A 121896-nucleotide genomic window follows, 5' to 3' on the forward strand; every position below is an offset into this window, starting at 1 on the left:
CTTTACCGACAGGTGAAGCGTCCTTTGCGCGCGCTCGACAATGTGCGTAAAAACCGCCTCCTCTCTGTTCAGTGAAGCGCTGCTGCGAAACTATCCGGCGTCTGGACTGGCAGCAGTAAAATCAATGGGGTGATGGTGAGGATGGTTTACTGTTGTCGGAAGGTTTGAGACAGATTTTGACCCAGCAGCCAAAAGACTGTCTGCTTCCCACGGCCTGGAGAAAGAAAACTGAAGACGATTATTTTTCACCAGTTTCTAACGAACCAAATAAAGTTTGGGAAGGCAGCCCGCAAAAGCCATATGAACTGGATCCAGAGGCGATAACATGGAAGCAGAGAATAATATTTAATAATAAACCTGTAAACTCTCGACCTCCTTATCACCTGACAGGGAAATGTGCAATCTGCCTCTCAGCTTGGAAGTGCGCCATTATTTGGGCATATGAGGCTTATTGGGGCAACTACACAACGTACTGCAACAAATGAGTAGTGAAATTACCTTCTTCTCAGTCAATCACTGGACTAAAATACTGCACAGCCTACTGCAGCAGGCTCAAATTGAAATTACAATCTAGATGACACTCAGACTTTGTACATTTAGCCTAATTTGTTTTGCATTTTTCCTCGGGAGTGATTAGTAATAAGGTTTTCTTCTGAAAGCGTCTTTTAGCTCTGTAGACTCAAGGGGTAAATAGAGGCTTTAACTTCTACACAGGTCTGTAGCTGTAGGCTAACTACTACATTTTGTTCAGACTACACTGTCCACTCAGATATTTTGCAACTCTTCCAGCTGTGCTATTCAGCGCTATCTTCTAGTTGTCGGATGCGTCGCACTGTGCCGTGTGATGGAAATTACCTCTGTCTGTGGTGCTATGTTCTGCGGCTCATGTCTGGTCTGTAATTCGCAGCTAATTATAACAGGCAACACCTGCGCCACGCAGTGCATGCTGGAGGAGAGATGACTTCCCTCTCCTCCTTATGATTTTTTGTGTCTTTTTTGCAGCTTGTTCCTTCGCCTTCTTTCAATCAGCTGTTGAACAGTAGACACATGTGTCCTCTTTTAATGTTCTCTAAGGAGACTTGAATCTGACTTGACTTGGACTAAGTCACATCCCAGTTGCCAGGATTCACATTAGTAAGCAACTGGTGAGCTCACTGGTGTTGACTTTCGGGACAGTAAAATATCCGCGTTTCTGCCTTTTCGGGGTTCAGAGCGCGTCGGCGCTTACACTGGTTTCCTGGCAACGAGGCGCGCGCAGGTGCGGCTGTGAGCGCGCCTCTCCTCGCTGCAGAGAACTTGTTGGTTGCTGGAGGATAAACCTGAATTCTGTTTTATTCTCAGTTTAGTAAACGTGTCTGGATTTGCTCTGGATCCCTCAACTCTTCACCGGGTAACCGGGTAACCTGAAGCCCTTCTGACCCTCCAGTGATGAAACTACAGTGTGCTCAGAGTATCTGCAGCATGCAAGGAGAGGAGCTTCAAGCGGGCTTCTCATCAAAATGTCCCACAAAGCACAAAAATAAATTTAATTGTATCCTTTAATTAAAACATGAATGGAAGCACTTTGTTGTGTAGAGTAGAGCTAGAATCGTTATTAGCGATTCATTAAGGACTTGGTAGATGGAGTTTACACACTTGGTGTGTTCTAGACAGACCAACATGGCTGGGTTAGCTTCATTTATGCAAATGTCGAGCACGTCTAGGCTGTGCATACAGACATATTGAGATCCTATACAATTACGTTTGAGAGGATTCTCGTCTTTCACGGATTCAAAAGACTTCTGGCGTGATTATCATGGTAATTAGCCAAGCCGAAGCGCCTCTCAAGTCTGTCTACAAGTTTCAGCTGCAGACAGCATCACCTTTGAAACATTTCAACACTAAGCAACAAGGCAGGCTCAAATGATGTCCATATTCAGCCGTGCAGGAGAGTATGTTTTTGCTTCTGCTACAGGCTGCACTATTGAGAAGTAGATACAAGCTCCTGTTTAGGCCCACTGACTCAAATAATATATTAAATATAGTGGGAATATCCTCAGGATGCTGAACATAAAAATACAGGGACACACGGGGACACGGGGACTGCATTCCTTTGACTGTCAGCTGTGGTGCTGCTATAATTTATAGCAGTTATTTATAATGCTATTGCAAAGATACAGAGAGATGCTACAAGAATAAGAATCAACACATATAACACACACACACACACACACACACACACACACACACACACACACACACACACACACACACACACACTATAGGAATTAGAGGGATGTTTGGTTGATGGATGAGTGATGTGCCACCATGCACTTCTGCATGCGTCTGTTGGGGGGCGTGAGAGTCGCTCCTATAGGTTCGCATGATAATTACATCGTCCGTCTTGCATAATATCAAAAATCTCAGAGGGTGGGAACAGTGTTACCTCACTGATTCACAAGGGGGTGGGCCTTGGACAGCGTATATGATTTTGGACAAATGAGATGTTAAACCACTTGGAGACAACGGTGCTGGAGATGTAGCCATCCTGGCGGACAGCCCCAACTCCCCCGTGTGCCGCGGGGAGGACCGGGGCTGTGGATGTAGAGGGAAGCCGTCTGACGACATGTGAGTGGAGAGAAAAAAATAAAGAGGACCCGTAAAATTTTTAAAAATGGACGGGGCCGGTGGGACGTCACGATGCGTCGTCGCCACAAAGCTCTGTACGCCGCTCATGAACGCGCTCATTTGGCTCCCAGCATGCCGCACGTCCGGAGAGACCAGCGCTTTCCAGGAGCTCAGCTGAACCCAGTGCAGCACACCCTGCTGCACCCGTGTAGGAGAAAGTAAGAACCGTGTTTTGTGTAATAAGTGATTTGTGTGTGTGTGTGTGTGTGTGTGTGTGACGGCACGACTCGGGGTTAAAAAAAAATACAGAAAGCTGCAGGAGCCGAGCAGCACTGAGGGCTTTAAGGGTACAACATGCTGATGTGTTTGTCCCCATTGTGCATGAAGTGAGGACTCGTAAGGCGCAGCAAAGCTTTGAGATTTTCTTCAAGTGAGGCTTGTTTTTGATAGATAAAAGATAAAAGATGCGCGGACGATGCGCACCATCAGCATCTGAGATAAAGGCTCCAACGATGGTACGATGGCAGCAGCGCAGACGTGTAGTTTCACTTGTGGCTGCAAACACTTTTGTTTGGCACCAGAAAGCACATGTGTGCACAAATCTGACCGCAGGAGTGAGTTTAGCGGGTTTTTCTTGACTTACGGTTGGTCACAGGTGATCTGTTTTCGATAAGTTTTCTCTCTCGTTTGTTGGTATAAAATTTTATGTTGCACGCTCGGGATTAATGGTCACTGAGATCCCCTTTTTCCTCTCCCCTCCCTCTGTTTAGCCCACCTTTGTCTAAAAGGTGACTCTTTGGTAGCAGTGGGTTGGTGTTTACTGACGCAAACGAAGCAACATTGAATTTACTTTTTGGACTATTCCGTTTTTCCGTTGATGCCGACCTTGGATCAACCATATGCTGTGTTGTTATTGTGCATAAGTTCACGTTGCGTCATTTTCAAGAGTTCACAGACTGGAGGAACATAAGTTCTCCTCTAACTGATCTAATATGTAATCATAATGTGGTAGTGAGAGCCTAACACCAGCCTGTGTTGGTGATGGTGTTGGAGTGGCCTCGGGCGCCATAGCCTTTTGCAGCCTTGTGTTGTTTGGCCTGTTTGCTGTCAGCCGATTACGCACTGGAAAGGCTAAGCAGTGAAGCAAGCATGAAAAAAGGCCAAGGTGATTACTGTACGTGAACCCAGCAGCGCTCCTGCAGGGCTTCATGTAGCCCGGGATTATACACCCCGGTGCCAGCATAGCGCTATGCCCGGAGAGCTCTTACATAAGGCCCGCTTAATCTGTGTGAGAGGGAATCAGACTTCATGTGTGTGTTTGGACTTTTTAACATCTGACTGACATTGAAATGTTACGCGCAGCTCCTCCAAAAAGATGCTCCCTCATTTGGAGCTCATTCTAGATCCTCTCTTCAATAAAAACTGTTCTGATTGCAAAAGAAACACGTGCAAAGGATCCATTTGCTGTCTTCTTCATTACTGAACCCCAGAACAGCACAATTTACATGTGCACATGTACAGCAAAGGACCAGGTGGTAGTGATGGTGGTCCTGCAACATAAGAAACAGGAATAGCATATAGGTGTCAATATGACTCAGCAGTTAAACTGAACAGGTGAATCCAGGTGCACGATCAAGCGTTCACTGACCTCCTCCCACAGGTTACATTCACGCCGTGTCCCGGTGACGGAAGTGCATCACAAGTGAGAAGTCAGCTGATGCACAAGTGGATAAGTTGCTAATTTGAAGTGGGACCGCTGCAACACCTCAGGAGCGTTGCCGGTGCAGAGTCAGTTAAGCTGCAGGTGTGGCTGAATGACTGCGCACCACACACACACACACACACACACACACACACACACACACACACACACACACACACACACACACACACACACACAGGCCCAGTTTGTAGCTGTCAGGAGCCGAGTAGGCAGATTTCCCACCCAGGGTGCTTTCCAGGGATTTTCCAACGACAGAGTGAGGAGAGGGATCCCATTCACGTGGTGGAATTGAGTTCAAAGTCAGTCCGTTATTATTACATTTGTCGTAGTTTTATTCAAATAACTGATTTTCTTTAACATTTTTTTCTGCAGAAACTCACATTTAAAAACAACAGAAAGGAACTCCAGGCTCTTCTCCAACCTCCAGGTGAATATAAATGATTCCACCATCTTCACTTCCCGATGACTCTGCAGGTGATTTAAACTGGATTGCAGTTTAAGAAAAACGTTAAAAAAAACCCGTCTGTTTATCTTCTTCACCAACACCTAAACGAAAGATCCGCAGCAGCAGCAACGCGGTGACTCTTGGAAATACCCCCCACCCCCCAAAGAAACCAACAAACAACAACAACAACAACAACAAAAAAAACAATCTTTAGGGAAGCACAAATTTTCATCATTTACAGCCTTTTATGGTCCCAGAAATCTGTTAAAGCAGAACATTTTATACAGCATCGCTGCCAAGTTACCTCTAACAGAAACTTCAGTGTAATTTCCCTTCAGGGACAGAAAACCTATTCGAATGAAACTATCTCTTTTTGCCTCTTTAAACGATGCATCAGCCCATGCGCTGCCTACATAAACAGTAAATGAATACATATAGCCGATTAAAATATTTAATTAAAATAATTTTAAAAAAGTTAATTATTGTCCAGCTGTTTAAAATCATAAACCATGTGTGGATATCTTTAATTAACACCTAACATAGAAATCTAAACAATACACTTGAAATGAAAATATTAACATTTTAAAATAGAGTTATTTATCAAAAAAAATAAAAATAAATTTTTTTTTTCCTCTCTGTCAGGTGACAGGTAAATGATTTTGTCACAGGCGCTACTACAGACAGAAATCCGACATACACACAGTGCAGCTAACAAGGAAGTGGAATATTACGATTATTCACACACACACACACACACACACACACACACACACACACACACACACACACACACACACACACACACACACACACACACACACACACAGCAGATGGGGGAGAAAATGAATCACAATCACAAAACCACGCTGTTTAGGTGTGAGAACCTCGAAGTGATGTTAACACGTCACGGCCTCCACACTATGATCTCCACCAGTGGATGCCCCTGGAAAAATAAAAAAAAATCCCCCCCAAAAACCCAAAACTTCTCTTCATTTACCGGAAATCTCTTGGAGCAGGGGCAAAATAAAACGTAAAGCATGTTTATTTTTATTTTAATAAAAAAACCCGGCAAACAAACACCCTGTTTGCTCTGCTCTTTGTGTGTTTTGCGGACACTGATGTGAGGACGGGAGCTGTGGCCTATTTTCACGATGTTGCATCAAAGAACATCTTCCCCATAATAGCGTGTCTGAGTGTGTACGCGCGTGTGTGTTAATTAGGCATCACACCTCGCTGCTAACGCATTAATTGAAAGCCAGCGATGCCTGTGACGTCATCCTCGCTTTCTCGCTAAAAGCCAATAAAAAAAAACCCCACACACAACAAAGACTTCATGAAAAAATATTGAAAACCTTTTTTTCTTTTTTTAATTTACAGTGTAACGTTAAAAAGAGATGCGATGTTATGCATTTGGATAATTATGTGACTATTCTGTTATTTCACAAAATGATCTAGAAATATAGGAATGAGTAATTATTAAAATGATGACAGCAAAACTCCATAAATAAATAAATCAGTGGAGGATGTCACACACAGGCTGTATCTTCTATTATTTTAAATAATAAAAAAGTGGAGTCTGATGTTAATGGTTCTAAATAATAATTAAATAAAAACCACACATTCAACAGTGCCTTTAGATTTTTTTTTTCCCTTATATTTTTTAAGCCTTTAACCTTCTTGTAAAGCTTTTGTTTGTTTGTTCTATAGCTGGTAGATTGTAGATATTTACATAAAACTGAAGTGATTTTTCACTTCTTTTAAACAAAAGTCACCAGGAAATATTTTAAGGCTGTGGAAGTTTGCATTAGTAATATTTTAGTAATGTTCAGCCACAGTTTTCGATTTTAACACCAGCTTGAAAATGCTTTCTTTCACAATAATGAATACCAATTTAAGGATTACAATAATTCCATGTAAGACTTTACACACCTTTGTGTTTACCTGCTGTAACACAAACAAATATGCTTATTTTTCTCTGGATTTCCCTTTAGGACCCTATGAAAGATATTTGTGTGTATGACTCACCTCAGGGGTATTTTTACATCCTGCTTCCGTCCCCCTCGTAAAGACTTTTACTGTTGTTGTCTTTAGCTCACTGGATGGCCGGCTGTAACGCTTTGTGTTGAATTCCTCAAAGAATACGCTCACATTTCAGTCACATAAAAAACACTTAATAGCTCGGAAAATGTGCTTTCCCAGCAGAATCCCCTGTGAATCTTTAGTCATGCTTTGTTTTTCATATCGTTTTACTGAGGTGTTTTTAACACCATGTGATCAATTAACACTCCAGATATATGACTATTATTATCATTATTTCCACCTCTGGAATGCGTGCGGTGCAGCAGGCGGAGGAAATTAGCTTTGTCTTGCTGAATTAGCTCTTTAATGCATTTTCCCCTGTCGCTGTTTGTCCTCACAGGTGTATCAGAGGTTGTGTGTGTGTGTGTGTGTCTGAGCGTTGCTGGAGGAGAGCGGTGTACGCAGGCCTGAGGGGTTGTCTGTTATCTTTGGTTATCTAGCTGTATGAGTGACGTACATTCTTCATAAAGCTAGATAACCGAAAGTAACAAGAATCCCATTACACGCCTGCACAGGAAAAAGGAAACAACAGAAATGAGACATAAAGAAGCAGCACGGGAGGACGGGAGGTGGACAAAAGATCCTGCTAAGCGATGACGTGAAGGTATGATGCTGTGTTACATAAGGGCTAACGAGAAGGGGGGGTGAGGGGGGTGTTGTGTCTCATGGAGGATCTGGAGGCAAAAAAGACAATAAGTGTTTGATTTGCACAAAATGCCTGAGATCTGCTTGTTGTCAATACAAACCATTGCAATAGTACAGTGGTGGGTGTAGCCTGTGCTGCTGCATTTGTTCTCGTGCTGGTTGGTGAGTGAGTGCGTGGATATTCTCGTTCTGTAGCTCCGACTGACATTCAGGAGTGAGTGCAACATTTAGGTTTCTCTTGTCCTTGCCAAATGTGAACTTGAATTCACAGTGAACTGTAAAATGACTCATTAGCCCCAAAATTGGCAAAACGATCTTACAGATTTACATCCATAACGAACTTTTCCTCTAGGAAAGTAAAAGATCTTAATTGGTGTTCCTCAATTTTAGGAAGTCCAAAGCGATTGAGATCAATTTAAATGTATTCAGAGTCTCTGCAAGAAATTGTTTTGCAAACTCTTTCCAAACAGCTGATGCTGACGCTTCAGGACAAGCCACTTTCCAGGGTTAGTTTCACCTTTTCAGATAGCTTCATTATCTCAAATCTTTTTGTGGCCAATCCCAAACTGCTAATTACGGGTCCGCAGTAATATAGCAGCATTTTTGTCTTCTTTTCTCCACTCGATCAGAAGTCAGATCCAGTCGAGTTTCTTGTGAAATCAAGTTTCTTTGCCAGGTGCTTTAAGGGTTTTTGGCTGTGAGAATAAACTCAGCAATTTAGCTCAATAATCTAGTTATTTAAAAAAATAAGCACATTTTAGACCATAAGTCTTTTTAAAAACCCTAAAACAAAAACAATTGTTCAGTTAGGGTAGCTGAGTTTGCTCAGCTGTACCAGATAATCTGCACAAATGTGGTGTTTCTGTCGCAGTGGTCATAGTAGAGGTGTTTGATTCACACACCTGCCAGGCTGGGTTAGATCCCTGCAGCACCAGCTGCATGTGACACCCTGGGAGGAGAACATGTTGGTATCTCCCAATCACCCTCCCATAATGGCCTTTTTCATTTATTCAGCGTGTATTTTTTGAACATGAATACAGAAACTAATCTCCAGCCGAGAGATTCAGACTCATCAGTGTTTGGCTTCATTTCTCTTTTTTAATAGTTTGGATGATTCATTTCATAAAGGCTGATAATGTAATTGCAGCCCTTCTGGGGTTTTAGAGAGCTCGTCCTATAGAGGCAGCGGCTGTGGCGAGAGAGGTGAAACAAAACAAAGACCACCTTGAGAGGCAATTAGCGGCACTTTGCCATCATTTGGATCATTTCCACTCCAGTTGATGCCACTCTGCAGCTGATCTTCTGCTAAAGGAAAGAAATGGTCACAAACAAGGCAGCAGTGAGGGGCAGTGAGGAAAGATGATGTGTGTGTATGTGTGCGCATGCCTCATCCCACCTTTGGTGTAACTCTGTCGAAATACTTAATAGAAATCTTTAAAGCCACATGTACAGCATCTCCTCTCAAACCTCTTACGCTCCATCGCGACTTCATTAATGTAACAAAGCACAAAGCATGTTTATCTGGGCCTCGTCAGCAGTCATGAGGCTGCTGGGGAAGATCCGCTTTACTGAGCCGATCCTGAAATGTACGAGTTCGTTGGCATCTGCACACGGAAAACCGACTTTTATCCAGCTTTGGGTATCTGTGGCCTAATGAAGCAGCTTATATTGTCTATTTTTGGTTGACCGCACTGTACTTTCTCCACTTTCACCACCACGCTCCGTCTTACTTTTGTAACCCCCCCACCCAAAAACAGCACCCCTCCACTCCCCCCCCCCCCCCCCTCATTTAATTTTATTCTTTGTGGTTTTTCCCAGCTTCGATTCTCAGATGGTTGGTTCTGATTTGTATGCATTTGCATAATGAATGTCATTTGCATGCTCAGGGGCAGACCATACCATGAGAACGGCTGTGTTGTTTGTGTGTGTGTGTGTGTGTTCATGCATGGGCACATGTGTGCTGTGTATATTAAGCACATGTAAATGACACGTTTTTTTTTCTTTTCTTTAACGAGCAGACCAACACAGGGTGTTGTGTTTGGCGTCCACACTGTACAAACACTTTATTCTTCCTCTGTGATGTGAGTGTGCGTCTTTGTGCGTCCATGTGTGGCAGAATTGCTCCTCTATGTGCGGTGCGTGTAGGGCAGCTATCTGCCGATCATGCCTCTTTCTCCCTCCCTACCTCTCTTGGTAACCGTTCAGCAATGCACCGACTACAAGAGTGAAAATAAGAGACTCCCTCTTCAATCCCATAATCCTCCTCTTCTCCGACCCCTCCCGTGCCAGTTTGTCCTCCTCTTCCACACGGCAAGTCACAGTCCTGCCACCATCTTAGGTGTTAAGACTGGCACAAAATGGCAGCTGAGCGGTGAACAGCCAGCGCTGCACCTTCCCCCCACTTCATGTTGGTCCCGATCGTTTCCGCGCCATTGGTCGCCTCAAGACAGTGTTAATTACTGCCAGTGTGTTAATTGTAGAGATCGCCCCAAGAGACATGCAGGAAGGGATGAGATAGGAGGAAAGCGCGCTGCCCGTGGCTTTTGAGTGTCGACAAGATGGCATTTTTAGGGGCAGCTGCGGTTCCCGCGTCGCTTTTTCGCTGTGCCCGTCGTCACGCTGCAGACCGACCATTTTGCGGAAAACTCTTAGGATTGCTTTGCTTCGGCAACATTAAATTATACCAGCGCCTTTTTTTTTTGTGATTACAAAGAGTTATCATTTGCACCAGTGGTGGTATTTCTGCATGTGGAACATCCACGTGGTTTTTGTGCCGCGTGCACGTGCAGACAGCTTCATTTGATGATGTGAAGAAGAAGAAAAAAAAACAAAAAACACCTACATGCTCCCTCACACCCTCGAGGAGCCATAATTAGCAACACAGCATTCTTCATAAATCTCACACTTAACAGTTTTCACACATGTGCAGCACGTTTCCTATTTGGCTCGCAGACGAAAGCACGCTCCTTGTGGAAATTAAGACCTCAAACCCTTAAACGACACGTCACGTCGCAATTTGTCCGGATTTGATGAAAGGTCATGCTGTCTTTTCTGGCTTCACGAAGATGCATTATGATGCCAACCATTGGGTTTTGACAGGATCTGAGAAATATCTCAACCTTCAGACAAGCAGTTAACCCCTGTGGTGTGAAAGCCTGACAAAGAAATGGTGTTGCTGCACCGATTTTTTGAAGAAACATGCAAATTAACCTAAATAACGGACATAAATAACCCAAAATATCACCTCTGTTTTGTTCATTTGTTGCTCGCAAATGAAGCTCTCAGATTACGTTCATATTAGCTCCTCTGGCTTGTTATTTATTTTTAGCATTACGAGCATACAATCCATGAGCTGGTGTGTAGCCACATGAATTATCTGACAATTTAATTAACTTACACTGATTTCTAAAAAGGAAGGGAGCTCTAGCATTTGAGATTTTATTAAAAAACACACTTAATTACCTCGAATTTGCATCAAAATGTGGTGCTTTTCAGTAAGATTATGCAATGTTAGTCTTATGTTTTACTTTTTTGGGGGGTTTGCAAGTATGCTTTGATCACCAGTATTTGCGTCTAAAGAGGTCACATACTGAAGTGTGAACATGTGAACAATCCCTTAATTTGGAGTCAAGAGGAGTTCACAGGACAGTGTAAATTCATTCAAATAGTTTAACAGGAATTTAAATCATTGCCTCCCATGTGGTTTTTCTACCTGATCACTGAGCCCACAACTCTAAAGCTAAAGCTGGCAGGAAAGAATAAAGCTCCTATATGTTGAAAACTGTAGTGGGTGAGAAAAAAAATCAGAGGAGGGGGGAGTGAAGTCGGATTGGGTGTGGGGGGGCAGACAGACAGGGAGAGGGGAGCCTGCGACAGTGAGATCTCAATAGTGAGAGGCCTTCTTTGTGTTTCTATGTAAGGTTTATTTTGGGGGGCGCAGGGGGCACGAAGAAAGGAGGGGAAGAGAAGAGGGTGGGGATCCTATCCTGGGCTCTCAGACAAGCGACACATTGTCCTCCCCAATGTGTGGCGGCACTTGTGGCGTAACGCCATTATTTAGGCCAGTGGAGGGAACGGGGGTCTGGAGACCAGCTTAACCAAAACGCCAATTAGAGCCGGATCGCCCTGATTAATGGACGAGGGAGATTGGTAAACAATGCCGGCCATTGTTACCGTAACCCCCCTCCTACAAACCCATACCCTTTTGGTTTCTTTCACACAGCAAACCTTCCATCCCCATTGCCTCTGACACACACACACACATATATACTGCGCCTGCCATGCCAGCGCTCAAAGGGCCATTAGCATGCTGTTCTTGTTTGTTTGTTTGTTTCAGCCTCAATGTAAAGTTTGGCTTGATCATCACATCATACACAAGTATTAACCTTCCCGTGCATTTGTTTAGATGCCGCTATCCAATAAGATGAAGAAGGGTCACCAAAGTTAACGATTAAATGACTGCAGATGTGATTTTTTTTTAACATAAACTGAAAAAAATTAAACATACAGATCAAATGTTACTAAAAACATCACCACTGCATCACTAAAATCGCATGTTGGCTATACACTAAGTGCTGGAAACGAGGCTGCTCTCTTCAAAAGCGGCGCTGGGCTCATATGTTAATCACACACAACGCGATGCTCGGCTCTGCATTTCAATACGTCCTACTTTATTGTTTTTTTTTAAGCATATGCACTGAATAATTAGCCACCACATACTCCAATCAGGGGCATGCCAATGTGGGGTTGCCATGACGACCTCATCAGTCCCCCCCCCACCCCCCATATACACACACACTCCACCACTACCCCCATCATTCTCCACCTTCTCAAGCCACCACCACTCCTCCTCCTCTCTGGCTACAAACAGGACAGAGAAAAATAAAGCGTGGGGAAAAAAAACACTTTGTTGGGTGAAACAAAAATGGTGGGATGATGGAGGAAAGGAAAGGAAAGGAGATGTTGTGTTCATGATTGGAACAGCAGCTTGTGTTTAGCTTGATTGTTTTGCAGTTTGGGTGTTTTGGGGGTTGCAGGGAATTTTTCTTGTCTGTCAGGGGTTGAGTGTGTGTGTGTGTGTGTGTGTGTGTGTGTGTGTTCCTTCTGCTATCATTGTACCATCTATGAGCAGCATGATTGGGAGCTTACAGTATAGCGTAGAAGGCAATACAGTAACGCTGAGCTCTGTGATAATTAATGTCAGGCTTAGCTCAGAGCCCTACAAATGCTCGAGTCTCTGCACATGATCTGATCCTGAAAATCTGCCTTCAGCTCCTCCAGATCAACAACATCTCCAGCATCACAAAATGTGTAGAAAAATGGATATATACCCTTGCAGGAAACCAAACTGTATATGCAGTAAACTAGAACACAGTTAAATCTGAGCAATTGGTGGTAAAAATATTCAGTTTCTCCTGTTATAACAACAGAAACTTATGAACACCTATATATATATATATTTTTTTTTTTTGTCTTTACGTATACTGATGTGTACATCATTACTGGGCTATTTCTAACGTCCTCTCCATCTCTTCTTTTAAGGCTTCAAATCTGCCTCGCGTTGGGAGACACCGACTAAAAGACTCTGAGTCAGTGATGACGCCCGTTTCACACAGGACTACAACATCATCAACCACCGTTGTTAACCGTTGTTAGAAAGCAAACACAGTAACAACTTCTGTCAGTGGACAACCTGACAGTGGACGGTTAAAACTGCCTGGACTTGTTAAAGGACGCAGAGGTCCCTGTGCGCCCGAGAACGTCGTTATCAGTCTGACGACAGAGAGAAACAAGAAGACAGATGACTCTGAATGAAGTAAACAAACAGACTCTTGAATACTGTGAAGCGGAAACTCAGATTGAAGGATGCTACAGTGGACTGTGTGTGTGTGTGTGTGTGTGTGTGTGTGTGTGTGTGTGTGTGTGTGTGTGTGTGTTTAGAGGGGCTCTGCGCATCTGTTCAGGAAACATCTGCGCTAGATTTTAATGTAGGTCACAGCTTAGATTATTCCCTCACACACACACAAACACACCAAAATAAATCCATCGCCTCATCACTGAGATTTATGTACATTTCTGGAAATTAGAGAAAAAGGAAAAATACAAACAAAAACCAGTAAATATGAAATAGTATAATTATTAGTAGTAATGCTAGCAATTTATCCCTCTTTAGATGAGGATTTTAATATTTGAATAGAATTGACATTTCTTTCTTCTCATTATTTTCTTATTTTTTTAATCCTTAAAATAAATTTGTCTCATGTAAAACTTTGTTTCAATCAAACTGTCGACAATCAGTTTGGCTGGATTACTTGAAACAAGCTAAATTTGATATTTAAGTGCAATGACAAATGTTTTTAATTTTACCTGCGCTGCAAGCATCAAGTAAGTTCTTTGACATTTATGTCCATCAACATTACGTCTAATAAGTAAGTACGTAATGTTTATTTAAAAAGCGCAGATATGTGGGTACGAAGCGTTGAACACAAATTATAGTAAAATAAACAACAGTCACAACAACAGTGTGCAACGCATTTTTAACAGTATCATTTGGTGAGTGTATGTGAGTGTTTTTTATGCTTCTGTTTATGGCAGGGTTTCTCAAAAATGTTTAAAACACTAAATAATTTGGATTAAAGCTCTGGTTCACTGTACACTTCTTATGTGTTAGCATAAAAAAATAGGTTTTTTTAAATGTACAAAAAGGTACTGTGGGGTTGGCGCTACCTCAGTAATCTATTATTAATCTTTGAATTGCACTCTGATTGTGATGCACACTTTAAAAATCAAGGTAGTTATTATCACAGCAGGAGGTATTTTGTCCAATCAAAACGACTTAATGTTTACTTTTTATCTATGCAAAAGAAAGCGAGTAGGAGGCGTTAGATTTGCATTATTTGTGGAAGTGTTGTGCACACGAGTACTGATGCTATATTTGCACAATAGCACATAATGTACACGTTTAGTTTGAGTGAGATGAGCGCTATATGAGCACAGGTGCAATGTGTGTTGCCGGATGTTGCTGAAAAGCATTTTTTTGTTCTTTTTGTCAGTCGGGGTAGAAACAATTAGTGGGAGATGTGTGGCGTTCGGTAATTGCACTGTCAGTCTCAAGACACTGAAATCTGCGTTTGTTCCACATTTCATTTGAGTCAAATCAGCTTTTATGACAATCTGATACGACTGCTCGACTGCACTGGATTCTGTTTTGTTTTAATGTGGAGAATTTGAGTGAATTTGTGCAATATGCTGTGTGGATGCAGCAAAAAACTGTATTAGGAGTAATGTGGACAACTGTAACATTATGCACTATAAACTACTGTCTCAGGAGTTTTGGAAGCTTCTTTTGCACTTGATCTACTTTGTACTATGCAACTGTTTCTAAATATAATCAATAAAAGTATTCATGTTTACAGTGAGACAAAAATGTGGACTATATGTGGATTTTCTTTAGCTACGTTGCAATTAATGTGTGCTAGAATGTAGAGATGGACCGATCCGATATTACGTATCGGTCCGATACTGACCTAAATTACTGGATCGGATATCGGAGAGAAATAAAAAATGTAATCCGATCCATTAAATATCAAAAAAGCACCTCACAAAACTTGCGACATGGCACGTCGGAGCAGTATGCATCACGTGATAGAGCGGCTGTGGCGTGCGAGACCTGTCGGTGGTCTGGTTGAGTATTTCATCTCCGAGAAAGTTATCCCAGAGAGAAGTAAAGCAAGTGTGTAAGTTCATCTCTGAATGTTTGTAAAGCATTCCAGCGTTAAGCTTAACAACTGATATATGGAGCGACTGCCTCTTCTCTCTCCCTCCCTCTCCTGCTGCTACTTTAATCGTGAAACTGATTAATGATCAGCTGATCGGCTTTTCTGTCGTCTCTGACCGTCTCTCTTGCTTGTTTTTGACCCACTTCGTGCCAGAAAGAGGAAACCATCGGCTGAACAACAGCAGGACGTTTAAGCTTGATCAGCTGTTGTTAGAATTTATTTAATATTAGTTTCTACTCGAGGATCTTTTTCTACGTAGCTGACGGCTGGTAACTGTGCAGGGGCGGATCTAGCAAAGTTTAGCCAGGGGGGCCGATAGGGCATTAACAGGGAAAAGGTGGCACAAAGACATACTTTTCTTTCTTATTCTCATTTAAAATGTCTAGTTTTAAATAATTAATTATCTGAATCTTACACCCAGTTTTAATCTGATGGAAAATGTATAGAAGTCCATTACTGTATATAGTAACTGTTAAGTCTAATATACCCTAGTAAGCTATAGTACTTTTTCCTTTGGGAAGGTACCATCTGTGCAGTCTGCAGTTCTGTTGAAGAAAGATGTTGAATCTATTTAATTATTCTTGAAAAATAATTTTTTTCTGTTCATTTTGTTTCACACTGCATCAAATTAAAGTTGATTACGTCGATTAAGCATCACGAGGTGGAGGGTGGTTCCCTATTTTCTTTTTTTTTTTGCTGGGAGTTTCAACCCTATTAGTTAGGCTGCTTAATATTTCTGCTAAGTACTCTTTAAAATACCAGAATAGGGAGGATGGAGTAGGTTTAAGTTTATTAGATTGATCAGTATTGCTGAACTATGAAATATTTTGGGTGCAGTGTATTTTTTGCATACAGGTGTAACAGAATAGCTTTAGTGTTTATTTTTTTAACTTGAGTTTGAACTTATACAAAATGCAGCAAGATATTTAAAAAAACAGTTTTATTTATTAAAAAACACAGTATATCGGATTCATATTGGTATCGGCCGATATCCAAATTTATGATATCGGCAGAGGTGGGACCAAGTCATTGTTTTGCAAGTCTCAAGTAAGTCTCAAGTCTTTATCCTCAAGTCTCAAGTCAAGTCTCAAGTAATGTCAGGCAAGTCAGAGTCGAGTCTCAAGTCACTGGTGTAAAAGTCCGAGTCAAGTCACAAGTCTGAAATTTTGAATTTCAAGTCCTTTCGAGTCTTTAAAAAAAAAAAACGAAAAAATAATGTTGCAGTTATATGCTAAATGTAAATATTAGACCATGTAATTTTTAAATCTGTGTTTTTCTCAACACATGACAAAATAGTGAACTTAGAAAATATACACAAATTGTGAAATTGCACCTCTTTAAAATGCAGCTCAATTAAACCTAGCTCCAAGAATAATTTTCACCGACAGTTCTGAGATAAGCTGCATGTTATTCTTGGATGCGGTTGTAGGACCGGCTTTAAAATCGCATGACAAAAATATCATACATAAATAAATGATATTTTTTTAAAAGTTTACCAGTCTCACAAATCGTCGTCATAAATACACATTCGTTAACCGTTTATTAATAGGACCTTTGAGCTCAATGGTAATTAATTAGTAGTGGAAATAATTTCTGGTAGCATCACAGAAATGTAGCAGTGACAACAATATTGTATGCTGTAATCGTACTGGGCAATTAGTGATACAAAAAACCTGTTTTATCCTGTGAATAAAAGTATATGTTTTTGTCAATGTACCATAATAACAGAAGCGAAACGCAATATTGTGTCAGGACAATTCACTATTTATGCACAATAAATAAAGGAGCATAGCGCGACAATTTCTGTTCAGCGCCAGACTTGCTTGTAACCTATATCACCAATTATGTTAAGAAAAATGACGTATTAACTACAACAGCAGACTGACCTTTGTGGAAATGCTTGGAGCAGACTAACCTGTGAGCTGGAGTGTTCTGGGACGTTATATTTGATCTTTGAATGGCTGCAATCCAGTCGCCTCTTTGTTACTTCGGAAACATGGCTCGAACAATTTCTCTTCAACGACGTAATCCGATAACAACCGATCTCTTTACTCGTCGGCTTCCCGTGGCTGTCATGCGACCGGCTATTGCAGTTAATAATACAACAGCTTCTTGACATTTTTGTGTTTCTTTTTATCGCTGTATAACTGATTTTAATTGAAAGCCTGCGTGCGCTAGTACCGCTTGCCACGAGTTCCCAGAATCCTTTGCGGTTCTACCCGTGAATGACGTCACATTTTCAATCTCTATATAATATGCATGTTAAATTTTATATTTGGGGTAAAATATCAAGTCTTTTCAAGTAAACCGGTTCAAGTCCAATTCAAGTCCCAGGTCATTGGTGTAAAAGTCCAAGTCAAGTCACAAGTCTTAGAACATTTTTTCAAGTCAAGTCTAAAGTCATAAAATTAATGACTCGAGTCTGACTCGAGTCCAAGTCATGTGACTCGAGTCCACACCTCTGGATATCGGTATCGGACATAAAAAAAGTGGTATTGTGCCATCTCTACTAGAATGTGAATGCCAATCATAAAGCAATAATGATCAATATTAACAGTGTCTATAACTTATATAAACTCATGCAAACACTAATCTTTCAATCCCACAACATTTTAAATGGTGTTTTCTGAGATGATTTGATATCAGGGAGGTACCTAATAAGACTCAACAGTATGACTGAGACTGGTCTCAAAAGTGTAAATTAAACGTAAATTTACAGTTTTTATTTATGCATCTTAAAATTTCAAAACTTCTAGATAATGATATAAAAAACCAAAATTATCTATCTTCATTTATTTCTTTATTAATTTTTAATTTGAAGATTCAAAGTGTCTCTGCTTTTTGAATTATTGGGGTTTAGAAATGATGCAACTGAATAAATACTACTATTATTGCTAAACTGTAGCAAGTTTGTGAATGCTTAAACTTACGGTAAAAAAACTACATTTTCAAGAATTTGTCAATTGATCGCAAACATGTTAACACTGTGAACCAAAGATAACAAGCACTGAAAATAATTCACAATCTGAAACTGATTGCATCATTGCTCAGCTGTTTTTGTATAGTTGCCTTAAAGGGATTTACATTGTAAGGTAAAGACCCTACAATAACAGAGAGAACCCCATCGATCCAGTGACCCCCATGACCAAGGCCTTGGCAGGAGTGGGAAGGAAAATTCCCGGTTTACAGGAAGAAACCTCCAGTAGAAGAAGGCTCAGGGAGGGGCACCTATCTGTTAGGGTGGAGGGTAGGCAGACAGGAAAAAAGACACACTGCAGAAGAGAAACTAATGATTAAATGCGGAGTGGTGTATAAACACATAGCGAGTGAAAAAGGGGAGTGAAGAAGAAATGTCCAATGCATCGTGTACACTTGAACATTTGGATTGAAGAAGCCTCAAACTGCTAACCTTCTGCTTAGATGACCAGCTTTACCCCCAGTAGTCCTGATAACCCTGATCTGTTTCCTATTTACTTTTTATATGAAACACAGCCAGATGAGCTTGTTTCTACCGCTACCTGTCCTTCAGTTCTGTCCTTCAGCTCCAAAGCTCATGGCTGCCTGCAGTTTTTCCAACGACAGTCAAAAAGACAACCTGTTTTTTCCCTCTATTACCCAGGTGTTCTCAGCAGATCCCCAAGTCAAAGATTAATTAGTCTCTTTGATTATTGTGTGGAAATGAGGAAGCTGCTTTTTTTTTTTAAGCATTCATACATTTAACATTTTGTTTCTTTTGCACAAATTTAATCAGAAAAATGTTACACCAGAAGTTTGATATGTTTTATAATGAGTCCATGCTCTATAGATCTGTTAAACCAACTTTTAGAGGAAATTTTTGTTTTTAAATTGAAGACTTTAAATATTAAAAATCGTGGCTATTAGTAGTTCAGTATATAATAAAATATTGTGTAAAATGTTGGAATTTAAACTGGCTCTAGTGGCACTTACTGGCTAATAATAAAGACAGCATAAATATGACACTGTACAGTATACTCAAAAAATATAAATGCATTGGTAAAACACAAACAGCCCTCTTAAAAATGACTGGAGATTCAGAAATGTCTGGAAAACTCCTGAACACATCCACTGATCAATGTTTACACGCAATGCACAATTGCCGATAATCGGAGTCACATCTGGATGATGTGTTGTGTCTGGGACAGGATGGCACAGCTGCTTTAAAATACATGCAGGCCAGTGGATCCAGCTGCTTCTGTGATGGATGCAACATCTAAAAAAAACATCTGGTTTGACAACCTCCTTACACAAACACTTTAGGGTTAAAGGTCACAATAAGAAAAGAGGTTCCAGAGTGTTGGATTTGGGTGTTAAAAACACGACAAATATAAAAATATCTACAGTATTAAAGTGGCCTTCAGCTCTCATACAGGGCGGCATGAGTGATGGAGATCAGTCATCTGTGTGTTTTTTATAATTGTTTTGCTTGTGGTCTTAATTAGGCATGTAAACTTCTTATCAGTGAAAAAAAAGACACATTTCTAATTTTAACCCTGTAACACCAAGTGAAATGTATTTGATACACGAGGTTTTTGCCAGTTTTTGAGACAGCTACGTCATTTTATGTTTGTTTTTTTTCCTGAATAACTTACACAAAAATGCCAGGTGTAGCAAAAAAATGGTCAGAAAGTTCAAGAAACACTCCAGTTTTTGGCAATTGTATCATGGTTCAGACTTTACACATTGTTAAAAGATTAATAAAAATGATGATTGTTTCTTTTTTCCTTCTTTTCCTTTTTTTTAAGCTGAGTGTTTGAACTTAAAACAGACAACTATCATCCAGCGAGGGTTTCTTTGTGTCAGCTGGCTGGGATTTCTGCTTCAGGCTAAAAAACAAAGAGGGCGTTTCACAGGCTACCTGACTCTTCTTCCACACAAAATGATCCCTGTGAGCGCGCCACCTACTCTAATCAGAAACAATATCAGATGATGATAAAATAGTGACTAAAAATAAAGATCATAAAAAATATAAGGCAATGCTGTTGTAAATAAGAGATTATTGCTGCAGTTAATATGTTTATTTTAATGCTGAGCGCTCTCTCTGTGCCTCGCTGCACATTAGAGCTCTGAAACATTAATGATGACCAGACTTTAACAAACCATCAGGAAGCATTAAAAACAAAGCTGTATCTAAAACACCTGTTATATTACTTCCGAATTTGAGAAATGACTTTTGGTAACAGATGCTGATGAACTAATGTGTCTACATGGTGCATTTTGACATTTTAGGTTTAATAACAATACGTGTGATTTGTTCTAAATAAAACTAAAAGTCCAAAGTGGTTACTTCATAATGCTATTGATTAAATTTCACATGCAACCCCACATACTGTACGTGTAAGTGAAAATCACAATCAGCAGAAGTACTAGACTGTCTTACAAATGATTCCAGCACATGTGCTTCACTGACTGACCTCTCACCTGCCTTTAGCAAGCTACAATCCAATACCTTAATTAATAGGCTCTAAAAGCTGAGCAGTCATCACGAGAGCCAAATGTCAGCTCAATTATAACTCAAATATACTGGATAACTTGGTCTTAAAGAGACAAAAAAGTCTACCATACATGGAAAAATAACAAATGCAGGGGACATCAGCCACACAGAATAATTTATAATGTCAGAAAGAAATGAAAAGTGTTTTTAAGACCATTTGCATCATTTGTCATTTCTGGAAACGATCTAGTTTCGCTTGTTCTGCAAACACGAAAATTAACATAATTTTGCGTTGTAGGAGATGGATGGTCACCCAACTCAGTGTACCCGCACATTAAATGTGAGCAATGTTGCAGCAAACTACACGGCGAAACCACTGATCGTAAAGCATCAGTCCAGCCTCCTCGTGTGAAAATTACAGTACTTGAATTCAGCTGTAAGCCCAATTACAGAGTGTGCTGTCTTTTACAGGAGCCTAATTACAGAGCGATCAAGATCAAGGCCGTTTCTAGTCTGATGTAGGTCACTTTCAACACGATTAAAATATTATTAACATTTCTCAGTTCGTGCATTTGTCTAAATTCGATGTCTTTTCGGGGAATTTAGCTGCTAAAAGTGCCAACTTAAATGTATTTGAACATGCCACCGCTACTGTAAGCCTAGGCGCCACAATTGCTGTGGTAAACGTGAGAATTAATAGTGCGCACACTCACTTTAAAGAAAAAGATAAATCCTGAATGAATGTGCCATATGACAGGTAGGCCCTCTGCTGCAGTCAGCGCTGCAGCTCGGCCTCCAGACAGCAGGAAAGTTACGGGAACCGTCTGATTACGATGGAATCAATAACAAAACAAAAGACCATGTCTGGGAGGAAAATCGTGGGAAGTGCCGCCGAGGGCCTGATTAGCATTCTGTATTGCGAGTCCCCATAGGCCGTCTCCTAGAGCCCCCAGACCCACAAGTGAAGAATGGCTGCGCGGGAGGGGAGGGGGCGCTGAGAAGAGGCTGCAGAGGGCCAGACGGGGGATGTGGAAAGTCAAGGAAGACAGCTTCACAAAGGAAGGCATGGTGCTGAGGAGGGGGAGACAAGGGGAGGTGTCGGGGGGGCTCGAGGCTGCCACCGTGAAATCAGGCAGCGCGAGGGAACTGGGTTCAAGTTCAACAGCAAATCCCCATCTGCGTGCTGAGGTGATGAAGACGAAGCGTAGAAGAAGACTTTAATGAAGAATCCTGATTGACTCAAACTGTGACTTCATCCCATCTGAGTGCGCCTGGTGTTCAAATGAAACTAAACAGAGAGGAACCTTCTCCTTCACCAGAACTCCATTTACCACTGACGAGTACGTGTCAAAGAAGGACATCACTAGTTGAAGCCAATACCAAAGCAAAGAAGAAAATATAAACATGCGAAGATTAAACATTTACACAAGTGTTTGGTTCACAAGTACATCGAAATACTCTGAATCTCAGCATCAAGCTGGCATCAAATATTTCTATTTGTTTAAATCACTGTGCAGCTGGGAGTAATAACCTTTAAAGAGTGGATTAGATGGCAAGCAGCTGATGACAAAACACTGTAAATTTCCTGCAGATCAGAACTGACAATGCCAAAAACCTTCTCACAGATTTCTAAGATTCCCGATCACTCACTGATCAACGCACAAACCACACAACAGCAACGCACATATCCTACAGATTACTTGTTTTTTTCTTGGATTGTGAAATGAAAATAAAGTTTCTCAGACTAAAATCCTCCAGGATTATATAAAATACAGGCAAAAATACAGGCCAGTTCCACCCCTCGGCCTCCTAGTAGATCCACCTATGGTATCAATTTCAAAATTCCACGTTACCTCATTCTCAGGTTATCACATTTATAAGATTTTCAGAAAACCTGACCTCTGACGTTGGCCTTGAGGTTGAGTTCACTAATATTTGAACTCCGAGATCTTTAATAGATCCACCTATGGTATCAATTTCAAAATGCTACATGCTCTAGTTCTGAAATGATCGCATTTACAAACTTGGATGTCCAAGCTACACACCCGCCCCTCGTGAATATCCCAACAATACCCCTCAGATATAAAAGACTGATGGGGTACAATACACTGTTTGCACTCTTCTGTGCTTATTCTAACTACCAACTGAATCACCAGGTTTAGACAAAGTTCTTCACTTCAGAGAGGCAACATCTTTAACATAATAAATCGAATGATTTGGAAGAACACCATATAAAAGCGTTGTCATGGGATATTAAAAGAAATTGATTTTTTAATATACTGGTTCTACTAGTTACTGGTGGGGGATATACCATTTTTGAGCTGATTTTATGCTAAATGTCAGCCAACAGATCTACCAATGAATGGGACTGACTGTCCTTCCTTTATTTTTTTTCATGTGGAATTTGTAAGTACCTTTAGTTATATTAACATGTTAAATATATGTTAGGTAAAGGTTTAAATCACCATGATGGACAGATTTCTCCACACCACTAGGTATTCACCTGCAGAAATACGCAGATATAAATGGAAGCTGTTTATAAAGATTATGCAAAACAAACTCTGAATATATCAACGTCCTCACCCTGCTTGAGGTCAGAAATTAAGTGTGACATCAAGAGGTCTGACCTCAGGGCACAAGGACAATGGTCACTTCCTCCTTACTTCATCACCTTTCTACACACGTTTAAGTGTTTGCATTCATGCATGTGTGTGCGTGTTTGTGAGTCATGGGAGAGTGTGACGGGAGGAGGCTGCACTGCATGACCCTTGTTGATGGCCTTTTAAATCCACAAGTTGTTTGACCTTTGATCCCTGTGATTGTTGTTCTGCTTCCTTGCAGGTCTTTTGGGATTTCCCATAAAGACACCTGTGAAATCCTGCTGGTTGGTTTTTATGCTGACTCACACGCTTGATTTAGTATTATTAATTCTTGCTGAAATGGACAGTGAGCAGGGGATGAAACAGTCAAGTTAGTGTAGCAGCATTACAAGCAGTGATCCACTCCTATTAACTGCTCAAACATTAAAAATCTACATTTTTATAAAGGCTTAAAGAACCTTTTTTAAATCATTGAGCTGTTAAAGTTAAAAGTTATAGGCGTTTCCTGTGAAACTAATAATGAAAAAGGTTCAAAATAAACAGCAGTTGCCTGTGCTTGGTCAAAAAGTTCAAACTTCTCTTTAAAGACTAACGGGGAAATTATGGTTCAGCCGAGGCAGCACATGAGCGGCCCCTTGGCAGCTTTGAGTGCTCGTGTACCTGCAGAGAGTCAAAAATATGAGGCGAAACCTCTCTGTGGGCCACTCATGCTTGTGCTGCTCTTGGTCCAACCAGCAAAGTTATAACACAAAGAGCTGACGTGAAACCAAGTGTTAAAAATGATGAACAATGTCCACTACAGCCAGTCTGTGCTTTTAATACTGCATTTTTTTCAATCTCTGATCTTTTTTCACATTTTTCCTATTTCCGATGAACTTCACTGTCGATCCCATCCCTATTCTGGCTCATTAGTCAACCAATCAGCATTCTACCAACAAGCTGTATCATCTATCTCAAATGGTAGCATGTTTGCAATGGTTGAAAACCCCTCTTCATAGGCTCTCTGTAGAAAAATATCTTGGTAAATGGACACAACCATGGTACCATATATGGTAATGAAACAAAAATCAAGTAAATTGAAATGTATGACATCTTGATGGGAGTGCGTTTTGATGAAATAATAGACAGATATCAGGTTGACACATCCGGTCCATGGCTGGGGTGGGGGTCAGGGGGGTCAGTGCTGGATAAAGAGGTTGTTGACCTGCTGGTCTCCTGGAGTTTAACCTCTTGCCCCCCTTTGTGATGAAAGCTCAGAGGTTGGGACTCAGTTAGGAGGGGTCAAAGGGGAAGTCTTCCCCGGACGGTGGGCAGGAGGATGAAGCGTGTCGTCGGTCCTCAGCGGACGGTGGCAGTCGACTTAAAACACGTGCGTGCTCAGGCTCACCAGAATCTAACGGTTAATTTCTAAATGTATGCAAATATGTTCAGGCTGGTGCAGAAACAATAAACACACATGTTAAAAAGAATGTCCTGACTTTAGTTTCTGTTGCCACGTTTTGCTAGAGATCATGCATGGGAATGCTCGGCTCAGTCTTTCCCCACAAATGAAAGCTGTCTGAATTTTATTTTCCACCCAGAAGTCCTTCACTTGCTAGTTTTCCATTAAAAAAAACAAACCCATGTCTAGTGAACACTGGTGAACACTTTGTGAATTATCCTTCAGACCATTGACAGGGGGGCGGCGAGCTCGATGGGGAAACAATATCTCATAGATTGCAATGAAAAAACAAAACAAAAACCGATCCATCCAGGCGAAGACACCGGCACAAAACATGGCTAGAAATCAGCCATGAGTATGTCATGGCACGCTGGAGGGTCTGACTACTTAATTAGACATATAAAAAGGCTGGGTCAGACAGAGCAGACAGGGAAAGAAAGGCTGGCGAGATGAGGCCCTTCAAATTGTCTGCGTCACACTGTGGGAGTGTGTGTGTCTGGATGGCGCTGTGAGAAAGTGTGCGCCGTGTCGTTTGCATGTCTGAGTCTCGCCTGTGTGGGTCTGCGTCCGACTGCGTGCAGGAATGTGTCTGTCTGGTGCATCCGTGTGAGTTATTGAATAACATGTTTAAGGCGCGCTGTGGTGGCTTTTTTTGTTTGGTGTAACGGAGTCTGATTGTGTAAATCTGCTTTAAACCAGACGCGTACGGCACACACACACACACACATAGAAACACATGCAGCAGTTTAAGAGCACACAAAAAGCATCAGAATGGGAATCTTAAAGATAAAAACATTAAACTACTTTTGTGGTATGAAGCAATAACACATGCTAAAAATACGTGCTCATGAATACAGAGCTCGGTTGGTTGAATCGCGCCGTTGTCGGCCAGCAGATTCAACCCTCGCAGGGGTCGAGATTATTAAGATGCATGACTGATTAACAGAGCAGCAAAGAAGGTAAATACTACATCATATTACATTTTTCTGTCAGGCCTCCCCCTGCTCTTTATTTTTTATTCTCAGAGATTAAATTATCAGCATCACTGAATCATTTTTCTCTAAAAGTTATTTATATACCACAAGGTCAAACTATGAGAAATCAGCGACAAGGAGTCACCAAGAAGTTTGCACTTCGAGGTCTGTTTGAGGGTGACGAGGAGCCTCACTGCTTACATGAAGTGTTTGTAGCTTCAGGTTGTAGCTTTGTTTAAAACTGAAGTTGGAGTGTATGTTGCAAGGTTGAGCTAAAAACTCTTAACTGGAAAACGTCATGAGGTGAAAGAGAGCCGTGGTGCTCAGATGCAGGACTAACCAGCTGGCGTTGTTAATGTGTTCTGCTGTGGTCAAACTACAATATTATGAAATGTAGTTCATTCATCTAGCCTGATGTAAACATGGCTGAGGTTGAAATTTAACCTCCTGCCACCCTGCACCCTCATAAGGGGACTATTTTTGGCTTTCCTGGACTTTACACTTTATTGTGTTTAATCCTTTCTTAAACAATGGCGACTTTAATGTTTATGCTGTAAAATAAACCCTTTTCCCCCATATGTAGATCATAGCTCATCTGAGATCTTTAGGAGAAACACCTCTACTTCTACATCGCTTTGTTCTCAAGTCTGCCTGTCTGTCAAGCCTGCCCAGCACAATAACGAAAATACTCCATCAATCTTTAATGGCTGAGGGGTAAAAAAACCCAAAAAACCTACTGCTGGCTGCTCCCTGTGGCCACCACAGCAAGTAGCTCTGTTTGATCAGACAGAATTTATGCCGGATACTCTTCCTGACACAAACCCAACAGAAATCAGTGTGTCTGACTCGAATCAACCCAGCAACTTTCACTTGTCAACCAAATGTGTTAATCACTACATCAGCTCTCCAACTCTGTTTATCCATTAAAAATTCCTCAATGTGCTCACAAGTATTACCTTGTGTGCTGACGTAAAACTGTTTGACTGAAAACCTTGACGGAGAAATGAAGCACATGGGAAAGTGGATACTTGAGGCTGGCTCCAACAGCGAGTCAATCTCCAGACTTCACATGGTAAAGAACCCAGTTTGCAGAAGAAATAAATATATTTGCATCCTTAAACATATCATTCATGACAGCTGTATAGGAGTTTGATTAGTTTATTAGAGTACAATAGTCAAATGCTATGCATATTTAACATGGTGAATGTGTTTTTAAGTGTCTCTAAGGCACCCATGTTTTGGTAAACTTAGCTTTTTCTATCTGTTTTGGCCTTTTATCCACACAAACATGAAGCATTTTTAAAAACCAGGGTGCAAATGTGAAGTTGAAAAACTCCTTTGAACAAGATATCTGGAAAGTTTGCCTCACAACATTGAAAGGTGCACGCCTCTATCGCCTGTGTTATTGTTTATGACCTTTAGGAAAGGTAAGGAAAGCAGTTATCGCATTCACAAGATTTTCAGAAAACTTCTGCTGCTGTAGCCCATCTGCTTCCTGGTTTGACATGTTTTGTGTTCAGAGATGCTCTTCTGCATACCTTGGCTGTAACGAGTGGTTATTTTTCTGAGTGATGCATTTCTATCATTTCCAAGCAGTCTGATCATTCTCCTCTGGCCACTGGTATCAACAAGGTATTTTCACCCACAGAATCGGCGCTCACTGGATTTTCTCTCTCTTTATTATTTTTTTATTTTCTGTTGGTGGTGTGGGAAAATGGGAAAATCCAGCACCAACAACCATGTCCAAAATCAGTTAAAATCACCTTTTTTCCTCATTCTGATGCCCAGTTTGGACTTCAGCATGCTGTCTTGATTATATATAAATATGACTAAATGTATTACCCTGCTGCCATGTGATTGGCTGACTGGATAATGGAGTTAACGGGCAGTTGAACAATGTCCCTCATGAAGTGTCTACTGTGTATTTGTCCTCTCATTTCAACACAGCACCCTCTTCAGGACATTAAATACTACATATCTGAGCAGGTTTTGATATTAACCCTAGTTTAACTGTTTGAATTTTAGCCTCCACCGTGTCTCTTTAGACTGACCCGGCCTCCAACATGTTTAAACTACATTAAGTGAATCAGGGACTACATAGAATGTGTCCCAAGAAGTCGTTAACGGTCGAAACAACCACTTATAATAATCACTTATTCTTACTCACTCAGTGTTGCTTGGAGCAGACATCTCTAAGTCAGCCCGTGGGTGAGAACCAACTGGGAACCCTCCATCCCAGCTGCAGCTATTTGTTGTCTGTGAAACATAGAGGGGAGGTCAGAGGTCAAATAAGTTCACAGGAACACGATGCTTTCACATGTTAATGTTCCAGCACGGCACAAGAAAAACACAGTGGTGATTATAATGTTTTTAGGACACTGTTTAGTGAAATGTGTCGTAAACTCACGTTTGATGGATGCATCTGCTTAACTGGCGAGTAGAAATGAGACCGGGGTGCTAACTGTTTAAAATCAACACAAGAAAATACAGAGAAACAGGGTAGGGTGGTAGAGACAATTGTGATGATCCAGCTGCATTTAGAGAGTCATAGCCAGTCAGTTATTAGCATGTTATGCACAGTGGTGGAAAGAGGAATATATTAATTATGGTGTAAAACCTTTAACTGAGTGATTCATGTTCAATTCAGTGTTTTCAGATAGGCATTTTGCACTTTAATGCCACGCCATCTGACACTACTTGTTACTTTACAAAATAAAACACTCTAAAATCTTTTCAAACACTGGTATATTTGAATCCACCCAACATTAAGTGAACTAGTTAGGACACATCTCAACCCCCAACAACAAAAACCTTTGTTTAAGTAAGAGGATAAATCCTAAATCTTCTTTTTTTCCTGTGAGTGTGTCCTGGGCTTAGATAGACAGGCTTACAAACATACTGCACCACAGTGGAGGCAGTCTTGTCATACGGGCACGTATGGCTGCCAGTGGAACCGGCTCACTGGTGTTTGTTGGTGATGTGACTGCTGTTAGAAGCAGCAGAATGAACTGTGAAGTGTACAGGGCTATAATCGCTGCTCAGATTCAGCCAAGTGCTGCTTCACAGTGCAAAAGGATAATGACCCAATAGATAATGCAAAATGAGTCTAAGAGGTTCTCAAGGCAAAGAAATTGTGATGTTCTTCGATAGCAAAGCCGGTCAGCTGATCTCAACCTAACAGAGCACCCAGCTTTCCAGTTATTAAATACAAAACTGAAGAAGGAAGGACCCACAAACAAGCAGCCAGGGAAGGTGGGCCAGCTGAGAATTTCAAGGGAGAAAAAATGGTATTTGGTGATGATTATGGGTTCTAGACATCAGGTAGTCACCGACTGTAAATGATTTTCATCCAAGCAATAAAAACAACCCTTAAATCTAAAAGTATAAAATTATGCCTCTGAAAATAGTGGTTTATGTATAGAAACGGTTAAAGCAACATATTTGTAGCCTTCCTTGAATTAAAGCTGAAAGTCTAACCTTTCAACAACATACAGATTTTTTTTTTGTGTTTAATTTAAAATCCTCAGTGACGGTGTGCCTACGGCAGCAAAAACTGCAGCAAAATGTGTCTTGGTCAAGCAAATTAAGGACCTAACTGTACACAACCAGCACTGAGGAGGTCTTAAGACCTCAAAATGCCACTGTTGACCGAAACCCAAGAGTGTCATAAAAAAAAGAAAAAATCAGGGGTGTGTGGGTTGAGTTTTAACCAGCTAATGCGTTTAAAGACTCACTTTGGTCATGCAGCAACAACATGAGAGCTGATGGTGTAATCACGGTATCGCTGGCTTGAGACTGCAAGGACCTTTTGTTGCTGTTTCTCTTTCCCCCACCAAGTCTTTACTGTCATCTACATAAAAAAGTAAATAACCCTCCCACCCAACACCCTCAAAATACACTAAATATTACACAAAATAGAACAATGTTACACTATCTCACTAAAAATGGGGTTTGACGCTCACAAAAGTGTTATGAAGGCTATTGTAGAGGAATAGCTGTGAGAACAGACGTGTATGATGCTGATGTGAGCACTGACAATCACCCCCAGGACATTTTCACACGAACAGAGGATGAATATTCAAAAAGAATGACTCTCATGCAGTCATCCAGGAGGTACAACTTCAGCTCCTGGTGCCTCCTGCTGGAGCTCTGCAGCAACTGCAGCTACTGAGCAGCACCATGAGGTCCGAACACTCAGAAAATAGGACCAAAAAAAAAATATGACTTCCAATGTGTCTGAACTTTTCTTCTAATAATTTTCTGATTTTCAACACAGATGGCGATCATGTTGATCTTGAAATTTAAAAATGTGATTTTTTTTCCCTTTCTAAATGACTAAAAACAGCCAATTTGAAGGTTTTTTTTAATGATTTTAATTATTTTTACTGCACTAGAAATAATTAGAAATTCTGCTTTATCTTATTTTTTTATTATAGCTTCAGCATTTCAAGATTTCTTCTCATCCTGTAGCCAAGATAAACCTGAGAGGGAGCAGAATTCATTTTAAATGACTGAAGAAATAAAGATCAAAATCATTTTGCTGCTATTGTGGAGATACCTGTTTAAAATCTATGTATTTAAATTTATAAAAGAGCTCTTTGCAGCTCATAAACATGTTCAAACAAAGATGGGGAGTTTGGTTTATGGGGGTTGCAACTCCAAAGAAACGGGGAAGGAGGGTTTCAGATAATAATGAACATCAACATGCAAACAACTCTTCCAACATGGAAGATAAACTGATGAAATAAAGTCGTTTTTCAGGAAGTACCTCACCGGTGCAAATATTTCATTTAACCAAAAAACCCCTGAACATGGTCAAAGTTTAGACCCCAGTAAATTATACTCCCACGTGAAGTGTTTCCCACGCAGGCTGCCGCCTCCTCCTTGTTGCACCTCCACAGGTTCAAATTATAACCTATTTGTCTCCGTGTTCACACGGCTGCCTGTCAATCAGCTCTCCCACCCCCAGCGCAAATTGGTGCAGTGTGAAAACAGCCACTCCCTGATCCCCGTGGGGTCTAATTGGCTCGGATTTAAGAAGCCATTATATCAGTGGAGCTGATCTGAAAGCTGCAGTCTGCAGGCGGCCCGTACTTTTCATCGTGCTGAGAAACCGATACAGCTGCATCCAGCTGCTGCAGCCTCAGCCTGCACTCGCCTTACACTCCACAGAAGCTAACGACTCCTTCTGATATTTGTCACTGGCTGTTTGCAACGAATGATTAATTTTAAAAAGAATACTAGCTGACATATAATTCTAATCTTTAGTAATCAATACTGGAGGCAGGCCTAATTGTGTGTTTGGCTGTGACAGCGAGAAACAGTAAGGACTGAAAATTTTAAAAAAAGAGAGCGAGAGAGAGTGCTTGTGTTAGATATGTATTCATGAAACAGTGTATAGTGTTACAAACAAAAGAAAAAGCAGCACAGATGCTTCCTTATTTTATGTTTTATGAGAAATAACTGAACAAGAGCTTAGCCTTTAATGGCCATCACTGGCAGTCGTATGGTTTGCAGCATTGCACATTTAGAGCATGAAAAGTGCTTAACCAGTGACATTTTAGTCAAGAGCCGTGGTCTCAAACTGCTTTAAGCTCTAGTTTGAAGCAGTAAAACCAATGCATAATAACCTACGTTAAAAACACCCAAATAATTTTACTTTCTAGATTTTTTTGTGATATCATCCATTTACATTACAGACAATGAATGGATTAAGATCTCTTTTTAAAAAAGTGCAATTTACCATCTCAGTTTTCATTACTGGAAATGCTATTATCCTAACGCCATCATAAGGCTTAATGTGGTACATCATGCTGAGAGTAAAGTCTTTGTCAGTAACAGGCTGCAAAACTGGTGAGGATTCAGACCTGTGGATCACGTTAAATTAAATCTCATCCATTCCAATGATTCTGCTGCAAAATACACACGAACGTTCAAAAAAAGGTCATTCCCTCCTTCTCCGCAGTTCTGATCAGCTCACCGATTACTGTAAAATAAGCCTGAAATTCTTCAGTCTGTTTACTGAGGTCTATGTTCATTACTGTCTCTTAAGCACCTTTGAAAATGTAAATATGATTTTCTTTTTTTAAATGCAAAATTAAGAAAATGCAATTTGTAGACACACACACGCAATTACATGTCAGTTACATCCCTGAATATTGTAGTATTAAGTCCAGAAATCAGACACCCAAAACAAACAAATAAACAAACAAACAAACAGAAAGCTTCTGCATTTTTCCAAATTGGAATTCAGAAGCACGAGCAGCAACAAAGGCTGTTTGTATCCCAGCGAGCTGTGATGGTGGGGTGAAGGAAGGGCTGTGGGTACAGCTCAGTGCCGAGGTTCCCAGCCAACTTGGCACGCCTTTTCAACTTCGCCCCCCCCCCCCCCCCCCCCACCCCCCTCTTTCTTTCTCTTACTTGTGCAGACGAACGCAATCGTGTTAAGTCTTGAAAGGATTGCCCGATCATTAGCGATATCTTCGGGGGTAAATCATCCTCCGTTTCTCCTGAAACTCTCAGCCGCCATCGCACATCGAATCGTGTAAAATCTGCCACACGTGATGTGGAGAAAGCTTTTCATTGAGAAAATTTGAAGAGCAATAATTCTTTATTTTGATATTTATGGTCTCATTTTTAACGTAAATGTTTTTTTTTTATTATTACATTTTATTTGCCTGTGGAAATAGTTTCACTCTGACTAGTAGCTGATTGGCTGATGGAAAGAAACCATTAATTTTGGGGGTTAATTTCAGTACAAACGTTTTCTATTTTTAGCTTTTAAAAATGTGGAGATTTCCCAAATTTCTGAGCTTTATAATCATTTAGGAAACACATATATTTAGTTCATACTGAGTTTTCAAGACTCAACTTACATGTATATATTTTAAAGGTTAAAATATTACCTATAAATGCCAAAAATAACCAATAATTGTAAAAAATAGTAACGGAGCTGAGCAAAACTGCCACAAAAAGTACTCTTCACTCAATTTTTGTCCCTTTGTTTCACTCCTCTCCCTGCACTTCTCTGCAGCAGTCACTTTTGGGCGTCAAGCGCCTCACACTTGAGGTTTGAGGAGGTGGTTCCTCAATTAGCGAGCCACGCGTCCCGTGGAAGAAAGAGGAACTCCATAAGCAGTCCTTAAAGCCTGGCCTCTGTTCACTCTCCCCTCACCCCATGACCTCGGGGGTCACAGGCCACAATGCGCTCCCGTCCGGAACGGTGTTATCGGCTCCACGACAAAGGGGACGGATACCGACCTCCCGCTTTCAGGCCGAGCTGTGTGAGGCTATTCAGGGCCTGAGAACTGTGGTCCTGCTCTGGCAGGGACACCACTCTCATCAGCTCTGCTCTGTGAATTCAGCTTCACCCCTCGATCACTTCAGATAGTACAGACCTGAACTGCACACACATATAGTGCACAGCAGGGAAGCTGCCTGGGGCAACTACAGACCTGTACGTGTGATCAGTGAGCAGCACTAATGAGGAACTGTTTCAAGCAGAAGTAAATCAATGGAAGTACTGGGAAAGAAAAGCAATTCCTGTTTTTCTTCACACAAAACTACTCTTTCAAAGTTACGTCAGTTGTGGCTGAAACCTCTACTTTTATCTTACTTTATTATTATCTAACTTTCTACTTTCTACTTTTAATTATTGTACTTTAACTGCAAATCTAAACTCCAAATAAATTATGATTTATTATAAATGGTTACGCTGGGATTTTACTGATTCCTTGAGGGCAAGCTATCCAATATAAATAGATAGATAGATAGTTTATTGATCCCACAGGGGAAATTATTGCGTTACAGCAGCGGAATAAACATTAAAACTAGTACAGTTTAAAATAAATAAGTGCCACAAGTGCATAGTGAGGGGCTTATAATGTGAGACGTGCAGTTTTTATATATACACAGCAGTGATAAAAAAGACAAAGAAAATAAAAAACAAATATAAAGTTGAAGATGAGGAAAAAGTAAGACTGACAACGTGCAAGAGAGTGGTGCAAATCTAAAAAACACAACTGCAAGAAAGTTAAATACAACATGTGTGTTTCACGTGTTACAGAAAGAAAATTCAACACTTGGAAGAGGTGGAGCAGACATATCCAAGTCTGTGCTTAGACATGTTTGCTTTTAAATAATCCCAAGATGTAACAAATATACTGAAACACACAAAGGTGTTGACATTAATAAAGCAGGTGAGTATCGTTGTGTTGAACGGCACACCAAGACAATTCTATACTTTTATACTTTCCTGCTAAACATCCTAAATGAACTGATTAATTTTTATTAGTAAAGGTTTTTAGCATAAATCAGAGTTCAGGCTTACACTGAAGATTAATTGGAAGTTTCAGCTTCCTTCTATCAGTAAATTAAAGGAAATACAAGAATAAGGAGATAAAACAGATTTTTAAACTGAACGCATTATAATCCACAGCAGTCTGAGGTATGACCTCGGTAGGTTGCAGATTAGAAATTCCCAAATGGATTATTCTCTATAGCTGCAAACGATTTTATTCCTTTTATTTCAAGAAACTTACTTGAAAGAAAGTGGTGGAAAATTCAAGGTAGAAGAAGATTTAACAAATACTGAGACTGCAGTGCCTGAGTCTCATAGCAGCTGTGTTTATTTGAGCCTTTCTGGTTATTAGTATGGCAGTCAGCGACACGTTTTTTGTTGTTGTTGTAAGTGCTCAGCTGTGACATTAAACACTCCATCGTCGTCTCCTGACAGTTTGCCATTTAGTCTCTCACGTGCAACAAATCGTGGAACAATGCTGCCACCTGGTGGTAGAAAAAAACTGTAACGTGCAGCATGTGAGCTATGATTGATCGCTTTGAAAAATACCGCTTGGTTAAAATTCTTTATTATTATTAATTACAAATCGAGAAATAGAAACTTGGTGTATCTGCAATAATACTTACGGTAAATAATAATTAATTAATTACAATTATGTCTGTTTGCCCGTTTAAATGGCTCTCTCGACGCTTTTCACCTTTTACTTTGAAACGCTGCACATGCTAGCGTCCGAAAACACTCAGTTTCTCTTTCTCAATTATCACTGCACATTTGATTCACTGACACTTTAATCCGCTATAAAACAAAAAATTAAAAAAATAAATTAAAAATGCATTAAAACTTACTTTCTCGCTGTTATTGTTCCTCAATTTTCCTTACTTTCCCACCCGAAACCACGACACACATTTTGGTAGCCAATGAGCATTTAGATTGATCACTCGATTACCAATAGGAACGTCTATACAATCACCCCCCTCCCCCCCTGATTTTAGCAGCCACCTACGTTTAAACTAACCGGATTCACCTCATATCAGTTAATGCTGTCAATGTTTTGTGATTATTTTACTCTGCTGCAAGTAAAACTTCACTAAACTGCGTGAAATAAAAATGAGAGTCACACTGATTCTGTTTATGTACACGGCAGTGCTCACACGGCAGAAGAAAGCTGTGTTGAATTAAAATACCACAAAGTAACATTCATGTAGTAAATTTATAGTAGATGACTCCTGGGTGCACTAAATACGCATTAAACCCTGAGGAAATTTCAAAATAAGAGCTCTTCTTTTTCTTGGTTATTTTTTCTTAGACTTTACCTAATTTATCAAGAGTATTAAGAACAGCCTTTCCCTCATTTTTAACTTCACTGATCTGTATTTCTTTGAAATGATCATCTCGTCTAAAGAAAACTCGTCTAGCTTATGAATGAATTTGTGTAGTATCATAAATTAGTGTCACTAATTAAATTTCAGTCTCACCTGTTTAAAACTTGTCTCCAGTTTTTGATTTACTGACTGATATTTTTTCTTTTTCTTTCTCTGGTGATGGTATAGGAGAAACAGGTCACAATTCAGTAAGCTGCAAATATGAAGGTGATTTATTTCTAAAGAATGAGCAGCCATATTATCCTCAGAGTTTCCTTATGTTAACAAAAAAACCTAGTTAAAAACACAGTCTATAGTATATCTTACTAAAGTGGAATCACATAGAAACACAACAGAGTGTCAGCCGCTGCAGAAAACCAATATACAATTTTGAAAAACAAAGTACACCCTCGTTCATTTCAAAGGTTTTACATGTTAGAACATTAATTAGAACATTAATCATCTTCTTCTCAACAGGTCAAAATCGAGGTAATGAGGAAACTAAAAACATGAAATTACTCACCATTACATTATGTATTTAACAAATACTGAGCCAAGATACAGAATCAGCATGTGAAAAATCCCACCCCAAGTTCACCTGTACTGCAAGTACACTCTTACTGGTGTGTAATAACACAAATAATCATATCTTACCTGCAGTGGGTGTCTCAGAAAATTCAACCCAAGGTCAGATAGTGCAAGAAAAGAAAAAAAAAACCCAAAGGCCTCACTTAACATGTTAAATCAAAGTCCATGACAGACAAATAACTGTGAAGCACGGTGGTGGAGGGCTAATGATTTGGGCTTGTTTGCATTCAGTGAGTCGACCATGAGCTCCTCTGTGTACCACAGTGTTGTAAAGTAAACTGTGAGGCCATCTGTCTGACAAATAAAGCTCAAACTGGGTCATGCAGCAGGACAGTGACCTCGAGCACAGCAACAAATCTCCAACAGAATGATTTAAGGTGTTGCAATGTTCACAGACTACTTCTGCATTCTGGCTTAGTTTTTAAATAAATACTGACACACTGTAATATGTCATGTGACGATGTTCATCTGAGGTTGTATTTAAATCAATTTAAGACCTGCTAAGGACCAGATGATTTTTTTAATGTCCTGATGCGGACAATCTCAGAACTGACAGAGGTGTACTTTTCCTTTCTCACGACTGTAGTTTCAGGTAACACACTGGCAGAAAATACAATACATGACATGAAGTCTACACACAGCACTGAAGGTGAAATAGGAGAAAGCTTTATTCTTTGCTCTGTTCTACAAAACTTTATTACAACATAAAGCTGACGAACAAAACTGCGTCTGCCGGACACGAAAAGTTTCTCTCTGGAAAATGCGGACATCATTTGAAAAGGACTCTATGTACAGTATTTATTGAGCGTTTGTTGAAGGTTCACTTTGGAGTTTTAGGAATCTTTGACAAAGAAGGAAGACGACACAAAGAACAGCAAAACATTTCTACTGGATACTTTACAAATGTCTCAAAGACTTTAGCACCATTTTGTTAAAAAGGTTCTTGATATAACAATGAGAAAAAATAGATTTAGAGCTGACCTGGTAACAAACAGTTCACACATTTATTTCTTTTCAGTCAAAGGGATTTAACAGGGAATGACTGGGAGAATTTTTGATTTTTTTTTTGCTAACTATTTAAAGCATACTTATCCAAACACGGTAGAAAATATTACAAAGGACAAGAAATAGGGCGTTTCATCTCCCTGCCTGTGCACTCAGTCTTGTTCTCATTGGCTGGTGGGAAGTTTTGCTTTGTGTCTTTTTGTGCGTCTGTGGGGGTTTTTTTATCCTGTTTTGATTGGTTCATTGGTAAAAAGCACCTGATTCTTTACACCCTGTCACGTTACAGTAACAAAGTTTGAGAAAGCAAGACAAGAAGAGCACGGCTGACTTTTAGAACCTGATGTCCCAGTACTGCAGCGTCGCTTTAGTGGCCTCAAAATCATCTTCGGCTGCAGCAAAATCGTTGTCGGTCGTTGACAGCAGGCCCCCGTCTTCTGAATTAGAAAAAAATCACCGTGGTTAAGACTGAATTTGCTCTTTTTTTCTTCTAATTTAACATTTATTAATCACTTCATATCAGCTATTAAAAGACGATTGAATATTAAATGTATGTTTCATGTCTTTTCTTGATTTTTCTCTTATCTCACCAGTCAAGCAGAGGATCTGCGGCCTCTCCCAGAACCCTCCAGACAGACACCTGATCAGGGGGTTAAACCTCTGCTGGAAGCCCTCTGCGCATCGATAGCGCACCACGGCGTTGGTCTCGTAAGTCTGTCGAGCTTTTCCATATATGGAGGCATTTCTGACCCTTGGTGGTGGTCCACAGGAGGCTGTGGGAGGAGTTAAGATGCTTAAGTGCCTTCTCTGGGCTAGAATAAGTAGAAAACAGCTCGAAGCATCAAGCTCACGAGGGAGTTAATGAGTAATGAAGTGCTCTTAATGATGTCCCATTAGTGTTACTCACAGGTGCCTTTCTTGCAGGTGTATGAAAGGTGATAGTTGCAGGGCACATCGCTCCAGCGTCCGTTATCGTGCCACACCATCACCACACAGTCCTCTCCGGAGAGAAAGTAGCTGTCTGGCTGACCCCTGTACCAATTCTCATAAAGCTGTGAGGTATGTGTTATGTATGTTATTTTTATGTGTATACAAAGAAACAATAATCACAATAGAAATAGTTGAAAAAGCATAATATACATAATGTTTTCATTCTCCTCTTCTTCTTTGAGGTAGTTAATATTTAATAGTCTGGTGCCTTCCTGCATCCTGCTTGGTTTGTGTCTTACATAAGAGGTTTCAAAAAGAAAAACATAAACAGCAAAACTCGTTATGATAATAGATTTTCATTCATGATCATCCTGGCCATCATAAATAATAACCTACAGATGTGCTACTTTCAGATGCTCCCTTATTCACAAGGGGTCGCTGGATTCCTCACTGTTTTCACTGTGTCTTTTTTTTTCCCTTGTTGTTTGTGCTACCACTTGACATAATTGCCTTTTAGGTTCAATTTTACGGTCACATCTCAGTGCCTGCCTAGCAAATGCATCAGTGTTTCATTCCCCGTCACCCTCAGATGTTCTAGAACCCAGAAAAATGTAACTAAGCACAGGTGCTGGATAGCATGCAATCTGACATCAAAACTTCCAAGTAACTTAAATAGACTACAAGGCAACTAAAATTAATCACGAAGCAAACACAAAGAAACAATATATTTTAGTTATCGTGGCTGCAAAAGAAAAAGAATCTTGATAAATAGAAAGTAGATCTTAATTAATACACCGGGTGTCTGGTTCTCCAGTTTGAGCATTTCCCTGTTTTTGTTTTTTTGTACTCTGCAGTTTTGTTTTGTTTTTTGCACACATAATAAAACCTCCTCACCAGTGGGTTCCCATCAGACCAGTGGAAATCATCCTCAATGGTCTTGTCATTCAGACCGGTCCACTGGTATTCCTTGTAGTTGTCTGTTGACCAAGAAGTGGAATTGAATTTATGAGGAAAGAAATGAAAGCCACATTGTTTTCTCGTTCCCAAATGTGTTAAGGAAACCTACTGTTGATGTAAGCCTGTTCTTCAGGGGTTATTATGGACACCAGGTGAGCTCCCATCATGCGGCAATGCTGCTCTGCAGCCTCCCAGCTCAGACGCTGGCTGAAGTGTCGATAGCAGAAACCGTGAAATTTATCCCAGCCCGGTTCACATCGCTCCCGGTCTGAAAACATCACAGAGAAGAGAACAGGACAGCCAAACCAACAAGAGTCTTCAGATGTATCTGCAGGCTTTTATACTGAATAATTATATAATTTTCACTTCAGGCTGCATTGTAAGAAAATTACTGCTTGGCTTATTTTTGTTTGGAAACTTCTGGCTGATTCCCATCATATGTAACGTCCATTAAAGAGCAGAAGCGAGCTCACCGGCCTGACAGAAGTTTCCTTCATACGTCGGCAAACAGAGGCATTTAATGTGACCACCTCTGTCCGTGCAGGTGCCTCCGTTAAGACAGGGGTTGAGCAAACAGGCATCTGAAACACAACAGAGGGCAACTTTAAATCACTGCGCACCTGAAACCACTGGTCAAAGACTCATTTGTTATGTAACTGAATAATTACACATGTACAGGAAGACAGCCTTCATTTATGTGTAAGTCTAATTGGTGCCTGTGTTAATTAGAAGGCAGTTGAAGCACGTATGCTGACATTAGGTAAACAGCTGTAAGTAAATGTAGCAGGAACCATTTAGAAACTAAAGGGCATCAGGGTCGATGTTAGCCAACAGATGGCAGCAGAGGAGAACCTTTACAGCGTGGCCTGAGAGGGAAAAATCGTCAAATCTTCTTCTGGCATGTGTGCGATGCTTCCTTCTCTTTCTTCTTCATTTCTTCATTAGTAATAAACGCTCTCAAAAATCTTGTGGAAGAGGGAATCTAGACATGGATGTATTAATGTTGGGGGGGGGGGGTTGTTTCCTATAATATGGAGCCCTGTGGTTCTAACAATTAAAAAAAGGGCCCACTGGTCATTTTATTAAGCGGTATGCACTGATTTGCTGGTGTGCCAGTGGTACAATGAACTTTTGTTTGCTTTGTTTACCATTTTAATCAAAAGATGAGATGATGAGATGAGAAAAACATGCCCTTTTTAAAGTCATTGGACAGTAATATTCAACTGACCACCTTCTGACCTGCTGCTGCTTTTCATTAAAATGTTGAATTGTGTACATTTATAAGTGAAAATTTTAAAAAGATGAAAAAAACTAAAGAAACACCCTTCAGCCGTGCTAAATGTTGACATTGCATAGTTTGTCCACCAGAAGGCACTCTGCAAATTCCCTGTTTGCATCACATGTCTGCAAAAACATAAAAGTATTCACAGCCTTTGCATTGACACTGAAAATTTAGCTACGTTACATACTGTTTCCACTGTTCATCAAAGTCAGACATTTTTACAACTTAGTTGGAGTCCACTTGTGGTGCATTAAGTTGACTGGAAACAATTTAGAAAGACACAACTGTCTTTATAAGGTCTCTTAGCTAACAGCGCATGCCAGAGCACAAACCAAGCCATGAAGTCCAAAGAACTGTCTGTAGAGCGCCAAGACAGGATTGTATCAGGATTGTACCAATGAGCACAGTGGCCTCCATCAACCGTAAATGGGAGAAATTTGGAACCACCAGGACTCAGAATTAGCCTCCTGGCCAATCTGAACGATTGGGGTAGACAGGCCTTAATCATTGAGGTGACCAAGAATCCACTCTGTTCACATTGACAGAGTAACAGCATTACCCTGTGAGGACAACCATTTGTGCAGCACTCCACCAGTCAGGCCTGTATGGTAGAGCGGCCAGACTGAAACCACTGCTCAGTAGGAGGCACATGAGGGCATACTTGGAGTTTGCTAAAAGGCAACTAAACTTTTTAACCTGAACCATGTCTGGAAGAAACCAAACAGAATTCATCACATGGACAATAACATCCGTAGAGTGAAGCATGGTGGTGGTAGCATCATGCTGGGATGTTTTTCAGCAGCAGGAACTGGGAGAGTAGTCAGGGTCAAGGGAAATAAGGATACTGCAATGTACAGAGACATCCTTGTTGATAACCTGCTCCAGAGTACTGTGGACCTTGGACATCTTCTATCAGGACAAATACCCTCGGCACTAACTCAAGAAACAAAGGAGTGCCTTCGGGATCACTCTGTGAATGTTCTTAATTAGTTCAGCCAGAGCCCAGTCTTCAACCCAAGATCTGAAAATGACTGCGGACCGATGCTCCCCATCCAGCCCGATGGAGCTCCAGAAGTTCTGCAAAGAAAAAACTGTCCAAAAGCAGGTGTGCCCAGTTTGTAGCATCATAGTCAAAAAGAGGCTTTAAGTGCTACTAAAGGTTCTTCAAAAAAGTCGTAAGCAAAGGCTGTGAGTACTTATGTACATGTTATATTTTTGATTTTTGATTTTTAATAAGTTTGCAAAAATTTCAAGCAAACTTTTTTCACTTTGTCATTATGGGGTATTGTATGTAGAATTTCAATGTCAAAAAAGGAATTTAGTGGGTTTTGGAATAATGCTGTAACAGGACAAAACGTGGAACAAGTGAAGCACTGTGAATACTTCGTGTGTACTGTATATTTATCCATTTTCCTAACTGCTTATCTAGTTCTGGGTCTGCAGGGGGGTTGGGGAATGTCTACTGGCATCTTGTTATATTTATCACAATCAGATGATATCTAAAGAGAAAAACACTTCTGAAGCTTCATTTTGCTTTTCTAAATTTGTAAAACAAAGGAAAAACGAAACCATGAGTGTTCAAGCTGGAATTAAACATTTTACAAGTGGATTCGGTTTGTTTGCTTCCTTTGACACCCTGTAAACAAGAACTATGTGCTGCCTGTCATTATCCCCACATATTGCTCTCTTCAGAAATCTCTTTCATTGCTCAGATCGTGTGTATGAAAGGTAATAACTGCTTTACACGAATCAAATGAGATTCACGTGCACTCAAAGTTAAACCATCATTCAGTTTTGATGAAGAATACACAGATGGTGGATGGAAAACCACTGAGGTGCCTTTCAAGTCTTACCTATCAAAAAATGAAACTTTATACTGTGACGGTGTTCACATCTGAGACTTGTTTTTGTTTGCTTTTCAACAGAAACAGAGTTTAGATTCACGGCTCCATCTGTGAGCCGATTTCCTTCCCTTTTGTCAAACAACACAACAATAACTTGTCTGCAGACGACAATGCAAGGCTAGTAATTTCAATTACTGAATTATTGATGACTTTCTCATTGTGTTTCTCTGCCTCCTTTCCTCTTTAGGCTGCCGACTGCAGTATTTTATCACCATGAAGAGTCCATTGTATAAAGATCATTATTCACCCCAAAAAAGGCTTAATTATGGTGCTGAAGCTGAAATTATGTATGAGAAATAGGAAAGGCTTCTGCATGCACTAATCTATGTAATACTGAGGTTTTTGGGGGGAAGACAAACAGTTTGGATGCTTGAAAATTGTCTTGTAATAGAAGTGCAGCTTGGAGAATGCACATGTTTTCCATATTTTTCATCTTTATGAGTCCATTTGTGGAGTAAAACCATGAAAAGCTTACTTACTTACTTGAAATATATAAACTTTACTTAACCTCCTAGGACCTGGCATCCACATGTGTTGTATGTGGACATCACATTTTGGGCTGTCTAAACCAAAATACAAAATTTTGCTCTACAAGGGCCTAATATCCACTTACGAGGACATTATACTTCCACTGCGCTATCGAAATTTAAAATGAATGTCCTCATATGTGGATCTCATTTTTCTCAGAAACAAAAATCAGGTAAAAAAAAATCTGGTAATTCTTTGTTTTTTTATATTCATCAGGTCCCAATCAGCCCAAACAGCAAAGAGAAATTAAAAATGCATGCCATGAAAGAGTTCAGGTCTCAGGAGGTTAAAACAACAGCAAGTAAAGCCCGCTTGGGTCCAAATTAAAGTAATAAGGTTTGGCATATGGCGGCCACAGACTATTGTGACTATTGAGTGTGGAGGAGATACCAGTACACATGTTTTTCGGTGAGGAGAGCTGGACAGGGCTGTAGATGGGCATTAAGCCAACAGCAAAATAATTTCTGCTCCAATGTGGATGGAGGAACAGGAGAAGCACTATCAAAAACCTTAACCTCCTGCAGGTTACTTATGTGCGTGTTTCTGATCAAACCATCAGATCCAGACTCCATGAGGGTGGCGTGACAGTACAGCATCTTTTACTGGGACTTGTGCTCACAGCTCAGCATCGTACAACTCAATTGGCATTTGCCAGAGAACACCAGTACTGGCAGGTCCACCACTGTAGCCGTTTTCACCTCACAAAAAAGAGCAGGTTCACACTGAGCTTCTGTGACAGAGGCGAAAAAGTCTGGAAAAGCTGTGACAAACATTACGCATTCTGGTTTGAGAGTGGGTGGCCGGTGTGTATAGGCAGTTATTGGGGAACCAATGCGTTGATGCCATTGATTTACCCACACATCCCCCAGACCTGAATCTTATTGAGAGCCTCTGAGATTCAGGTCTGGGAGTAGATCCCCCACAACACCACCTGCCATCGAGTCAGGAGCATGACCAGACATTGTCACATTGTCAGGAGTGCACATGGGGCAATAAACATTACTGCTACATCATGAGACAAGTTGGATCCGACTGTGATTTTGATTTTTTTAACGGTTTTTTTGCTGTGATTTCGAATCTACAGTTCTCAATTTCGTTTACCTCGAATTCTACATTCAGTAAAGATTTTTAGTGTAAATATTTTGTTTCTCAAGATCCACACGATATCTTAGTTTTTTTTCAAAAGCTGAATTATTCTGAATAGTGTTTGACTTACAATATTAACATACACCAGGTTGTCAGTGGCCTTTATTGACATACCCACATGGAAATCTTAATAGAAGAACTCTGAGGTCGACTTTTTCCAGTTTCTGAAACTGTGCTTGATGAAATGCAAGTCAAGCCTTAAATGGTTTGTTGGTGACCTGGTGGATGTTAAGAGCTTAAAAGCAGCTTTTCTCTTAAATAAGTTTCCATCCTAAATTTCCCATATTTCTTGAAGTTGAGTCCACAATGGCAGCTGCTTCTTTTGAAGATTCAATAAACCCGATTATATGGAAGCCAAGTGCTCCAATGGAAAAATAAAGTGCAGTTTTAAATAAGAGAATTAAAATTCAAAAATATTTCATTTAAAAGATGAATTTAAAACCATGAGAACTGTGTTTTATGTTTGTTTGTTTGTTTTGTGGAACAAATAAGCTTCCATACAATGCATCAATATCCACAGCTGCCACATGAAGTCAAAAAAACGAATGTACCAAAGGGAAGGAATATAAAGTAATGCATTTATCAACTTGTGGTAAGACAAGAAACCAATAAAGATTTGTTGCCTTTATCATTATTAGACCTAAAAACACAATACAAATCTAGAACAACTGTGATTAAACAACAATTTTTAAGTCGAGTATGAAACATTAATGACAAAAGGACACGTGAACATGTTGCTAAATGCAAACACTCGTGCAATCTACAATGAAAAGGTTTTGTGCTTGTAAACATAATAATCTGTGCTTTTTGTACCACAGTGACTAAAACAGCAATGAAAAGGAAGAAAGAAAATCAGTTAAGACTTAAATATAAAGCATTACTGCAGCTTCATTGGTCAGTGCTGTTACATTCAAAGTAATTGTTACTTTCCAGAGAACGATTAAGTCCCTTATTATGTTGCTTCCCAATTAATGGAAAAGATACTATGAAAATTGAAAGATAGCAAGAAGAAAATGATTTTATAACATCTTTTGCACCTGTTTGGTCCAGAGATGGATGATTTACAAATAAAATCTGATGAATTTAGCTATAACCATCACTCTGGCAGGTCCTCACTGGAGAAGAAACCCGTCATTCAAAAACACTAGTAAATACAGTACTTCACAGAAGTCATTCTTTGGATGAGGAAAAAACATCATGCATAACAAGACTGGACTGTGGACAAATGTCAAATGGGAGCTGTCCCAGTGTGAGAATCTTGGAGGGTAGAGCGGGGGAGTCACAAGGAGAGGAGTAAGGAGTGTTTAAGGGGAAGTGGGAAGAGTCAGAAGGGTGAGTGGGCTTGCTGAGACAACAGGTGAAAAAAACGTGGGAAGTCATTTGAAAAGCAGGACGGGTGTTTTACAGAAAATGGAGCAGAGGCAGGTTGGGCAGAGGAAAGACGAGGAGTTTTAGTGCATCACTGTGTCGAGCAGGAAGAGGACGGTTAGACTGATGAAAGTGGCATTAACATTACCTGAAGATTTCCCAGTACCGCCTACGGCTGCCCTCTCATTGGGCATGATAAGCAGAGTTGGCGGCTGGGTGAAAGTAATGTCAACATCTTCCAGAGCGTGACCCACTGGTGGTATCAACATTTTGGGGGTGGTGGTGGTTGGGCTCCAGGTGTGTCTGGACCGGTGTGTGGTGGTGGTGGTGGTAGCTGCGGTTGTGGTTGTGGTGGCGACAGTGGTCGTCTTTGTGGGCTTTGTACCTCGAGAAGAACTTGAAGCTGCTGTGGAGGTTTTTTGGCTGTACTCATTGCGAGATTCTTGGGGTTGAGTTGTGCTGGTCAACAGATCCCACTTGGATGTTTGAGAACTGGAAGGAAAGATGGCGAAGTCCTCAGAGGCATCAGTTTTCTCTTGAGATGTCGGGGAAACATTAGTTTCATCTTCGAGGGTCGGGGCAACAGTAGCCTCTTCTTCAAAGACACGGATTGGGATAACGTTGGCTTCGTCTTCATCAAGCACAACAGTTTGGGAAAAATCACTATCTTCTTCTAGGGCTGAGGAAACATCAGCTTCTTTCTCAGTAAAAAGAGCTGTGCTAACATTAGCTTGTTCATAGACATGGGTTGAAGAAGTGTTAGCCTTTTCTTCATACTCAAAGGAAGGAGCAACATTAGCTTGTTCAAAGACTCGAGCTGAGGACATGTTAGCCTTTTCTTCATACTCAAAGGAAGGAGCAACATTAGCTTGCTCAAAGACTCGAGCTGAGGACGTGTTAGCCTTTTCTTCATACTCAAAGGAAGGAGCAACATTAGCTTGTTCAAAGACTCGAGCTGAGGACGTGTTAGCCTTTTCTTCATACTCAAAGGTAGTAGAAACATTAGCTTCTTCTTCAAGGGTTGAAGAGGTGTTGGCTTTTTCTTCATACTCAAAGGTAGGAGAAATATTGGCTTCTTTTTCAAGAGCTGAGGAAGTGTTAGCCTTTTCTTGCAAGCTAATGTTTGAGGAAAGATTAGGTTCTTTTTCAAGGACAATAGTTGGGAGAACATCAGCTTCCTCTTTAAGGGTTAAAGAAGCATTTATCTTTTCTTCATACTCAAAGGTAGGCGTAATATTAGCTTCTTCATCTTTAAAAACAGCAGTTGGGACAGCATTACTTTCATGGGCTGAGGAAACATTTTCTTCAAAATCAACCGTTGGAGAAACAATGTTCTCTTCTTCAAAATTTAAAGAAAAATTTGCTTCTTTTTGAAGAGCAAGGGTTGGGGAAATTTTTATTTCTTTTTCCAGAGAAACGGAAATGTTGGCTTCCTCTTCAAGAGTTAAAGACACTTCACCTTCAAAGGTTGGAGCAAATTTTATGTCTTCTTGAAGGGTGGTCCTAAGTGTATCAGGTACATGACCACTTGCTTCTTCATAAGTATCGGTCACAGTATCCAAATACATTCTGTAGCCTGATGTTAGATATAGTGCTGTGGGCGAACTGGTGGATGAGTGAGAAGTGTTTGAGACGTCTGGAGAGCGAGTGGTAACTGAACTTGCTCCAGACACTTGCAGGTCTTCAGATTTTGATGTGGGCAGCATTTTATCCTCATTTTCCAAACTGAGCGTGTCTTCAATTTCTAAGCTTGCACTTCCCTCCTGTTTAGAGTTGGGGGACTCCCACAGCTGTGAGGCTGTAGAAAGAATATCCAAGCCCAGTTTGTCAGAAAGGGGTGACTGAGATGAGGCTGTCAAATGTGGAACCACTGTCTGAGGTTCAGCATGGGTGCTGCTGGCAGAAGCAATGGGAGACGGGTGAGTGGTGAAGCCAGAAGTTGAGGAATCTGATGTGGAGATGAAACTGGCTGGACTCATATCGAGTTTGCTTTCTGGAAAAGAGCATAGAACATTATGGGATTACATATTGTTTTTGAGAAGTATATTTAATTGCTTGGATGAGAAAAATTAGAAGAAACAATAAGTCTACTGTCAATCTCTGACCTTCAGACCAAAACGATTAGAAACAGGAAAACAGCTAGCTTTTCAGAAGGTAACAAAATCTGCCCTCTTCACATAGGTGACCAAACTCTAGGACGTTACAGCTCTTAGCCAGAAGGTAGTCCAGAATATAACCCTTTTAGTTCTTCTATTATAATAAAAAACATAAAATGTGACATGGATATCTCATGCTAGCCTAACTCTTGACAAGAAAGTAATTTATCTAAGATAATAATGTTTGAACTTTTGTGGGACATGCACATACCTTCAGAAATATCTCCAGAACCATCCAAAGGAGCCCACACTGAGGTTAGCACCTCCGGAGTAGATTCAGTAGTTTGGGATAATTGTGTAAGAAGTGTTGCCTCTTCTTCTTCTTCTTTTGAGGCCTCAGTTGGGGGAAACATCTGCTCAGAGTCTACACGGGTCTCCTCCAGCTCCACTTCAACCATGGGGTTAAGGGTTAAAGTAGTAGCCTCCAATAAACTGTCCTCTTTAGTACGGTTGCTGTCGGTCTCACTGTAGTTGGGTTCTGATTTGTTAAAAGACAGGGTGGTCTGTTGTACTTCTTTGGTCTCATTCAGAGTTCCAGATGGCTCTGTGTTTACTTCAATATTTGTGTCTGGCTCTGTCTGGTTCTGCATCTCAGGCTCAAATGTGGGTCTTTCAGACTGCTGAAAGGTGAGACTCGAGTTCTGGCTGGAATATGTTTCATTGTAATCAGTGAGCAGAAATGATGTGTTCTCTGCTGAATTGTGGGTTTCTGTGATAGTGCTGCTCATCAGTGCTGTAGGATGCTGGGAATCGTAGCTCATTTCTGTGGGAGATAAAGTTTGGTCGAGCGGCTCGTGTAGTGCAGGCGTTGTGTGGAGGGGAGACTCTGTTGTGTCTGATATCAGCATTGGGTGTGTATCAACCGGGCTTTCTGTAGTTACAGAGACAGTAAAATAAGGCAATGATTCAAGCATGCTCTGGGCCTCTCGCTCCACCTGTTCTGCTAGTTGGTTCAACTGAATTTCTTGATATTTTTCCGTAAGAATAACAACATTGTGTTCAATGTCTTCAGGTTCTGTGCCCACATAGTCCATCGGAGAGTCAGTGGAAGCATTTCTGTTTTCTGCAGAGAGCAGACAAACAATTAAATGTAACATGTGAAATATGGAACAAACAAATCTAGTTATGCTTTCTTTCTTGTTAAATATGCACTACATATTGTTCCAACATCATATTTTTATTCCCTTCTAGAGTAGCTTTTCATGAGTCATAACAGTCAAAATAATGCTTATTTATCTGATGATGGGCTTTGATATGAACTCTCAGTTCATTCTCTGTCTAAATCAATATGTTTGGGCCCATCTCCCTTCAAGCCAAGTTTCAAGCTGTGTTTGAGATTACCAGGTTATCTTCATATACAGATGCCATCATATACAGTGGCTTGCAAAAGTATTCGGCCCACTTGAACTTTCCCACATTTTGTCACATTACATCCACAAACATGAATCAATTTTATTGGAATTCCACGTGAAAGACCGATACAAAGTGGTGTACACGTGAGAAGTGGAACGAAAATCAGACATGATTACAAACATTTTTTACAAATAAATAACTGCAAAGTGGCGAGTGCGTAATTATTCAGCCCCCTTTGGTCTGGGTGCAGTCAGTTGCCCATAGACATTGCCTGATGAGTGCTAATGACTAAATAGAGTGCACCTGTGTGTAATCTAATGTCAGTACAAATACAGCTGCTCTGTGACGGCCTCAGAGGTTGTCTAAGAGAATATTAGGAGCAACAACACCATGAAGTCCAAAGAACACACCAGACAGGTCAGGAATAAAGTTATTGAGAAATATAAAGCAGGCTTAGGCTACAAAAAGATTTCCCAAGCCTTGAATATCCCACGGAGCACTGTTCAAGCGATCATTCAGAAATGATCCCCAAGACAAGGCCGTCCACCTAAACTCACAGGCTGAACAAGGAGAGCACTGATCAGAAATGCAGCCAAGAGGCCCATGGTGACTCTGGACGAGCTGCAGAGATCTACAGCTCAGGTGGGGGAATCTGTCCATAGGACAACTATTAGTCGTGCATTGCACAAAGTTGGCCTTTATGGAAGAGTGGCAAGAAGAAAGCCATTGTTAACAGAAAACCATAAGAAGTCCTGTTTGCAGTTTGCCACAAGCCATGTGGGGGACACAGCAAACATGTGGAAGAAGGTGCTCTGATCAGATGAGACCAAAATGGAACTTTTAGGCCAAAATGCAAAACGCTACGTGTGGCGGAAAACTATCACTGCACATCACTCTGAACACACCATCCCCACTGTCAAATATGGTGGTGGCAGCATCATGCTCTGGGGGTGCTTCTCTTCAGCAGGGACAGGGAAGCTGGTCAGAGTTGATGGGAAGATGGATGGAGCCAAATACAGGGCAATCTTGGAAGAAAACCTCTTTGAGTCTGCAAAAGACTTGAGACTGGGGCGGAGGTTCACCTTCCAGCAGGACAACGACCCAAACATAAAGCCAGGGCAACAATGGAATGGTTTAACACAAAACATATCCATGTGTTAGAATGGCCCAGTCAAAGTCCAGATCTAAATCCAGCCAAGAATCTGTGGCAAGATCTGAAAACTGCTGTTCACAAACGCTGTCCATCTAATCTGACTGGAGCTGTTTTGGAAAGAAGAATGGGCAAGGATTTCAGTCTCTAGATGTGCAAAGCTGGTTGAGACTGGCAGACTGGCAGCTGTAATTGCAGCAAAGGTGGTTCTACAAAGTATTGACTCAGGGGGCTGAATAATTACGCACACCCCACTTTTCAGTTATTTATTTGTAAAAAATGTTTGGACTCATGTATGATTTTTGTTCCACTTCTCACGTGTTCAAATAAAATTGATTCATGTTTGTGGCTGTAATGTGACAAAATGTGGGAAAGTTCAAGGGGGCCACTGTAGATTACAGACCAGACCTTTTTGAAGCCAGGTATTTATTGCAATCTGAAGCAGGATGTTATTATATCAAACTGTGGCCTTGTTAAATCAGATCAAATTAGAGAAACTGTATTAATCCCAGGGAGAAACTGAGTAAATACGAGCCAAAAAAGGGAAAATCATAAAAGGTCCACTTTAGAGTTTTTGTCAAATTAACAATCAACAGTTTGCATTTAAAGGCACAACATTATCACCTTTGAAACAGTAAACATCATGAAGGCTGGATGGCTCTGGGAAGCCAGTCTGGTTGCTGAATTGGTAGAGAGTTTTGACGCCAGGCAGAGCACCCCCACAGCGTTCCCTTGGGGTTATGATGGGGTACCGTACGCTGCCATCAGACAGCCAGCCAGGGCTGCAATGGTCCAGTCCTTCACTCCAAGCCAAGTAAAGCTGTGCTGTTGTAGCCAGCTCTGCCCCTGCAGCTCTGCAGTACGACTGCGCTTCATTAAATGTTAATTGCTGTGGGATGAAGTCATGGAAAACCTCCCCTACAGACAGAAAATTTGTTCAGTCTTTTACTTTTTCTGGATACAAGTGAGTAAAATGCTGGCACATAATGGCACGACTGCAATTATGTGCCAGTCTTAATTTATAATGGATATTTGTATATAGTAAGTGGCATGTTTTTATCTGATGTGACGCATGACATTTCACTACAGAAAGTAAAAATATATAATTATATGTTTGAACTAAATAAAATCATTGTAATAGTTATTGTCCATCACAGATCCCTAATGCCGTTTTCCAAATGTAAAATGTATAATTTGACTTACTGACAAATTAGGCCAGATGTATCATTATTGCATTAAGCCTACTGGCAAAAAAACAAAAAACCCAAATCCTACTATTTACATATAGAAGTTATTAAACTGTTAAATTCCTACCATTAATTTCGTCTACATAACAATAAACATCGAACAGATCATCTGGATCCATTGTCCCATAGTTTCTCACTCCTGGTTGCCCATCCATGTCTCCATAGCAGCCTTCACGAGGCACTTGGATTGGATACCTGCAACAAAGCAGCAAAACAACCATCATCCTCACTTAAGACTCGACAAACATGTGACATAACATCAATGCTGCATTTGGCGATAGCTTGGTAAATCTGCAACATTACCAACTGGTAATGTTATGACACGTTTACTCTGTGGCCACTCAATAACCAGCTCACACATGGGTACTTATAGAGCAACACAAATATAATGTATTTACATATAACAATAACTATATACAATAACTATAATGTTATTTAAGAGTCTGGGTGTTTTTTTTTTATCATACTAAAAGGCCTACATGCCCATGCTACTTTATTGTTTCCTTTGTTTATGCTGATGGATGGATGGTAGGTAATACAGGATTTCATAACTCCACTCCACTCCAACTCCAATTTACCTATGTATATCGACAACATGCATATAATGGCATGCCATTTTGATCTTGTGGGTTTGACACATAGTTTCAAATCTCATTGCCTTAAGTACATTTATACAGTTATTTAACTGACATTACATTTTTGATATAGTCTCTAAATACAGTAAACTAGTTTTGTGGGTCCCTTGCAATACTCAGGTGCTGTTCTACTATATAAAATGTTTTTTTACATCATTGTTAGATGGTGTCATTCATATAAATTAGATTTTATTGTCATGAGCCTCTTTTACTGTATGGGTGTATGTTTAACAGAAATGAATATTGCACTATACAGTTAAAGAGGGTGGACAGTGTGTTGCTAATGAAGTTGTTATAGGTGCATAAATGGGTCAGTTTAGAGGTTGGTGAGTGGTTTCTTATGTTAGGTAAGTATAATATGACATTGTTTTGTAATGTTGCTACCATAGTAAGATAATTTTGTTTATATTGAGATGTGAAGCACACCTGAGGGGCAGGTGGAGAACGGTACCGCTATACTTTGTAAGTAAGCAACCTCTGAAACACTGTCTGACCGATGAAGACGTCAGTGATTACAAACTTATATCAAGAAGTCGAGTAAAACAACAAAAACATCTATATCAGCTGCATGAGCCTGTAAGATATGTTTTATCTATCTCTGTCTTTTTAATAAGTTGTACTGTGAGCATGATACAGAGGGCACACAGGTGATGAAATACCTGACAGACTGGTCTGCGAGCCAGCCCGCGTCACACTGCTCATATCCGTCGTAATAAGATGCAAGCAGCTGGTCGGCGGTGGCGATTCGTGCCCCGATGGCCTCACAAGCCCTCTGGGCCTGATGGAAGGTGAAGGCATACCGACCCAAAGCATCTCTGTAGTGGAACACAACACCTAAAAACACACACAGCATGCACATAATAACATACCTACAAATACATTAACTGCATTACCTGTTTCAACTGTTTTAAGTCAATAATTTGGAAAAGCTCCAGGAACAAAGACATCTTACTAAATGGAAAGAAACTGAGCTGGAAACTGAGCTACACAACTAGAAACAACTCATTAATTATCATTACACAGAGGATTGGGTATCTTTGGGTTCAGGCAGTTTTCAGTGGATTCTACTAAGATGAGAGATTCAGATATTTTCTTACCAAAATCACAGTGTGGAACCAATAATCAAACTGCGATATGATTTCAAAACACAGGAGTTTTAGCAGAGTCAGTATCCTTCTTGTGGTTTTTCTTTCTTTTTCTGAGAATTGTAGTTAAAAAACACAGTCTCTAATAATTCTGTGTAATCTACCCCAAACTTTACTAATGAGCCATGTCTTTCATCGCGTTACCTTTGACCTTGAGCTCCACGAGGTCACTGGCGTCCTCCAGGCCCTGCTGCACCTCGCAGCGGTAGTGAGCCGAGTCGCTGGAGCGCAGATCTCCCAACCAAAGTGACGCATCATCAGGGAAGGAGGTGTAGTTGAGCAACGCCGCTCGGTCTCGGTACGTTTCATTGACCTTCACCTTGTGACCCTGTACCACTAAGATCTGCGTTTCAACCCCCCTTGATATGACTGACCACTCGACCCTCGGTACAACAGGCGTCGCGGAGGTGGAGTTGGAGATGGGGGACAGAGACACCACACAAGGGATGGAAATGGAGCTGCTCAGTGGAGCAACAACTGGTCCTGAGTGGGGGATGCTCACGTGGAGCTGCTCCACCTCATCTGGAAATTAATAAAAAGAAAAGAAAAGTGAATCATGCTCCCACTTCTCAATGCACTTTTGTAGTCTCTGTTTATGGAATCAAAAAGTGATCAGGGGAAATGTAGACACCGTACCGTATGTGTACCGTAGAGTTTGGGTGGGAAAGGCCAGTGTGAGATGGCAGACTGCATAAAGAAGTGGAAGTATCTGCACATGTCTGTGGAGATTAAAAAGGCAAACACAATAAAATATTAATAAAATAAATAAAATGAAGAAGAAAAGCAGATATTTTTCTTCCAATTTCACAAATATGTAGAATTAAATAAAAATGGATTTTTAATAAGTACAATGATTTCTGACATCGGAGGTCATATGTTGTGTCGGTTCATCTTATCTTATCTAACCTATAAGAAGGAACAAATGTCCCAGACACATAAGAAAACTGAGGGATTCAGTTTCAGTTTTCAGGATATCAGTTGAAAGACTGAAATAACTATCCACATTATATTGAACAGACTTGGTGTTATCCCGCTGACATAAAGGAGCTGTAATAATGTTTTATTAGCTGCACAAATGTAATTTCTATCCCATAAAATGTCAGAAACAGGTCTCAGTATAATACCAGAGCTTTTAAATTTACCATAAACTTGGCCTCAACACATCAGTGAAACTGCTTCAACAAACACTGAGCATTATGGTTCTCATAAAACTACAATTTACAGCAGGCCTTTTTCCTATAAGTCAGGATTAGTTTTAGCTGAGCACACTAGAAAACTGGCAACAGAGTTTAAACATTAAAAAAATACAATAACTATAAAATTTTGTGAGAAAGACCTTTTGTTTTAAGTTGTAACTTTGGAGCAGAAGCTCTGAGTAAAACACACGTGTCCCAAAAAAAGCTCAGCCATACAGTATAAAAGACCAACTTCTCTGGTTTTCGAAAGGAAGCTGGAAGCAGAGGTTCCTGACCACAATTCATTCATCACCTCCATGAGCTAATGACACGGCGTTTCAGCCCAGCGGCATCCTGCCAGTTCTCCGTCACCAGCCTGGCCCTGTTATTAACCCAGCAGCCGTGGCAAGACATCCACAGCGACTTCACACAACCTCCTGATTGGGCCGTCATTGAAAAACAATTAAATACTGGACAGTTTCAACAGTCGTCAAGGTGTTTCATCAGTATTCCTGTCAGTGTCATATTCAACCAACCTCACACTTCACCAGAAACACTGATAGTGCAAGGTTAGACCTTTAATCTTGCTACCTAAAGTTGTCGGATAAGAAATTTCTTTTATTATAAAACAGAAATTTTACACTGTACAATACAAGTCTTTATAGTATTAACTTCAGCCACAACACTTGAAGTTGGAGTAAATACCATTAATAATCTCATTATACTGCAATGTTCTGCTCAGCCTAAACGAACAGCACAGCACGATGGCAGCACTCTCCCCCAACAGAAGAATGCTCTCTGCAACAGCATAACTAGACTGAGCATCAACGACAGACGCCTAAATAATCCTGATCGCATTAAGACCCAGCCCACAAACCACAGGACCCAGAGGATTCCCTGGTCTCCTTCTGTGCCCAAATGGGTCAGAACTGTTTTGGCACCATGACGAGGATGTGTACAATGTGAGGCTGGTGGTAATAACCGGTGGCACCATTGCAAAGCAAGCAATCTGACTGTATATTGCTGTACAAAAAAAACATAGAAACACAGTTCAAGCACTGTAAAATCCTGTGACGCCTGCTTGTGTTTTCTTTCAAAAGAAAGTTTAGTATTTACAGTATACCGAGTGATTAACTGACATAGTGGGAGAAGCAGAAACTTAAAATTGTGGCAGAGGCCACAATTTTCATGCCACACATGTCATTTTATCACTGACTCATAGGAAAATTAGTCTTTTTTCAAATGCTCTGTTCCTCCAAGTCAACAGACTTGCACTTTTAGATCTCAAGGCATCTGAGTGATCGAGGGTTTCTGGAGAAAAATGAAAGTGATCTCTATTTCTATCTCACCCCTGCGACCACAATTTTAACATCAGAAACATTAAAAAAAAATTACAGATACTGTGGAGCAATGACTTGGGATCCTTATGCTTTTTAAACCTGTGTAGAGGATATAAGCAGTTTCACAAGAGGTGAGCGAAGCTCGTTTGAGAGATTTGGACGGTTGGATACTCTGAGTTACACAAAATGCCATGACCATGGTAACTAACCGGGCTTGAGCGACACAGGTGGAAGCAACTGACAGCTGGTGGACATTTGATTGGTGGATTTAAATTTCCTCTCTCCCTCTCGCTCTCTAATCAGCATGACTATCCGGTGCCTAACAGGATCTCTGTTTCTTAGTGGAAGACCAGTGTGTTTTTACAATGCCAAATTTTAAACCCCAACCCAGCGCAGACAATCCAACACATCGAGTCCAGCAGTAGCAACAATCACACCACTGATAATCTTAAATTTTTACTGTTCTTGTAATGACGGAGATCACAATCTCCGTCATTAACAGCTAAGGAAGGTGGAGCTTTTGCACTGATTAGTGCTTTGCTGATACCACCGATCCAATAAAGCTGTAATTTGCAAAGAGCGTTAAAGATGATGGTTTAAACAGCCATATATGTTATCACATCACTTAGTTTTTTCCATAAACTTTCTCAATATGAGCCTCAGAGCCTCTAGTTGTCTTCTGCAAGGTACGGTACTACAAGAATTGACCTCCTGTATATCAAGTAGATCCCTGGTAAGGAGTCGGCACACACAGCTCAGTAACTTGTGTCACATTAAATGGCCTTCTTTGATGGTAGAATAACTGTTGTCTGTTTTCTTGCCAGCTGGGTGGACTCCATGATGCTGGTATCACTATTAGTATTCTTGAGAAGACGTTTCACAAAAAAAGCGAGGAGCGGGCCAAGAGGACAGCTGCACACTGTGCTTTCACTTCATACCAAGTCCCTTACAAAGGGCTTCAGGGAAAATTAAAGGACAGGGCACTGGCACACTTGCTTGCTTTTTCTCTTTTCTTTCTTTCACCCCTTTCATTGATGGAGAAGGAAGTTTCAAAGCACTAAGAATCATTCTAGGGCAGGCTTTGTACAAAAGAAAGGGCCACATTAAGACCCCGCACACTGATTCAAATGGTATAATGTGACAGTGTGCTTAAATACCGGTTTGTGCTTTCAGATTGATGACAGCAGAGAAAATCCTAGTTGCTGCTGGTTGTTTTGTGCCGTCTTTAGATCGCATTTTTCGGCGTCGCCTTCGCCAAGCACTTTGCAGGTCTGCTTGTTTTAGTGAGGTTAGCAGTGAAGACAAGTCAAGCTGAAATCAATGCCACCCACTGCAGCTACGGCCCACAAACTGCAGCCAGCACTCTATCCAAAAGGGCAACTAATCCAGAATCTTCTGTGGAATAATCAGCTACAGACTAACGCATTTATGGAAAAGAAAACATAAGAAATTGGCGTTAAATAAACCTCATCAACTTTATGCAAACATCCCTGTCAGTGCTGCACAGACATTCCTCTGCAGCCTGCATCAGTGTCAATGCACACAAACCAGGAAGAGGCTCCTGATCCCAGTTTAGCCAGCTCAGACATGTCAGTTTGACTGATGTGCTGTAAACTTGGAGGAGTGCTGAGCTGGAACTGGCTTTAGGAGGGATATGTCCAGGATAAAACAGAACAGGGTCCCATAAAAATGCACAGTTTTTGCAACTATGGTCTATTTGTTGTCTTCTTTTCTTCTCCTTCTTTTAATATTTAAGATTTCAGTTTTCAGACTACATGTAAACAGAAGTTAAATGTAACATAAAGCAGCCTGTTCATTTATTTCAACTTCTTTTCTTTTTCTAGTGTATGAAAAAATTATTTAAGCACAGAGTTTATACTCTATCCAGCAGCTGCTTCCTAATGCAATTAACATTGAACAAGATGTTTGACCTGGAAGAAGTTTAAACCATATTAACTAAATCAATTTTATTTATTGGCCCTACACACCAGAACTCTGGTCAGCAGCTGGATATTCAGTTGGACAGTTGTGATTGAATAACTGACTCCCACAAGTATACATTCTTGCTGCTATTTGCCTTAATAACAAATCCATTTATGTTGATGACATTTGCCTGACCTAAACCAGACAGAAACCACTTTTACATCCAGCTCAAAACAAATAAACTTAATGTCAGTCTTTACTTCATTTGGAGACCTTGGCAGGGTCAAAGGAGGTGATTCAGTTCAGAAACATCAAACCCAGACTTTGAATATAAACACTGGCTACTGTACACTTAACAGCAGAGCGAGTTGGTAAATGAGGCTATTCACTCAGCACCACACCTCCATCTCCCTACATCATCAGTGGTCTGTCTCCTGTCTACAAGATTACCACTTTGGAAGAGCCACCCACCAGCTGATTCACCACCCACTTTGTCTGGGAACAAATTAAAGTGTGTTTTGCGCAAACACCTGATCCTAGGCTTGACTCAGTGGATCCACAGATGAAGCTCAGCCTGTACAGCTGTCCTTTTATACACAGGAGGCGATTTCCGCTTGTGTTCAGGATCAGGTGGGCTCTGCTTTCTGAGACGCATCACTTTCTTCGTTCAGGGCAAACATGCCCAGGAGTCAGGCACCTGCAGTTTGAGCTCAGATCTGCACTCAAATACTCAGATACACAGACTCTACTAAAGTAGCTTTGCATGAGCGATAGTTAGAAACACTGCAAAGTCTTTCAGCTTACCTGCTTTCTGAAACAAGCTCCTTCCCTTTTAGAGAAGAACCCCTTTAAATAAATCTTATTTTGACTGGCTGCCCCTCTCAAGAAGAAGGTCTGAATACTAGGTGGGTATGGCAACAGAGCTATTCAAGCACCCTGGAGCCTGCACTTTTGGCTCACAGGGGTTATTTTGCATGAAATTTGTGTCACGGGGCACAAATGTGTTGTCCTCCGTCATATGCAGTAGCTTAATATTCAGTTTGAATTGCCAGGATTGCTCATTCATTTTGAATATTTTGACATGAGCAGCGATTCAGAGGTCTGAGCAAGGCTTGCTATTTATCTAATTATACACCTGAGTGCAACTCATCCTCAACAACAACAACAAAAACAAGAACAACTTCTGTAACTATAGCTTTAGCTGAACAACCTACTGGTGCAGTGGAGGATCAACAACATATCTGGCTCTAAATTGGAGCAGATGGCCGTCCATTCTCCACCATGCTTTACATTTCATCTTATATTTAGTGTAGAGTTCATCACTCTAGTTTGGGTCAGATCTCTAGATAGATTGTGAGCCACATTTTTACCAGCTGTGACTGTGGCTAGTTTTGACTTTGTGATTTTTTTGTGTACTGACCAATTTAACATGTAGAGAGGGGAAGGCCACTTTTGTGGGTTTTTCTTGTTGTATGTTTGCCTGTGTTTGTCTGTGGACAGAGTTTGTCCACATGAGAGAATTGCAGCTGTGCAAGACAGTCACTAAACTTTAAGCTGTGCAGCTGAGATCAATATAAAATCAGGATTTGAAGAGGGTTGTGGTCCAGCAATTCGATGGCATCCCACTGGAAGATGATAACATGATTACTCTGTCATGAAATTACAGCATAACCACACCACTGGTTTCTATATCTGCTCAAATCTGACCAGAGAGCCACAAACCTATTAAACAGAAGAAAGAAATCCTTAAAAGTCTGCTTCATCATTCAATTTGCCCTCTGTCTTTCTACCTGTCCATTACTGAACTCCACCTGAGGTGGACCACAGCGAGTGAAGAGTTAAAATACGCACTTAAAACAAAAAGCAGCTTTTTGTTCACACAGGGCAAATAAAAGTACTGAGTGTGAAATCCCAGGAAAAGCTTTTGAATGGCAGGGGGGGGGGGGGCTTTGTAGGAGTCCAAATTGATAGTAAATGCGTTTAAAATAGCCCGTTATCCTTCCTTTACCTTTATAGGTGTGCATGCGTAAAACACGGAAACACGGTTTAAACACAGTGGGGGACAGCAGTTTACAATTAATTTTAGGACCTTTCGGAGAACATCAATTACTACAGCGCAATTAAGTGGCAATGAGTATAATTGTCTTTAATCATACGTCCATTTAACCTGACACAGGAGATTCAAAAGAACTTTGGAAAGACCAAATCGCATCATCTACTGCGTATCATTGACCCATCGACCTTAAGGGAGAGAAAGAGACAGAGACGGTAAGCCTACCGGATGACTCTCAGCAGCATCTCAGCTGATGCAGGTTGCACTTCTTTGCTGTAAAGAGTATTTTCCGTGAGCGCCTGTCAGCGTGCTGCAGTGCGACTGTCCTGTCACGGGAAAAGCGGCTCTGGATGCTCTGCGCAGGTAAACGGTGGCTGGGACCGGCACACTCAGAGGCTCGGGGAGAAAAGAGGGAGTTGGGAGAAAGTGACGCCAGATATGAAACCCTGAACTGCCCACTTTTTCACCCAACAATCGGGATGGAGATGGCGCATGCCTGTCAAGGGGGATTGGGAGGGATGACAAGTAAAGAAACCGATGTTATAGGCTATGAAGTGAAGCCTGCAGAGAGGAGATGACCTGCATGTTTTTACTGCAGGGAAGCGGAGAACTCACTGAGCGTCACTTGGATGAACCAGGGTGAGGGGAGAGCAGTCAGCGCAGCGGTCCGGAGTGAGCTGCTGAAGCTGCTGCGGGTATTGATATTGCAGCACAGTCACATATCCCGGAGAACGATAAGGGACAATTTAAAGTACCGCCTCCTTCGTTATCTGTCACACCCCGCGGTATATTTTTAAATCATCATGAATAGCTTTGCATTCTGGCGCAGAGAGAGAGGTCTGGAAAATCCTGCACAAGAGCATTGCCCTGTCATTTACAATCGGAATCTGCAGAGCATGCTTGATTTGAATGGAACAAGCTGAAAACAGTATGCAACCCAGAAGCTTTTGCTATGACTGAAGGGTCACAACAAGATCACTTTTACCACTTTAAAGTATGTTATTTACAGTTGAAACTTTTATTTGAAATTGATGCATAAATAAATTCATAAAACAAAAAGATCTGGCTTTTACTCAAGGCCAAATGTGGCCATGTTTGGCTGACTAGCCTCAGACTAGCCTTCCCTATAAAGAACAGATTTCAGGTGTCCTGTGCCATAAATGAATCATAAGTAGCCCACATAGGGCCAAATATGCAGCACTTCTATGAAATGTGATTACTCCTCATCGAGGTTCTGGCAAAAATGAGCAACAATAAAACTTTTCTTCAATGAACAAATTAAAGGCAGGTTGAAAAGTCCACAGTTACAGTCTTATTCATGATGTTGTGTAAGTGATACAAGTGCAAAATGATGGCTGAAGAATGAAAGACTAGAGAGGGAGACAATTTTAGCTCCTCTTGTTTTCAAATTCACATAAAAGGTAATTTTATGTTAAAGGCCTCACAGTACTGTATCATCTCAACACAGCACTCCACTCTCACAATGCTGTCTTACTTGTGGTTCCTAGAATATTTAAAAAATTAAATGGGAGGCAGAGCCATCAGCTTTCAGGTCCTTCTTCTGTAAAACCACGAGGAGGACCATATAGGGCTGCAGGTGACCATGAACAATATCTTAGGAACAAGTCTAAGCTGCTGAGGGTTTCCATTATCCACTATTTCTTCTACATTCATCTCATTTCACTCACTATGTGTTTATACATCACTCTACATTTAATTAGGAGTTATTAGTGTGTGTTTTGTCTCTATCCCCTCACCCTTAGCATGAAGCAGCAGATGGCTGCACTTCCTTCAGCCTGGTTCTGCAGGAGGTTTCAGCTAATATTGTGCTTTAATGTTGTATATTTAAAAACTGTTTTTCTATTCTTCATTTCACACAAACCAGCAGAAACACTATAGACCGAACGTCACTGAGAACCACACAATCAGGCTTTGGTCCTGCCATTTATGGGGTGTGCACTGGCTCATCTCAGTCAGTAAAATGTGACAAAGTGGAAAAGTTAAAGCTTGATGCACTCAATTTGTATTTTCAGCAACGTTCTACAACATCTGTTAATGAAATACGCAACAGACACACACATGAAAGGAGCAAATGTTAGAGCGTACTTGTGCACTCTGCAGCGGGAGTGAATGATGCTTTGTAGTGGTCATACTGTGACTCGGCAGCAGCGGTCGATGCTGCACACCTGAGGAATCTCACACTCAGATAACAGCGGGACTGTCTGGGAAGGAAATGTCAAAGCCCGGAGAACAGACAGCGGTCACACTTACACCTATGAGTGTCTGTCATTGAGCTCTTTGGCACTTAAGGTTCTGAAATCCATCCTACATACAGCAAACCTGCGGCTGAGCTGAGGCAGTGAGACTCACTCTGAGTCAAGGCAAATGTGACACAATCATGAAATGAAGATGCAGGCAGGGCGTGGGCAAAGAATGTTATATTTCACTAGGTTTTCGACAGCCATTACTTGTAACAAAGTTTTAAGTATGCAGTTCATTGATGAATACTCAAAACAAGGACTTACCAATCGCTGAAGAAAACAAAATCAATTTAAAAATTGTTTTAGAAATATATTCATGAAGTTATTTAGATTTAACACAGAGTGGATCCTCAATTGATCGGGTTGCTGTTTCTAAACAGAGCTTTAATGTCTTTTCAGTCCTGAAGATTTGAAGCTGTTGCAGACTTGCTGCTGTGCTTTGAATCATTATCTTGTTACATGACCCAGTTTCGGTCAAGTGTTAGCTGTCGGACAGGTGGCCTCACATTTGGCTATAAAATACTTTGGTATACAGAGGAATTCATGGCCAGCTGAATGACTGCAAGATTCCCAGGTCCTGCAAAACAAGCCCAAATCATTATGCCTCCACCACCGTGCTTGGAATTTGGTTTAAGGGTTTGTGGTGACATTCTGTTTGGTTTTAACCAAATGCGGTGCTGTGAATGCCCAAACATCTCCACTTCAATATCACCTGTCCAAAGGATATTGTTCCAGAAGTCTTGCGGTTTGTTCAGATGGAACTTTGCAAACCTAAACTATGCTTGGAAGAGGCTTCAGGCTTTTTTTATAATTGTGCTGTCATTAACTTTAAAATTTAACATGCTAACCTAGGCCTGTAGAGTCTGAGATGTAGATCTTGGGGTTTCTCTGAGTATTGCATGGTAAATGCATTTGATTAGCAGTATCTGTCTGCTGCTAACCTTACTAATTCCCATGTAGGCAGTAAGGGTGCAGTTTAGTCCTAAAACTTTCTTCACATGACCTCATGTCCTGAAACCATGACTAAGGAATAACCACAATTTTTTCCACATCAGATTTCTTTTGTCTGAGACAGCCCAAAATAGCACAGTTTCTAGACAGCATTAGAACATTTAAATGACACATTTAAAGGTTATTATTCTTTTTGTGTGTGTGTTTGTGTCCATATATATGTTTCCTACATCAGTTTTTAGATTTTACACACAAAACAAATGACTACTTTACAAAATGTACATTCTCATACAAGTGAAACCTACTCATATATATAAGTAAAATTTGCCACATCTGAACAAGCAAAAGGATTTCAATTCTTCTCTACCTATAATAATAATATCAATAATAACAATAAACACTGAAAACTGGCAGGAGTTAGCATTGTTATTGGATACTTTTACTTAGCAACAGGATGAAATTACTTCTTCCACCACTGATGCCAGAGCCTCGTCAGATGGTTAATAATGTAATGTTAGTAACAGAGTGAGCTTCAGTCTACACCACTCCCACTTAGACTACACTGAATTCAGACAAGGAGTTAAAGAGGTAACAAATGATTTCTTTAGGCTCTCATATACTAAAAAAAATCTTCTTGCAACACGAATTTGGAGGGGGATGTTTACTTTAGATTACCTTTAAACATTTTAACTGGCATCTCTGCATAGATGAAATACGTTTAACTGCAGGAACATTTCCTAGAACATGTTGAATGTGCTGAGATGCTGTTTTGCTATCTAAATAAAACATATGCAGCTGCTTTTTCTGTGAACTAAAGGTCGGCATTTAAATGACCCAGCTAACATGAGCATAACATCTTAAAAGCAAAGCATGGATGAGAAAATTAAAGCCCAAGACGAGACGGAAGAGCTGTGTTTTGCCGACTTTTTCATCTCTTAATTGTGACATATTGAGTTCATGCACAAAAATCCACTGGGAGCCAGCTAAATTAGACCAAACATAGTTAAACATGCATGTGTGCCATGCCTCAGACCTGCATACAAGCTAACGTTAACATTTTCCAGCAGCCTTCAAACAACCAGCCTGTAATTAGACACTATCATTACATTGTAGCTGAGCTTAGATCATCAACTGAGTCAAGAGCAGCACTGAAATTTAGTTTTAAAGTGTCTTCAGATGTTTGAGCTGTTACAAATCTTTCTGGGAAACAAATTTTTAACCAGCTTGTGCCCAATTGCTACAGCATCTATAAGCTTAAGACACATTTTGGACACTTTTAATGTAATCTGACCTGTTAGACTGACAAACAGTAACACCTCTGATGGTGAACGTGACTCTTTCATATACAGCCTGCACCACCAGGTGGGATTAATTAGTTTAAGTTGCTCAGCAGAAAGGGTGACTCAGTTAAAACACAGAGCCCACCATGCAGTTTATTTAAAGTAGTTTTAATTCTGCTTGAGTCATGTCAGTGGTTTCATTTAACTGGGTTGCCAGCATAGCTGTCAATTTACCACAAATTATAAGATGGACAAAAAAAAACTCCCCTGCAGAAGTTAAGATTCCCATAAAAATGTGCTTTTGTGAGTGTAAATGGAAAATGTTCAGACAAATGGAGCAGCATAGAGGTTCTACTTCACCTTGCTGCAGTTGCAGAGCAAAATCTGTACAACACTCATGAAATGACAGGAAAGACGACGAGCCTTTGAATCATTTTTCCTCCCATAAAGAAAAAAAACCTCAAAACCCAGTTTCCGCTGACTGGCTGCTTTTATTCCCTCTTGGATGCAGAGCGGCAGAGGCAAACCGGTTCAGGAGGGACGAGTCTGGGAAAACTGCTGCACTCATCCCGCAAACTGGCAAAACCATCAACTTGCCATGCTTTCTGCATGATGTTGACTGCACTGACCAAAAATTAGGGTATGGAGAGCCACTGTGAAATTTTGATGCAATTATATTATCTGTGACACATCGTTTTTTTGTTTCAATGCCTGGCAGTGACGCTAGTTGCTTCGCCAGCTGGAGATCTGGAAGCAAGTCGAGTTGGTCTTTTAGTAAATCAATATGTGTGGTTAACCAGTGAGGAAAAAGAGACTGCGTTTGCTTCATAAGCTGCCAAACTTATATATCAGTGATAAAACTAGAGCTGATTTTATTCATAAGGATAATTCTGGATATTTATAGCAATGCTAAGATATTTTTTACTGAAGTAACTGTTTTTGTTTGGGCTGACTGCTCTTTTAATGGGGCCTATTATACTATTATCATATATTCCAGCTCCATATTTTTCCTCTTGGACTCTTGGAGAGCACCATTGCATGATTCACAGCTCAAAATAATCTTGGTGCAACACTTCAGTTCATGTAGTGTCTGAAACAAGCCGTTTCAATTGAGTTCAAATAATTAAACGTATATAACGCCAATTCACAACAACAGTTGCCTCAAAGCACTTTATAGTATAAGGTAAATTCTCAAGAATATTAGAAGGAAACCCCAACAATGAAACGCACTCCTATGAGCAAGCACTTGGCGACAGCGGGAAGGAAAAACTTCCTTTTAACAGGAAAAGGAACCAGGGGCAATGATGGGAAGCCAAATTTAGTGCTGTGTGATACTGCAGATTTTGATATTGATCCGATACCAGGTATTGCAGATACCAATACTTTAAACCTATAAAAGCAGCTTATGAAGGTGAGAACAGTGTGTCATTATTTATTAAATGAATCATCATTAATTTGCCAATTGAAAAAGTAACGTTTTGAGCCTAATCTTGAAAGTACTAAGTGTAAAGTGTAGCTAAGAAAACAACGTACTATGAAGTTTTTGCTCCTTCTCATCAGTTGGGCCTGAAATGCTTTAGTAATAAACAAATTAAGCTTACAGTTAAAGCATTACAGCAAGAGGCAAATCCTATGTAGTAATAAGCTGAGAGGTTAAGGAAGAAAAAAGCTAGCTAAACATCTTAAACCACATCACAAATAACCAAATTAAAACCATGTATATGTGATTAAGCACAATTGGGGTAATTTAACCAGTATATTGATATGTAAGTAGTGAAGAAACTGTAATAGATGTTTCAAAGCTTTTTTCCTGCCTTTGTCAGTTTCTACAGTTGTTCGCGAATGAGGTCATAATTGAAACATGAAAAAGTGTTACACAACGCAGGTGTGACACAGTGCCAGTGCATAAAATGTCAAATGAGGTGAGTGAGGACTTTGTTGAGACTACCCAGTCCATGTTGGCTCCTGACGAGCCATTTCTTTCTCCACATGGTTGTCCAGACACTTTGGAAAGACAGACTCATTTGTCTGAAGGTTTTCAGTTTTGGAGAGCTCTGTGTCTGGGCTTCTGTAAAATAATATGGCTATTTTCAGCCTCACGAATCATCCAAGCAGACTGTAACCACCACCGTTATTAATGCTGCCAAAAGCCAGAGTACTGTCGCTTCTCTGACATTAGACTGTATGTATGAAGCCTGCTGTGAACGAGCACTGCTGTTCTCCTAATGCAAGGCTCCTGTTCAAGCTTATGTAACACTTTTTAGTTGAAATGATAAATAAGCTTTAGATACTAATTATCTACCTAATGTTTTGTGCTTCTAAGAGCAAAAGGTTTGCGTTTCCATCTCCAGTCTGTTAATGACTCTACAGTCAGAGCCAGATGTTTTAGCAGTGGCAGAAAATGTGTTTCTTACAATAAGCTGCTTTGGTTTCCATTTATATTATTCTTTCTATGATATAGTCAAGAGCATTCATAACCATTTAAGAAGTTTCAAAGATTTTTATTGGCAAATAATAGAAATTTGCACCAGTGCCAAATGTTCTGGTGATGACTTTAGCCATTTCCATGAAGGAGGTGATTTTCTCAACCCAATCGCTCAACACCAAAGTTCCTGGTTTTATGTGATTTTATGTTCTGTAGCCATGTCAGCATAATCATGTAAGAGGGGAGCAAAGAAAAGTGCTTCAACTGCCCATTGTTTCTTCTTTTAGGTAGCCAGATTTTCTTGACATTTTTAAAAGTGGTCTTGAGAAACAGTTCTCCAGGCTTTCCAAAGGTCTTTCAATGTTTTTCTTTGGACCTTGGCTGATTTTCCCTCATTTTCAGTTCAGTCCTTGTATCTAATTATTTTCAGAGAAGTGGTTTTTTTTGGTTGTTGAGCTACTTAACACTGACCTATGAATCATTCAAGGATAAAAAGGCATCTGACTCAAGGGATCCAACTATTGTGGTCTGTACAAATAAACAACTTACCTCTTGGCCATTCAATTTATCAATCTATTGTTCACTGAAGCCTCACCAGATAGAAGGGAAACGGCAAGAAAAGAAAAGGCTGAGGTATCTCAACTTTCACAAGAACTGGACCGAAAATCAATGGCAACAGGTCTTAGGAAATGAAAGGTTTTGGTTCAAATCAATGTGTATGGAGGACGTCAGAAGAGCAGGACAACAGTGACTGTCGAAAGGGACCCAAACACAAACCCAATGCAGCAAAAGCATACCTCGATAGATAAACTTTCGCTATCAGTCGTGGTTCGGCCTCCCCTGGAATCCGGACCCCCAAATTACTGAAGATGTGTGGGATCATTTTGACAGAGAGCAGAACAAAAGGCAGCCAACACCCAAAGAAGAGCTTTGAATGTCCTTCAAGAAGTTTGGAGAACAGGCTGTGTTGAAGAATAAAGGAAGTCGCACAAAACATTGACTCGGGCTTGTTAGAATTGTACAAACTGTGTCTTATGTACTGCATTTTCATGTATGTTTGCACGTTTCAGCAAATTGCTACAAGAATTCCCTTTCTACTGTCTGTGCTTCTGTTATCACTCATCCTTCATTTAAGCTCGACAACATCAGTTGTCCCATGATGCCAATTGGCTAATCATTAGCTTTGACTGTTGAAAATCTGCATAAACTGATTTTTAGTCACACGAGGGAGCGTGTCTTAAACACTAATATTATTACCTCATAGGTTTGTATCCAAACAAGTTTGACACAAACTTAAAATGGGCAACAAGGATCATTGGGTTTTTTTTGTATGAAATCTTTAAACTTTGCACCCCGTGATTGTGATTTTCCACATGAAAATGCAAACACTTTAGTCTGACATTTATTCACAACACTATAAAGAAACAAAGGGACACCTAAGTGAACTGCAGTCTGACTTCACTTCCTCATATTGTTTACAGATCATTTTCATGGTGCAGCAGTTTGTTAAGAGTCCGTACAGCCTCCACTTGGTATCTTCACAGTCTCTGTTTGACCTGACCTTCTGCTCAACTCCAGAACAAGGTATGTCCAGAGCTCCTGTGAAAACTGGTCAGCACAAAGGGGAGGCTAAGTGTCTCTGATTTGTCTGGTCAGTACCAGTAGGACGTTCGGTGCCTCCTGTTCTCCTGGATACCGAGTTTCTCCATGACCTCCTCCTCCAGGGTTTTCAGAGATGGTATGTATGTCTTTTCAAGAGCATCTTCGGGACTGGTATCTTTAGGTCCATCTGTGAAAGCAGAATGCATCGTTTCAATTGACACCAACTATTTTTTCAATCATCAGACACTTCTATCACTTTGTTGGACAAACAGAAGACTTTTAGTTTCACACAAGAAGAACTTGAAATAAATAGTGTGCTGGTTCTGCACTAGCAAAAACAGTCCTGCCTATGTGCGTTCAAGTTTAGAAAGAAATATTTCTTCCACTTCAAAACAGTCAAACTGGATCACTTAAAAACAGAAGTCTGAACAGGCGGAAAAATAAACAACAGCTGGTCTTAATGTGACGACTCTAAGCAACCCCTGAGATAAAATGGCTACTGAAATTTACACACACACAGACCCTTACCTTTCCACTGCTGCGGCACAATGCCATCTCGTCGCTCCACAACTGGTTTCGGGATGATTCTCCCCGTCCTGAGCGACACTCGGACTCTCTCACCCTCTTCTGTGAACCTCCACTCGACCTCGGTGGGTTTCCTGTAAGATCGAGATCAGTAAGTTAAAACTGGTCTGGAAAAATGCCAAAGAGCAGGAGCATTTAAATGGAAAAGGAAAAAGAAAAAGAAAAGGTGAACTATTTTTTGACTTTAGATTGCTGTGTTATCACAATTATTTTAATGGTGCTGTAAAGGAAAAGAATATTGTACAGATGCACAGAGATTACAGATTGCTGTTTTTTCACTAGAAAATCTTATGTTAAAATCTATTACAGCTGTAAGTTTTAACACTTACGGTTACAAAAATTAACTATTTATTTATTTGTTTTTTTTAAGGAGCCAAACTAAGACTGAGAACTAACCCGTGGTCCATCTAGTTTAAGGTTCTGCATAAGCATAGCAACAGATGTTAGGACTGAGGCAGAGTTCAGCATACCTGTCTGAGGGGTCAACGAGGGCAACATCACGGACCAGGATGGGAGCCTCACTGGCAATGTACGTCCCACGGTAATCTGCAGTTTTTCCAATATACCTGTGATGCTACGATGGGAAAAAAAAGTTCACAGTTCTCCCATTTAAAAGGCACAAAATGCAAACAGATGAATGCCAAAAGGCTTTCAATGGTGTGCTTTGTCTGCAGCTACACCCTGACCACCCACATCCCAGACATCTGGCTCCACCTGGTGGAGCAACGAGATAAGTATGAAGCATTTTTAAAAGAGCTAAAAAAGAAATGGAACAGCTAATATAATTTTGGGGGAAATGAAAAAATCTGTAATGTAATCATGTCCAGGACAGTTCAAGTGTATGCTGAAAATTTTTTGTAGGAAAACAGATAGCCTTTCATCTTCTCCCAACACTTACACAATGCTCACTCAATAAAAGGCATGTAACTTACATTTCAAAAGCAAAATCTATAATGCGCATTTCTCAATAAACAAATTAAAAAAAATAAACAACACTTCCTTACTGTGTTCAGTCCCTCCAGGATGACCCAGTTTCTGCGTCTGAAGACTTGGATAACTTTCCCCTGCTTTCCCTTGTCATTGCCTTTCCGAATCTCAACCTGAGAAATCAAAAGCAAACATTTAAACTCTATGTAGGAAATTTACTACTTTAAATAAAATGAATATACTTTTTTGTTACTGTACCACTTTTGCTGGTTTGGCCAGAAAATATTTTACCAATTCGTTGACTGAATTTTCCTAAATTAGTTTTCATGCATGTTTACAACAGATGTATGTTACTTCTCCTGACTCTATCAGTTGTGGCTACACCAAAGTAATTACAACATTATTAGCATTAGCTGTATTACAGATTAAAACTTTATCAACATACAGATAAATCACATGAACACATACTGGACTTAATTTTAATATTATCCTCATTATCGGTTGCCTTGTATAGTTTTTTTCTACTATGTATTGCAAAGCTCTCTGTTTCTTCTTGGTTTTAGAACAACGGGGGAATATAAATGGTGAGTGGACTGCTTCTTATATTGTGCTTTTCTATTAGCACTCAATTGTGGGGTGAAACTTTGGAAAGCTTTACACCAAACACTGAATATTAGACAATTTAAACCTATCAATATAAAGAAAAATATTTGCACAATATGAGTCAGATGAAAGCTTGACAGCTGAGTCCCAAAAAATGTTTTCTCACCGTGTCCCCTTTGAGCACAGACCACTCCTCTGGCGCTATCGGCTCAACAAACACCTTCCTCCTCCTCTTCCCCGGTGGATTTAACCTTTTAGCAGCGGCTGTCCACGGCCTGTTGGTGCCGTAACGGTAATCTTTGGGCACAATGACCCTGGCTGCCATCGACAGCAGAGTGGTCAGCCTCATTGTGCTGCAAGTCAAACAAGGGTGCTGAGGTTTTTTTTCCAAGAGGCTGGCAGCCATACACAGGAGCAACGCAAGCTAGGCTAATATGAATTATGCTATCAATAACGTTAGCCTAGAGCGGCTAACTCGCCGCCGTTTACGTACACACAAACATTTCACAAATGAGACTGCTGCCTAATTTTTTTTAAGTACAACCCTAAAAGTAGATGTATTAAAATACAATAAAAGAACGTCATGCAGAAATCACTTACCCTCTGTTGATGTCAATGACACATGTAGCGGAGCTGACACCTACAGGAACCTACCGGTAGCGCCACCTACTGGACAGGAGGGTCGCAACAGGCCTCACGCATGCGCAGTTGCTAAATTGACCGATATGTGGGCAGTATGCAGGCAGAGCAGGCTGCTTTGGGCAAGATGACCTTCACACTGCTGCAGCTGCTGCTCAGTATATTCAAGCCATACAATACTAAGAGTGACTCAATAAAGAACGCAATATTTTATTACATTTTTAAATAAAATATAACACCAAGAGGAAACGTTTTAAAATTAAGTAAGGCAAATGTGTCTAAGACAAACTTAAAATGTTTTTGAATGAATGCCATTTTCAACAATTCCAGCTTCTTCAATAGTGCACCTGTTCAAGTGTTCATTGAATACAGATCGTCTGGACCTGGCTTGATATGCAGCAACTCATTTAGACATGTAGACATGGTCAAGATGACCGGTTGAAATTCAAACTGAGCAGCAGAATGAAGAAATAAGGTGATTTTACTGACTTTGAACATAGCACAACTGTTGGTCTGAGTATTTCAGAAGCTGCTGATCTGTTGAGATTTTCACACACAACCATCTGTAAACAAGAAACAAGAAAATATCCAGTGAGCAGCAAAGAAAAGAACAGCTATACTGCTTTGAGCTGATGGGAAACAGTAACTCAAATAACCACTTATTACAACCACAGCAGCTTAATGCACCATCTCACAACATTCAAATAATCTCAGACCACTTTCCTGAACACTGGTAGAAGGGGAGATTCACATCATGGATGAGCAGCTGAGGAATGCTTCCAGCACCTCATTGAATTAATACCACGAAGAATTAAAGCAGCTCTGAAGGCAAAAGTTGGTCCAACCTGGTGCTAGCAAGGTGTACCTAATGAAGTGGTTGGTGGGTGTATGGATTTGCTACTACATTTTTGCTGATTCCAAAAGGTTATGTGTAAAACCTGAATGGCTCAGTGTGGAAATATTTAATTTCAAGGCCACCCACTGAGGCAGATGCAGGCCGTGATTACAAGCCTCGCTGCTATGTCACTGTGACAAGCACGAGTGATATTTAAGCATGAGAGGAGGCTGTCATTTATGAAAACCTGCAATCATACATGTGACTGTTTGTCTTTGACCTTGGATTTTGGTAAACATCCATGTTTGCTGCAAGCGAAAGACGGATTTTTACCTTTCTGGGTTACAAAGACAGACAATAAAGCTAATCTGTGTAAGCACAGACACAGTCATTAATCTTGAGAGCCGGATGAACAGACACCACACCGCATTCCAAAATCAGTTTCAGCCCACGGTTGGATCTACGCCCTAATACAGTAGTTAAAACAACTTGTGCTTAACCTAACCCCACAGCAAACTTAGAGCTGTCAGGACATGTTACGTAACAACAAAACTAGTTCAGCTACCACAGCCTTTGGGGCCGAACCGCACAGAGAGGCTCTGCGTCAGCAGCAAATTATTTGTGGCAGCTGCATAGAGACACAAAACACGTTCCATTGTTAATTTCCTGCATTTTTTTTTTCAAATCAGAGACAATAATTAGATGTGAAACAAGTAATTAATTTTAGTTGCTCTGTAAAGTTATGGTAGCCTTTCCCATGCTCTGAGCTCGATTTAGAGCAACAGATCCCACATAATACTTGGTTTTCAGCAGGCACTGTACTGACTCAATAAAAATAGACAATCCTGATCGTTAAAACCAAACACAACAACTAATGTGACTGTTTTGGGTTCTTTCCAGAAAGCTGATACCCTAGATTAGTTTAAGTAAGGCAGAAACAAGTGTTTTTTTGTAATCAACATGTTTATTAAATGGTCTGGCAACTACAATAGTAAACAAAGCAGCAGATTAAGATGAATGGCAGCTTCCAAAGGTAACAGAAGGCTAACCCCCCCCCCCCAAAAAAAACAACAACAACAAAACAAAGTTTTACACTTTAATTCCAAATTAAACTTTTGAATAACCTCCAGATCCGGCCTTTGACCATTTTAAGGTTTTTAAATCAGCGGTGTGACGATAGGAAGGTGGCCATCTTCGACACAACATTCAGAGCTGAGCTTTCCCTTAAAAGTTCATAGTGTGATAAACTATCAGCTAACGCTGCTAATTACATGAAAGAACACTGAAGCGATGACGATGACATCCAAATGGCGTGGGTGAAAGGGCCCGAACCCCTTGGGATACTGTTACAGTGGAAAATAACACCATATTCTGAACATGTCGTCTAAACAGATGTTGGAATAAAACACGTCACAACTTTGTTTCACAGTCAAAATAATAAGACCACTGAAGTAAAACAGATTAGTATTCCAGTTAAGAGGGTGGGAAACCAAGAAAAGAAAGTCATAAACTGAAGATTTACAAAAGGTTCACTCTCTGTATTTACCCATATTCAGTTTCTTGTTTCTTTCAATGAATCTCACTTTGTGCAGTCCAGATCAGCGACTCGTTTCAAAGGTGTCGAGAATACATTTCTGAACACAAGTTTTTTTTTTCAACAGCTTCAAGCAACAGTGGAACTACTGTAAGCTAAACATGAAATCACAACATGAAACTGAGTTTTAGAAGACTTTTCCAGATAATTTCCACATGGAGGGGTGATGCCAACAACCTTTCCCTTGCAGTCATTACCACTGCTCCACATTACCTTTAAGGCTCAATTTCCCCAGATAAGGATTAAGCCTACACCAGCATTTTTTTCTAAAATTTTTTCCAAGTCTGCCACTAGAATAAATCGATGTTTGGGAAACCTGATGCTAAAGTTTAAAGATTCTGCCCAGACAGAACATCACTCAGGAATGTCTCCTTACGTAAGGCCTCAGTCACACAGGCCTACGGACAAGTCGGTAACTACCAAGCAACCTCCGGTCACCAAGAAGAAACGTGCACTCTCTGACCATTTGGCGAGCGGTTGTTGCTAGCTGATATCAGTAAAAGACATGGATGAAGCTAACGTGGAAGTGCCCTAAATCTGCATTCTATCTGAACTGTAATTATAAATAGACTTCTGGTCCCATTGAACAGCTTTCTTTCTTGACTCTTATGTTCATGGGCTTAGTCACTAATTCTAGATCTGTTAGAATTACAATTAATCCCTCCTTGTGATTAATTTGGTTACTAGCAGATTACCACAGTCTACTGTAGTTTGGGAGGGAGACACCGAGTTGTCTGCAAACACTTTCCAACTAATGGTTCTGCGGAAGTGAAACTTTTTGAAATTTGACACAAACAGGAAATAAAGAACGTTCCGACTTCAGAATACAAGTTTGCACCCAACATCTTTGGGGAACAGTCTCGTTTCTGAGTTGTGTTTTACTACAGCTACGCAACTAGGTGACAAATGTCTGCAGACAAGTCGGCATCTTCTACACAAGTACAGCAACTTGAGAGCACGCAAAGCAGGTTTTCAGTGCAGCTCCGTATATTTCTTTGCAATCAGTTTCACCTTGCAACTGCCAGCAACTTCTCACCAAGTGATTGGGAATACACATTTAAGTGGTTGCCAGATAGTTGCCAACTGGTTTCTAGGCCTGCATGACTGAGGCCTAAACTGAGTAGCAGAGGGGCTTAAATCCTAAATTTGCTTTTCTCAAAAGGGGTTTACATAATTAATTCCACATATGGGTTCCTGTGAAATGAATCACGTACTTTGGTCACTCGCAATCAAGCATACACACCGAAACAACAAATGTTGTAGGGCAAAACAGACGACGATTAATGGGGGCAGGAAAAAAAACAAACACAAACAAACAAACAGAAAACCTCTGAATATTCAATCATATTTCGAATGAATGAATAAATGATTTAAATGAGGCTGAAAAGCTAGGTGATACAAATGGAAGCAGTAAAATTATGAACTTAAGCTAAGAGCATTGATGAAAATTTGTTCTATCGCCTGTACAATATCTACTTTTTAAAACCATCAAATGGGAGCATTTGTCAAATAAATGTTTTTTTTCCTTGTGATTTTAATGTTTGTTTGTTTCTTAAATTTACCATATATTCAGTGTTTATCCCCTCTAAGCTGAAAAATGTTTTGACACCTAGCATTCAGTCGTTGTAATTGCACTTAGAAATAAAAAATATATACACACCAAAATCCCATTTATAAATGAGCCCTAAAGTGCTCAATTCAATTGTTTTGAAATCAGATTAGCAAACTTTTTCTTTCTGGGATATATGATATCCCAAAAAATGGCAAATGAGTATTTGTTTGTCTCTCAATACAAACATTTAGGTTGTTTTGTTTTTTTTATTTATTTGTTTGTTTTAAAATTCTCTTATTAATTAAACGGCTGAAATCTGGCATCCTGCAGGTAATTGTGTTGATGCTTAAATTCCAGAGAAAAGCGTCAAAGGTTCGTGGTTTTCTTCTGAGTCGATGTTAAGCGCTGTCTGTCGCAGGCTGTGGGAACAAGAGGGAAAAGCAATTAAATAATTTATTTCATTTTATTTTCATCCACCGCCTGAAATTCAAAAAGACGTGGGGAATGTACTTTTTATATTACTGATACATCAAGTTTATTTAAAATACATGATGGTAAGCACTGGCTTTTTACATTAATAATTTTTTTGTGTGTAGACAGTTTCCTTAACTAATTTTCAGAAGTTTCAGAACTTGTCCACATGTTTAAAAAACAAACAAAACCCCCCAAAACAACAATACACTATATGGACAAAAGTGCTGTTCCACCAAAACAGTAAACCTACAGCAGCTTCTGGGCAACAAAGCTCCCAGTGCAAGGGTTTTGTGCTGATGTTAACGCCAGAGGAGGTTTAATCTCTGAAGTTAGTGAATCAGCAGAGCGTTTTATGCACTCCACATTCAGCAATCTGCTCTCCATCTTCACATGACTTAGCTGCTGTGATTCTTAAACACTTTCACTTTGCACTTATACAACTTACAGTTGATTGCAGAATATCCAGAGAGGAGGAAATTTCACAAATTGACTTGTTGAAATAGTGACATCCTATTACAGTACCACACTAATTCAGTGATATCTTTAGAATGAGCCATTCTTTAACAAATGTTTGCAAAAGCAGACTGCATGACTAGGACATTGACTTTATGCACTTATGGCAGTTGGACTGAAAACACCTGAACAGTGTTCCAATACTTTCAAAAGTACGTAAAATGAGGAAGAAGGCACATGTTGACTTCTTCCTTGTCCACGTGTAAATGCAGAAACTGGCTTTTACTGCTATATAACAGCGTTTACATGTGGACAAAAGGCCCCAACACATGGAAACAGCTACGTTTTCATGTGGAATGGCTTCTAGTTTTGCTGGTGTTTTGGTGGCTTCAGAAAAGTTTCCATCTTTGTCCATTAAACACCTGCCAAAACAGACAAACTTGTTGAATTATTAGTATTCTACTTTGTTTTTTCGTTGTTAATTTATTTTGATTCAGATGGTCTGATGAAGGCCAGGTATGTTCAGGTAAAATTGAACTGCTGACACATTTTCTTGGCCGAGCACCTGCCCCACTTTTTGATGTGAATATGCATGTATTTTTCCTCTCTTATGAAAAAGAAAACTCACCACGAGTTCATTTTAAGGGATGTTTCCCAGGTAACCAAAACGAATAAGAGGGTTTTACCTTCTCTGCTGTTTGCTGGCCCCCTGCTGGAGCATTTTCCTGGGCCTCTGGTTTCGACTCACTAGGAGCAGTCGCCTTGGGTCCAGCCACATCGTTGAGCTTGGGCTCCACGTTAGACTGGTTGCCGTCTACTTTAGAATCACCTTCCGCTTCTGAATCCTTTGGCCGCTTCGGAGAGGTCTATAAAAGTTTGATAAGCATCAGACGGCTTTACAGTGAACTTGGACTGTGAGTCAGGTTTAACCTCACCTCTGTGGACTCCTCTGCTTTTCGTTTGGTTCCTCCCCTCTCATTTTTCTCGTCAATGACCAGGGCTCCTTCGTCCTCGTCACTACTGCCTTCTGCATCTGCTTTTTCTGAACTGCCCGTATCTCCTGCTCCTTCTGATGTGTTGTCCTTCTTCGATGACTACAGGCAAAGAGTTGCACATTAGTGAAACATGGGGAAACTAAGTCTAGATCTACCCATCAATGGCGAGGTGTGACAGTATCACTAGTGACGTAGTAGAGGTTAAACTTCCAGATAAACAGCTGAGTGAGCTTTGAGAGTAACTGATAAATGGTTACATTACATAGTTTGTCCAGCAGAGTGTGCTCTGATCAGAGTCATTACAGTTTTGTATTTTCAGTTGTGCTTTCAACTCAATGTGGTTTCAGTTCATTTTCAATGAGATTTAGTTGCTGTTTAGTTTTATTGTTTAATTTTAGCAGTTCTTTTTATTACTTTCAGTGCTAGTTTTAGTTTACTATAGCATGGGTGTATTTGGGTATTTGTCAGATTGTAAAATTTAATAGGTTTAAACCACCACAGTAATACATAATATTAAAAATCCCTGAGACATTCCAGTCTCAATGAACAGTTGCACCAGAGCCTGTTTGTGCTTGCTGAGAGGACATATTTCAGATTAAAATTAAAAGATATTTTCTCTGTACAAAGCTATTTCAGTAATTATGCACATAACATTGTTTCACTTTTCATTTATGATATTTTTTCACACCCACTTTTAGTTTGGCTTTAGTTACTTATAATAATCTTTGCTCTCACCCATCTCTGTAGCAGTCCTTCTTCCCAAATTACTTCTGGAAACTGTTTACATGTTGAAAATAAATTCAGCAAACCAAAACAAAGCAGCAAATGTGGCCGCTGAAAAGGCGGTGGTGTAGAATCAAACCAGCTCTTTATGTTTCAAGCCAGTTTAGAAAAACATCCCGCTTATGCTATTTCCCCCTTTCAATATTCTCTCACACAGTACAAACCACAAACCACAACTTGTGCTGCTGCTTGCTCGTCTTTGCCACTCATTGGGCAGAGCAGACAGAGGTGCGCCTTTGGCTCTCCCGCCAAAGGCGCACTTACAGGTCACAACTGGCAAACCCTTGTTCACAAAGTCACTGGATTTGTGGGCTATAAAGTCGATAATCACCAAATTGGCAACAATTAGATGAGCTGAAGTGTGATAATAATCACTGGTATGAATCAGCAGGTGTTCAAGCTAAAATAGGATACATCAATCAACACAGTGTAAATCTAACCTCAGTGGCCTTCATATCTACTTACCTCGTAGCCTTCATGCGTGACCGTGGGGTTGTTCTCAATCTCCCAGAGTCCCTCAGCAAATCCTTTCCTCTTGTTTGCTTTTCCAAACTTCTCCTTGCATTCATCATATGAGGACAAATCCTTGGCCCCCAGGAAGGCCCTACAACAGTCAGTTATTACTTTTTTAAAATAAAATATGTACACACCCCTTTTTAAAAAAAGTTTTGACAAATGATCCAAGTTTCTTCCCATTTTGCATCCACGTGAAAAAATTAAAAAGTGACAACATTAATGGAAAAATACTCACGTCTCATGTGTTCCAAAAAAGAACACTTGGTACTTGTTTGAAGGCGACTTTACAGCTCCTTCGGGTAACTCGTCAATCTGTGAATTAGCAACACAGTTGTTTTAAAAGGAAAGCTGGTAAAAAAAACCAACTCAATACTTTAATAAATACTAAAATTATTCTAAAGTTAAACAATAGGCAAAAGAGTTAGGTCATTTCTCTATAAAACCACAAATACAAACAATAGTAATACTACTACACAAATGTATTTCATCATAAAATAATGCACCGTATATAAGAGTGGAAAACTTGTGCAAATGATGCCTTTAGGTTAGATCCTGGATAAATACTCCAAATAATTCATTATGAAGAAACAGTTTAAACAGTAAAGCTAAATTAGGTTCAAAGACCTGCAAATTCTTGTACAGTACTAAATAACAAGCAGTTTTTGAAATATATTACACACCTTGATGCACCCACAAACTCCCTGGTGAAAGTTTTACTGTTTACCATCTTTCAGCACAGTGTTTGGCTCGGACATGCCAATTTTTTTTTTTACATGCTTTTAAATTAGCACAGCACTACGCAGCGGCACAGGTAATCACTCTTATGATAGACAATCGTGGCGTGGCTCTGCCTCTGCCACACAGGCCTTTTGGCATCCCCAGATAGGACTACTGTGTCAGGATAGGTGGGGCAGGGCTGTTGACATGAGACAGGGGTGATAAGACCGAGAAAAAGGAGGGAAGATGCAGAGATCAAAACAGATACTAGGTGGTGTAGTGCAGATTATAGAGCATTTCTTTTTATATATTTATTCTTTAAATGAATGAACAGTGATTTTTTTTAAAGCAGGTAGACATAGTTAGTTGACTTTTATGAATGGCTGCAACACCAAAGGGCAGAAACACTGACTGAAAACTGCAATCTAAGTTTTCCTTTTCAACTGCACAAGACAGATGTGGCTGATGGGATTACATGCTGCTTCGCTTTTACATTTTCCTGCTTCAGCTGTAATACAGCATGCACAGAACTAACGTATTGGTTGCAGTAATCATCTTTTTTATTTATTTGGTATAAAGCATGACTTAAAAATGCTCCAAGAGCAGCTTTTCCCTTCATTTTCTCACTTTTTTCTTTTGAATGACAAGGAAAATGCCGACCGCAGTGCCAGTTAGACATTACGTTATAGTCTTACGTGACTATTTTTATTACCATGGAGCATTTTTTTTAACGTAATGGAACTAATTTCGACTTTACGAGTTGCTATCTCTCGAAACGTTTGGGCAGGCGTGTTTACAAAGTACCACAGCATTTGGCTTCACAAGTAGCCATTAGTCTGTAAAGCAACAGTTAAAAAGAAAAGGGGGGCAGTTTGAACTTATATTTAGCGAGCTGCTAACTCACAAAGTGGCTTAGTAGCAGCCCACCGTTGCAGCGAAGCACACGTTAACGCTGCGTACGACATGACCGTTAACTAGTAATCAATGCTGTGTTACCACAGTGCTGGTTTTAACCGTTACAGCTCAAAGTTAGCCTTACAAGGCCCCTAGGGACGAAAAAGACCAGCACACTAAAGGCGGCAAAGAGCAACTGGCAAAAACATTAATATTTTGTTAGCCCGGGAGGTTAAAGAGGTGTCTACTCTGCGATGAATCTCCAGAAAGAAATTCGCAGTGGTTTACAGTAGGCTAGCTGTATGTATGTGGATGGTCGGCACCGCCGCGCTAGGCTAACTCGTGGAGCTAGCGGCTGTTACAGGCCTCGCAGGTAAACAAGTGATTGGAGCCGAGCGGCTAAGGCGCAACGAGATGAAAACCAAACCCCTACGCTGGAAATGAGATATTCAACGACGAGCGCTTACTTACCCTTGCAGGCCAGTGTGGATAGCCCTTCATCTTAGCAAACACAAGATCTCCGGGTTTGTATTCCTTTTGCCTGTTGGACCTCGGCATGTTGAAAATGTAAGATGTAAATATGTGCGTGTGTAACTAATATGGTAAACTATCCGTAGTGGTCAAAAACACCTGCAGCAAGCAAGCCAGGCAGGCGACGGTTTGTTATCCAGAATAAAATCAACCCGCGGAAAACTGGAGCGGAGACACGGCGGGTAACGCACTTTTGCCACGACGTGGGGCAAATATACAGATGTGGTCTGAATAGTGTCACAGTTGCTATGACTAAACGCGGTAGTGTAACTATCTCGTATTAGCGCTTTCCCACAAGCCGCTGGCTCGTCCCTCGGACTATTTGGGTTTGAAATTGAAACCCGCTTCCCTTTGCAGACGCGCCCCCTGTACCTGAAGCGGCACAGCGCCCCTGCTGACCGAAGCACCACAGTAATTAACGCACCTAAAAGCAACGCCGACCACTTTATTAGGTACAGCTGCTCGTTAGCGCAGATATTTAATCAGCCAATCACATAACAGCAACAGCCGACTAAAAGACAAGAAGCTGAGCTGGAGGAGCTCAGCACATCAGAGGGACAGCTCATGTTGAGCATTTTGGAGACAAAGTTAGAGAAGCAAGCGTGAGATGGTTTGCACATGTGAAGATGAGGGCTGCTAGATATACTGGACTAAACATTTGGAATTTGGAGCTGCCAGGCAGGAGGAAAAGAGGGACACCTCAGAGGAGCTTCACTGATGTAGTGAAGGTGGACATACAGAGGGTAGGCAGGATAGAGGAGGATATAAGAAACAGGGTGAGAAGGAGACAGGTGATCAGCTGTGAGAACCCAAAGGGAGCAGCCAAAAGAAGAAGGGCTTGTCTGAATATTTCAGAAAAAGCCGATATCCCGTAATTTTCCTATACAAACATCTCTATGGTTTACAGACAATGGTCTGAAGGAGAACAAATATCCAGTGAATGGCGCTTCTCTGGATAGAAATGCTTTCAGCTGATAAGATTGCAATAGAATCTCAAATAACTACTTGTTACAGCTGAGGTATGCAGAAGAGCATCTCTGAATGAACAGCAACCTTAAAGCAGATGGGCTATAGCAGCACCTATACTGGGTGGAAAACTGAGACTACAATTCAGACTTCACCAAAAGGTCTTTAAAAAGGCCATGCTTTACAACCTGAGGAACTTAACTAAGAGTTAAATATCTGGTTAAAAACAAGTACAAATGTCCAAGATAATTAGTAGTAAGTAATGATGGGTAACTTAATTATTTTTCTTACTCAACCAGATTCAGGGGGTTTCCTATGTATTGACATTTTCAATTGTCCACCAAGGAGGTTTTGGCTTTCGAAAAACAACACACCCACTAGGACTGTGATTTTTAAAAAGTGGGCTTTAACAAAGGCTTAAAGTAACCAGGAAATTTTACAAACTTTTGCTAAATTAGATAACACAGGCACTCCAACAGGCTCTAAATTCTAAACTAGTTAAAATAATTACTTAATACAGTTTCTCTCAAATCCTTCCACTGGGTAAGACCAAGAGCCTGTGCAATCTTATCATCGTTGATGGCAGATGTTTATCTCACACTTGTGTAATGCTGGCCTTGGTGGTCACACTGGTGATCCTGTGAAGGTCTTATTCAGCACAACTGTGGTTCATACTACAGCACATCTTGGATTAACCAAAAAATGTAAAGAGAGATTAAAGTCCTGTGAACATACCACAGTGTTCAAATTTAATATGACTAAAGTTCCTGTAGTGCAAAAGTATGAGCCCAGCAGGCTGTCTGGTAAAGGTTGACACACTCATCAAAGATTAATCATCGATTCTCATTTCACAATCCACTCATGGAAACCTACAAAATCTTCCATTAATGGCCACAAATCAATTATATAAAGGAGGAGAAAAACTCTTTCAGTTACTTCAACAAGCAGACAGCTCCACTGTCACATTTTAATTGAAGCTTAAAGGTTTAAATCCTGTTTCTGACTTCTAGCTAACATGATATTTCTCATCCGGTTCTTTGATAGGCTTAGACCACACCACATGACATTCAATTAATCGCCCATTTGATGATGTGAATATTATTATGTACACAGTTTGCTGCAATTTTGTGATGTGCGTGGGTAGACAATGACAATGATGAGAAGAAAAAAACAGGATAACCCTGGAGCTGGAGAGGCTGCACATTGAGCATTTCTCCTCCACTCACCTATTTTTACTTCAGGTGTGTTAATATGAATATACTGCATTTCATGAGCTTTTGCCTAGTTTTTCCTGTAGTTCATGCTATTGTCATGAAGTGTCAGTTCATGAATAAAATTGAATTAAATAACAATGGATTTATATAGCACTTTTCAAGGCACCCAAAGTGTTTTACAATGCCACTATTCAGTCACTCTCACATTCACACACTGGTGGAGGCAAGCTACAGTTGTAGCCACAGCTGCCCTGGGGCAGACTGACAGAAGTGAGGATGCCATATTGCGCCATCGGCCCCTCACCAGTAGGCGGTAGGTGAAGTGTCTTGCCCAAGGACACAACAACCAGGACAGAGAGCCCGGGGATCGAACCGGCGACCTTCCAGTTACAGATACGCTTCCCAACCCCCTGAGCCACGGTCGTCCCTAAACGATAACATTACTGTGGCTTGTCAAAGGAGCTTGCAAAGAAAAGCGTCTGGACTTCTTTAAGTTACTTGAAGACGTTTCACCTCTCATCCGAGAAGCTTCTTCAGTTCTAAGGTCAAATGGTGGAGAGTCCCAGATATAAACCTAGTGGGAGATCCACCTTATCACCTTCGCATGATAAGGTGGGGCCAGGTTTCACAATGAACACACCCGAAACTCTGGCTGATTGGGACCCACACCCAGTTTCACACCTTGGCTCAGGTGATTAGAGGATCATCAGGGGGTCCTTTTGTCCCTCTGTGGGGGGATACTCCCACTAGGGACTCTCCACCATTTGACCTTAGAACTGAAGAAGCTTCTCGGATGAGAGGTGAAACGTCTTCAAGTAACTTAAAGAAGTCCAGACGCTTTTCTGTGCAAGCTCCTTTGACTACGATGACCTGGATGACTGAGAACCTTCACAGACACATTACTGTGGCTTGTTCTTCTTTGTCTTGTTTTGGTTGCTCCCTTTTGAGGGTCGCCTCTATCTCTCTCTGTCTTCCTCTGTCACACTAGCCCCCTGTCTATCATCCTTCTCTACACCCATGAATCTTGTCTGAGGTCACTGATTTTCTTTTCTTTCTTTTTTTCAGCATTATTGTTTAAAGACTGTTTTGGCATTTTCTTCAGAAGGGCAAGAGTAAAAGAGGACAACATGTATAAATGCTCAAGTCTTCACTTTTTATGATGTCTGTATAATTTTGCTGCTCTAATTATGTATACATTTAAATTACTGAAGCAGAACAGTTTACTACAAATCTAAAGCAAAAAATATATATATATTTTAAAGGTTGACGCCAGTTGTCGGTACAGTCCTGATAATCAAAAGTATAGATGTGCTTCGAAATCATATTGTTTCCCTATTCGAGCCATATGGGGCGACAGTGATCTGAAGTTGTTTAAAATGTGATTAATGAAGCGGAGAAGTGGAAGAGCATGTAATACTGCGGTGCAAGGGTTATGATGTGGAGAGGAAAGTTCTGCAGAATAGATTGAAGGAGCGGGGAATTGGGGAATTTAATCTGAAGAGTGTGTTGGAGGGTAGTAGGGCACAGGTGAGAGAACTGGTGGGGTTTCTGAAGGATATAGGTGTTTATGAAAGACTGTAGGGTCTTTTTTTTTTGGTTTTGTGTTGTTTTTTGGATACAGATTGTAAGCTCACTGTCTGACCCATACTACGGAACAGTAGGAGGCGGTAATGCTCCTTTACGTTGGTTGCCAACCGCCGTTAAACATGAAGAAGAAGAAGAAAGAGGAGTAGGAGGAGAAGAAGAAGAGTGTTGCGCAAAAAGCTGCGCAGTTGTCGCATTTTCGATCACGAACGATAGAGGCGAATGTTTTGATGGAGCCAAGGGACTAAACGAGCTTATTTTGTTGGCGAAACAACACAGCAAAGTTGCGCATTGTGGTGTGAAACAACATAGCTGCTGCTTTATTTATAATAGCACTTTTAAGGAGAGCTGCTTTTTTTTCTGGAACACAGCGGTCAGCTAGCTGATATCGTTTGTTGCGGTGGCCTAGCTAACACTGGCTAGCATTGCGAACTTGGACAGAGCTTTGAGTCAGTCGTTTCATTGCGGCGACCCCTTTTAACTCCCTGCGCTATATTCTACTACAGCTTCGCTCGGCTTCATGTCGTTATCATCGCAGCTTTAGCGATCAGAGATTCCCTTACCTTTTAACAGAAGTCAGTTCGTCGGATAAGCCAGTGTGAGTACGGCTTCTTGCGATCATCAAGGAGAAGAGGTTATCCATGTCCACGAGTTTCTGCAGATTGCTCATCTTTAATAACATTAGCAAACATGTCTTTAGTCGCCTATGGCAGCAGTGATGAGAGTGACTCAGAGGAAACCTCTGCCGTGCCGGAGAGCAAACCCAGCGCAGGAGGGCTCTTCTCACACCTGCCTGCTCCTAAAAAAACGGTATCGGCAGGAGGGACCGAAGGGCCAGCCAAGAAGACAGCATTGAGCACTGCAGTAGAGGATAGCTCATCAGCCGATGATCCAGATCCTCAGCCATCTAAAGGAAGCTTATTCTCCAGCCTACCCAAGCCAAGGAAACGGACAGAGCCCGTCAAGATCACCGTGCCGCAGATCCAGAGGCAGGATGTGAGTACTGAGCTACTTCAAGCTGTTTGCTCATACCTCTTGCATAAAATAAGGTTTTAATTCATCATCTGTAACCCTGTTGTTCATAGTCAGACTCAGATGATGACGAACCAGCAACGAAGAAACTACAAAATCAGGTAAGGAAATCAGACACATGCAGTTATGTGAAGTTTATTCCACATTCCCAAAAGGTTGATTGTGTTCATCTGGATGAGCGTTTTCAATGGGAGAAACCTTTCGTCACTCATCCAAGTGACTCCTTCAGTTTCAGCTGACTGCAGTACTCATGGCCATTGATCAGTGGTTTTTTGGTCAATGGTCATGACAATTTGCATATTAACGATCAAGGAATTGACCTCACAGTCCATTGTTCATTCAGTCGGCTGGTTTGTTATTGTGCAGATGTACTGTTTGTAAGGTTGAGTAAACCTGCAGTCAGCTGAGACTGAAGAAGTCACTTGGATGAGTGACGAAATGTTTCTCCCATTGAAAACGTTCATCCAGATGAACACAATCAACCTTGGGAATGTGGAATAAACGTATTTCTGAATTAGATAAAATGGTAGTAAATAGTAAAAATACAAAACAGGCATTGATATAGTTCAACATGCATATATACCAGTGAGGCACCAATGTTGGTGTTGGGGAAAGGTCCCTATGCTGTTTCTTGAATAAAATGTTACCTCAGTGTAATGAGCTCGTAAACATGTTATAGGCTTGTGTACACAAACTCTAAATGCTTATTTGTTATAAAATACTGCAGATTAACCTGGCTTGCACAGTGGTTCGCATGTAAATACACGTTATATGGTTTCTAGCTTAGATGTAGGTCTGCCACTTCACTCTTCTCATTGTTTCTTTCTTTGATTGAGGTTTAAATTAAATAAAAACAAAGTAGGAACCAGTGACAAAGAATATCTTATTTTCCTCAGATTTCATAGTGTAACAACATTCTCCTATGATGTAGCTGCCATTTCCTCTCTCTTTCAACCCATATCTCCTTTCTCTGTCAGGGTGCAGGTACAGGCTTGTCCTCCATTCTGCCACAACCCAAAAACCTGACAGTGAAGGAGACGGACAGACCTCTGATCCCTCATTCGCTAACTAAACGGCAAGAACCGAAAGCACCCAAACCTGGAACCCCTGCACATGGTCTTGGTTCTAGTGCGTCTCCCTCCGCCATCAAAGCTGCAGCAAAGTCAGCTGCCCTCCAGCTGGCTAGACAGATAGCTTCAGATGACCAGGATAATGAAGAGGACATAACCCCACAGAACTACTTTTCTCTAGGCGAGAGCTCTCAACCTCTACCTGCAGTCGTCCCCAGCTTGGACCCTGAGCCAGGAGCCCTTGCAGAGCCCCTTCCTTTTGCAGCTCCTGATGAACCGGGGCAGTCGGATGCCCCTCTCGACTTTGGGGGAAAACATGAGACAAGTGGCGCATGGGGAGGTCAATATAATGAATATGAACAACCCATAGCGGGCCCAGAGGCTTTTCCTCCGGTAATAATGACTTTATACTGTACATATGTATCAGATTCATGCTGTTAACTTGAGTCATTATGTTCAATTAGATGATGCCAGCTTTTCCTAATAAGTCATAAATCATGTTAGTTCAGACATGCCTGCATTTCAGTGTTTTCCAGTTAAGATAAAGATATCTTTTAAAGTATGAATGCTGTGTCAGACTCTCAATTACAAGAGTCACAATGTAGCTAACATGAATGAATTATATTGTTATCCTATGTCTTTTTGCTTGAACAGGGATACTACAATGAGCCATATTACCAAGATCCCAACCCGGGAATAGCAGAGGCTGAAGAGCCCGGCAACTCAGCCATGTTTGATGATGAAGCGGTAAGAACTATGCTACTTGTGTGCCTCATTTTTCTTATTTGTTATCAGAGCAAATTCTATTATTTACACAGACTGATTTTTGTACCTGTGCTCTATGGTGTTATCATTGTTTTGTCCTCAACTAGAGGCTGTTAATTAAGAAAAGGTTTTGGTTAACCGGTATTTTCTTTGTCCTGCAGTTCATGCGGCTGCAGGGGAAAAGAAACAGGGGCAAAGAGGAGGTGAAGTTTCTGGAGATCAAAGGCGACGACCAGCTGAGCGGCAACCAGCAGTGGATGACCAAGAGCATGACCGAAGAGAAGCAGCATCGGCAGTCTTTTAGCAAGGTGACCCGATCGGCTCGCTTCCTCTTTTGTTTTTGCAACAGATTGTCCTATGTTCCTCTCACTAAAATGTTGATGCACAGCATAATTTTAAGATGGAATATTTTCTTTAATTTTTTGTAACACCCGCTTTTCTTTACCTTTCCACAGAAAAGAGGAGAACAACCTACAGGACAGCAGCGACGCAAGCATCAGATAACTTATCTCATCCACCAGGTGGGTGCTGCTAAAACACGCATTGTGCATTTGTATGATGTAAATTTAATTCAAGACTTTGTAGCTGCAGTCCAACGTCACAGATGATTTTTCTGCTTGTTTTGAAAGTGAGTGGAAATCTGCACTCTGTGCGGCATGTGTAGACACGTAATACTTCTGCTTGGTGGCCTGTTTGTACAGAGCTATCCTAAAGTCTAGTTGTCAGCTGCAGTGTGCCAGTGATTAGCACAATAAGCTGCAAGAAAGAAGCCTGCACAAAGGATTAGGAAAAGCTAAATAGTTGCCCTTATCTCTGCCAGAATGCTAGTGTTAGCTTTGTTATGCACAGGTGTTCCCTCTCTTGTAGTCTGACAAGAGAGGGAAGAGAGGTTTGCATACTTTACTGATCCCACATGGTTTAGCTCACCGTAGCTGCATCTCTTGTCTTCTTATTGGAAATCTGTTCAAATAAACAACATTTCTTACTTTCCCTGTCGTTTCACAGGCAAAGGAACGTGAGCTGGAGCTGAAAAACAACTGGGCAGAAAACAGGTTAACCCGCCGACAGACCCAGGCCAAATATGGCTTCTAAACATCATGACTGTGGACTGTGGTGACATACAGAAATTAGAGTAGAGCTTTCCAAATATACTTCCACAAAGAGGAAACATGTTTAGAAACAGTAAGCATACAGTCTGGATACAGATTTTCCTTCCTGCCCTCCATCCTGTATTTGTGTTGACCTGTTAATATTCAGTAGTTCTGTTGTTTGACCAGGTGTTATTCTTATATCTAAGATCCAGCCACAACCGCTACACTCCCCATTCACTGTCATTTATATTAAATAGAGGCACTATACTTATGTAACAGTATTTTTAAGGTACTTTTGCTCAGTCATTGGCAGAACAGATGTAAAGTGACTCTGAAGTGGCCATTATTCTAAATGTTTTTCCTTTGAATGTTTATGCTTCCTGTTCATGTTGTACTTCTTTGTGATCTACAGAAACAAAGGTTTGGTTCTCTGGGAATGATGCAAGTTATTAATGAAATCTGGATGTTATTCATTTTAAACAAGCTGGAGTCACTGGAAAGCTGTGACGTGTTACATATCTGCACACAGGATCGACTGTTTTCTGATAAACATGTACTTGCTGCAGTTGCTCATTAGTAATAAGAAGTTTGCTATTATATAACTGATACCTACTTTTGTTTGTAAAAGTTTTATTTTTCTTATTTTTTTAATGTGCGTTTCATTTTCTCCCACTGGAAAACTGAAAAAGACCAGAGAACCAAACATGAACGTCATTGTCTTCTTGCTCTGAGGAAACATTGAAGACTCTAAATCAATATGATTTTTAACATGGTAGCAGCATCTGGCGGGCGGTGCTAAAAGCAAAACACCCACCTTAAAAATGGAGATTACATTCATTTTTTAAACATTTTATATGTATTTTTTTCTTCTTCTTTTTAAACATCAAATTTTGGGGGGGAAATTTAGTGATTTGTTCAACTTTCTCAGATGGAAAGCAGTAAAAATATGCTTTTTATATCTCCAGACTCTATGTAACTACATTTTGTCTTTACCAAAGCAATAGTCAAGCCTCCACGAGTCCTCTGTTCTTTGTCCCGACAGCAGAAGTGTTCAAACCTGAGCCAGATTTCCTCTAAATGCAATACATTTCATACATCTTGCGTTATCAAACTTTAAATGTGAACTCTTATCAGAAAACAACTTATCAGAAACAATTACACAATCTGATCTGCCTCAAATACTACAGCTAAATTCTAAACACGAGCAGAAGAAAGAAGCCGACAGGCTGCTCGTATATCCTTACGCCGAGACGGGAAAATAAATTGCAGAGCTTTGATTTCAGCAAATCTCATGCAACGACTTGCAAACCACACAACTGTATTGGCACTCCACTAACATGACATTAAACAGCATTCCTCGGAATAATTTGTTGGTTTTTGGTTTACCATTTACTTTTGTGCATTGTCGAGTTAAAATTGATCAATAAACTTTTGATTTTCCTGACTGCTTACACTTTGTATGTCTATGGGCAGTTTTCATTATTGCTACTATCACAATAATACTCATGCTGCATACAGTAAAACAAACTTTCCCACTCAAAGGTTTCCTGTGTAGCTGCTGATCCTGATGGCTCTTTACCAGTTTTGTGTTATTTATTCTCATCCTGAAAACTGATTTTAAAAACTGCTATAAACATTGTGCTTTAAAGTGTGTGGACTCTCAGCTTTAAGGAGCCTGGTCATTCGGGAGGACTCTATAGTGGAGACGCTACACCTCCACACTGCCAGTATACTTCCTCCTGGGTAGGAGGCGACCCTGTGTCACACATAGGACACACCGGAGAGAGATTATGCCTCTAGCTGGTTTGGGAACCACTCAGTGTCCCTGGGAAGTGGATGGGGAGAGGGAGGAGCGTTGGTATCTGACTGCTGCCCCGACAACCAGGACCCAGATAAGCAGTACAAGATGGACGGCTATTTTAACACTGTTCAAAATAATCAGAATGTGACACTGAGCAATTTTAATAGACACACAGACAGCTGTTGCTACGCACACATGTGCATTACAGCCAAACATCATCTGCATTTTGAGTCCTTTAATCTTTTTTCAGGCTTCCACTTGGTGGTGCTGTTGTGTCTGCCGTTGTCTGTGTAGCTGCGGCAGTGGATCCTGCAGGCTCTTCACCAGCCTCGGCCTCTGCCGCTGCGTCAGAAACTGCCTTTAAAACAGCGCCCTCCTCATCAGCAGCTTCTGAATCAGCTGCAGCTGCCTGCTGCCGCTTTTGGGCTTTCAACTGCCGCTGAGAGCTTGCAGACGGATCCTCGTATGGGAACAGAGATATGGGAACGCGAACAGTATCCAAGCCATTAACCTGAAAGAAATAACACACTGCTCATGTTTCTATGTTATCTGGTAAAACAGCAGTCCAAAAAATAAATAATGCATAACTAAGGGTTTATTTATTATAAGAATAATAGGAAAACAATTGTTTTTTGCAGCATGGAGCTTACATGGAGTAACTACAACTTCTTTCTGCTGCAAAGACACAGTACGAAGCTACACTTGGTGCAAAAGGTTGCCCACGAGATGCACTGATATAGTTTATCTTACCGTGACATCGCACCAGTAGTCACCTACATCCTTAATAGGTTCAAATGGAAGATTCAGTGCATGAGGTGGCACCACTATCCCCAACTACGGGAACAAAAGCAATATGAGTATCTTATCTGGTTAACAGAATTAATTAGAAACATGGATAAAAACTGAAAGGCATCACACCTTCTTAGCAAACTGTCTGCAGACTACTTCTTTATTGAGCTGAAACTCCTCGGAGGGCATTCTGTTTATCTTTAGCTTGGAGCATTTCAGGAGCTCCACAGTCTGAAAACAGAAAGAAACCCCTGTTAAAATCTTGGTTTTAAAACTATTTGTTGTACTGAGCAAAAGCGCCTGACATGAAACTTACCAGTTGTCCTGTGCGGGTTTGGATTCTGTCTCCTGCTTTCCCCTCACGCAAAAGCTGTGTAAACAAAAACCAACAAAGGTGATATTGAGTACTGCTCTTTAATACATTTGAAATATATGATGGAATATAAATGGAGTACACACACGTAGCTCTTCTGCAAACATCTCTTTGTTCTCTGGTGATGGATACACTGCGAGGCCTTGAGGCAGCAGCTTGTTTCGTCCAACAGACTTTCTTACAAACACGGTGTCTCCTCGCCCGCCGAGCTCTGTCACAAAAAAAACAAAACAAAAAGATGTTTTCATATTACAAAGAATTTTAGAAAACACATCGTTACTAGTTTAAACTTCCTTGTGATACTCACTTGGTACCGTCTGAGTCAGGATGAGCTCCATTTTCTCCTTAGGAGCATGCTTGGTATCCTCGACCAGCTTGTAGATTCTGTGTCTTCGAGGGTGAAGCCTCGGTGGACTCCCTACTTTGGACAAGGGCACTTGCCACCATCGCTCCACCACGACTGTGTTCTGCAGAAACATCAAGCAACCACACGTGACTTTACACATTTTGAAAGTGGACTCTAGCTTCTGTGATACTTCAAATCATTAATTTCATGTACTGAGAATGTTATTAAGGTTGTTATACATACATATATATCATACATATATATTGCTTTATCCCTCAGGTAAGCACTTTTTACAAACAAACATTCAAACAAGGGTTTTTCCCCCCTGTGCTAATGTGCTTTTAACTTAACATTCACACACTCACAGTGCAGTGGATGCATGAGGGGCAATCTGGGGTTCAGTATCTTGCCCAATGATACTTCAACATGAAGATTAGAGGAGCCAAGGATCAACCTCCAACATGACTGTGAAGGTTCTCAGTCATCCAGGTCATCATAGTCTAAAGAACTTGGAAAGAAAAGCGTCTGGACTTCAAGAAACTTTAAGAAGTCCAGATGCTTTTCTTTCCAAGCTCCTTACATCAACCACCAACCTTCCAATCGTCACATCCATCCACAAAATAACTGAGCCAACTGATAATAACTGTAATTTGTACATCCTGAGGATATTTTTATGTAAATATTTTTAACAACAAGAAATTAACCTTCTACCCATCAAAGATCTACCTGAAAATAGTGCAGAAGAAAGACACGCGTATTAATGGGCATTATGCTAAATCTCTAGCCCCTACTGTCATTGGCTTTCTCAAAAATAAAGTACATTCAAGGCACGTAGGTGGGTGTTTAGATGGTTTTTAGCATGCATAGATGACGGATCTAGAAGCAGGTTTCTAGATAATTTAATTGCCTCTACCACAATAGCACTTCAGACTAGTGATGGGACGTTCTGTATCGAGGCTTCGGAGCGTGTGTCGAGTAATGGAGGGGGCGTTTCCGCGAAGCGCGTATCGAGGCTTGCTTCATTTATGGGAGGAGCTGAAAATGATGACGTCCGAAGCCTCGCTGCCCGGCTGTACCACGTGACTGGTTCATGAAGCGGTTCGAACTTTGCCGCAAATAATCATTTTCCATACTGCCAGCATAAATATACACAGTATACTGCCATCACTACACTATAGGTGTTTTACACACTCCTTTTGTTGTTGACATTTACAGGCTGTGTGCAAAATGCCACACTCTTCAAATTCATGCCAGCTATTATTTTTACGTCCAGTAGGTGTCCTGCTAGAGCAAATGAAGCTTCATGAAGCTTCGCGTTGGGGTGAACCAATTGGATGAAAAGCTTCAGTGCTTCATGGGGCTTCATCTGCCCATCACTACTTCAGACTTAAACCTCTATGAGAGTCTTAGTGTGGGATTTCTGTATAAAATTGCATTCATTTTATTGGTATGTCTCAACCCAGTTTATTATAAGCTAACTAAAAGTAGTTGGTGCCAACTTTGTTATACAAAATCTAAACAACCTGGTAGAGACTACAAATCTCTGTGCTTTAGCACAGTGGATGTAATGTGCGGGCTAGAGCACAGAGATTTGCGGTAGTGCAGGAGAGCGCAGAGCCCCTGGAAACACCGACCTGAGCAGCAGTCAGAGAGAAGCTCCTGGCGGCAGGCTGGCCGAGCAGAGCCTGGAGGACGAGGCGGCTCCACATGCTCCCACAAATCAGAGGTAAGTCTTCCTGCGGCAATTTATCATTAGTTTATCTCCGGTCTCTGTAAACTCACCTCTAGCCTGTCTACAGCATGCCTGACAGCGTCGCTTGTTGTGTGGCGTAGGAGGACCCCACCAGCTGCACAGAGGACCAGAAAAAAGCCTGACTACAAAAGACCTCAAACTCAAAAAAGAAAAAAAAAACTTAAATGTAAATATGGATAGAACGCAATAACGCTAATAACGCAAATATTCGTCATATGATTCATGATATTTTTATTTTAACGTGTAAAGACTGAACATTTTGCAGGCAATCATTTAATCAGGCAATATTAAAGGGCAATCTGTTCTTTCAGCGGCTCCCTTTTTAGAGGTCGCCTCAGGATCGCCTGCTAGTGCTGTATCGATACCAAGTGCATTGCCAATATTGCAGATACAATACAGATACCGATACTTATAAAGCAGTGCGTCATGATTTATGAGATTAATCATTAATCTGTAAATTAACACATTTTAATCAACAGTAACCTTTTTACTTAATTTGTACTTTCCACAATAATGATTTAACGCAACAAGAGACCTTTTTTTTCATGTGTTTTAAAACAGTTTTTTGGAGATCTAGAATGTAAATGTTCTTGTCTCCAAAGGAAATTTTTGTTCTCAAACATACTCTAAAAAATGTCTCAACATTTTTTTGCGACTGTCACATTTATCTGCTTAAGTGACCTCACCCCCAGTGATGGACTAGTCGTCCCTCACGTCCCCAGACTATGCTTCCTAAATAGCAGATGTATCAGTCAGATTAAATAATTTCTCCAAATATTCCTTTCACCGCACTACAATATCCTCAGTTGAAGTCAGCAGCGCTCCACCTGCACTATACACAGTGCAGGTGGGAAACCCCTTTCCTCTGCTGAGTCATCTCACATTTTCCCAGAATCTCTTAGAGGCAGTCAGAAAGTCTTTATGCCTCTATGAGCTGAAGAGCTCACAAACTGGGGCCTCTGCCAGGTGCTGCCAGCACAATGCCACTAAACACTGAGGCGCACCAGGTCTTTCCAGCATCACCACCTGATCCAAGTCACTACCGGGTGGCTATCAGTTGACAGCTCAGGTCCTCTCTTCACTTGCGTCCAGAACATACTGCTGCAGATCTGGTGATACTACTAGAAAATCGATCATCGACCTGTGGCGTACGGTATCCTAATGCCATGTGCACTTATGGACACCCTTATGGTTGAACATGCTGATCATTATGGACAATTTGTTTTTTTTGCACAGAAGTCCAGTAACAGAACACCACTCGGGTTCAGATCAAGCAGACCGTTTCTCCCAATCATGCCGCTCCAGGTCTCACAGTCGTTGCCCAGATGAGCATTGAAGTCTGCTAGTAGGGCGACAGGGGGAGCACCCTCAAGCCCAGGGACTCCAAAAGGCTGGGTACTCTGAACTGAACTCTAAAGTGCAGACAACAGTCAGGGCAGGTTCCCGTACCCGAAGGCACAGGCAATAAACCTTCTCTTCTGGGAAATTCTCCAATCTTCATATTAAGATACCCACAGCAGCTTGCCACCTCTCACCAAGACCAACTTCAGAATAGGAAAGAGTCCACCCCCTCTGCAGTAAGAGTTTTTGCAAAAGCATTTTTATTGTGTTCATCAAGGCAAACCTCTTAAATCCAAACAAAAGGGCTATTCAATTTTATTGTAAACAACATTTAATATCATTCTTGCAATACAGACTTCAGTGCAGTAGATAGTTAACAAAACATAAGCAGAAGAATAAAAATAAAAAAATATTCAAGGTTTGTTGTTTTCTCAGTCGTTTAGAATACATTTACTATATAAAGCCACTACATTCACAGAGATGCCTGGATACATGCAAACACCCACAAACAAAACACACTGGACCTAGAAATATTTGGCTCCTACCGCTGGTTTCTACATACACACCCTATATACTGTATGTAGGAGCACCAGCTCGAATTGCTGCTGTAATTGACCACCATTTTTATATAGATATAAACAAAAAACAGCAAAAAAAAAAAAAAAAAAAAAAAAACCAAAAAAAACCAAAAAAAACCAAAACAAAACACCCCACAGGGTCCACATTGTGTTTTTGCTGGATGCAACGACAGTTACACAAGTTTTAAGCTCAACTCTCTGAAAACTTCTGAACCTGTGAGGAAGTTTTTCCAGCCTAATGTAGTTTTGTTTTTTGTTTTTTTAAATGGGTTTTAGTTAAAACTATTTCTGTGATACATCCAGCTACATTAGAGGATTCAGTTGCAGGTTACCACTGCTGAATTGCACAATATGGAGAGAAAAAAAAAAAAAAAAGAAGCTTTTATTTTCAAGCAACACTGTTCGGTTAAGTCTTTGTGCACCATACTGAGATGCACTAAAAATGACTCACAGAAACATGGCAGAGCTGAAAATAAAAACACAAAATACCAGTACCACCAACATTTTGTTAGATGCTACTGCTGAGTCACTGACAGTTTTTTCTGGTACCAACAGGAAGTTTCAGACTCGTGGTGGCGGTGGCGTGTAAAAGGGATGTGATGTTTTAGCAGTTAATAGGTCTGACTTCATCAGCGTGTGGAAAACAAGGGCTTAAAAAAAAAAAAACAAAACCCAAGGTGCTGCAACATAAAGCAAACACCTTAAACTTTTTGGTGTATGGTGCAATAAGCCACCTTTATTTATGGCATTTGGGAGAAGTCTGCAGAAAAACAAAAATCAAGTAGCCTTTTGGAAATGTGCTTTTTTAAATACTCTTGTTTGCAGCTGCAGAGGAAAGCTTCAATAACCCTCACAGTGATAAAACAAAATCAATCCTCAGAAAGAGGATCAAAATCTGCATCACTGACCAAAAGACAATTTCCTTAAATACCTGAGGACATAATCTGGAATTTAAATCACACATCACCAGCAGACTCACTTATTGCACCATAGAAACTGCCTCGGTTGGGTGTCAAGTGACGTCTAGCACACATAGTCCTGCAGCAGATCAGCATGCCGAAGCAACAACCGCAGAAGAAAATGAGACCCAGTGCGACCCACACCAGTGTAGTGACGACAAACGCAAACTGGTAGGTCACCTTGTGGCAGTACGGATCTTTTCCAGGTAAGTAGTTTGGAGGATAGACAGAATAAATCCAGCTGCTGCCTGTAAGGTGAAGACAGACAACACACAGGTCTTCAGTTCTAAGTGAAACCTTAACAATGTATTCACTTTAAAGGTCGCAGCAGCAACAGTTTGAACTACTTCACTGTGTTTTTAAAGGCTGTGGTTTGGTCAGATTTGATTGGCAAAGCCAAATAACCCACTGTCATCAGTTTCTTGACCATGGAAGATACTATGTGCTGATTCGTTACACACAATTACATCACCATTTTTTCCCCAAACTGATCCACAACTCAGTAAAAGTTGCAAAAACATTTTACACGATCCTTTAACTAAGCATCATGAAGCAAAATGTAAAAAAGGGGGGGGACTGTTACTGATAGATGTGTTTGCAAGACAGAGTGGTTTCTTATTTTCACCACAAATATAGATTCACTGAGCCTTGAAAACCACACATTGTGTGCGCTGGTCTCTGATATCTAATAAGGAAGGGTGTAAGTATTTGTGTGGCATTACTACCAGGTTGTGAATGCAGCATTTCCTAAATTTGTTTTTGTCTGCTCAATGCCAATAAGATTAAATACTTCCATTTCCAACATTAACAATTTTACTATAGATGCACTCATTGGACACATTATGACACAAACAATGTGGTCATAAAAGGAAAGGACCTCAGTTTGTAAATGTCCCCTACACCATTACAAAGTCTTGATTAGTAGAAATCAAGGCTCGTGATTCCAGGCAATATTTATCCATTTGAGTTCTTGTTCTTAGCTGACAGGAGTGGCATCTGGTGTGGTTTTCTGCTGTTGTAGGTTTGACATTCAAAGATGCTCTTCTGCATAACTTTGTTTTAACTAATAGTTATCCGAGTTACTGTTGCTTTCCTATGAGTTTGAAGCAGTCTGGTCATTCTCCCCTTACTTCTGGGATCCACGAGGTATTTTTTCAGAGAACTGCTGCTGCTCACTTGATATTTTCCCTTTTTGAATCGTTTTCTGTAATCCCTAGAAATACTCAAAAGACCAGCACGACTGGCACAAACAACCATGCTGTATTCAAAGTCACTTAAGATCACCTTACTTCCTCATTCTGATGCTCAGTTTGATTTTCACCAGGATGTTTTAACCATGTCTACATTTCTGTGTGCACTGAGTTGCAGCCATATAATTGGCTGATTAGATATTTGTGATAACAAGCAGTTAAAAAGTTGTATCTAATAAACTGGCCAGTAAGTGCATGTGAGTTTTGTGTCTAATTTCATGCAAAATGAAGAGTTCAGAAAGTTTTTTTTCTCCCACCTGCTATGAACCAGGCAAAACTGAAGATGTGAAGAACTGTCATACAGGCTGTGGACAGGACGTGGATTGCTCCATCATCAAAGGCGCTGCTGGTGTAGGTCAGAGTTAGTGAGAGGATGCTGTTTGCCCCCAGCACTATCAGGTAAATGGGGATGTGGGGCTGTATGGTACAACTTGTCAGGTGTGTGGCCCCTGTGATGCAACAGAACAACCATATAAGATCATCATCAATCATAGGCAAAATGCTAAAGGTGCCGTTTTCACCAACTGGATAACTAAAGCTGTTAAACCTACCCAGTCCAATGGCTGCTATCATTACCATCCACCATATAATGTTCACCACCACTGCAAAAACAAAAAGAGAAAGAGGGTAAAGGACTGGTTTAACAGTAAAACAGGTTAAATTATGAAAAAGTGAGACAAAAATGAGATGCAGAAACTAATCTAACCAATTCCTGTGACTTGTGAGGCAGTTTGAGGCTTTAGATCCATCTGTGGAGAGAGGTTAATATCTACAGTCAGTTTTGTCACAGCCAAAACATGAAGAGGAAGCAGAAGCAGAGCTCTACGGTACCTGTCCAGTTGTGAGTGGAGCCTTTTTAATCTTCAAGTATTCAGAAGAGGAGAACTACACGAGTTGCCGTTAGCTACTTCTTAGCAAAGTGCAGGATGTTAAGACATACACGTTCGAGCCTTTCAGCGACTGTTGCAACACTGTCTCACTAAGAGGAAATAATGATAAAAATCAGCCTCTGTTATCTGACACGGTTTATGTGCAGTTTAAGATTTCCTTAAGACAAAGTAGTTACATGAAATCCTTCCACTGATCTTGTAAACCATACAGCTTCTTAGATTATATATTTATATATCAAAATGATTTACATTTTGAAGTGACATAATCGGTACATGTTAAATCATGAAGCAGCACAAGGGCTAGGTCATTGTAAGCCACAGGACAGCTTATGTGGTGCACACAGGAAAATCAGCTTTCCTGTTATAACTATCAGCTTTTTCTCGCGTGCCAATAAATACCGACTGCCACTTTCAACTATCAAACAGTTTGTGTACAGAAGCTGAACATTAAAACTGTGCTTCAGAGAGCAACAAACATCATTAAGGACTCATCTCACCCTCACCTCCATTTCTTCAAACTTCTGCCTTCAAGCAAATGATACAGGACACTAAAAACACACAGCAACAGACTTTTAAATCGTTTTTTTAACACAGAGGGCGTCACCACCCTGATGCTGCTTTAAAACCATATATTAGCACAGGGGTGGGCAACTCCAGGCCTCCAACACAGCTGATTTGAACCAACACAGCTGATTTAAATGGCTAAATTAGCTCCTCAACCTGTCCTGAAGTTCTCCAGAGGCCTGGTAACGAACTAATCATGTGATTCAGGTGTGTTGACCCAAGGTGAGATCTAAAAGCTGCAGGACACCGGCCCTCGAGGCCTGGAATTGCTCACCCCTGCGTTAGCACCTTGAATTACAGACTGTATGAGATTTACTTTATTGTTATTTATTTTCTTTCTTATTCATCTCTTATATTATTACTCTTACTTTTTAACTACAGGGAGAACCATTTTTTAAGCAGAAGTGCAACAAATTTTGTTGTATATCATTTTATAGAAGGACAAAATATTATAAAATAAAATATTTGCCAGACAAAGATTGTCTTTGAATAATACAAGGTATCTGTTGATTTATGTCTTTTTGCTCTGAGCTTTCAACAGAATATTGAATATTAGAAAAAGTTGATTAAAGTGAGTTTAATCTTTATGGCTCACTGGCTACTTGTTTTCAGTTTAGTTTCAAGCAGCATTTTAAAACCACTGGTGCTAAACTGGGGATTTGTTCTTATCCCTGAATTAAAGGTGAAGCCCAGCAATTTATTATTGCACTTTTATACAGGGGAAGTATTTAGAAAAAAAACTGTTTAATTTTTTTAAACAAAGCCTTTTGAGGCTGTAGGACCAAAGGATCAAATTCCAAATAAATCCAGGAGCCTACATTACCCATGATTCAATCCCTGCACCAAACGTTAAGCCTGAGATTGTGGGTGATAGAGAGTGCAGTTGGCAGTACTGCTCCTTACTTGCAGAGATGAGAATGGAGCAAATGAGAGTCCCGTAGGCTTCCTTGTTTCTACCTCCACCCAAGTGATGTAGTGCATTGATCTCCAGACACTTATTACAGAAGTATGTTTTATCTATGCTTTTCTACATGAAAGCAAGAGTAGTAAACAAACATTGCTGCATAAAAATCAGTGGAGTTTGTTTAATGGAGCTTCAATTAAGAAATGTGGTTCAAGTTCTGCAAATTTGGACAGCTGGAGTGGGTCTGAGATGCAAAGGTTAAGCTAGTTGTTCACTGCTTACAGTAAGCAGTAAGCCAGAGGAAGATGGAAGTACCACTAACAAAGCAATGCTGCCACCATGTGACTGGATGAAAACAGCTCCTGGTAGTATGGTGCTGGTTAGAGGTCATAGAGGAGGCTGTTTCAAGCTTCTCTAAAGACCTCAATATCAGCTCAAGTGTTGGACTCATGTTAAACTCTGCGAGTTCAAGGACATTAATGTTACTCAGTTGGCTTGTTTAAGCTTTATTCCAATTTCCATATGACCTAACTGGTGATTTATGTTCACTGCAGTGTCCCCACAGCAATTACAACACATGTCAGCAGTTTTCACAGCAGTTCATTACTGTCAAAAACTCAAACACTTGGCGCCACCTCTGATTTATTTTTGAGTTGCATTTATTTTATTCCCCAAATCTTTTGCAGATGAGACATTTCATCCCAGGCAAACTTTCCATCATAATTACTTTTGCCGAGCTCGGTCAGATATTAGCACCGAAACGTTTGATTAATTACTTTGTCAGTGAGGAAGTTAAGTGGCTAAGAATTGTGTTATTAGACCTGCTCTGTCTTAAAAGCCTCTTTTAATTGGAAGTCAATGATCATTTGAATAATAGGGGCAGCGGGAAAGTCCATGCATATGATTCCAAAGCGCTGGTTCAGGTCCGTCTTGGCCCTCAGGTACTCGTACAGCTGTGGGTTGATGAGCTGTGCGACGGCCCTGGGGTGCGCGAACACGCCGGCTCCACTGCTGTAGGTGAGAAAAATCTGGGCTTTGTTTCCTGAAGGTGCAGCCTCCAAGTGGTTGTAGACACTCTGCCATTTCTCCTGCACATGTGCCAGTGTGGGCACCTGGAGGGAACACCAAGTGTAATTTAAAATAGTGCAGAAACCAAGTAGGATCACGTGGAACATAGGCAAGGTAATGAATATAAAACACTACTGACATCACAGGTAGTTTGAGTATAAAAATGTAGGCAGACCTTCCAGTCATCAGCTATGTCCATTGAATCATAACGCATCCCCAGATCTGGCCCATTGAAGTTCTGCAGGATGATGATCTTCCCTCGAGCCTCACTCATGGTTGGCACGAGTCGGCTGTGCCACAGCAGGTCCCAGTGAGAGTAGCGATTGATGTAGTCTACCACAGCACCATAGATGTCACCCGTCTCACTGAACTCCTCCTTTAGACGCATTAGCACTGTCTCAGTTGGATACTCCTGCAGGAAGTCAGTCACTCCCTCCAGGACGTCGCCAAAGTGCGCTCGCTGGTAGGACACCCCGTGATGAATGGTGAGGTTTCCGTTGACATGACGCACACGGATGTCTAGGAAGCGAACACCAGCACGGAGCTGGGAGGCCAGGCTCCAGGTCTGGCACTCTGCATACACACCACCATATAGGGCCATGGTGTTGTGTGTCCCAGGCATGGTGATCTCTGACAGCAGCCGATCATCAGGGATGCTGGCCATCCAGGCCGGGTTGAGGAACTCTGGGTTGGGTGTGTCATCATAGTCAGGCCTCTGGATTGCACCGTTACTCGAACTAATGACTCTAAAACACAGACAGATAAAATAACTTATCTAGTACAGGGCTTTTCAAATTTTTGCTCTCAGGTGCAGAGACAGGAATCAATCCACCTGAGCCACAGTTGCCCCATGGGACAGTCCTTAGGCCTACACTACACCAGTATTTAAAATTATCCAGGTAACTTCAGGATTAATCCTGGGTTTTCAGTACTACACAGGAGGATGTGGTACATCACCACTCCAGAATAAAGATTAAAATCCGAAGGTATGAAATCATCAACTACTGACCAGTGAAAGTGGAAAGTAGGGTGTTCTAAATCATTTTCAATAGCAACCAAAGTATTTGTGTATTGTAGGATTATAAAATCTTACAATAATACAGAGGAAAACCCCAACAATCAGATGACCATTTATCAGAAAGTACTTGGTTACAGTGGAAAGGAAAAACTCCCTTTTGACAGGAAGAAATTCCCATTAGAATCAGGCTCAGGGAGGGGCAACCATCTGCCATGGCCATTCAGGGGTGAGGAGATGAAGACGAGACAAATGAAAACAGAATCGTAGATGAAACTTTATTCTTTCATTCTTGCAAATAATTTTACTTTTTTTTCTTGTTTTATATATGTGATTCTAAAACTTCATGGTCATGGAGGCCAGTGGTCTTCTTCTGGCCGCTCTCCCTTTCTGTACCTCTAACTCTCTGTCTTTCTCACCACCAGTTCTCATGAAGTTCCACTGGTTGGTTGTAGGACCTCAGAGAGGAGTGCCCAGCTGCAGTGGGGCGGCACAGCTGTCTCCCATCATCTAATCTTCACCACAGCATTTAGAACAGCTTTCTTTCTCAACTGTTACCACGTTGGTCAATTTTTGTCAGTGGTAATGCTCTTGTTAGATTTTAAACTCAATTCTTGTGTCAGTCTTCATTTTCAATTGTTCATGCTGTCTCTTCTTTGTCCTTGATGTGCAATTCCTGCTACTATTTAAATATACTGCTGTATTAATAAATCTTTTAACTGCTTCTATTTTCCAAGGATGTCTTTGGCTTAAACATGACAGAACCTTTGAAATATTGACTCTCTTCCAGTTTTACTGAGAGAAGCACTTAAACTTACTTACTTTTTCTTTTGATTTATTGTGTGTGCTTGATGTTCTGAACTGTTGGTGCAATAAGAAATAAAAGTTGCACTGAACTGGACTAAAACCTAAAATGGAAATATATTTGTTGTGGGTAAGTAGCTCCTCTTTGACTTACTCACCCCAGCAGGACCAGCTCGATTAACAACTTGTGCATTTTCACTGAATCTTGTCTCATATTGTTCCTCATTTCTGATTTTCCAGTCCTGGAAACAGATTAAAATTTAAGAGCATGAAAAATAACAAGATCCAGTTTAATGTAATGATAGAATTGACCCATTTAAAAAAAGAAGAAAAAAAAGAAAAGAGGTGCAACAAAAACTTAAAGAAAAATCTTACAAAATCTTGCATGTAAACAATGACGTGTTTGGAGCAGTCATCCAAATATACACGCTGACTTATTAAAAATGTGCTCATTAAAGTAAGGCAAGCTCTTTTTTCCACAAAAAAATTCACTGAAAAATAAATTTATTTAAAATATTGTCTGTAATAAACTCCTCATTACAAGTGCCGACTTAAATCCATTGTCTGAAGGACAAGGTTTTTTTTTTTATGGTCAATTATGTATTGTTGGATGACAAACATGTAAAACAACAACAGAGAAAACAGAAGCTGAAGAGCTGTTCCCATCATGAAAACACGCCAATCTAAAAAGCAGTAAAACTGTAACAGTGGAACAGTAGCAACTGATTCTGAACCAGCTCGAGGTCGACCTCTGCTGAACCCCGTGGCCCATTTCAATGGCAGGCTTAAAGCTTTCTAATCCCAAAGCTGAACCAAACATCCACAGCTACTGTGTCAAACCTGCTGATGTGCCTCGCTGTTTGCTTCTGTTCTTACCTGAAACGAGCTGGGGAGCCGTCCTCGGTCCAGTCCAGAAACGTCCTGGGAGTGTCGAACAGGGAGAGCGGGGAGTTGAGGTGTCAGAGGCAAAATTTGGTGATTTGGGAGATTACTGTGGGAACTAATACAGAGGAGGAGTTGAGGGGTGGGAGTGCAGTACTGTGCATGTGTGAGGGTGGGTGGGAGCGTCAGTGCGAGGGGTAGCTGTCCCTGAATATACATAATGAAAATAATGCCAAAGAAGTAGATGAAAGATCCAATTTTATATGTGTTTTTATATATTTTAAAACTTTAATTTTTGTCTGAATTATGGTTTAAAATAGAGAATAAAAACACAGAAATGATCATGTTTCTTTGGTACAAGTCAGTTGTATGCAGTCATGTTACAGCTGAGTGATTTCTCACAGCGTTTATCAGTCTTCATAAGTTAATATAAGCCCAGTGTTAATATTGGAATGAAAATTTCAGGGGAACTTAAATGGATTGAATGGAAAATGCTAACAAGGAAAGATCTACACAAACTGCATCGAAGGCTGTGAGGTGGGCTTTAATTCAGTTAAGGAAGCCTAATAATGGTCACTTCCAGTTCTTATTAAGAAGAGAAGGCACATCGTACCCTCGAATAAAATGCAAGTTTTTAATTGTCAAACTTTAAAGGAGAACTGTTATGCAACGTCCTTATTTTCTGTCAAATATATGCTGTTACAGTGGCAGATGCTAATGTCAGACATGGTCAAAATGATGACCACTGTGAGCCAAAAGACTGCTACAAACACTCCGGTTCAACATTTTATTTTATTTTTAATTATCATGGTTCTGCATGATGTCACTTAGGGGGATAACCCTAATGAGGACATCACATCCACACATTTTTGGCTGTCAGGCTATAGGAGCTGTCCAAACCTTCTGTTTAAAAGAAACAGCCAATAGAAAGAAAGTAGGCTTAAAGAGGGAGGAGCCCAAACATTCTTTGGTTTCATGCAGTGGATGGACTTAAGGGCCACACACAGGGCCAGTATAACATAATTTATTCTGAGAATTTCAAGAATTACCACTATATAGTGTTGAAAGTTAGGCTATTAGGGTCTCTTTAGACACAACAGATGAATTTTTACTCAAATATATTTTTAACTCAATCTAAGATGTATCTGGTAGTGTGTAAACATGTGGAAAAATGCAGATGTTTGCTCAGTTTGTCTCATATCACAGTCAAACATTGCACAACAGCCTAGTCTTTGTCTTGTTTAATCATGTTTGCTTAGCTGTCTCTACATGTCACCAATCCAGAGTGTGTAGAACAGAAATTGCTGCAGTTTTGAATAAATATTTGACGCCAGGTGAATTTGAGCGAAACATAACAAATTCACCTGGCACAGACTGGTAAATATACTCAAGATTTAGATCAAATATAACTATAGGAGGAGCTGCTTATCCAGCATACACTGAATGTAGTCCAGGAAAGCATCAACAGCTCTGTAAGTGAAAGAAAGGGTGGAGAATTATTAATAAATGCAACCACGAGAAGAAGATCAGAAGAACATGCAAAAATGAAAGGAGCATTACAATATTGTCGCTTTTGAAGTCTGTCCAGTTGTAAAGATTAAAGAACCCACAATCTCTCAAATAGCTGACATGTGCTTTTTGGAAACTAGTTTTTACTGGAAATAACGTTATTCATAGACAACCTTACTCAGAATAGCCATATTTACTCACTGACAAATTTAGTCTAGGTTAATAAGTGATGGATGATACCTTAAAATGGAGAAAAAAAATCTGTAATATAAAGGAACAAGAAGTATCTTAAATGTCTTTTAATTTAAGCAGAACTTCCCCCTGTAACTTTTACACCATATTTAAATGATGAATTAATGTCTATGCTGCTTTTTACTCAAATAGTCAGCGGAGGTGGAGTGTTTAATGTTCAGTGTTTATAAGATTTTATCACTGTCAGTGTTATGTGCTGTTTTTATTAGATACTGTAAGAGTATTTACATAATCCTTGGCTGTCCTGATAGTTTCCTTGTGAAAACAAGCAGAAAATATCAAATGGAGCCAAAAACTGCAGTTGGTATAATGGCCACTCAATGGCTCCAAATGCAAGTCAATGGTCAGTGCCATTCATGTCAGCTGTTCATGTTTATGGACAAATACAAAAAGTGGTTTGGGTCTATAGCTAGTATGCTTGTTTATAACTTTCAGTATATTATTTGCCCTTGCTGAAAATATCTGGCTTTGACCTTCCTGTTTTTATCAAACTTCAAGCCACCTTTCAAGTCTCTCTTTTTTTTGTCTCCTCCTGGAAAAAAATATCTACACCCCATTAAAGTCCTTCCTGTATGAACAAAGCAATTCTGGAAGCGTTCCAGTCTGAGTTTAAAACTCACCGCAGCACCAAAGCCACTCTTGTAAAGCTTTTTAATAATATTCTTTTAGCAACTGATTCTGGTGAATGTGTGCAAGTTGTGCTTTTGGACTTAACAGCTGCCTTTGACACAATGTACTGTGAAATCCTCATCTCCAGGCTGGAGCAGTGGGTGGGCATTACTGGCTCAGCTCTGTAATTGTTTAGGGACTAACTCTATGACAGAAATTTTGTGTCAGCATTGATGGTTTTACCTCTACCTCTGCTGTCCTCCCCTGGGGGGGGGGGAACCACAAGGCTGCATTCTTGGGCTGCTCCTTTTCTCTTTGCACCTGCTATCACTTTGCACTATTTTCTGGAAACACAATATTTTCTTACATTGTTATGCAGACAACTGTCAAGTTTATTTTCCACTTACACACACTGGTGCATACTCTGTCCACTCTCTGCCTTATCAACATCAGGAGATGGTTGTGTCCTTTAGAGTCTAGAGAAGTTGCAGGTACTACTGGGTCTAAACTTTAGACACTCCCTGTATGGACTTTTGCTCTCTGGCCCCATATGAGAAATCCATTATCAGTAATTATTAAAATCCTTTTATTTGTCTTGAAGTCTTTTAATGGTTGTGCCCCATTTTGTCTGTGTGAGCTGCTGCACCCATATATCCCACCTCATTGTCTCAAGTCAGCAGAACAGATGCTTTTGCTTGTTTCAAAGATGCAACTCAAACTCAGAAGGGACAGAGCTTTGAAGTTGTGGCTCAAAAATTGTGGGTTCACTTGTTGGTTTGCAATCTGGTTTAAAAACACACTTTTATTCCCTGGCCTTTGACCCAGTGTGAGATGTTGACTGTGATCTTAAGTTACTTTGTATGTACTCCTAGTGGTATTACCTGATAAGATAGCAGTCCACCTGTGGCTCCAAAACAAGCTAAAAAGGCCGATTCCAGGTTTTGGACAGAAGTCTACATCCCAGTGGGTGACTTTATGTTGACTTCAAGGATGTTTCAAATAAAGTCTAAGGTGGAAATGCTTTTTTAATCATATATTATTATGGGGTTTTTTTAGCCTTTTTTTTTTTTTAAAGAAGCCCAGTCTATCTGTGATGGGACAGCTGATTATCTTCAGGGCAATAATTCATCCTTCATATGACCACCTGTGCCAAAGTTATTTTCAAGGTTTAGGTATTCCTATGTAAACTTAAACATGAAATAAAGTACTTCATACAGAATGTGTGTAACACATATGCTGTGACCGTGTGAATAAACTTGTGTTGTCTTAGGAAAGTTAACCAAAGACTTCAGGGTGTGTCCAGAGGAAGTTTCAGGTGAATGCGAACAGAGACAGAAAATCCTGAAAGTTTAATGTTAAAATTAAATAAATGGTAATATTGTCTCTGACTACCATCAAGTAAAACTTTATACAGAACAAGACATCACAAAAGTCTTTCAATATAAAAAAGTAAAAATAAAAGACATGCTTGGACTTGTTTGTTGAGCTCCTGACTGTTGTATCTGTTAGAGTTGATGCTTTTGAGATTGTCATTTGTGCTAAGATATATATAACCACTGCTTGTGTGTGTGTGCTGATAAAATGTTTCTCCTTCTATGATGGAAGAAGCAGCTTTGTTGCTGTAATTTTTCCTTACACATTTAGAAACCACAAGGTTCTGTTCATCTGAGGTGCAGGACTGCTCACTTCTGCTTTTTACACACCTTAGTTCGTTGAAAGGTCGCATCCTGTATGGGGTGACTGGAGAGGTTGATAAGAAGTTATGCCTTGTATGGTATGACGAGGGGCCACACACACACACACTCTAGTGTCAGTGTTTTATTTTATATACCAAAGAAAAAAAAAGAATAATTTACGAGTGGATCTTTGTAGCTAATAGCAGAGAAGTCTGCCCACTGCCTCTGGTTGTGTAGGGCTCTTGGCCTTTGGCTGTAGGCACTTCATCTGGACCTATCTTTTCCCTCATCTCACCGTGAGATGCGTAGCCTTGGGTCTTTGTACTCTTGGGACCTACAGACGGTCTATTAAAAATAAAGTTTTCTATAAGGGCAGATGTCCAAATTCAAAAAGTGGTTAATATTTAATGACAGCATAATGACCTCAGGAATCCTCTGGATACTTGAGACTTTGATCCAATGACTCTGATTATCAGAATGGCTTCTCTTACACGATCTGTACATATCTGACACTATTTTTTTTAACATTATCTTCTTCATTATGAATGAAATCAGTTTCATCACGCTCTTAAATCTGCCAGGCCTGTTGCTGTCATTGGCTGTTTTTCCCATCAGACATCGTACCAGGAAAATCAGGCTTTGCAAGGCAAGTTTTGAAACTGAACCTAGACCAGCCTCTTGTTTAAGGCAGACATTTTCCTTATTTGTTTATGTTGGTAAAACTCAAGATCCTTCTGTATGTGTGTCACCTTGTTCCTAAAAGCGCACTCAGTCTGTGTAGACTTTTTAGGATAATTAGAGGGTCACTTTACCCAAGTTGTAAAAAATTATATTTTCTCTTCCCTTTGGGGTTGTATCTGAATTTCCAGTGTAAAAAGTCAACCAAATCAAAAATATGGAGAGACCTTTGTAAATAAGAGAGGAGGCGAAAGCTTAGACTCAATTCTGGTGGTCAAAAAGTAACACTTTGTTTGACTTCCTCCATTTGACTTCCTCGTGAACAGATGTAATTTTAAATAAACATAAAACTCTTAGGTTTAAATAACATTTCCTCTTGCTAAACTCTTAGTGCGCCAATATTTATTCATTTATTTTTATATTTTTGTGTCTCAAATGTTGTGAAATGCTAAAAAGAAAACATACCAAAAAAATAAAAGTGTGTACGTAAGTTTTATGTGACTAGTATGAAAAATATTCAAATGAAAGCTGCTGTCAGCAGGCAGTGATACTGTATCTTGAAATGTTCTTTTTCACTAGTAAACAAAGCCATTTCCAGAAACACAGGTTTTCTTTTGTTATTCGTCTCAACTCACATCCTGAAAAATGAATGAACGAATAAATGCAAAGACAATGAATAAATATTTCTTTCATGACGATACTGATACTAACACACATAAGCAGCAAAGACAATAGGGAGACATTTGTTTCTGCTCATTAGGCGCGATGATGCATTTCACTTCATTTTACTGATAATTTCTGTAGTATCTCGTCACCCAAACTGGTTGGGAAGGTGTGTGACCATATGATTAAAACAATGACAAAAGGCAACAAGGGCTGGTATTCCAGCATGTGGTTGGAGCTTCAGCCACAGTGTTTCTAGATGGACTCTCTCAGCCAATCAGCACAGAGCACGCATGACTCACTTCCTTGTATCTGCTCCCTTATTTGGCAGGAAGGGGTTGTCCTTATTTGACTATAGGGTGGAAAATGGTGGAAGGCAAAGCCAGACGGCTGCAGTAGACTGAGGATAACCAGCAGTTTTATCTTTGGTGAGTAAACATCTGCCTTCTGTGCTTCACAGTCTCTGATCTGAAGGGTGTTTAGAGTCTATTTGAAAGCGAGTTTGATAGGGGGGACTGGTAGCAGCATGCTAGGGTGATTCATGTAGGAGAGGCAGAGAATCAGGAAATGAGAGAAACAAGCTTGGAAACAAACAGCAACGCAATCCCGAGACTGGGTTTAGGTTGAAGCTGCCAAAAGAAATAGCTTCTGGGATTGAAAGTGCTCAGTAGATGATCTACTGAAGTTCACAACCTGGAGCCATTTCTTTGTTTCCAGTCTTTCTAGTGTTACTACAAATAGACACACCTACTGTTATCCCTGAGTTATTTTTCCAGCACGACAACATTGAGATTGATGATTAATGCTAGAAGTATGACAAAGATGCACTGCTATTAGATGTGGATGCATAGTTTCACAGATGAACATTTACACTGATGTGGTAAGTAATCATTCAGTAAATTGTCTCGGTTTATGCTTCCTAAATGAAAGGATTCGCTTATATCCTTCTTTACGTCATTAAGAATTGATCATCTTTGAGTCTTTAACATATTATTTTGCATAAAAATGTATTTTTTGTGCTTTACTGCAAACAAAATGCCGGTGATTGAAATTATAAAACCATGCTTGTTTCATTTTAGCTGAATACTTCTCTTTAAACTTAAACTATATGTTGTTACAAGTTTTCTAAGAATTACTAACTTTTTTTGACATAAAATGACAAAAGTTTGCTCACGTATCATAGACGTGATTATTTGTGGGTCTTTTTTGTGCTCTGTCACATATGAAGTATCACTGAACTGGACTTTTACTTTGTTAACAAAATTCTTCCTTGTGTTTTTACACGAAAAACTTAGAAAACACCAAAAGGTTTATCAGTAATGACACATGCCTTCCCTGTCACATGTTGCCCATAACATTAAGTGTAAGATGACACCTTTAAGTATTACTCTACACGATATGGTGCATAGGCAGCAGCTGGTGACATGTGTGTATGCCAGCAGTTAGCTTGCTTTTAGTTGGCCTGTGAAAAGGGGGGAAACGTTTGTGACTTAACACACCTGTTAGGTGCAAAACGTGGCCAGGCTTTCATTCCAGCGGGGAATTTTTTTGGAAGGGTATTTAATTGTAGTGGCAAACAAATGATAAAATAGTTAACAAAACATGTCAAAAAGTGGATTCTGTTTATCTTGATGTAGCACTTAGATGACTTCTGAAGAGGTCACTTGGATGAGTGACGGGAGCAGCCATAAGAAAAAGAGGGATTTGCGACCCAGTTCAGAGTTAAAGCTGGTGTGGTCATATGCTATATCTAGCACAGTGTGGATGCAGTTTTAAAGGGCCAGTAAGTAGAGAGGGCTATCTACCAGTTGAAAGATCGGTGGTTCAATCCCTGACTCCTCTAGTCTGGATATCAAAGCAACCTTGGGGAGTATACTAAACCCTTAATTGCTCCAGATGTTTTCGATCCAGTGTCAGTGTGTGAATATTAGGTGAAAAGTTTTTTGGTGAATGAAGCTTTTAAGAAGAAAGCACTTTGAGTGCTCAAATAGAGCAGAAAGGTGCTGTATAAGTATTAGTCTGTTTAACCTTAAAATCTTTTGTTCTGTCTCTCCAGATTCACTCTGTGTGCACTTTTAACTTGGCAGAAGAAAAACAGCAGTGATGGCTGATTCAGCACAAATCAAGAAGACCGCAGCCAAAGTGTTGTGCTGTGTGGAGAAGGTTTCCTCCTTCGCCTCCTCCATTGACCCCATCTTTGGTGTTGTCTCTTCCCTGGTTGGAGTGGCTCGCAAGGGCCTGATGGATGAAGAGGATCATCCTCTGGAGAAGGACTTTCAAGCGATCCACACCAAACTACAGAGCATCTCTCAGAAGAACCAGGAATGCCTGAAGAAGATCCACATTGACGAGGTGAACGAAACCTACGGCAAGTACGAGGAGTACATCAAGCACCAGTACAATGCCTTCAACAACATGGTGGCACTGGTGAAGAAAGATCCAGGCAACGCCATGCGCCACATGGAGACCTTTGAGAAGATTTATGAGAGGGACAAGTCTGACATGAGCCTGGATGTGTATTATCGTGGCGTGGTGGGTACACAAACGCTATTCGGAAAACCGCTGCTAAAAGTGTACTTTGAACACTGTGAAGGCGACCGAGAAATCATGGAGCGCCGCTGTTCACACATCACCCACCTCTTCCACATGGGCCTCATCGCCCTCATGGGCTACACAGCTGTTACAGAGGACGATGAAGATGAAGTGCGCGAGAAGTGGACTGGCAGGGTGCAGGACATCCAGGAGAAGATGCAGGAGGTGCTCAGCGAGTGCAAACCCCAAGCATCCTAAGCCCCACAAGGAGAGAGGACATCCTTTGAGTCTGGTGGTACTAACAAGGGGACCAATCAGGACTCTCAGCTGTGGATTTAAAAAAAATAAATTATGCTATTATATAAAAATATATGTAAGACCAAAGCCATGTTTTCATTTGAGCACTTGAGCTGCACTGGATGGTTGTACTGCAGCATCTTACTTGTTGTCTTGACAATGTATACTGCTTTCAGAGTTACCACTATAATGTTCAGCTGCTTTGTGCTGCGCCTCAATAGATGCTGAAATTTTATACAATAAAATGTATGAATTATTATACAGTCAAGTTGTATATTTGTGAAATAAAGCTGCAGCAAAAAAAATAAAGTCAATTCATGAGGGGCAAGTCTGGAACTTCTCTAATAACTCAGTCTGCTGAGCTGCTAGAAACCAAACCCCACTACACAGTTAATAAACTCACAAGAATTTTATTTATATCCATACTTCAGTTCCTTTTGAAAAGTGGCTCTCTGAAACAGAAACTGCTATCATAATACCAGCAAAACAATTGACTTGACTTCATGAGAACTTGATGTCTATTTAATACATTCCTTTCTTTCACTGAGTTCAACAATGTAGTAATTATTCTGGGTTTAAAGAAGCCTGTTAGAGTACAGACTACATAATTCATGAATTATGATTACGCTTTAAGCATAAATAGCACTGGGGTGAATCTACTGTGCAGCTCACTTGGTTGAGCAGGTGACCCATATGCAAAACCCATATGTAGAGGTATGGGTTCAAGGTTGCCCCAAAACCACCCCCAGTGTGTTATTCCCCCACACTCTTTCCCAGAGTTCCTGTCAGCTTTCGATTTTCCTATATGGAAATTTGAGTCTGCCTGTAAAAAAAATTAAAAAAACAAAACACATAGTTTCAGATTTCCTCAAAATTTCAGCTTAATAACACAAACCTCTGAAAAATTAACTTGAAATTTCAAGTCGAAGTGATTTGGGAGGTCGCTTTTGACAGTGAGTTTCACCAGTTCTTCAAATATATACATAAAATTTTTTCCCTTTTTATCAGTCAGGGTTGAAGACTGTGAGAAAGTGTGGGAACTAATGTGAGGAATATCAATGATTAGGATATATTTAACACACATTTATCTGTTAAATTTGCTAATTTATTATGGTTAATAAAAGACATCGCTAGCTTAAGTTATACAACTGATCCAATTAATACATACGTTTATTTGCTTTATACACCCCTCTAGCGGAGAAACATCTAAAATATCTATCTATCTATATTATATATATATATATATATATATATATATATATATATATATATATATATATATATATATATATATATATATTAGCTGTTGGCTATAATATTCAATTCAAAATGTATTTTTTATTATCCTAAAAATTGCATATAGCCTTCATAGCAAGCGAAACTCGTACTACTACTTGTAAAACTTCTGAATGATTATTATGTTATTATGTCAAAATATCTCAACATTTCAAAGCCTGTAAGTCAAAATTTGAGCTAATGACCTGAAATTTTGACTTATGGATGACAATTCAAAAAAAATATTTAAACAAGCTTCCATAGATTTTTCGGGGGAGGCGGTCTTTTAAGAGGACAATAAATCATATTGAAATTCTGAAAAACTCACAAAATTAGAGATAGATTTGATTTTTTTTTTTTAAATATATCCATAAATAAGTCTTACGGAGCACAGCAGACGCTACCTGACGCTCATGCTTTGTTATTGAGTGTACGTGGTCCCCCTCACCAGCAGAGTCCTCTGTCGTCCTGCCGCAGCTGCTGCACTCAAACGTAACGTGATTCCTCTGTTTCTCTGCAGCCCTGCCCCGTCTTAAAAAGGCCTGCAACTACCTCAACCCAAAAATAACTGCTCCTGGAAGCGGTGCTGGGGCAACCTCCCGGCTTCAGACCGCTAATTTAACCCAATTAAGACGAGCGGAGAGCCGAGGAAAGCTCCGTTTGGTGGTTTTGAAAGAAAGTCACGTCGCTTTCGGTAAGTTTCAGCTGCTCGGAAAAGCGGAAAAAAACATTGATGAAGATGAATGTAGCATCCCAGCTACTGCTGCTGACTCCCCTCTAAAAGTTCTGTCGTTTAACGTGGACAAGGAAATGTATGACAACTGGTTGAATACGACAGTGTATACCGTGTGTGTGTATAAAATACAACATGTAAAGGTGTCCGTGTAATAACAGTTGAAAGACAGCCGAGCCTGGTTTCCGGGGCGTGACCTGTCTTTGAACTCAACAAGTTTGTCTCTGAGATGACTCTTACTAGTTTTACTGTGTGTTAAATTATATTTTACTTATTTATATGCAGTTCAAAAGTGACTAAAAATAAGATACAATAAATAAAACGGTGTAAATACACTACAAAATTAAAAATAGTAGGTATACAATATGAAATAATAAAAGAATATATATGTATAGGTATATTTTAAAGCAGTTTGAGAATATTTGAGCTTGTTACATGGTGTGTTATCCTGCACCGTAGTCGTAAAGAGATGGACATGGTCAACAAAAATACTCAGGTGGGCTGTGCAGTGTAAATGAGGCTCTGATGGTACTAAAGAGGCCAAAGTATGCCAGTAAAATATCTCCCACACTGTTACACCACCAGCGGCAGGCTGAACTGTGGATTATTCTGACGCTACCATTTGATCGTAGCAGCAGAAATGCTTTTCCATTCTTCTGTTGTCCAATTATGGTGAGCCCCTGTGAATTGTTCTGTTCTTAGCTGACAGCTGTGGTACTTGGTGTGGTCTTCTGCATCAGGGTGCTCTTCTGCATACCTTTTACCTATTTGAGTTGTTGTTGCCTTGCTATGGCATCAGCAGGGCATTGTCACCTTAGAACTGCCGGTCACTGGATATTTTCTCTTTTTCTGATTTCTGTGTAAATTTGGCAGCAGGTCTAATCTTACACTTCGTGTGTTTACGAGGTGTTCATTAAATTGTGTGATTGGTTTGGGGGAGGGGGGTACTACCTCAGTGTGGTAAACGTGGTCTTTGTGAATATTTTATGTTGTACAAGACAAAAGGCATCGAGGAGGACGGGGTTAAAAGGTTCTCTATGGTGCACCGCTATGCTTCACAACTCCACAGCTGTTAAGTCAAACTTGAGAGTGAAGTTTGCAGCAGTTCTTACCACACTTACTTTGGGTGCAGCATAAGTGCTACACCCGCAAGTGCTAGAAGACAGCCAGAGACAACGACGGAAACAGAAAATGTGTTCATATGCATCAGCCCTACACAGATACACAGTGAGCAAGTTAACAAATCAGCAGTTCTGGACATCAATTATGGATTATGACATCAATAAGGTTACTAGAAGTGCTTTCTATCCCTTAAAATATATCTGACATTAGAAAATCCTTATCTCAAACTGACTGGGAAATTGGTTCATGCAATCACATCAAGCAGGTTAGATTATTGTAACGCTCTATTCACTGGATTACCCAACTCATCAGTAGGATGACTTAAGATCACAACATGGCACACAGTCCTTACAGGCACATGAAAGTTTGAGCATATTGCCTCAGTATTGAAGGAACTTAATTTGTTCCCATTAAAATTATAAAATTGCCTTTGAAAGCTTTATTAACTAATAAAAGTATTTTAATGGTTTGCCCTCAACACACCCGGTATATCTCTGACTTGCCCACTGTTTACTGGATGACTGAGAACCTTCACAGACACACTGTTTACAACCCTATCTGACCTGGTCCAGATCCAGGTCCAGATTCCCAGAATTAGATCCAAGTGTGTTGAAGGTGCTTGCAGTTATTGTGGTCCAGTTCTTTGGAACAAGCTCACCTGAGATCAGTTACAACTGTGCATAAATTTAAAAACAGACTTGACCCTTTTTAATCACTAAATAGGTGGTGATGGGGGTGGGTTGCTGTATTTTGCTGTTTTCACTGCCACAGGTTTTATGTTTTTGATCTTCTGTGTTAAGCACATTTAGTTTGCATGTAACTGCAAACTCCCACATGGGTGTGTTCACTTTCTCTGTCCACGTGGTGACAGCATTAAACAACGTTGGACATCATAAAATTGTGTGAATGGGTGATTGGTTTTGGCAGTGAGAGCTGTGGGGCTCCAGGTCGGTCACTTGCTTTGGTGTTGGAATCCAAAGTTTCTAAAGTGTAGGCGCTCTGTGATCAGTTAAACCTGTGTATAGACTGAGTGTCACTGCTCAAACACTGAATTACTTTTCTTAGCAACCTTCACCTTTTTTGATATTTTTTTCCCCCATGTTTTAGGCATGTCTCTCCACGGCATTTGGCCCCCATGTAGCATATTTTCTCAGGTCTGAGGAAAAGACGCCACGATGGGCAACAAGGACACCCTCGAGGATGTGTTTGTTGCTGTGCTTCGTCCGAAGAATCAAGTCAGCCTGAGCTCGAAAGAATACAGAGCCAAAGCCTATGAGGTAGGCAGACAATCAGTTAACACACTGTCCTCAACGTCTTACAGTGAGGTGGAAAGAACACTGATGTCCTGTAATGTATTGTTGGTTTGGGCATATCACTGCTGTATGCATGAATAATAAACACCCTTCAGTGAATTCAGACCCACTGGAGTTTCTAACTGAGCCTCTGTTTGCATGTTTTTCCTCTGGCGTCTGGGTAGATCCTTTTAAAAGAAGTGCCTTTAGAGGGGAAGGAGAAGAAAAGAAAGAAAGTCCTTCTGGCAACAAAGCTCAAAGCAGGAGGAGACAAATCCAAATCCATATTGGATTATGTTGATGAAACGATCAAACCGCTCTCCAGTAACCAAAGCTGCGCTGGTGAGGCTGACGCATTTGTGCACAAGCTGATTTATTAAACTGTTGTTTGGGGGGAGAGTTAGGAACCACTGATCTAACCAGTGTTTTTGCTGTGCAGGAAAGCGTGTGGTGCACATGAAGAAATTTATTCTTGAAGGTGACAATGAAGGGAAAGAAGCCTCACTTTTTGTTGTACCAGTCAGTGTTAAAGGTAAGTAAACTATATCTCATCCTGAACTGATCTAGCTAATTTTATTTAATGTTTAACAAAGTTTAAGCTGTGCATGCAGTAGATTAATGAGTCCTTCTATACAGACAACAGCAAGCCTGTCCACAGCCCTGGGAGCCCCAGCTTTTACTGCTTCCACGACATAATGCGGGTGTGCAGTGAGACCAGCACTCACTTCTGCTCCGTCACCTCCAAGATGCTCCTGGCTTTAGACAAGTAAAGAGAAGTCTGTAAATGTGCTCTTTAGCTCTGCGATTTTGTCAGAGGTAAACGCCCCTTCCCTTTGCTTCTTTCCCCTCCGCAGATGGTTAGCAGAGCAGCACACTGTGCCTCATGCCATCCCTGCTTTATTCAGACCAGCACCCGTGGAGCGGGTGAAGACCAACGTAAGCAATCCGGCTTACAGCAGCGAGGGCAAACTGAGTGATGAGGGTCTGCACATGGGCTACACTGCTCTGGAGATCAAGAGCAAGATGATGTCCCTGGAGAAGGCTGACATGTGCATCCTGAATCCACTCTACGGCTCAGATCTGCAGTACACCAACAGGGTAAGGCTTTATATATGCAAAGAAACATAATTCTTCTGGTGGATTTGGAAACTTAAATCGCCCTCCTTTCGTTTTGTCTGCAGGTGGACAAAGTTATCATCAACCCATACTTTGGGCTTGGGGCACCAGACTATTCCAAGATCCAGATCCCCAAGAGGGAGAAATGGCAGCATGGACCCAACTGTGTGACAGAAGACAAGTGAGGGCTTGTTTTGGTTAACTGCTATCGACTTTGTGTCTAACTTTGTCTCTTTTTGGGGCGCACTGGACAGTCTTGATTAACAACGTGGATGCCTTGAACTGAAGTCATGTTTAGTCACTGTTCTCTTCAGCATAAATTCCTGTCTCCACAGGGATCACCAGTGGGTGGACGACTTTCCTCTCCACCGCAGCGCCCTGGAAGGAGACACTGAGCTGATCTCTAAGCTTCTGGACAGCGGTTTCTCAGTCAAGCAGCTGGACAACGATCACTGGGCTCCCATACACTATGCCTGCTGGTGAGTCTCCTGCTCATCTGACAGCTCAAGAAAGGCTTAAAAGTATCCAAAATTTCTTATTTTCCTGGTCTTTTTTTTTTTCTTCTTTTTTTTCCCATTACTTATGTTTAAGTTTGATATTTATGTGGTTCTATCCAGGCACGGTAAAGTTGAGGCAACCAAGCTGCTGCTGGAGAAGGGTAACTGTAATCCCAACCTGCTGAACGGCCAGCTCAGCTCCCCCCTGCACTTTGCAGCCCGAGGAGGCCACGCAGAGATCGTCCAACTGCTGCTGCAGCACCCTGAGATCGACCGGGTACAAATTTAACACTTTTTTTTCTTTTTCTTTTTTTTTATTATTACTTCAAAGAAATCCTGTTGCAGCTAAATGTAACTTTTTTTTATTGGTTTGTAATAATAATAATAATAATAATAATAATAATAATAATAATAATAATTGCTGATTTGTCTTTTATCAGTATCCACATACTACATAATAAAGTGGTAAACATTAATCACTATGTCTTGATACTGACTCCTCCACCAATAGCACATAGAAGACCAGCAGAAGAGATCGCCGTTCCAAGTGTGCGAGGAGAACAAACAGAACGAGTGGGAGGAGACTGTGAAACTTCTGCAGCAAGCCAACAGCAAACCAGTGAGTCACACAGTTACACTATTTGTTATTCCTTTGTGTGGAACAACAGCCTTTTCAGGATGTTATCGAGATAAAGTTTGCAATTTATTTCTAAATACACTTCAGCATACTTAAGCCCATAAGTATAGACTTCCCAATGCATATATTTTTGCTGATTGATTTGCAGGCGTTGTTGTTGTTGTTGTTGTTGTATTTTAATGTAACATAATAGTTGTTAAACAAATATGGCATCCTAAAGGCATCACAGTACATAAAATGGTAATAACAAAAATAATAAACAATAAAACATAATTGAGGAGTTTGATGAGAATATAAATGCTGCTTTAGATCCTAATCCAGATGAGGTGGCTGTAGCTCAGGAGCACGTCGTGCACCAATTGGAAGGTTGCTGGGTTGATCCCTGGTTGCTCCAGTCTGCGTGCCAGAGGATCCTTGGGCAAGATAATAACCAAGTTGATCTCTGATGCCACGTTCAAAGTCACCTTTATCACAATTCTTCCCCGTTTTAACTACAGCAGGTCATCTTGACCATGTCTACTTGTCTTAATGCAATGACTTGTTCCCATGTAATGGGTTGTGTTGATAAGCAATTGGAAAGTTGTACCTAAAGTGACTTGTGAATGTAATTCCCTGGCAGTTAAGTTTTTTTGTTTTGTTTTGTTTGTTTTGTTTTTTTTGATCGCCTGTTGGTGATATTCCTTCAAGAACAGTCAAAGGTGTCAGACATTCCCAGGACTAAGCCATGTTTCACTCTTATTTTGCATGTCATTATTGTCTTTTCCTTAAATAGAAACCAGCACTCCATAAAGAATTATGTTTCTGATATTGGGCAAAGGAATGGCCCTGAGGGGTTGAGTCATGAAAGCTCTGGGATTATAGCAGCAAAGCTTGTGGATTTTTGTAGCTGTGTTTTTCATGCTTTTTCATAATGAGCTAGTCATTGTTTAGTTTGTTTGCTCGTGCCATGTTTAATTAACCTTATATGTTGTTGATATTGAGTCTGGCATAGATGCGTTCACTCATTTTGATATTTTTTTTCCTTGTTTGAAGAAAAGGGGTATCCAGTAAAACACATGCACATGTGCAGTTATAACAACACAGAGCAGACATGACAGCTTCCTTCTGATATAACACTTTTTAGTGTTATAGTATGCTTTAAGTAAAGCGAAGTGTATTGAAATGTTTCCTGAATGTTCAACAATGTTGACAAGTTTTTTTGTTTACATATATATGTATACAAATGTTTTAAAGAGAGGTTTATACTTTTATTTTTAAGAGAAAGATTGTTAACTTGTTTTCTGTTATATCGCGAGAGTACTGTTGCCCGCGAGTTTTTGTTGGTGTGTACGGGGTGTAAGATGGCATAAAGAATAAAGCGTCGTGTCTTTTGACTTTAAACTTAATATTAAGAAATCCACCATTTGTGCTGTTTGTGATCCACAGTACGAGAAGGTGCGCATCTACCGCATGGACGGCTCGTATCGCTCCGTAGAGCTCAAGCATGGCAACAACACAACTGTGCAGCAGATCATGGAGGGGATGCGTCTGTCTCAGGAGACCCAGCAATACTTCACCATCTGGATCTGCTCAGAGAACCTCCGTGAGTCCACTCGTTTCTTTTTTTTTTTTTTTTTCCAAATGTATTTATTTATTTAATTTAGTAACATCAATGCAATAAAGACCAAAAGCTGTAGTTAGTGGTGTCACTGCAAGATCCCAGAAAGATTTGTGTGCGTGTGGTTTTGTGTGTTAGACCTGCAGCTGAAGCCGTACCACAAACCCCTGCAGCACCTCCGGATCTGGACTGAGATTGTGACAGATCTCACAGTGCTGGATCCTCAAAGGGAAACGCCACAGCTCTTCCTCCGCAGGGATGTCCGACTGCCCCTTGAAATTGAGAAAAAGGTAGGTCACTTTCACCACCTAAGCATCAGTGACAGCTCAACTCGAAATGTTTTGAGAGCTCTTCATCAGCTTCCTGCTGGTGGCTTTGTTTCAGGTGGAGGATCCGCTGGCCATCCTTATCCTGTTTGACGAGGCCCGGCACTGCCTTCTCAAGGGCTTCTTCCCTGCTCCAGACAACAAGCTGATCACGCTGGCCAGCCTCCTCCTGCAAATCATCTATGGCAACTATGAGAGTAAGAAGCACAAGCAAGGGTTCCTCAAGTAAGAGACGAATCATATTTTGTGTTTAAATCACTTTTAATATCTGCTCTAACAAACTGATTTATTTGCATTCGGATAAAATCTGTGCTTTATGTAAACAGTGAGGAAAACCTCAAATCAATCGTGCCGATATCCAAGGTGAAAAGCAAAGCATACCACTGGACCAACAGGATTCTTCATGAGTATAAAGTACACTTGTGTTTTTATTTTAATTGCTTTTTATCTTATAAATACATTTCAGTGTTCCCTGAGGTGACATCAGGTCCTGTCCCTCTCTCACCAACAGGCTCTGAGCACCAGCGAGGGGGTCAGTAAAGAGATGCACCACCTGCAGCGGCTCTTCTTGCAGAACTGCTGGGACATCCCGACCTACGGAGCAGCTTTCTTCACAGGCCAGGTCTACACCAAGGCCAGCGCAAGCAACCACAAAGTCATCCGTGTCTACGTGGGGGTGAACACAAAGGGACTGCATCTCATGAACATGGAAACTAAGGTAAAATGCCGTTTTGCTGGGTTTTTAAATTTTTGTTTTTTTTTATGTTTTAAGCTCTAGTTTGTGAATGTAAAGCTACTTATTCTTCAGCTTGGTGGAGCAAATGGATAGATGACTATGAGCATGGGCCCTCCCACACGAATTTGCCTGTTTTTAAAGCATATGCAATACGTGCTCGATTGAAGCACAATAGCACAAAGCCGTTTGCATCTACAGAATGTATTTGAACTTGCATTCTTAGATTAGTTAGATTTTTACTTAAATATTCCCTCTGGGATTACCATAGGATAGATTAAACGATAATGCTGTATTTTTGTTGGTTTTTAAGTTTTAGTTGAAGAAGCTTGATGTGACATTTTATTACACTTCTTCTCTTGCAGGTCCTTCTCATCAGTTTAGAGTATAGCACGTTTATATGGCAGCTTGGACATGCAGACCAGTATTTCCAGATACACAGTGGTGACAACAAAATGAACTTCATCGTGCACACAAAACAGGTAATAAAGCTTTTCTCGAAATCCAAATAATATTTATTGAAATATATATGGTTGTTAACCTTTAAGGTCTATTCTTTCCCTTCAGGCTGGCCTTATTGTGAAGCTCTTAATGAAACTGAGTGGGCAGATAACTCCAAATGAGAAAGGCATCACAGACAAATACGCCTATGGCTGAAAACTGTTGAAGAAACTACCTGCCAAAAAAATTCCCAGTTCGGGTTGTTTGTTCCGACCATCATCTGACTGCAGTAACTCTGGAAAGCCTTTCCACAAGAGCCTCATTTTGTACAACTGGCTTAGTGATATACTTCACATTCTCTATTTTAATGTTTCCTGGATTTTGATGGCATGTAAATATGTTTATTATTTAATAAAGTGATTGATTGTATGATCAGATGTGTTTTTCATATTTAGGCAGAAATGACAATGTTATTTTTTTTAGAGGAATTCATTCGATGGAGGCTGAAAATCAATATTTGCTTTATTATAAATGGGGAGCACTCTCTCTTCTCTCTTCACTGGGTGAAAATGCCCTGTTGATGCCAGAAGTTGGAGAATAGTGGCTGGGCTGTTTTAGCTGAAAGGAAGGCAACAGTTACTCAAATAACAGCTGGCTGCAACCAAGATATGCAGAAGAGCATCTCTCAATGCACACTACATCAAACATTAAAGCAGAAGACCATACTGGGTGGTCTTCTCTTGCCAGTTAAGAACAGGAAACCTACAGTTTGTGCATCATCACCAAACATTTCCTGGTCTCACCTGGTGGTGTAAAGCTATGGAGGATATTTTCTTGGCATATATATATTTTAAAATAATGTATATTAAAGAACTGAACTTATGAGGTTTTCAAGGCTACTGATGAAAATAAACCTCATTTAAAACATATTTGTAGCCCAGCTCCTGTACTAGTTGCACTCCATCACAG

At 40.5% G+C, this 121896-nt stretch overlaps 9 protein-coding genes and 1 long non-coding RNA gene across 11 annotated transcripts; 3 read left to right on the plus strand and 7 right to left on the minus strand.

Annotated features, from left to right (window-relative positions):
* Positions 1–27754: 27754 nt before the first annotated feature.
* LOC146682986 (uncharacterized) lies at positions 27755–35004 on the minus strand. Its single transcript, XR_014917402.1, has 3 exons — positions 34889–35004; positions 28152–28205; positions 27755–28000 (listed from the first exon to the last, which is right to left on the minus strand). It is a non-coding gene; the product is annotated as an uncharacterized LOC146682986 (long non-coding RNA).
* A 1632-nt stretch (positions 35005–36636) lies between these two features.
* Positions 36637–59727, minus strand: LOC146682987 (brevican core protein-like). 2 transcript variants are annotated; one of them, XM_085445688.1, is made up of 14 exons: positions 59512–59727; positions 53432–53514; positions 52940–53317; positions 52310–52484; positions 51083–51210; positions 50393–50686; positions 47477–48328; positions 45258–47102; positions 39355–39462; positions 38991–39149; positions 38819–38901; positions 37902–38046; positions 37585–37767; positions 36637–37428 (listed from the first exon to the last, which is right to left on the minus strand). In XM_085445688.1, the coding sequence occupies exons 1-14, from the start codon at positions 59529–59531 to the stop codon at positions 37328–37330; spliced, it is 4554 nt and encodes a 1517-aa protein (XP_085301814.1). In that variant the 5' UTR covers positions 59532–59727; the 3' UTR covers positions 36637–37327. The 2 variants fall into 2 exon arrangements, with proteins under 2 accessions (XP_085301814.1, XP_085301812.1); XM_085445686.1 differs by having other exon boundaries at positions 36637–37431; positions 59512–59726.
* A 7860-nt stretch (positions 59728–67587) lies between these two features.
* On the minus strand, positions 67588–70609 carry mrpl24 (mitochondrial ribosomal protein L24). The gene is made up of 6 exons (XM_085446262.1): positions 70521–70609; positions 70087–70273; positions 69395–69490; positions 68861–68964; positions 68334–68464; positions 67588–67992 (listed from the first exon to the last, which is right to left on the minus strand). Exons 2-6 carry the CDS (start codon positions 70267–70269, stop codon positions 67856–67858), a joined length of 651 nt encoding a protein of 216 aa, XP_085302388.1. The 5' UTR covers positions 70270–70273; positions 70521–70609; the 3' UTR covers positions 67588–67855.
* A 1868-nt stretch (positions 70610–72477) lies between these two features.
* On the minus strand, positions 72478–80333 carry LOC146682989 (hepatoma-derived growth factor-like). Its single transcript, XM_085445808.1, has 6 exons — positions 79844–80333; positions 77997–78073; positions 77711–77849; positions 76403–76561; positions 76154–76333; positions 72478–74959 (listed from the first exon to the last, which is right to left on the minus strand). Exons 1-6 carry the CDS (start codon positions 79928–79930, stop codon positions 74939–74941), a joined length of 663 nt encoding a protein of 220 aa, XP_085301934.1. The 5' UTR covers positions 79931–80333; the 3' UTR covers positions 72478–74938.
* A 2620-nt stretch (positions 80334–82953) lies between these two features.
* On the plus strand, positions 82954–89078 carry prcc (proline rich mitotic checkpoint control factor). The gene is made up of 7 exons (XM_085446107.1): positions 82954–84663; positions 84753–84800; positions 85677–86162; positions 86424–86516; positions 86696–86842; positions 86990–87055; positions 87540–89078. Exons 1-7 carry the CDS (start codon positions 84358–84360, stop codon positions 87624–87626), a joined length of 1233 nt encoding a protein of 410 aa, XP_085302233.1. The 5' UTR covers positions 82954–84357; the 3' UTR covers positions 87627–89078.
* A 493-nt stretch (positions 89079–89571) lies between these two features.
* mrpl9 (mitochondrial ribosomal protein L9) lies at positions 89572–92770 on the minus strand. The gene is made up of 7 exons (XM_085446109.1): positions 92569–92770; positions 90896–91055; positions 90675–90799; positions 90532–90585; positions 90345–90446; positions 90177–90260; positions 89572–89937 (listed from the first exon to the last, which is right to left on the minus strand). The coding sequence occupies exons 1-7, from the start codon at positions 92641–92643 to the stop codon at positions 89662–89664; spliced, it is 876 nt and encodes a 291-aa protein (XP_085302235.1). The 5' UTR covers positions 92644–92770; the 3' UTR covers positions 89572–89661.
* A 2389-nt stretch (positions 92771–95159) lies between these two features.
* On the minus strand, positions 95160–97587 carry LOC146682992 (transmembrane protein 272-like). The gene is made up of 4 exons (XM_085446347.1): positions 97522–97587; positions 97367–97417; positions 97073–97264; positions 95160–95813 (listed from the first exon to the last, which is right to left on the minus strand). Exons 1-4 carry the CDS (start codon positions 97562–97564, stop codon positions 95563–95565), a joined length of 537 nt encoding a protein of 178 aa, XP_085302473.1. The 5' UTR covers positions 97565–97587; the 3' UTR covers positions 95160–95562.
* A 1996-nt stretch (positions 97588–99583) lies between these two features.
* LOC146682993 (uncharacterized) lies at positions 99584–103349 on the minus strand. The gene is made up of 4 exons (XM_085446047.1): positions 102937–103349; positions 102219–102302; positions 100417–100987; positions 99584–100285 (listed from the first exon to the last, which is right to left on the minus strand). The coding sequence occupies exons 2-4, from the start codon at positions 102284–102286 to the stop codon at positions 99989–99991; spliced, it is 936 nt and encodes a 311-aa protein (XP_085302173.1). The 5' UTR covers positions 102287–102302; positions 102937–103349; the 3' UTR covers positions 99584–99988.
* Positions 103350–108660: 5311 nt separating this feature from the next.
* On the plus strand, positions 108661–111482 carry rpz2 (rapunzel 2). Its single transcript, XM_085446824.1, has 2 exons — positions 108661–108757; positions 110386–111482. The coding sequence occupies exon 2, from the start codon at positions 110433–110435 to the stop codon at positions 111117–111119; it is 687 nt and encodes a 228-aa protein (XP_085302950.1). The 5' UTR covers positions 108661–108757; positions 110386–110432; the 3' UTR covers positions 111120–111482.
* A 1427-nt stretch (positions 111483–112909) lies between these two features.
* Positions 112910–121356, plus strand: krit1 (KRIT1 ankyrin repeat containing). Its single transcript, XM_085446270.1, has 17 exons — positions 112910–113127; positions 115396–115565; positions 115766–115922; positions 116020–116112; positions 116217–116346; positions 116435–116678; positions 116762–116877; positions 117032–117175; positions 117314–117470; positions 117705–117812; positions 119256–119412; positions 119566–119717; positions 119812–119978; positions 120080–120167; positions 120265–120471; positions 120852–120968; positions 121054–121356. Exons 2-17 carry the CDS (start codon positions 115464–115466, stop codon positions 121141–121143), a joined length of 2229 nt encoding a protein of 742 aa, XP_085302396.1. The 5' UTR covers positions 112910–113127; positions 115396–115463; the 3' UTR covers positions 121144–121356.
* Positions 121357–121896: the final 540 nt, after the last annotated feature.

This window comes from Copadichromis virginalis, linkage group LG22 (genome assembly GCF_057382275.1).
Source record: "Copadichromis virginalis isolate Kocher_CV1m ecotype Utaka linkage group LG22, C_Virginalis_male_GT1.1, whole genome shotgun sequence".
NCBI lineage: Eukaryota > Metazoa > Chordata > Actinopteri > Cichliformes > Cichlidae > Copadichromis > Copadichromis virginalis.

Bases quoted from the DNA above. Each gene is read 5' to 3' on its own strand.
- LOC146682987 (XM_085445686.1), bottom strand. From the start codon at position 59,531: ATGCTGCTGAGAGTCATCCG. The intron at 53,318-53,431 runs GTACGGTGTCTA...ATTAATTTCCAG, and splicing joins AACTCTACGGTACACATACG to ATGAGGTGGAGCAGCTCCAC. The intron at 37,768-37,901 runs GTGAGTAACACT...CTCCTCCCACAG, and splicing joins CACCTGCAAGAAAGGCACCT to CCTCCTGTGGACCACCACCA.
- mrpl24 (XM_085446262.1), bottom strand. From the start codon at position 70,269: ATGAGGCTGACCACTCTGCTGTCGATGGCAGCCAGGGTCATTGTGCCC. The intron at 68,465-68,860 runs GTATGCTGAACT...TCGATCTTACAG, and splicing joins CTCGTTGACCCCTCAGACAG to GAAACCCACCGAGGTCGAGT. The intron at 67,993-68,333 runs GTAAGGGTCTGT...CTGCTTTCACAG, and splicing joins TGTGCCGCAGCAGTGGAAAG to ATGGACCTAAAGATACCAGT.
- LOC146682989 (XM_085445808.1), bottom strand. From the start codon at position 79,930: ATGCCGAGGTCCAACAGGCAAAAGGAATACAAACCCGGAGATCTTGTG. The intron at 77,850-77,996 runs GTGAGTATTTTT...TGACTGTTGTAG, and splicing joins TTTTTTGGAACACATGAGAC to GGCCTTCCTGGGGGCCAAGG. The intron at 76,562-77,710 runs GTAAGTAGATAT...CTTTGCCTGTAG, and splicing joins TCACGCATGAAGGCTACGAG to TCATCGAAGAAGGACAACAC.
- prcc (XM_085446107.1), top strand. From the start codon at position 84,358: ATGTCTTTAGTCGCCTATGGCAGCAGTGATGAGAGTGACTCAGAGGAA. The intron at 84,801-85,676 runs GTAAGGAAATCA...TTTCTCTGTCAG, and splicing joins CGAAGAAACTACAAAATCAG to GGTGCAGGTACAGGCTTGTC. The intron at 86,843-86,989 runs GTGACCCGATCG...ACCTTTCCACAG, and splicing joins ATCGGCAGTCTTTTAGCAAG to AAAAGAGGAGAACAACCTAC.
- mrpl9 (XM_085446109.1), bottom strand. From the start codon at position 92,643: ATGTGGAGCCGCCTCGTCCTCCAGGCTCTGCTCGGCCAGCCTGCCGCC. The intron at 90,586-90,674 runs GTGTGTACTCCA...TTGTTTACACAG, and splicing joins TGTTTGCAGAAGAGCTACGT to CTTTTGCGTGAGGGGAAAGC. The intron at 90,447-90,531 runs GTAAGTTTCATG...TTCTGTTTTCAG, and splicing joins AAACCCGCACAGGACAACTG to ACTGTGGAGCTCCTGAAATG.
- LOC146682992 (XM_085446347.1), bottom strand. From the start codon at position 97,564: ATGGATCTAAAGCCTCAAACTGCCTCACAAGTCACAGGAATTG. The intron at 97,418-97,521 runs GTTAGATTAGTT...TTGTTTTTGCAG, and splicing joins CTCACAAGTCACAGGAATTG to TGGTGGTGAACATTATATGG. The intron at 97,265-97,366 runs GTAGGTTTAACA...GTTGCATCACAG, and splicing joins GATAGCAGCCATTGGACTGG to GGGCCACACACCTGACAAGT.
- LOC146682993 (XM_085446047.1), bottom strand. From the start codon at position 102,286: ATGAGGAACAATATGAGACAAGATTCAGTGAAAATGCACAAGTTGTTA. The intron at 100,988-102,218 runs GTGAGTAAGTCA...TCTGTGTTTTAG, and splicing joins ATCGAGCTGGTCCTGCTGGG to AGTCATTAGTTCGAGTAACG. The intron at 100,286-100,416 runs GTCTGCCTACAT...TGTTCCCTCCAG, and splicing joins ACATAGCTGATGACTGGAAG to GTGCCCACACTGGCACATGT.
- rpz2 (XM_085446824.1), top strand. From the start codon at position 110,433: ATGGCTGATTCAGCACAAATCAAGAAGACCGCAGCCAAAGTGTTGTGC.
- krit1 (XM_085446270.1), top strand. From the start codon at position 115,464: ATGGGCAACAAGGACACCCTCGAGGATGTGTTTGTTGCTGTGCTTCGT. The intron at 115,566-115,765 runs GTAGGCAGACAA...GCGTCTGGGTAG, and splicing joins ACAGAGCCAAAGCCTATGAG to ATCCTTTTAAAAGAAGTGCC. The intron at 115,923-116,019 runs GTGAGGCTGACG...TTTGCTGTGCAG, and splicing joins CAGTAACCAAAGCTGCGCTG to GAAAGCGTGTGGTGCACATG.